The sequence below is a fragment of the Corylus avellana genome, chromosome 8 (genome assembly GCF_965113065.1).
Source record: "Corylus avellana chromosome 8, dhCorAvel1.hap1.2, whole genome shotgun sequence".
Taxonomy (NCBI): domain Eukaryota; kingdom Viridiplantae; phylum Streptophyta; class Magnoliopsida; order Fagales; family Betulaceae; genus Corylus; species Corylus avellana.
The window spans coordinates 18,879,105-18,997,861 of record NC_142497.1 but is presented as its reverse complement, the minus strand read 5'-3'; the positions used below and the strand labels follow the sequence as shown (position 1 = coordinate 18,997,861).

At 35.9% G+C, this 118,757-nt stretch overlaps 11 protein-coding genes, 1 non-coding gene and 1 pseudogene across 13 annotated transcripts; 9 read left to right on the top strand and 4 right to left on the bottom strand.

Moving 5' to 3' along the window:
* Positions 1-2,419: 2,419 nt before the first annotated feature.
* LOC132163058 (uncharacterized) lies at positions 2,420-2,884 on the top strand. The gene has a single exon (XM_059573259.2). The coding sequence runs from the start codon at positions 2,420-2,422 to the stop codon at positions 2,882-2,884; it is 465 nt and encodes a 154-aa protein (XP_059429242.2).
* A 1,306-nt stretch (positions 2,885-4,190) lies between these two features.
* Positions 4,191-7,807, bottom strand: RIBA3 (monofunctional riboflavin biosynthesis protein RIBA 3). Of its 2 annotated transcripts, none has more exons than XM_059574825.2 (7): positions 7,728-7,807; positions 7,323-7,647; positions 6,748-6,969; positions 6,336-6,661; positions 5,792-5,921; positions 5,282-5,578; positions 4,191-4,489 (listed from the first exon to the last, which is right to left on the bottom strand). In XM_059574825.2, the coding sequence occupies exons 1-7, from the start codon at positions 7,796-7,798 to the stop codon at positions 4,232-4,234; spliced, it is 1,629 nt and encodes a 542-aa protein (XP_059430808.2). In that variant the 5' UTR covers positions 7,799-7,807; the 3' UTR covers positions 4,191-4,231. The 2 variants fall into 2 exon arrangements, with proteins under 2 accessions (XP_059430808.2, XP_059430809.2); XM_059574826.2 differs by having other exon boundaries at positions 5,305-5,578.
* A 4,561-nt stretch (positions 7,808-12,368) lies between these two features.
* Positions 12,369-21,886, top strand: LOC132164734 (UDP-galactose/UDP-glucose transporter 5B). Its single transcript, XM_059575290.2, has 11 exons — positions 12,369-12,764; positions 13,512-13,625; positions 13,836-13,928; positions 14,094-14,159; positions 17,706-17,804; positions 18,655-18,734; positions 19,252-19,364; positions 20,738-20,826; positions 20,998-21,084; positions 21,188-21,256; positions 21,344-21,886. Exons 1-11 carry the CDS (start codon positions 12,651-12,653, stop codon positions 21,461-21,463), a joined length of 1,044 nt encoding a protein of 347 aa, XP_059431273.1. The 5' UTR covers positions 12,369-12,650; the 3' UTR covers positions 21,464-21,886.
* A 960-nt stretch (positions 21,887-22,846) lies between these two features.
* LOC132163303 (nodulin homeobox) lies at positions 22,847-39,771 on the bottom strand. Its single transcript, XM_088518899.1, is given in 19 exon segments — positions 22,847-22,931; positions 22,933-23,422; positions 24,926-24,960; positions 25,064-25,615; positions 26,929-26,997; positions 27,133-27,196; positions 30,383-30,452; positions 30,549-30,674; positions 30,776-31,067; positions 31,452-31,613; positions 32,076-32,171; positions 32,321-32,449; positions 34,468-34,686; positions 37,596-37,730; positions 37,807-37,890; positions 38,831-38,989; positions 39,065-39,190; positions 39,422-39,473; positions 39,655-39,771. Coding segments are annotated over 19 exon segments (2,964 nt in total). The 5' UTR covers positions 39,687-39,771; the 3' UTR covers positions 22,847-22,859.
* A 3,054-nt stretch (positions 39,772-42,825) lies between these two features.
* TRNAH-GUG (transfer RNA histidin (anticodon GUG)) lies at positions 42,826-42,897 on the top strand. Its single transcript has one exon. It is a non-coding gene; the product is annotated as a tRNA-His (tRNA).
* A 709-nt stretch (positions 42,898-43,606) lies between these two features.
* LOC132164731 (RmlC-like cupins superfamily protein) lies at positions 43,607-44,830 on the top strand. The gene is made up of 3 exons (XM_088519278.1): positions 43,607-43,738; positions 43,827-44,547; positions 44,677-44,830. Exons 2-3 carry the CDS (start codon positions 44,159-44,161, stop codon positions 44,828-44,830), a joined length of 543 nt encoding a protein of 180 aa, XP_088375404.1. The 5' UTR covers positions 43,607-43,738; positions 43,827-44,158.
* A 1,137-nt stretch (positions 44,831-45,967) lies between these two features.
* On the top strand, positions 45,968-54,589 carry RAD51D (DNA repair RAD51-like protein). The gene is made up of 10 exons (XM_059574914.2): positions 45,968-46,104; positions 46,556-46,635; positions 46,741-46,856; positions 46,954-47,035; positions 47,309-47,443; positions 47,563-47,676; positions 47,764-47,854; positions 52,059-52,129; positions 54,052-54,204; positions 54,421-54,589. Exons 1-10 carry the CDS (start codon positions 46,017-46,019, stop codon positions 54,457-54,459), a joined length of 969 nt encoding a protein of 322 aa, XP_059430897.2. The 5' UTR covers positions 45,968-46,016; the 3' UTR covers positions 54,460-54,589.
* Positions 54,590-73,838: 19,249 nt separating this feature from the next.
* LOC132163055 ((2S)-flavanone 2-hydroxylase-like) lies at positions 73,839-75,683 on the top strand. The gene is made up of 2 exons (XM_059573255.2): positions 73,839-74,720; positions 75,012-75,683. The coding sequence occupies exons 1-2, from the start codon at positions 73,839-73,841 to the stop codon at positions 75,681-75,683; spliced, it is 1,554 nt and encodes a 517-aa protein (XP_059429238.2).
* A 1,497-nt stretch (positions 75,684-77,180) lies between these two features.
* LOC132164337 (Tetratricopeptide repeat (TPR)-like superfamily protein) lies at positions 77,181-79,150 on the top strand. The gene has a single exon (XM_059574833.2). It carries the CDS (start codon positions 77,333-77,335, stop codon positions 78,761-78,763), a length of 1,431 nt encoding a protein of 476 aa, XP_059430816.2. The 5' UTR covers positions 77,181-77,332; the 3' UTR covers positions 78,764-79,150.
* Positions 79,151-83,297: 4,147 nt separating this feature from the next.
* On the top strand, positions 83,298-83,933 carry LOC132164816 (dirigent protein 25-like). Its single transcript, XM_059575381.2, has one exon. The coding sequence runs from the start codon at positions 83,298-83,300 to the stop codon at positions 83,931-83,933; it is 636 nt and encodes a 211-aa protein (XP_059431364.1).
* An 8,709-nt stretch (positions 83,934-92,642) lies between these two features.
* Positions 92,643-94,222, bottom strand: LOC132164239 (Chloroplast-targeted copper chaperone protein). Its single transcript, XM_059574706.2, has 3 exons — positions 93,712-94,222; positions 93,461-93,536; positions 92,643-93,046 (listed from the first exon to the last, which is right to left on the bottom strand). The coding sequence occupies exons 1-3, from the start codon at positions 94,174-94,176 to the stop codon at positions 92,868-92,870; spliced, it is 720 nt and encodes a 239-aa protein (XP_059430689.2). The 5' UTR covers positions 94,177-94,222; the 3' UTR covers positions 92,643-92,867.
* A 17,726-nt stretch (positions 94,223-111,948) lies between these two features.
* LOC148584233 (uncharacterized) lies at positions 111,949-114,560 on the top strand (annotated as a pseudogene).
* A 783-nt stretch (positions 114,561-115,343) lies between these two features.
* LOC148584232 (uncharacterized) lies at positions 115,344-115,826 on the bottom strand. Its single transcript, XM_088518812.1, has one exon. It carries the CDS (start codon positions 115,824-115,826, stop codon positions 115,344-115,346), a length of 483 nt encoding a protein of 160 aa, XP_088374938.1.
* Positions 115,827-118,757: the final 2,931 nt, after the last annotated feature.

Below are 118,757 nucleotides of genomic sequence, written 5' to 3'. Positions count from 1 at the left end.
GGTGGATAGGAAGCATTTATGAGAAAATTTGTGCTATATGAAGGAAAAAGTAGGAACTACTCCTTGGCTGATTTGTGGAGATTTTAATGTGGTTAAGTCCTTGGCTGAGAAATGGGGTTCTGACAAACTTAATTCCTATGAAATTGAGTTTGGTCAATGTTTGAATGATATTGAAGTTTTAGATTACTTTTAGTGGTTGTTTGTATACTTGGACTAACAAAAGTGAAGAGCCTCATTTTGTAGCTAGAAAACTCGATATGGTTTTGGCTAATGAGTACTGGATAAGCTCTTTTGGGAGTACTGCTATGGAATTTCTTGCTGGGGGTATCTCTGACCATTCTCCTGCTGTTATTTCAGTAGGTACTTTACAGAGTTTTGGACCTAAACCTTTTAAGCTCTATAACTTTTGGTTGGAATATAAAGGGTTCTTGGATTGGGTTAAGGAAGGTTGGAATACTCAAGTTAAAAGGGTTCCTATGTATCAATTGTATGAGAAACTTAGAGCTGTGAAAGCTATGTTAAAATAGAAGAATTTGGCTTGTTTTGGGAATTTGCAGCAAATGATTAGTTAAGCTCGTGATAATCCGACTTTAGTTCAAAAGGAGGTTCTTGCTTCTTTTGGCAGTGCAGATAGCATTCTTAAAGAAAGGGAATGTCTTCATGTTTATGTTTCCATTACAAAAGTAGAGGCTTCTTTTTTGAAGCAGAAGGCTAGAATACAATGGCTGCAATTAGGTGATCAAAATAATGGTTTTTTTCACAGATCTCTTAAGGTTAAAAATGCTAAGAAAACTATTACCTATCTGTGGGATGAGCATAATAATAAAGTGGATGATGTTGAGCAGATTAAGAAGGTGGTTGAGGATTTTTATAAGAATTTGTTAGGGATAAATCAGTTGCAATTCACTGATGCAAAAGTAGAACGAATTAGGCAACTCATTCCTATTATTATTTCTTCTGAACTTGCAGCTAATTTGGAGAGTGATGTTTTTGCAGAAGAAATCAGAGATACTTTGTTTTATATGCAAGCTAATAAGGCCCCTGGTCCTCATGGATTCCCTGCAGATTTTTTTAGGTCTTCTTGGTCTATTGTTGGTAAGGATGTAGTGGCTGCTATACAGGGTCTTTTTTTTTTACTTCCGGTTTATTGCTGAAAAAGGTTAATGCTACTATTCTCTCTTTGGTGATTAAAAAGGTCAATCCTTCTGCCATGTGGGATTTTAGGCCTATTGCTTGTTGTAATGTTATTTACAAATGTATCACCAAAATACTCTCAAATAGAATGCTGCCTTTGCTGGGAGACTTGGTTAGTATGAATCTATCTGCATTCATTCCTTCTAGGAGTATTTCAGAAGATGTTTTGCTTGCTCAAGAACTTGTGAGGAATTATCATAAGGAAAAAGGTAAGCCTAGATGTACTTTAAAGGTTGATCTTATGAAGGCTTATGATTCTGTGAATTGGGAGTTTATTATTCATTGTCTTCACTGTTTTGAGTTGGATAAAAGAATGTATTACTTCTTCCAAATTTTCTGTTTGCATCAATGACACTTTGATTGGCTATTTTGAGGGAAAGAATGGGTTAAGGCAGGGTGATCCTATTTCTCCATATTTGTTTGTTCTTGCCATGAAAGTTTTTTCCAGAATCATGGTTGATCATACTGGTATCCATTCTAGTTTCAAATTTCATCCTAAGTGTGTGAGATTGAAGCTTACTCACTTATTTTTTGCTAATGATCTTTTGATCTTCTCTGAAGCAAGTTTGAATTCTATTACTGTTATTAAGACTACTCTTCTTGAATTTGAAAATTTGTTTGGTTTGAAAGCCAATCCTTCAAAGAGTTCATTTTTTTTTTTTGTTCTGGAATTTCAGATAGAGTAAAGCATGCTTTGTTAGATGAGCTGATGATGAAAGTAGGTTACCTCCCTGTGAGATATCTTGGTGTTCCTCTCATTTCTTCTAGGCTTTCTTCAGCTAACTGTGGGGCTTTGCTAAACAGAATTATTGGTCCTATAGACTCTTGACTGTCCAAGAATCTTTCTTATGCAGGCAGGCTTTAGTTATTATCCTCTGTCCTTTATAGTTTACAAGTTTATTGGAAAGGAATCTTCATTCTCCCTAAGAAGATTCATAAAGCTATTAAACAAAAGTTTAATCGTTTTCTTCGGAATGGGAAACGGGAAGGTGTAGCAAAGGCAACGGTTGCTTGGTTTGATATTTGTTTTCCTAAGAAGGAGGGAGGTTTGGGGTTGAAAAGGCTAGAAGTTTGGATCCAGTCCTCTATGCTTAGGCATATTTGGAACATTTTTGCTAGATCTGGATCTATTTGGGTAGCTTGGGTGAAAGAAAACTTCTTGAAAATAAATAGTTTTTAGAGTGTAGGCATTCCTCATAATTGTTCTTAAAGTTGGAGAAAAATTATGAAACTGAGGAATATTGCCAAACATTTCTTGAGGTTTGAAGTTGGGAGTGGGAAAAATATCCATTTGTGGTTGGATTGGTGGCATCCAGTAGGGATCTTGATTGAACATTATGGTTTCATAGCTGTTTATGATGCTGATAGTAATATTGAAGCAAGGCTTTCTTCTATTATTTGTAATAGGGATTGGCTTTGGAGACTAGCTAGATTTGAAGCTTTTGTTGAGATACAAGCTAGACTTCCTGAAGTAGGATTGGGGATTTGTGATAAACCAGTTTGGACTGGTTCTAAAAAGAGTGTTTATGTCAGCTCAGATACTTGGGATGTTCTTAGAGAGAAGAGGGAGAAGTCTCTTTGGTGGAAGATGGTATGGTTTCCACTTGACATTCCTAAGCAAGCTTTTATCATGTGGCTTGCTATGAAGGATAGGCTTCTTTCAGGGGAAAGATTGCTTAAATGGGGCTAGAAGGGTGAGGTGCAATGTAGTTTATGCCATAGCCAATTGGAGACTCGAGATCATCTCTTTTTTGAATGCAGCTTTAGTTCCAGAATATGGAATTTCTACATGCTCAGATGTAGAATTGAGTAGCCTCCTATGATCTAGGATGACCTTATGCATCTAGGCCGTAATAATTGGGGGAAGAAATCTCTTCATTGTTTGTTATGTCATCTGGTTCTTGGGTCTGCTGTATACAATCTTTGGTGCACCAGAAATGAGCTTAGGCATGATGGTACTCCAAGCACTGAAGAGCAAATTCTAAAAAAAAAAAAAAAAAAAAAAAAAAAATCTTGTGGGAAATAAGAACTAGAATGGCTGGAAAAAGGAGGGTTTCCTAGAACTAGAGAAAATCTTTTTTTATGCTCTTTGTGGAATTTGCATATTGATATGCTTGTGAAATGATGGCATGTAGGCTGTGTTTTCTTGTTTTGGTTGTTTTCCCTCAGTATTGTTGATTGAGGAGGTTGTTTTACTTGTGTTGGCTGGTTTTCAGTTTATGTAAGGGACTGTTTTGAGGTGTTGCCCTGTTTTGAGCTCTGATTTTAATGATATTTCTCATTCATCGAAAAAAAAAAAAAGTCAAGTGTATTAGGTTGTAGAGGTTTTTTGTGCATTTTTTTTGCTTTATATGATGTGGCTTTATGCTATTAGGTGCTGTAAAACCCACATTTTATGCAGCATCCGCATATGAGGTTTATCCTAAAAATTTGGGTGGTTATTTTAATAAACATTTTAAAGTTTAGGGAAAGCTCAAGTAAGTGCCCACGTTAATGCCAGGTTTCACCCCTAGTCGTAGTGAGAAATTGTGGCTTTTTTAATGCACAAAGTTTTTTTATAAAAAAAAAAATTTCAAACTTAATCTATTAAACTGATATATGTTTTTATAATTATTAAATTGATATTTTCCTTAGAGCATGGGATTTTCATGTGCATTCTCCCATGATGTATAGAAAAATGTGAGTTTAATAGTCTGAATTGAATTTCCTCTGGCCCAATTTAATGGACCAAACTGCATTTGAGGATTCAGAATGATTACTTGTGATAATAGTTTAAATGTGTTTATTTTCTATATTAAAATAAGCATTATCATACTTTATTTTATACAAATTCTTGCATTTTATATTTAAATTGTGAAATATTGTTCAATTATTAAATATGAGCTTAAAAGGATTGTATAATACAAGCTATTGCCTTTGGAGGAAAAAAAAAATTAAAAAAATAGAAAAGAGGTGAGAGAGAAAAAAAAAAAAAAAAAAAATCTGTAATTCTTCATTGTGTATACAGTAAGAGCTTGGTGCTTTGTTTGGAATGGGGCTATGGTTGTTGTTGTTGGTCTTGGTTATTTACATTTGGATTGATGAAGAATCCGGCTAATGGGCCTTGTATATCCGACCCATATACATGGCCCATCTTGGTACGTTTTGCTTCCAAGTACTTTTTGTTTTGCTCCGTAATTGGTGTCAACACCGGAACCCGGCCCACGACGGCCAAGCCGTATCCTTTCAGACCGGTGAACTTGGCCGGATTGTTGGTCATTAGCCGCATTGTTCGAACTCCTATGTCTCTTAGAATCTGCTGCCACCAATATCTCCATTAATTATGTTATAACAATGGGACAGCAATCATACTTCATAAAAAAAAAATTAAAAAAAAAATACCAGGCACTTGAGATTTTTTAAGGCAAGATGTAGCAAAAATGTTAGAAACAAAGAGGATCTCATAAGAATATGTTTACATATGTAGTCTTTTTTCTTTTTCTTGGATGAATATGGTCAATTTTCCTTTTTCTTTCTCTGAATAGAGGCTATGCTTGTTAGTGTTTTCGGGTAAGATTTTTTTTTTTTTTTTTTTTTGAAACAAATGTTTTAATGTGATATAAGGTGAGAAGCATTTTTTGGTGAGTAAGAAGTGTTTTTTTGGTGGTTTTTTTTTAAAAAAAAAAAAAAAAAAAAAAAATCAAATAAGGTAAAATGAGTTACAGGGAATCAAACAACATCAACAACGGGTTTAAATTTAAGAAAATATTTGCGGTAAGGAATTACTTTTCAAGAAACTCAAACAAGTATAAAGTTGAGTTCTTACTAATAAAAAAAATTAATAAATTTTAAAAAACGGTGATTATGTGGTCACTTTTAGTTAGGGACAGAGACAGAGATTAGTATGGATGAAGAGCAAAGGTCAAAGATTTTAATGGGTATGGGCCAATAGGCAAAAAAAAACAAAATTAATTTTGTTTTTTTGCTTGTGTTGGTGGGCCATGGAAGTGTGGAACTATTGTGGTGGCCACACGGCCAGCCTTCTCCTTCGTTGAGCGTGTGTATATATATATACATATGAGTAGAAGAGAAGGTTAATGAAACAGACCTGGGCACCAATCCCATACTCACGTGCATCAACAGCTAACCCAAGCTCTATATTGGCCTGGACTGTGTCATGACCTTGATCCTGCAAATTATAGGCCCGAAGTTTGTGACCAAGGCCTATTCCTCTCCCTTCATGACCTCGAAGGTAAACAACAACTCCTCTTCCAGCTTTCTCTATTAACTGCATCGCCAAACCCAACTGGTTCCCACAATCACACCTGGCTGACCCAAATATATCCCCTGTTAAACACTCGGAGTGAACTCTTACTAGAACATCTTCCCCATGCCCAATGTTTCCCTGCCAACGTTGGAATAGCTAAGTTTTAGGGATAAGTAGTGATTTAACATAGTATCGGAGATAGAAGTCATGAGTTCTAAGCAAAATTATGCTGCAACTGAGTGTTATAGGACCAGTTCTACTTTACAACAACAAAATCATGCTGCAACTGAGTGTTTTGGGATAAGTGATGATTTAACGCTAAGTAACTGAGTGTTATAGGACGAGTTCTACCTTTACAACAGCTACATGTTCTGTTCCATCTAGCTTTGAGATATAGCAGTATGCTTGAAATAGACCCCATTTGGTGGGCAGACGTGAAACAGCAGTTCTTTCAACCAGTTTTTCCCTCTTTCTCCTGTACCTGCAAGCAGAATGCATAAATCATATGGTTAGGTGAGTACAATCATTCTTGTGACCATTTTTTCCAAGGGGAAAAAGAAAAGATGAGCCTAGGAAATCACTTATTACTAGGCAAGCAGAGTAGTGTGAGCTAGGAAATGTTGTGGCATTGAACATCTGAAGACTGGATAAGTCAAGAGTTTTAATTGGCCAGTGAAAGGAGCTAGGCTAGAGCACTAAACCAATTTTCAGACTAAAAAAGAGACTTGTATGAAGATCATTGGAGCAATTTCAGCATGGGACTTCTCAGCAACTTACATGTCACATCAGTAGAAGTTTAAGGTTTCTATTTTGCTCATGATTAAACCAACTGTTGAAGTAATTATAGAAATCAGTGGTTAAACCCTTGAGTTAAATACATCTTCTTGTGCCTCACCTAATCAAATCAGTTATTGACACAATTGGAATGCTGTGCTCCAGTGCCAACTTTCTTAAACTAGGCAAAGATGCTATTGAACCATCTTCTGCATCGACAATAACTGAAAGAATAGAAATTGGTCGCAAGCCAGCCAGTGAAACCAAATCTACAGAAGCCTCAGTGTGACCAGCCCTCCTAAGAACCCCACCGTTTCTGTACTTTAGAGGAAACACATGGCCTGGCCGTCGGAAGTCTTCCGGCTTCGACTCGGGAGATGAGAGAGCTAGAACAGTCCTTGCCCTGTCTGAAGCTGATACTCCATTAGAAGTGCCAGTTTTTGCATCCTGTGCAGGCAAACAAGACATGTTGAGTAAATGATGCTGTAAATTTCTACAAGCCAACAAGTTATAATCGCCTAGAAATTAAGTACCACTGTGATTGTGAAAGTGGGGGCAGAAGAGTCTTCATCTTCCATGTCAGGTGACATTAGAGGAAGCTTCAGTCTTTGGAGATCCTCCTCCATCATGCCAATTGAAACAATTCCTGATCCGTGCTTAACCATAAAGGCCACATCCCTGGGACTTGTACGAGATGCTGCCATGACAAGGTTTCCTTCAATGTCTCCATTTTCATCATCTACAACAATCACAAACTAAGACATTTGCAATGGAGGTTAGCATTAAACTTCACCAAGTTTAGAGCTTTATAAAGAAAGCCACCCCACATCTTTTTAGATCAAACTAATATAATCAACGCTCACGAAGCAATACAATGATTAAATTCATACATTCATATCCGTTTAGACTCTTGAGATAAGCGATACTGATATTATGAGTTCGAACTTTTTATCCATCCATCGTCTCTCATTTCAATTAAATGTTATATCCATTTGAGTCAAACATGATAAATCATGCTTGAAGTTCATGGTAGTATTTGTCACTTCCAATGCACATAAAACTGTCAAACAGGTGATGATCAAGGGAGAGTAACAATTTAAAAGCCCACCTTTCCTTGGCGTAGTGTATTAAGCGCCTGCTCAATCGAAGAGTAACCGTCAGATGGGCAATCAGGGTCACCCTCAGCATCGCTGACAAAGAAATCGATGATTTCTGGGGTAATTTCAGCATCTAATGTCCCAAATGGTGCTGAAGCCAACTCGTCAAAGGCTCCCAACAGAGACCCATTTTCACTCCCCTTCAAAGTGCTGTCATCAAAAAGGTTTCCTGCTCCAACTCCAGACACCCCAGTAACCCAAAAAGGACGATTCAACAGCCTGAGCTTGTGCAGGCAAATTCCTGTGCTCTGAGAAGCCGCCAAAGAGCTGTGCCAACTGTAGCAGAGAATTAGTCATCAATATTGTAACATCTGTTCCTTCAAAAGTGAAGACAACAGAGACAGAGAAGGGTTTACCTTGAGCTGGTGAAGCTGTGGGAAAACAAGGGGTGAGGAAACAAAGCAGAATCCATGGATTTTAGAAGCATCACAAAACTTTCAACAAACTATTGCTTTTTTGTTTTTGTTTTTTCTACTTATAGTCTATTCTGGGTGTTTTGGCTACACAGATTGCATGTAACGTACCAAATGAAGGAACTGAAGGCCCACCTCTAGTTCTGGATCATGTCTTTGTTCTTTATCCATAGGTTTAAACTATTCGGAAATGTACGGAGTTTCTTAACCACATGCTATCAATCACCATGACAGCCACAGTTTCACCATCTTTCTGTACTCTTTCTTTTCTTTTTCACTTCTCTGGATACGGTTTATTTTTTATTATTATTTAAATAAAAAATTACTATAAAATATATATATTTTTTTTTTCATTTTTCAATTAAAAATTTCAAAATTTTATGCCATATTAATGAAAAAATTAATAAAGCTATAAAAATTATATGCAGAAATAATAAAAGCGAGACAAACAATTTTATGTGGTTCGGTCAATAAGATCAAGGTCAGATTATATTATACTTTTATTCACTTAATGATATTATAATACAAAAATTCTTATTTATAAAAAAATTGAAATAAATAAATACGGGAAAAATTGAATAATATACAATATTCCTTTTAATTATATTATCTAACAATCAATCGATGCAACAAAGTCAGCTGCACGTACCAGAGATCAGGGCTGGTGGGGCAGGGTCCGGCCCTGAACATGTGTCGGTGTAAATTGTTAAAAAAAGTTGTAAAAGAATGATCGGTGTAATGTGATATAACGATAAGAGTTGTTCTTTAACGGGATCCACGTTGGAAGAGAATTACATGTTTTGAATTTTTTGTAATGTATTTTTAGCTTATGAAATGTATTTTTGTAATTTGGAAACGCAGAACGAATACATTGCAACCCATTATAAATAGGACAGTAGATTAATGGGGGTAAATGCAGTTTTAATTTTTTTTTTTTTTTCTTTAAAAAAACTACAATTCAATGGTAGATTAGGTAAAACATTGGAATTTTTTTTTTTTTTTTTAAAGAACAATGTACTTTCAATCAAAAAAAAAAAGTGTTTCTCAAACAGTTTTTTTTTTTTTTGAAAAAAAAAAAGAACAATGCTATATACTTCACCTTATTTCAGTGGGTTGACATTGTAAAATAAATAAATAAATAAATAAGAGCGGATGATCACTGTAATATTAACCAAGTAAAATGAAGATCGAATGAGAGTGTATCGGGTAAAGTTATATACCATAATTTTATCTTCCTTTTATCCCATAAAATTGATATGACTTTTAAAATCATTATTAAATGAATAAAATAATATAAAAAAATAGTATATAACATTACTCCTAATTACTTAGCATTTTTCATTTCTTAAACCATTAATAAGTGAGGCGTATCTACTAGCAGCAGATTCCCTATTCTCTTCCTTATGTTTAGGAAAAATCTTAAAAAAAAAAAAAATTACAAAAAAGGATCAGAAGCCCTAAATATAACCAACATCAAAAGACATCTACAATGTTTCTCAATGCATTGCGAAACACTGTAGATGCACAACCCAATGCATTATTAAATTATAAAAAACTGAATCTATCTTCTCTCTCCTTGATATGTCTCAACAATTATTTCTCTTATCTCTTCTCTTATTGGTTGCCATGATAAAAAAAAAAAAATAAAGTATTTAATTCATATAGGGAAAAATAAGAGAATCTATTGTAAAGTGTTTTTTTATAGGGAATAAAAAAATAGTTTTATTCCCTAAATGATGAGAAAATGGTTGAAAAGTTGTTGCTAATTAGGGGTGAAATTTAAAACCGCCTAACCGCTATAACCGCTAACCGCCTAACCGCTTTGAAAGCGGTTAGTAAAAACCGCTAACCGCCTAGGCGGTTGCGGTTAGCGGTTAGTAGGTTTTGGAAATCCGCTAACCGCTAACCGCTTTTTTTAAAATATAATATATATATATAATAACAATAAGTTGTGAGTTTATGAACTTTTTTTGGTTGATTGAAATGGGCCTCAAGCTTCAAGTTTAACCATATATGTTGGTTTTTTTGGTTGCTTGTGAGTTTATGAATTTGTTTGTGTTTTATTTTATTTCTATGTGTGAGTTTATGAACTTGCTTGTGAGTTTATGTATAAGACTACAAGTGAAGTGATGATTTTGTTGTAATTTTATTTGTATATTATATGATGTGTAGATTTGTAGAAGGTGGCCAACAAGATTTTGGTATATAGCAATTTTTAATGCTAAAATGACCATGAAAAGGGAAAAAAAAATGTTTAAAATGAGAAAAAAAGCCCAAAACCGGCTCAAACCCGGTCCAAACTTGGCCCAAAATCGGTCCAAAGAAAAAAGCCCAAAAAAGCGATTAGAAAAAAAGCGGTTATTCCAAAGCGGTTAACCGCTACCCGGTTAGCGGAGGCGGTTAGTAAAATTTACTAACCACCTAGACGGTTGCGGTTAGCGGTTTTAGCCACTAACCGCTAACCGCAACCGCTATTTCACCCCTATTGCTAATGCTCTAAATTGGCGGATTGCAAATCTCATTTCGGACTCCATCCCCTACTTCCTTATATGCGGGGGCCAAGTCTCGTTTGTTATTTGTTTTTTGCTTTCAATTTACTTAAAAATAAATAAAAATTAAGCGAGTTTTTTTTTTTTCAAATATATATATTTTTTGGATAAATAGAAATTATTTTTGATTTGTAGAAAGAGAACATTACAATTCAATGGTAGATTAGGCAAAACATTGTAATTTTTTTTTTTTTTTTTAAAAAAAAAGAACAATGTACTTTAAATCCAAAAAAAAAAAAAAAAAGTGTTTCTCAAACAATTTTTTTTTTTTAAAGCACAATGCTATATACTTCACTTTATTTCAGTGAGTTGATATTGGCAATGTTCACTAATTATTGTAAAAATAAAATAAAAATTCAAGAGCTGATGAACATTCTAATATTAACCAAGTAAAATGAACATCGAATGAGAGTGCAGTATCCGGTAATGTTATATACCATAATTTTATCTTCCTTTTATCCCATAAAATTGATGTAACTTTTAAAATCACTATTAAATCAACTTTGAATGATTAAAAGAATATAAAAAAAATAGTATATAACATTACTCCTAATTACTTAGCATTTTTCATTTCTTAAACCATTAATAAGTGAGATTTGGATTACATACTGTTTTAAAAATAACAGCATATATGCTGTAGTTTAATCAACGGTCAAGATTGAATTTTTCAAAATCTCTTTTTATTTTCTCTCTCCTATTAAATGCTTATAAAAGTAAATCAACTTTAAAATTTAATCTTGACCGTTGATTCAACTACAGCATACATGCTGTTATTAAAATAACAGCACGTAAGCCGGAGCGTATCCACGGCAACCTCAAAGATATTGTTCTAAATTGGTGGATTGTGAATCTCATTTCAGACTCCATCCCCTACTGGATTGAGATCGTCAGCAATAGCTGGGAAATTTTCCATGAATTTTTTTTGTTAATCTCAACTGTCCAATGTTATCCAACGGTTACTAACATGCCACGTATCCCACTAAAAAAAAAAAAAATTATTAAAATTTTAAAAATAAATATAAACTAAAATAATAATCAAATAAAATATAAATAAATAAATTATTAAAAAAGACGAGGTGGCCGAACCACTTTATTAGGCGTGGCCAGCCACCCAATCTCAAAGCCACCCCCAAGAGCTAGTTGGGGGTGGCTTTGGCCACCCCCATGGCCCTAGGGGGTGGTTCGACTACCCCCTAGAACCAAACCCATAAAAACAAATTTGAGTTTGGCCCTGAAGCCACCCACAGTCAGCCCTTGGGGGTGGCCGAAGGGCCTAGGGGGTGGCCGAGCCACCCCCTAGGCGGAGATGGGGTGGGCGGCCACCCCTAATGGGGTGGTTCGGCCACTTCATCTTTTTTAATAATTTATTTATTTTATTTGTTTATTATTTTAGTTTATATTTATTTTTTACATTTAAACAATATTTTATTATTTGCTTTTTAGTGGGACACGTGGCATGTTAGTAGCCATTAAATAACATTGAACGGTTAAGATTAACAAAAAAATTCATGGAAAATTCCCGATCCTCCCCTACTTCCTTTTGTGCGGGGGATAAGTCCCTTTTGTGCTTTTGTTATTAGGTTTTTGCTTTTGATTTACTTAAAAATAAATAAAAATTAAGTGAGTTTTTTTTTAAAAAAATTATATTTGGATAAATAGAAATTCAATGATGACTCATGAACACAAGTTAAGCTTAGATTTCACATTTCAGAATGGACAAAGTTTCCTCTAATTTAGGTTGGAGGAATTTTCTTTAATCTACTCTATAAAAATGATATGTGTCTCTTTTTTTAATAATATGTGAGATGCACATTCTTTTTAATAAATTTATTTCAACTTTGTCTCTATTATTAAAAAAACATACATTTCACATATTGAAGAGATACGTGTCATTTTATAGACTAGATTAAAAAAAAAATTTTCTAACCCCATTTAAAAGAAAAACTTTGTCCTTTTTAGGAAGGATAACGGTCCCACGGTGGGAGCGGCTGACGTGGCCATTGCCTTTTTAACTTTCTTCTTTCTCTTTGACTTTTAGTCTCCAGAAAAGAGAGAAAAACTCGCCGGAGTGAACGACACGCTGGTGATCTCAACCACCACTACCACTTTTGATTTCTGTTAACGAAAACCGAAAACTTCAACACTTCTCTCTCTCTCTCTCTCTGTCTCTATTTGATCCCTAATCCTCGGGGTCGTTGTCTACTGCGACTCCTCTAGACGCCGTCGTATTGATATAGGTTTTGGAGAGATTATAGCCTAATCATCTCTCTGATTTGTTAATAATCATACTCTGCGGTGGAGGGTGTGTGGATGGGATATGGCGGAACCAACGTCTGGTGCAGGCGGTACTTGGAAAGAGAGCAAGTTATGGAAAATGGTTTTCGCTGTGGCCGGAATCATGACCACCCTCGTCACCTACGGTGTCTTACAGGTTCAATCATCCTTTTTCAAAAATTCTATTTGTTTGTCTCTGTAGATTGCAACTTTTGCCTTTTTTCTAATTACATGTTTGCATTTCGCATTTATCTATTTTGGCTCTTTCCATTGGATTGCTGATTTTACTGAATTATTTGGATTTGTATAACCGTTCAAATCAATGAAATCGAGTCATATATACACCGCTAATGCTGATTTTGTTCTAGGGCGTCCATTATTTGGCGCATGCTTTTGAATGCTTGGGGCTTGTGCTAACTCTTATCTACTGGTGGAGGCCAAATTTTATACCAGTATTATAGCTCACGCATTTTTGGTTTCCTTTTCTTTTTCTTGATGAGAAAAATGACTTTATTAAGAAGAAGCTGAAAGTGTCCAATGTTTATTTGTGCTAGCACATAGCACATAGCACATAAACACACACATAGCGTAATTATGTGCTAACTGTTAATGTTTATTTTTACTTAAAATCTCTCTCTCTCTCACTATCTTTTTTCTTTTTTTTGTTTCTCCTCTTAATATAACATAGTAAGCCAATGAGCTCTAGCTCTAATTGTTTTTTTTTTTTTTAAAAAAAAGAAGTAACTCTAGTTAAAATAGTAATAGGTTGGGGAAGAGTTTGTGGGTTCAAGAGTCGCTGGATGCGTGTGTAACTTATATATGTAGAGTAATTTGTAATTACTTGAATTCTACGAGCTGTCAATCATGTTGTTTGAAGCAATTCACAAACTTCCGTTTCGTGCAGGAAAAGATCATGAGAATACCATACGGGGTGAACAAAGAATTTTTTAGATTCTCGCTATTTCTCGTTTTCTGCAATCGGATTACAACATCTGCCGTCTCTGCAGGTGCTTTACTGGTGAGTAGCTGTTAATTTAATTTATTTTTGGTAGGCTTTTGGGAGGAAGGGGTTTAGTGGAGTGTAAAACTAATGATCACCCAATTGGTATTTTCAACTATGTTTAAACTGCAAACTAAGCAATGTGGCTGTACTGATTATCTGTTGTTGCTTCAGCAACTTCTCACGCTAGAATTCTCATTGTCTTTTTAATTTTTTTTCCTCTTCTAGGCAAGTAAAAAAGCCTTGGACCCAGTAGCTCCCCTTTACAAGTACTGCCTTGTGTCAGTATCAAACATACTAACCACGACATGTCAGTATGAGGTAAGCTGTGTAGATTTTCGGTGTTTCTTAACATGATTATCCGGCCATAGGTAAAACTAATTTTCTCGATATTTCTCTGATTCATTTTTACAAATTTTCTGAATAAATAGTTTCTGTTTCAAGTTGATACATTATGACACTTTAATGACACAAGGCTTGCTGCAGGCCCTTAAATATGTCAGCTTTCCCGTTCAGACACTTGCTAAGTGTGCTAAAATGATACCTGTGATGGTAAGTCAATCGTGGATTTATTTAAAATGGTAGTTACAGTGTGCATTTATTCAAAATTCTTTCAGTGGGCAAAATGTTTTTATGCTAAAGTGATCACACTATTTGTTTGATTACCATGTCTAGTTGATTTGTTAGTTATTTTTATGACCTTCTATTTGTGCATGGATCCTTATGTCTATAAATGAAGAACTGCTTGTTGTGGGTGCTTCAGATTGTGCTTTCAGATAGTGCTGTTCCTGTACAATGACTGGAAAGTGGAAAGTTTCTGTAGTTCTATTTTTATTATCTTTTTTGAGTCTTTAGATTTGGAAATTGGTTTTAATTTATCCTCATTTCAATCCCAAAGGGTTGGCTCAAGTAGTTATTTACTTGGCCCTAGTTCCTCATAAAGCATCAAGTAGGTCTATGGTTTGACCCCCTCAAGTGTCAACAATTATTTGGGGCCACACTTGTGGGTGAAAGCCCAAATTTTACCTGACTCATATGGAGGAGGGGGCGCTTTGCATGTGTCTTGGAGATCTAGTCAGGGCAAAGCCCAAGATATCCTGGTTATCCAAAAAAAAAAAAAAAAACTCGCTTATTCACTCTTTATCCTGTAAGAATTCTTTCCATTATATCAACCTCAAGGGGTTGGCCCAAGTGGTGGAGGCCTTGGTCTTAAGATTTGCTCTCTTCAAGGTCCAAGGTTCAACACCTCATGGGTGCAAACAATCTCTTGGGGCCATACCCCTGGGTGAAAAGCTAGCAATTTAACTAGTTCCGTGTAGGAAAACTTCCGAGGGTGCAGTGCATGGGACCGGGGTTTACTCTGTAGGGGTGGGTCCTAAGAGCCTTGCCTTGGAGAGGTTCCTCGACATAAAAAAAAAAATATATATATATATATATATATCATTTATCAAATTTTTTGGTGACATTATATATAATTTATGGGTTTCATTCCTTTCCATACCAACTCTAGTTTCTGCCGTTTGCTTCTGAAAAATGCTAAGCAAATTAGCAAATTGTTGAAACACAGTTTTTGGAAATCTCTTTTTTGCTTGTGTGATGGATTTCCTGGAGAGTTAATGTGGTTTTACTACTCCCGTATTTAGGCCTGCTCAGTGGGTTGGCCCAAATCGGCGGACACGACAATTCCGACCCACCTTGACATGGTTTGACCGGGTCACCTGGCTCACCAAGCGGGCGGGCGAAATGTATTTTAAAACCCTGACATCTTCGGGTCAGAGTTAGGTTTAGTGTCGGTAAAACTAACAACCCGACCTACTCAACCCTCCTATATATTTTTTAAAAAATAATTTTTATTGTAATATTTTAACCTAATGACAATCGAGTCCCCCCTTATTTTCTTCTTACCAATCACCGCCACCCTACTTCTCTCTACCAACTTGGTAATACAACCATTTCTTCTCACCATTGTACCAAGTAACTCTAACTCTAACAAAAAAGATCTAGTCTTTCTAACTGCCATTGCATAAGCCCTAAGGAGCATGAGGAGCTGAGGTATCAGGTGCAGGCTGTGCTATCTAAGGTCACATCAAGGAGTCTTAGCCCATGTGCAATGCCAACTTTGTTTAAGCCCAAGAAAGATGTGTCGTGGAGGATGTGTGGACAACCAAGCCATTGACAAGATCACGGCTTGGTAAAGATTTCCTTTTCCCTAGTTGGATGACTTGTTGAATCAATTGAGTGGTGCTACGATATTTACAAAGCTAGATTTGAAGAGTAGGTATCTGTAAACCATTGAGTGGTGCAAGCACAATGGTGAGTTTGTAAACTATTTTCTCCTTCACTGTGAAGTGACCCGAGCTTTATGAAGTATGGCTTTCTCTCTTTTTGCTGTTACTTGGGTCATGCCTAGAGGAGTGGTAGATTTGTTAGCCTGTTGGTGCGGTCAGCGAGGCAATATTTTAGCTAAGGAGGTATGGCAAATTGCACCACTGTGCGTCGTGGATTATTTGGCGAGAGCAGAATGGAAGATGTTTTGAAGATCAAGAAAGGTCAATGGAAGAGTTCAAAAAGTTGTTTATTCAAACTCTGTTCCATTGGGCTGACGCTTTTAGTGTGCCTCAATTTTCTACTGCGTCTCAATTTTTATCTTTATGTTCTTCTTTCTGCCTTTAATGGGGCCTTTCTTTGTATACTTTATGTGTACTAGGGTTGCGCTCCTCTACTCTTTTCAATGAATCACTTATTTATCTAAAAAAAAAAGGTATCATCAAATTCAAATCCGACCTAGTGGTGAATGGAAGACAACATTTAAGATGCCCAAAGGTTTGTATGAATGGTTGGTGATACCGTTTGGGTTGTCTAATGGCCCAACTACATTCATGAGGGTGATGAACTAAAAAAAAGGGTGATGAACTAGATTTTCCGTTCTTTCATTGGCAAGTTTGTCGTGGTTTATTTTGATGATATTCTAATTTATAGTGCTGACCTTGATGTGCATCTTCAGCATTTGTGAGAGGCGCTCATAGTTTTGCTCAGGGTCTTTGCTACCATAGTCAAGTGTATATTCATGATAGATTCAATTATATTTTTGGGCTATGTGGTGTCGAAGGATGGCCTTTCGGTGGATGGATCCAAGGTTGCAGCTGTCAAGCAATGGCCATTACCTACTACGGTTCATGAGGTGCAGAGTTTCCATGGGTCGGTATCATTCTACCAGCGTTTCATAACTTCAGTACTATCATGGTACCAATCACAGATTGTATGCGAGCTAGAAAATTTTCATGGAGTGATGAGGTGACTACAACATGTGATTTCATTAAGGAGAGGTTGACCACCGCCCTTGTTCTCGCATTACTTGATTTTTCTCAGCCATTTGAGTTACATTGTGATGCCTCTAAGGTTGGGATTGGAGTTGTTATTAGTCAAGGAGGTTGATCGGTGGCTTATTTCATTGAGAAGTTAAGTGGTTCAAACTTACATCAGAACATCTAGGAGAAGATGATAGTTTTTAGCTCCAGTCTGCTTTGAGGATGAGCTCTAAGTCAATCTCTTCTCCCACCTTTTATGTAGGTTGACTTCCTGCATTCAAGACTACAATTAGTGGTAAAGTTAGATTTGTAACATCAATTCATGGGTAGAACTGCTAAAGTGCATGATGTTTAACTCTAATCTGAAAGAACAAAGTTAAATATATGAAAATCTGGATAGCACATAACCCAACAACCCATATCAAGTAATCAATTGAAGAGGAACACCTAGAGATTGAGAGGAGGATGGGGCTGGGAGGCCGGATGATTACTTTAATCATTCTCAAATTTTATATGGTCATGATCTAAGCTTAGAAGTATGAAGAGGAAGATGTAGCAGGGGAATGACATGGCTGAATAATAAGTTCTTTGAGAAATGACCTTATTTTCATCTTCATTGTTTTTCCCTTGCAGAACTTGTGTGATAGAGGCATTCCTGAAGATTAGGGAAAGTGATGTTTTTGCTGAAACTCATATTTTTTGTTGCCTTCACCTTTAATCCTTACAAATTTATGCTTCTTATTATGAATATAAGTGGTAATTCTTACTCTATTTTCTAATTGTTATACAGGTTTGGGGGACTCTTATTATGCAGAAGACATATAGAGGACATGACTATTTGTTGGCTTTTCTTGTGACCCTGGGCTGTTCAATATTTATTCTATATCCGGTAATAACAGTGTCCTATTATCCACTTCTTAACCTGATTTAAGACTCTTTTTTTGGTAAGATATGACCCTAAGACCTTCAACCACTCCACCTTTTGCCACTTGAGCTAAGGCTCAGGGCCTTACTACTTTTCCCTTTTTGTGCACATATGTGGTCGTCTTAGTGATGTATACACTCTAATTTGTTTTAGGTCTTTCAGATGCAATTCCCATTAAAATCAAGAGCATCAGTGACAGACACAACAAGCTACCTCTGATTATTTTATTTTATTTTTATTTTTATTTTTTTCTTTTTAATAAATATTTTAGCCACCCCTTTTGCATTATTTTTCATATGTTTTGAATTTTGAATATTAGTTTCAAATATTCATCCTTTTGTTTTATGCTTACTGCATATCACGGAAGTGTGATGACCACACTGTCCAATAGTACTGTTAATTTCATAGTTGTTGGCCAAAGAACCACTGAAACTCTTACTGGTCAATTATAAATCCAATACAATTCAGGGTACTTAGGTAGCTTGAAAACATGTGCCAGCCACTAATATACTTAAATGTTTTAACAACCATGCTGCATCCTTAACAATGACCGCATTGTTATTTGAATATTTGAGTATGCACATTGAATTTTTTCATTTGACAGCACATGTAGCACAGTAGACGACTTAAACAGTATATATTACAGTGAACAATGTTCTCATATGTCTGCTTTATAAAATGAATGCTTGTGGTTGTTGATATGTAATATTCCTGTGATGGGCATTTGTTGTTGATGATGCACAAGAGCCTGAACTAACTTCTGTTTAACATGAATGTAAACTGAACTAATTCTTCTGTGTTTTCTTTACTGTAGGCAGCATCTGACATTAGCCCATACAGTAGAGGAAGGGAAAACACTGTTTGGGGCGTCTCCCTGATGACTGGTTATCTTGGGTAAACATATTTGAAACTCATATCCTATCATGATGAGGATGCTTGATTTACAAATTTCTTTGGCAGTAGCTGTTAAATGAGATATTAATCATAATTTTTCTTGATGTTACAATGTAAGCTTTTAATGATTTATTATTTTATGTAATCCTTTATGTTTTATAAGAAGTCAGGCTCTGTATCTTATGGCTTGATGTTTGCTCACACGTTGGGCAAGTGAAACACCTAGAATGCTAGAGTAAGATCACATAAATAGTTTTTGCCGACAACAATGCCCATTAAACTATATTGCACAGATACAAATAACAGCTGGCTCCATCACAGCTATACTCTATAATTTTCCTAATTCTTCATTGCTTATCATGCTCATATCAACTTGGTTGTTAACATGTCTATTTAAGATTGTTTTGTTTTGTGATTAGCTTTGACACCTCTACCTTCTAAATGATTAAATTAGAGGTTATGGAGGGATGTCTATTTCTTTTCTATATATTCAGATGCTCATCTGCGTGGTTGACAGGTTTGATGGGTTTACTAGCACATTCCAAGATAAACTTTTTAAAGGCTATGATATGGAAATACACAACCAAATATTCTACACAACATCGTGTTCTTGTATTCTTAGCTTGATAGGTAAGCTTCTTATTGTTATTTCAATCTTGGTACTCTTAAACACTGGTTACATTTTGGTTATGGAAGGACATATATGGGGTATGGGGCTGCATGCAGAAGCATTATAGATGGATACAACTTTGCTTTCTTCAATCTGTTTGAATGCATTACTAATGTTACGTTATTAGGACATATGTTTGATGGCTTCAAGATTTTGTTACTCAACTATGATCTTACCATCAGTAAGGGAGTAGTGTTAATTTAGTTGAAGTCTCAAGATAGGATTGTACCTTTTGCACAAACAAGGATACAAAACTTTTACGTATGCTGAGCTTTCTCTCACTGTTGAATGTAGTTTAGTAAATGCAACTCATCTCTACTAAGCCTTTATCCCAACCAAATTGGAATTAATCCTGTTAAGTCTGTTGTAGTTTGCATGAAAAGTTTAGAGAGGAGGTGAAGGCTCGTTACCCCTCACGTAGCCTCACATACTTTATCAGATAGGTTGAAAAATATTACAATGACTAAAATGCCCACGTACATTTAACCCTAACAAACACTTTTAACACTCCTCAAGGTGAAGCATATATATCATATAAGCTCATCTTGGAAGAAACAGACAAACAAAAAACACCCAGTAAAACATACTTTGATAGTCCCCCTCAAGTTGGAACAACTTGGAATACATAATACAAAGACATGCTTACAAGAAAGTGTGCTAAGTCAAGAAAACCACCTATAATTGCCAGACTTCGCCGGAATAGCCATCGAGCACCACAGGATGGGGAACAACCAAACACCACTCCCGCTATCCTTATCCAGGATAGGCAACAACAACCAATCGAGAACCAAACAGGGGTCTTCCCTGTAAATTCCAGTCAACACCGCTGCTGGAGGCACTCCGAAAACTTCGACGACCGCCACGCCGGCATGGAGACAACATAGAGACGACAAAAAGCCACCCGAACATGCCGCCATTCTCATTGGGCCAACCGTGACAATTTTCTCTCCCGATCAGAAAATGTAACCACCGCTCAGAAACCTCCATTAACTTCCACAGAAACTGCTGATGACCACCATGAAAACACTCACTGAATCTCACAGAGAACCAACAACACTGACAACCACTACACGATAGCCAACCACCGAGAACAAAGGGTTGTACTTAGTTGAATTTAACTTGCATATCTATGTTTTTGTAAGTATATTACCGACAAACACAAGTCCACGGGGTGTACATGAAAAATTCCTACGTTAGAACCTAAACATGGGAAACTTTAATATCTACTTTATCTTCTGTGCCCAAGTGTCTTCTACTTCTTTTAGATTAGATTCTTTCTTTGTTTCAAGTGGTTGGTGATGGATCTGTGTTGATGTTCATCATTCTGATTTAGGTCTTATATTACAAGGACATCTACTTCCAGCAATAGATTTTGTTTATCGCCATAATGATTGCTTCTTTGATGTCGCATTGCTTTCCACTGTAAGTGAACTTAACCCTCTTGTTATGTTTTTTTTTTTTTTTTTACCCTTCTTTTTTAAACCATTTTTAACAGTTCTCTAGTCACTATTTATGCCCAGTTGATACCATGTTTTCATCCCCTCCTTAGACGCCTACGCCAGTATTCTCTCTTAATATGGTTTTTTGTTGCAGGTTGCAACAGCAAGTCAGTTTTTCATTTCTTACACAATTCGCAATTTTGGTGCCCTTACTTTTGCCACCATAATGACCACAAGACAGGTAAAATATAAACCTCTATATTAACTGTTTATCTTCTTTCATTTGTCTCCCACAACTATGCTTCTGATTGATGGTATCTTCTCAAATCCTTTTGTTGATGAAGTTGGTGAGCATCATGCTGTCGTGTGTGTGGTTTTCCCATCCCCTTAGCTGGGTACAGTGGATTGGAGCGGTAAGCCTCAATTTTAATCCTTTCCTAAATATTGTACATTTTGTTTTTTTTGAATCCCTGTAACACTACGTTTTATTCATCGGTCAGGTTATTGTCTTTGCTGCCCTTTATGCAAAAAGCTTTTTGAGAAATCCACCTCAAAAATCTTTACCTTTAGAAGCTATGGAAAATGGAGGTTCTAGTCCTGTGAAGGAGAATCCGCGATGATATCTGGTACTTGTTAGTCTCTAACATTGGCACTAGGCAGCTTTAGTTTTTAAGTGCAAAGCTGCATAATGAACTGAGAAGGCTCATGCAGAAGTGGTTTAAGGTAGCATCGCATGCACATGAACTCTGATTGAGCAGCAATCATTTATGATATACAGAACTCAAAAGATCTTATGATCCCCGATTTTTCGGTAGTTAAGATAAATCATAGATTAACTGAAGGTTTAAGCCAAAGGAATGTTTTTTTTTTTTGTTTTTTTGGGTCTTGAATTCAAATGACTAAAAAGACTTTCCTATGCAGTTGCTTTCACGGATTTTGGTTGTTTGGCTGAGCAATGTAATTTGAGGGGAAAAAACAGATGGTGTAGAAAGAAAGAAAAATAGTTTTGAGGCTAATTGTTGAGCTTTTTATGCGCTTTGTAAGGCCAATTACTTACGAATTTTGACTCATGAATTTGGTATAAGTTTCCTCCGAAATCCCACATTTCTTACCCTTTTGGCTTGTAAGAATCCTTGAACCCTCCCCAAAGGTCATTTAGAATTTTTGTTCCATTACATCAAACCCTAAACTGAATCAAGCACCTCTCACCAGCTTTTAGGGTCATTTAGCTAGTCACTCTAATTAGCGAATACTTCAAGGCTTTGTTTGGTAACGGTTTTTTGAAAAAGTTCTTTTTTTCTCCAAATAAAATACACTTTTCTCAAAAGTATAAAAAGAAATAAAAACACAACACTTTCCAAAACGCATTTCAAACATGGAGCTTATAAAAATAATAATAATAAAAATCCATTATTAAACACGTTTTTTTTTTTCTTCCCCTTTTGTTAAGAATATCAATAGGCAATCGACGGTCAAATCGGAGCATCCTTTATCGTGAGAATTAATTCATTCTAAAGAAGGGAGTGTTGTATAGTTATACTTTGTTGTCCCTATAAATTGCCACAGAAAGGCCATGAGATTACAATCATACTGATGGAAGCTATCCGTCTGGTTATTCCCATATGCAGCAATAGATGGAGTATTAGGCATCAGCAACATTCCAAGGCTATAATATCAAACCAACAGCTCTCCACCGGAATAATTTGAACTTGCGGCATATCTAAAGTCAAACCAAGCCAAGAGACCCGTCGTGAGAGAGAGTGAACATCAATTATCATTCATCACATACCAATTTAGGTTCATTTGTTAACACCTTTTAGATGGCATTTTTTCATTTTTGTTTGAAAAAATTGTTTTGATTTGACATAAAATAAAGTAGTTTTGAGTATTTTGTGTTGTAGCTTTAGTGAGAGCCAGATTGTAATTGGAAACGCCTAAGAGATGGTTTAATAACACTATGAAATGCAAAATTAATAAATTTCAGACAACAAAACAACAAAAACTGCAGCCAATCATTCATTCAATCAAGCATTCACTTGCATTCATGAATATTCTGTTAGCATCCCACAATATACTCATTACCCCACAATACTCTCATTACCCCAAGTTTTGTTTCAGCCTCATCAAAAGTGGTGCCTGCGACTTCAGAAGGGTATGGAAGTTTCGCCCCTCTCTCAGCCTTAAGCTCAGTAACATCCACAACACACATCTGTAAGTGCTCCAGGATCGTTCCGTACCATTTTCCATGAACCTGATGCACCTTTCCCTTAGCTATCTCCTCTCCTTTGACACCTTCAAGCACAACATACTGGCCCGGCCTGCGCTCAACAAACTCTGCAGGGCCAATATCAACAAATTCTGCCAGGGAAGACTCCGTCTTCTCACCACTACCGGTTCTCGACATGCTTTGAGGGTCTCTTCTCTCATTTGATGGGACAATAGCATCTTCACCTGGAACTGGCAAGTCACCGGGCACTGCTCCTGGCCCACCTTGCTTGTCTGGGAGGGCACTGTCGATGTCTGATGTTGCATGAGCATCTTTAGCTGAGCGGGCCAGCCTGGCTTTTCGATTATTCAGCCTGTTGACAAAAACATAAAAACACATGCATATATAAATTTTAGTGACAAACAAAACCAGCAAAAAGAACATGGGAAAGCAATAGGCTACAGAATGATGCAATATAAGAAATATAATGCGATGCAAATAGTGTGCTTATGTCAGTGGAGTGCATTTATCAATAAATCAGACAAACCAATCAATATTAGAGTTCAATCATCACCCAATAATTATTATGGAACTTGTTCACTAGATGCTTGTCATCAAAGATTGGAAGGAATATAGCAAGAATATCCAAGAAAGTCAAAGCTAAAAGTCATCATCAGAAGTGTCTTAGGCAGGGAGGACAAGTTGGATGGCCTTGCTGCAAACCCATTTTTCCCATGTAAATTTCCCAAATACCTCCCCATGGTGCCACTAATATTTCATTAGCAAACCTCTATTCCAACCTCCACTGAAGCAACATCTATTATGCTTCTAAGAACCTTGAAGGCCAACAATGTTCTCCGATGCTTTCTTTTGTGCAGACAATCAAAGGAATCAAGAAAGAGTCTGACAAGTAATTTTTTCCTGAACCAGACTCCAAAAGAGGTGAAAAAGAACGGAGACAGAGGAAGCAGTTCACACAACATTGAGAACCACCATTCAACTGAAAGGATAATGCCAATGAATTCATTTAAACTATGGCAATGAACTGCTTTAGTAGACCATCTTAAAATTTGCTAATAGGCGTATTACAACCTTTTGAATAACCTCAGTCAATTCAAATTTCTTAAATACCAGGAGATCCCTTGCGAAATTCTTCGCAATATTGCTATAAACTACTGTCTTTACACCTAGAATAGACAAATTTCAAAAACCTATGGTTTACTTTCAGTCTTCTTCGATTTCTTCTTTTATGTTTAATTTTCACACCAGGCCCATGACTACTTCTATCTTGTAAAGAGCTTGCAAGAAGAAGCTTGGGATGAAAGTACTAGATTCCATTTAGAAATCTAGATGGTGAGAACTTTTGGTAAGTTTGGGTCATGTGATTCTACTCTTGGATGTGCAAGCCTTTTACTTCATAAACAATGGTTGAATACATTCTTAGAGCAGCTAATTCAGACTGTCAAATCCCATTCATCTTGAGCACCATATATTTTTTGCTATGCCCAATCCCATCTGAATCAATGAAGGCCAAATGTACTAGAGAATGGAAATAGGTACAAATCTCAATTGACAGACATCTCACTCTACAATGTTTGCACCTTGTTTACGATATCTTTTCTTTTCTGGCAAGTTACTAAGGGTGACAGTGTATCAATTCAGATTCCAAGCTGTAAATATATCCATTAAAGTAATCAGCAATTTTCCAATTATTCATTATTTGGATTCTACGAAGTCATAGGAAATGGTAAAATCTTACAGGAAGCACTCCAAGACCCAACCTGTCACATTGATTATCAATAGGAGCTTTAAGTGAAACATCAAAAAGGAAAGAGTTATTTGTATGTGCTAATGTGAAGAGATGAGGCTTCCTCACCAGTTTTTTAGCTGCGAAGATGTAACTTCAGAACCCTGGAAAAGACAATGTAGGAAAATCTTAGGGAAGAAAATATGCTTTTGTTTACAAACAGAATTAACTTACATATTTACCAAATATGAGGATCATTTGACGTACATAAGGACTTAGTTTATCAGCCCATAATTGTATTGAAGCTGCATTTCGCTGCATATCAGGTTCATCCAAGAGGGCCCTCTCCATTAGTGTTATCTGTTTATCATTCATTATAGTTCGCTTCCGTTTTTTCCGCTGCTTTTCTTCACACTGAACCATTATAACCATTTCATCCTCTGGCTTTCCTCCAAACCCACCCTCTTTGATCTGCTTCTTGAATTTTGAAAACTCACCATTTTCCTTTTGATCAGTAGCATTTTTTCCTCTTGAAGAGCTTGTATCTGAACCACTTGTTTCAACATTCTGAACATCTCTATCGATCTCTCTCAAACCTCCAGACGCACGCTTACCAGATATACCTTTATCTTCCCTCCTACTTTGCCTCATTACATAATCACCTTGATCCCTATGATCACTTTTGACATAAAAATGCTCCACTTCTTGAAAAGCAGAATTCTCTGACATTTCCTCCTTTAAGTTACTTCTTCTGTTATTAGATCTTGGAGGTTCTTTTCTCGGAAATGGTGATGAGAATCCCCCTGTACTCTGAGCCTCCTACCAGGAATCAAACTTTACCTCTCAGGTCACTATGTTGAGAAAAAGCTACATCACCATTGGAAAACTCAACGAGACAATTTAGAAATTGACTGATTCATATTTGCTTCAAAATTTAAGACGTATACTGTTAGTGATTGTAATAGAAAGTATGCCTGTATTACTAAGAGCACTCCCAATGGCTTAGCTATTTCCTCTTTTTAGCTAAAATGGCTAGTGAAAAGACAAAAAAAAAAAAAGAAAAGAAGCATCCATCAGCTAATGTAAACACAAATGCAAAAACCATTGAGTTACAGTACCACGCCACAGGTGGCATTAACTGTAGCGCAATGCATAACTTGTTTTATTATTTCTCCTTCCATTCACTTTTTTTTTTTTAACATTTCTCTCACCCCTTTCTATCACGACATAGACAAAGGTTTGCTTTTCTTCCTTCAACCCTTCACGAGTTTACTGGGTGTCTTATTCTTTGTTGAAATAAGTATGATTTTAACAAGTGAACAAAGCAAGGGCAGCTTCTTGATTGGCATCGACTATGGTCCCATTCAATTCTTCTTTACAAACCTTGCGATATTCAAGTAGCCAGTATCACTTGCCTGAACTTGACCCTCTCTCTGATTTTTCAGGCCCTTTTACTGCTGGCACATTGTTTTATTGTTGCAAATCTTGTTTGGGAAATCATTGATGAAACTTCTTTTCTGAGTGTTCTTGGTTTTATCGTATTGGAAGCAAACACACTCTATCCCTCAACCCTCTTTCCTTGCGCCTGTAAAATTTCTCTCACCCCCTTTCTTTCATGCCATGGATGAAGGTTTGCTGGGGTGGTGATTTGGTGATGCTGGGTTGGTGGTGGAGGAAATCATAGGTTGGTGATGGTGGGGAGGAGTCTGATTTTTCTGTGACATTGGTCTGATTTTAGTCTGAATAAAAAAAATTTAAAAATATTATTTTTTAATAAAATAGAGAAGAAATTTAAATAATCAGTTGGATGCATGGTCTGAAAAGTGGTTAGCTAAACTAGAAAAAGTGGATTTTGGTTAGTCATTTTGCATTAAAAATATAGATAGATAAGCCATTGTGAATGCTCTAAACTCTGGTACTTCTTACATTTTGACAAAATTAAGCTCATTTTGTCCACTCAATGACTCCTATATTCAATTTTTACAGCCACTAAGAAAGTCTTCTTCATAAATCTCCCCAGGTGATTTAAATATGAAATAAAATGGTTTGACCAAAACCCAATTCAAATTCCACATCAGCCAAACGATGTGATCATCAAACATGAATAACATGAAATAATATTGGGCATTCACCTGATGGTTTTCACCAATGTTGAATTTGGAAAACTTATCCCAAGATGTTGACTCTTCAAATTTGTTATCCTTGAATTTGCTCCAGCAGAACGATTTAAACACATTGGATATTTATGAGAGATGAAAAAGAAAAACAGAAAATAAATGTAGTAAAGAATAACAACATAGATATAACATTAACTATTGGAAGGACAAAAACTTTACTTGAACTCGATTTTCTTCTAATTCACCAGAAGTGATTACTGATTGTAACTGGTTAAAGAACACCCTGCAACGAAAATTTGTATAACAAAATAAAACTACAGTGCAAATACAGGAAGTTAAAACAGAAAATGTTTGTTCTGTATTCATAGATACATGTTCACTATAAAGAGTATAAATAGCATAAATAACAGAAAGATACAAGGACGTAAACATATATTTCTGAGAATGTTGGGGCAGACCCTCATTTGCAGGCGGAAGCCACATGGAAAAAAAAAATTTGAAGGAGCTTAACTCATAGTTGGTAGCTTATTCACCATATCTTTTTGGTATTGACATGCAAGTGATAGTCTTGGGTTGCTCAGGGAGGAAAACTATGTAGAGTGGAGAAAACTGCAAGAGGTCATATTGCTTCTTCATTTTCCCACTTGAAAAACGGATTATTGAGATTATTGGTGTCAACCCAAGTGATTATTGTACTCTTGATGTTGCTATATATCTACGGATGCCTAGATAGAGTTATTTGTAGTCCCACTGTCTTTGTTTGGTTGATTTATTGGATTTGTGTACTGATTCACACAAACGAAGAAACAGGAATTTTCTTCATTCCCTTTTACATTTCCTTCCCATTTGTTTCACAAGATATTTTAGGTGAAAATCCATTTTTTTGCACAACATTTGACTTTGTTTTGTGCAGCTACAAGGTGGCATTAGAACTTTATGGGTTAGTGGAGAAATACATAGGTATATGGTTTTTGTTTTTGATAAGTAATTGTTGTATATATCAAAACACCAAGAGGGTGCAACCCAAGTACACAAGAAGCATATAAAGGGAGCGCCAAGAAGCACCCAACAAAGCCCTAAGCTCCCACGGAGCACCCACAAGAGACCCAAGAAGAACCACCCAAGAACCCTTGAAAACAAACACCCACAAGAAACACCCTACACAAAGGTTAACCCGCAGAACCCAACATCCCCACAAAATCACCCCACATCCCTAAACCTACTCGAGCCACCGCCCCTAGCCTCAAAGTTAACGGAGCATTCCAAATTCTTGAGCTCCCTCTTACCTTCGACCGTAGGAGCATAAAAGTCTTGCTCTCCCTCCTCATCAATGGCATCCAAAAGACTTTCCTCATTCCATCGAGTAGGCTTCATCGCAAACTTCGACGCATCGCCCCTCACCCCCAGCAGCACCTTTTTCTAATGCAGCTGTTTTGCGTCCTAATCCTTCACACGCAGTGAATACTTGGAATGTTTGACTAACAGAACATTCACAGGTGCAGGATTTATAGGAGCATCCTCCAAATCCGGAGGAAAAGAGAAATGTTTCACCGGTGAAACAGAAGCCACCATCGGAGGGACAGAAACAGTAGCCGGAGAAATAGAAACAGCCGTAGGAGAAGGAAGTTGTTTCACAGGCGAAACAGATGCCACCAGAACAACCGTAGCCACCACCGGAGAAACATAAATAGCCACAAGAGAAGTTCTCCGACCAAAGTCCGTAGTCGCCAAGCTCGGGGAACTTGACGGAGCCACAGGCTTGTCGAAGGATCCATTGGAAACCACCAACACCGAGCTCAACTTAGGATACACTGACGAATCATCAGACTCCACGAGCGTCGATGGCAGAGCATACTCCGGAAACTCAACAAGCACAGAGACAAGGACCGCGCCGAAATCAAGTTCCAACTCCAGAATCGAATCCAGATCCAGATCTAAACCCGGATCCAAATCCAAAACCAGATTCATACCCAAACCTGGATCCAAATTCAAACCCGAATCCATATCCAAACCTGAATCCACATCCAAACCCAAATCCAGACCTGGGTCCAAATCCAAGCTCAGATCCTGCTTCAAACCCGGATCCACACTAATGGCCCACACTCATGGCCCCCAAACCATCAAATGATATGCCAATTTCTAGTGGGCTTCACCTGTAGGACTGCACTCAACCCATCAAGGACCCGGACCAAATCCTCATGAGAAAACCCGAGATACTTCTTTAACCACCAATTGACTAAAAAGCCCTTCATCTTCTTCCTTCTCAACCCTGCAGTAGCCGCCGCCAAAGAGTCACCCTTTTTCTTTCTCTTCGACAATCTCTGAGGGATTATCGACACGGGCTTCTCCAACTCATAGCAGTCCACCGCCATACGCGTCTCATCACCACCGCTACCCTTCCCAAGGCATTCCACCGAATAAGGCAAAACATCGAGAAGGCAAGAGGACATGAGCTTCGGCATTTTCCTTACCTCTATGCCAGACGCCGCACATATCACATTTGCAAACGACCGCCCAGTAAACACACCCGCCGAAGAGGGAACCTTAGAATCCTCCGAATCTAACCCTTTCTCCTTTGTCACAATCAATAGAAGCAACTCACCCGCAAGCTGCCACCAACCTCGCCCATTTCTACCTTCTGGGATCCAAATGACACCTTTATGTCCACCCTCAACATAGATGCCCACCTACAAGAACCTTCCTGCCTTGTTACCCCCCCTCCTCCCTGGTGAACCATCAGCGCCTTCCCATCCTCCCGGTAAGCCTTGGAGAAATCCTCCTTCACCGGAGACAGACATGCCTCCTCCAACGAATCCACCAACCAGGAAGATGCAGGATGACTCACACAGATAGCCCCTATGAACCCTTTTCTTTTTTCCTCCAGACGAAGTTTCGAATCCTTCGCCGAGAAAATGAAAGTTTTAGCTTCCACGGAGAACTGACACTCCATCTTTAAACCTAATCCACTGAGTCTAGCGGAAACACGCCTGCACGCGCCTCCGCTAGAGAGAACGACGAAAAATTATAGTTTTTTTTTAATAGGTAAACACAACTCAAATACCCTTGCGGGGGGTTAAACCTATGACATTACCCTCCACCATGGGTAAGGAGATGCTATTTGGTAAAGATCATGAGCTGCATGTTTTTTTCAGGCATTTTTCGTGCCAAGGTTGGGGTATACGGAGCCAAAGCATTATGTTTGATTAAAACTATCCCTAAAACATCTAATCATCACATTTTGGTGGTGGAAAGTGATAAGGTCTTTGGTCGATAGGGCCGGCAAGCTATGGAAATGATGAAGGCCACTTTTATTTAAATAAAGTTATGTAAGATGCTGGTAACCATGTTGCATTCAAAATTATACATGACAAATCATTACAGTAGTTATCCAAAAGTTTTCATGCAGTTCCTCGAAAGTCTAGCCAAAAAAATAAATTGAGAACAGGTAAATGGTCAAGGTCTAAATCACCTTAAGAGCTGGACATCCTCCTCATTCAAGAAGTTAGGAATTAATGATTCTGCGTGGCTTAACAATGAACCTACACATACAACATACTTGTAAGGAATGCAACAACATTAGCAATTATGCCAACTAATAATAATAATAATAATAATAATTGAAGAGTGATAGTTACGGAGGTTCTCGCAAACAGTCGCAGCTTTTGGAGCATCAGGATTAAAGGAAAATCCAGGCAATGATTTAGATAGGTCTATTTGCAAGCACTCCAAAAAATTGAGAAGGAAGAGGTTCCTCTCCTGCTCTGTGAATCAAAACAGAAAACTTGGTTAATATAATCAAGAAAAACTGCTATGAATGATCAACTTGTAACGAGATTTAGAAAATCATCGGTAGAGAGTCAACCTTCACAGATGTTGGGAACAAAACAATGGAGATTTGCGATTACTTTGACAAACAATGATGTTCTCTGATGTTCATAGGAACCCTGGGGCATGCTATTCGGATTTAAAGTAAATTCTAAATTTGTTCCATTGGGTAGACCCAATGATGAACGTTTATCCAAAAGCCATCCAGCTGCTGTAAATGAATCATACTCAACACTAGCATCTTCTTCCCTCAATGGGAGATTAGACGAACACCAGCTAGATAAAAAATCTCCTTGAGGGAGTGAAAATATTGCGGTCAAAACTTTAGTCTGGAGTAACACACAAAAGACATAGTCACAAACCTCATAAAGATCCTCATCAAAAAAACAAACCTCATAAAGACAAATGCTCTGATGGCAAATACAGATGTATGTGCACTATATCCATCAAAATTACATGTGGACCACACAATGACTTCTCAACTGTTAACAAGAAAAGACAGTAATTCAATTTCCTGTAAATTTTTTACTTCATAAAGAATCAATAAACTATAGCTTCGATGTTCTGTGAATATATGAAAGTGTACTAGTCTTAAAACAGTCACTGCCATCATATGAAAAGTAGGATAATGGAACTGAAGCAAGGATTTCCTTATTGGTAATTAAATGGAATAAAAAGCACATATCCAGACTTTGAGGTTCGGTAACGCTTACAAAGTGTATTGTAACATAAGATCGAAAATTAGAATCATCAGAGAAGATATCAGCAAGACGCATTGCATTGAGTTGCAAAAACCCCATTGGGTAACTTCTGCCAGAAGAGGAAGCAAGATGCTCAGGGTCTCTACCAAGTGCAGTTTTCAAAAGCCCAAGAACCTATATCATGACAATTTGTCAATGGAAGCAGATTGACAGTAAAAGCAGGCTTTGTACATGGAACAGAGTATCTAGATCAGCAGTAGTTTAATCCTGAAGATCAACCAAGTTTAGTATTACTAATAAATGCATTTTGCAAACCACTTGTGAATGAGAGCACCCAAGGGGTCTTCCATAATGAATTTGATTTCTACTCAAATAATCTTTTTTTTTTTATGGGCACTCAATAAAACCAACCTCCACTTATGGAGTTCAGTACCCAGAGAAATTGCTAATACATGGACTATTATAGAGAAGTATTTAAAATAATGTGACAATCATATTGTCATAAAATTTTTGGTTCACTAGATCCAAGGCAAAAACTCCCATTGGTCTTGCTATGCAGAACAAGCCAACATGCTGTAGCAGCACTTGCTATGGTCTAAGAGAGGGATGACTCGTTTGAAATTACAGCAAACTAACCTCTAAGGCAACAGATTTTGCCAAATTCAGGCTTTCTGGCGAGCTGGCAACTTCATCCAGGTAAGAAATGCTTTCTGCTTCACACAGACTCAACAGCTGAGAAAAAGGGAGTTATGACTGGATCAATGGAAGAGGTCTATACACAGGTGCATCAACTATCATGTAATAGATAAACTGCAGTAGATTCTAAGCAACTTAAGCCTCCAAGTAAAAGTTAACACTATAGTTTCATCAATGACACTCACAATTGATAGGACTTTAGCTTTCATCCTAGAGAGAGCAGCCACAAATCTGGAGGAACCCATTAAAGGTGGTACATCTAACTTCAAGATGGCTCGAGCTAGAAATAGAACCCCACCCTTTCCACATAGCTCCTGAAATAGTTCCATTATCGGTTACTTTATCAAAATAACAAAAACCACAGATTATTTAGGGAAGTAAGCACATGAACACAAGTAAATGGGACCTAAGACTGAGATCCATCAAGCCAATCTTTCATGAAATATTAACATACTAAGATGACCTTAAACATTGATTCCATTATTGCTGCAATCACATTTATAGTTGGAAGAAGAAGAGAAATTTGGCACAAGGAAAAAAACTGTGTTTATTCCACCATAATGCTTCATACGTTTACAGGGGTTTTAAATAAAAAATAAATAAATAATAATAAATAAATAAAAACAAACTATTATGGAAAGGTATAGCATATTACAATCAAAATAACAAGAAATAAATCAAATCAAATCATAGCATATCATAGGTTTCCATCTTCAACACTCCCCCTTAAACTAAGGCAAAGAAGTCTTGCACATCCAGCTTGCATAAGATTGAATGAAGAACACTACTAGACAATCCTTTGTCAAAATATCCACAAGCTATTCCCCTGTTTTCACATATGGTGTGTAGATTATACCCGCTCGGAGTTTTTCTTTAATAAAGTGCTGGTCAATTTCAACATGTTTGGTTCAATCATGTTGGATTGGATTGTGAGCAATATTAATTGTAGCTTTATTGTTACAATATAGTTTCATAGATCCATGGAAGGAAAACCAAGCTCTTTTAAGAGTATTTTAAACCATAACATTTCATACACTCCATGAGCCATGGCTCTAAATTCTGTTTTTGCATTGGATCTGGCAACCATTGATTGTTTCTTACTACGCCATGTAACCAAATTATCTCCCACAACTGTGCAATAACCTTTCTTGGACCGTCGATCCATAATAGATTCAGCCCAATTTGCATCTATATATGCTTCTATTTTCAAGTGATCGTGTCAAGAAAACAACAGTCTCTTCCCTGGTGAGGATTTTACGTAGCAAGGGATTCGATTAACTGTTTCCATATGAGGCTCACGAGGCGAATGAATAAATTGACTCACCACACTAACAACATATGCAATGTCAACACAAGTGAGAGACAAATAGATCAACCGGCCAACCAATCAATGATATCTACCTTTATCCACCAAAGGACTCTCACTACTTTCTCTCAACTGAACATTTACCTCCACGAGATTATCAATGGCTTTACATCCAAGCATCCATGTTTCCTTGAGTAGATCAAGAATATATTTTTGTTGGGAGATAAACGTACCATATTTTGACCCCGTTACCTCAATGCCTAGAAAATACTTCAAACTGCCCCAAGTCTTTTATTTCAAATTCATTTGTATGAGACTTTTTAAAGTTTTGTATCTCCTCATCATCATTTCTTTTCAAATTCATTTGCAAGAGACTTTTTTAAGTTTCATATCTCCTCATCATCATTTCCTATTATTACAATATCATCAACATGCACAATCAGAGCCGTTACCTTTCCTTGAGAGGAATGTTTGATAAAAAGTGAGATCAACTTTGGAAGAAGGGAAGAAGAAGAGAAATTTGGCAGAAGAAGAAAACTGTGTTTATTCCACCATAATGCTTCATACGTTTACTTGGGTTTAAAATAGAAGAGAAATACATACTATTATGGAAAGGTATTAATAGCAGATTACAATCAGAATAATAGGAAATAAATCAAATCAAATCATGGAGAATCAAATCATAGCATATAAGAAGTTTCCATCTTCAACATTTATGTCCGCCAAATGGAGATTCTGACAATTCAAATCTCCCCTCTCGGTAACTAGATTCCTTAGCTTTTGACCCACATAAAAATTGAGTCAAGGTAACGTGACAACAACATATATCCAGGCCACTTCTGCTTCCGGTTTTTCAAACATGGTTAACTAGTCCCATCTCTTTTGTCCTTTTCAAACTTGTCTACTGACCATCATAACTTACAGAAAACACAAAGGAGACACTTCCTAACATTTGAATCTGCACCAAACACATTGAAGAAGAAAAAAAAAAAAAAAAAAGGAAAAAAGAGGTTCAAGTTGGAAAACCTTATTCCTGAGTAGGCGCTCCCGAAACATCTTTTGTTGACACAATGACTGAAGAAACTGTAAAGAAGCCTCACATTGCAGGCATAAATAGTTAACAACTTGTTCAGCAGTCAGATTTGAATTCGTACAGAAATCAGCATGGTGGGCTGACAGCTTGATCTCAAGAAATCCAACGGCTGTGCGAACTGCTCCAAAAGCTGCATCCATAAACATGTCAACCTGCCACAAAAAGCTGCACGATCAGTGAATGCATAAATTATGTGAGCCTGCAGAACTTCATAACTCAATGAAGGAAAAAGGTCAAAATGTGATTTCGGTATCTTTTTTTGATAAGTAAAAGTCATTGTATAAAAAGCGCAAGGGGCGCAACCCATGTACACAGGAAGTATACAAAAGAGCCCACTACACGAGCTTTAAACTGAAAAGGACGCACATAAATCTATAAATTCCGTAAGCGTTGAAGCTTGCGAAGAAAACCCCAATATCCTCCAAGAGAAGAGAGTTTGTAGCACCCTTTGCTTCAATTCTGTATTGCCCATTTCATGATCCTCAAAGCTCCGCGCATTCCTTTCTCTCCATAAGGACCACATTACACACAAAGGAGCCATCCTCCAAATGTGCACGGCTGATCGCTTTCCCCTTTGCCCTCTCCAAATTCCCAAACATTCCTTCAAACTCCTCGGCATCACCCACGTTATACCAAATAGCTGGAGTATCATATTCCATACCTCTACAGCAACTTCACAATGCACTAAAAGGTGATCAATAGATTCGCCACTCTTCTTGCACATACAACACCATTCTGTCACAATGATGTTCTTTTTTCGTAGGTTGTCCAATGTTAAAATTTTCCCCATAACCGCCGTCCAAACGAAAAAAACCACCCTCGGAGGAGCTTTACTCTTCCAAATAAGCTTCCACGGACCATCCACCGGGGCTGGATTTAACTTCACCTTGTAGAAAGACTTCACCTCAAAAATTTTCCTCTTCGAGGGAAACCAACAAATTTTATCTACCCCACCTTGCCTTACCTGTTGTGAATACAGCAATTCGAAGAAACTTGAAACCTCCTCCAATTCCCAATCATGAACAAGTCGAGTAAATCTTACATTACAAAATATAGCTCCATTTACCCTCTCCATATTCTCCTCTACCCATACCTCCTTACCACATGCAATATTGAACAAGGCGGGAAACAAATTCTGCAGAGGTGCCTCCCCACACCACACATCCTGCCAAAACAACACACGAGACCCGGTTCCCACCTCGAATCGTACATGTTGCTTAAACTCATCCCACCCCCTTCGGATACTTTTCCACAATCCCACCCCATGTGACCCTCCTACCTCCTTAGTACACCAATCACCCCTCATCACCTCATATTTTGTCTCCACTAATTTCCTCCACCATGTATCTCTTTCATGTGCAAATCTCCACAGCCATTTACCCAATAAAGCTTGATTGAATTGTATCAAATTCTTTACCCCTAATCCCCCCGCCTCCATAGGCATGCAAATGTTGGACCAACGGACCAAATGGAATTTGAACTCATCTCCGACACCTCCCCATAGAAAGTCTCTTTGTATTTTTTCGATCCGTTTCGCCACACTCACTGGAATTTGAAACAACGATAAATAGTATGTGGGTATACTAGATAGCATACTCTTGATCAACGTTAATCTCCCTCCCTTGGATAGATACATTCGCTTCCACCCCGCCAATTTCATCTCCAACTTCTCTATGACCTTATTCCATATAGAGGGGTCCTTATTATGAGCCCCCAAAGGCAGCCCCAAATATATAAATGGTATTGAATCCACACCACATCCAAGTATACTTGCCAATCCTTCTACATCTTCCACCACCCCTATAGGAGCAATCACAGACTTTGCTAAATTTATTTTCAACCCCTATAGGAGCAATCACATCTTAATTATGTATCAGATTCCAATCTCCTCCCTAAACTTAGGGCCCGTTTGGTTCCCAGAATAGACCTATGGAATAGCCATTATTTATTTGGTAGGGACTTATTCCTAGAATAATCATTCCCTTACAAAAAGGAATAGCTATTCCTCTTATTTTATTCCTCTAAAAAATAAGAGGAATAGACGTTTTTAGAAAAAAAAAACCATTTTTTTTTCAACCCTAAAACCCTTGAAAAAAAATTGAAAACGTTAAATTCTGTAAGCCGGCTACCCACAATAGAACCCGAGAGTGGCCGCACCACCTCTGGAGTACTTCCGGTGGAACCCCGAGGTGCTCCGGGGGTGGTTGCCATGAATTTGGGGATGGCCTAGCCACCCACAATAATTCAACGTTTTCAATTTTTGAGTTTTAGAAAAATAAGAAATCATGTGGGTTTTTTCTAGTAATTTTAGTTCAATTCCAATTATGGCATATCTCTTGTCACCAAACTAAGGAATAAGAATAACTATTCTATTTCGCCTTCCTCCATTCCAGTACTAATTATTCATTTTCCTAATGAAATACCCATTCCGCGTACCAGACGAGGCCTTATTAATTGTTTCAATTTAGTCCTAAATTTTAAAAACTCCTCAATGATACCGTTACCTTGTCTTAGCATCACCATGCGAGTGGCAATCGCTAATATTATAGACCACTTTTAGTATACATGTACTCACAATGTTGACCTGACATGTAACACCACATGTGGCTCTCAAAATCTTGACATATGGAGACACATGACATGCATGTTAAAAACCACAATGTTTTCTATTTAATTTACTATATTTTTAAATATTTAATTCATATGTCTCCATATATTCTATTTTTTGAGATCAACATCTAACCTAATGTTCACATTAGCAGTTGTCTTTCACATAGTGATGGAAAGGCGGAGAAAGACTAAATTGAAATAATCGATCATCCAGGGAGGAAATTGGAATCTGACACAGTTTTCAATCACCAAAATCATATTTTGACTAAAAACTATTTGGCAATTAATATGGATCATAGACATAACGGATATGAAAATGTGGACTAACTTATAGAAGAACATAACTCAAACATACAAACAGGTAGCTCTAGAGACAGACCGCCTAAATGGTCCAGCAGGACCTTCTTTCTAAGAGTAGCAGCTTAAACAAATCATGTGGTCTAAATTGTACCTTAGGGTGTGCAAGCAATACATGAACAAGATCTTGCCACTGTGAAGATATGCATCCTGGTAATAGATATAGACTGCTTGTCAAAAGTGCGGAATGCATAAGGCTTAGGGGAATATTACCAAAGTTATGGTTTTCCTGCATCACAAAAGCCAGTCTGAGTAAAGATAAACAGTATGGAAGATAGACCTCAAAGGTGAGACTCAAGGAGAACCTGTCTATAACCACCAAGAATGATAAGTAAATAAAACACCAGGTCCAGCAGCTGTTCCAACACTTTTACATCATCTAGCAAAATCTGTAATATAACTATCAAGAGAACGTCATAATGATGTATATAGCAATCAGTAGAAAATCATATTTTATTCTCTTACATTACTCCCAGAATCTTCAGTAAATGCTAAACAAGTATCCAGACTGTTGGAAAGAAAGATATGCAGGAAAAAGTAAAATTAATGCAACTGACCAGAACAATCTAGAGCGCCCAGATTAATGACCCCTTATTACGTAAAAAAATTTTATAAGTAATTCAATTTCATTAAAAGCACAGAGAGGCGCACCCTTAGTACATAGGAAGCCCTTAATTATGTAAAAAGTATTTAGACACTAACAATAAAGATCCAAACACAGAGGAAAGTCCCAAAAACCTATAGTGAGAAACATGGAAAATATTCAGTTTAAGGATGCAAAAATTGGCATAACATTTTATATTTGCAACTTGCAAGATACCAATGACAACCAAGAAGGCCAACCCCAATCCCCAAACTACTATAAACATGGAAAATATTCAGTTTAAGGATGCAAAAATTGGTATAACATTTTATACTTGCAAGATACCAATGACAACCAAGAAGGCCAACTCCAATCCTCAAACCGGGAGAGGGGGTAGGCGGGTTGTTTCTCTGTGGAATGGAAGTTTTAAACAACAACCACCACCCCCCCCCCCCCCCTCCCCCCCTTCTTCCCACATGACATGCATACCGCACTCCTTCCCTCTCATTCACTTTGCCTAAACGAGAGTATCACCAACACAATCATATAGTAACATAGGTTGTAATATCTGCTAGCAAGTTCATTATAGGTTATACCACATATGTAGTTTCAAGTCTCTGAATTAAGTTAATTGATGACATTGCCATACAATTTGTGTTATGCATTACACTGCACATCAAACAAGTACAAAAAAAGAAAAAGAAAAAGTAAAACAAAAACAGATGGCAGGCATAACTAAAAGTAACCTGCTCAACTTTAGCATGCCGGGGTGCTAAATCACACAAGGAATGCAAGAGCCGAATACCACGCAGCATGTATTCGAACAGAGCCTCATCTCTGTCAGATGACATAAGAACTCCAAGAAGGTGCAAAGGAAGAATGGCTGCAAGCTTGTCCATATCAATCTGATACATGATGCATTAATAGAAAGGTAAGAGCAGGATGGCATAATAACTATGATGTTAACAGTTTTGTCTGACCTTTATCAGTGATCCTTTTTCCGTATGGTAGTGAATAGTAAAATTTTCTGAATCCCTCAATAATTTAGTAAGTTCCTGAGAGCTAAGCCCATGTAACTCCTTCACCGCTGATATTAAGTCAATGGCCTGCACATACAGACAAATTGACCTTATTAATACGTGTGTTTGTGTGTGTGTGTGTGAGAGAGAGAGAGAGAGAGAGAGGGAGAGAAAACTAAGTCCCAATAACAGAAATTAACTTGAAATTTTTTTTAATAAAAAAGTAAAACAGCAGTCCACATCAAATAAATAAACGGGAATTTTAAGTATCTGTGCGTGTGTATAGCACCAGTTTTTACTTGAGCTAATAATTCTGACCTGTGCAGCACTACATGATGGTTCTTCCTTTGCATGCCTCATCCTTGAGAATCTAGAGCCACGAAAAAGAAAACCTTATATAAGGAAAAATATATGGATATAGAAAATTAGTACTATGTAAGTTAAATGACCATAACATATTCAATCATGTGAACAACAGGAAAGGCAAAGAACTTTAATGTGTTCAAAGCCACCTCAAGTGCTAATAACTATAAGGGTTACAAGCTTTCAACCTCTCATCTTTCAAACACAAAAGCCAATGCATCCAAATTGTGGGAAAAATCCCATTAACCTAGAGTTCATGCTCAACACCATGAGAGCCACTCTACCATGGGAGGTTAGTCTTCAACTAATAAAGTCAGCAAGTGGCCCACCATGGCTGATATGAGCTCATACCATGACACACTGAAAATCTCTTGCCAAACATCCATGCCAAGAAGTTCCCGGAATGCACTCCCCGTGTAGGGAACCCATCAAATCCCTAAAGCCAATGCCCACTTATCAAGCTCAAAGTCACTTCGCATCCCTTGGTGGACAAGAATTGACAAATCAAATGGCTTCCATCACAATCGATATCCTCAAAAAAGGAAAGCTATAGAGCTAGTTGCACGTGCTAGTAAGTTGTAACAAGTTTCTAGCGCACACATGTAAATAACATTGACGTGTTAAGTGTGAAACATTAAAAAAAAAAAAAAGCCCTAGAACCCAAAGGTATTATATTCAATTAAGCCCTAAAAATTTGAAGTTTCCAAGATTTTTGCACAACACCATGCCTTAGTGAAATTAATTATCATGAAAGATTGATTTTTCAACATTGTCTTGCCAATGTACAGTAGTTACCCAAACAAGCTCCGAAAAGTGTATTGTTTTAGTTCGTACCCAACGCCCAACGGTCATATTGGTGCAAAATGCAAAATTCAACAACCAAAATATTCTTACAAAAGTCAATTGGGTATTACATAGAACACTCACACACTCATATTCAAACAAACACAACCAAAAACAACTAAAAATAATAATAATAATAATAATTAAAAAAAAAAAAAAAAAAAAAAAAAAAAAAAAAAAACTAAAAACACGCATTAGAAAAACCCTAGATTCAGAGCAAGCAAACGGAACTTCAAAAGAACCCTACAAATGCAAGAGAGTTTTGGGACGAGTCTGCGTACCGCACAGTACAAACGAAAAAAAAAAAAAAAAAAAAAAAAAAAGGAGCTTGAAGAACTGTGTAAAAAGAATTCTGAGTTCAGAAAGCTGACCAGGGAACTGTACGGCCCGTGTCGACGAGCTTCGAGAACGAGATTGGAGCGCAAAGAAGATAGAAAAATTCGCGGGTGTTTTTGGGGGTTAATGTACACTTTGATGTGGGTATTGAAAAGTAAACCTTATGGTTGAAGAAAGGAGGACTACGTAATTATTTTACGCTCTTATTGCTGATACTTATGGTTCGGTGACTATGGTGCGAAGCGCGCTGGTCAAGCTCATTCTTAAGCCTGCAGGTTTCATAAGCACAAGTGGGTTTGACTAAGGTCCTGTTTGTTTGGATAATGTATTGAGCCTCATTTTGTTTTTAACTTTTTTTTTTCTTTTTTTTTTTTTATGTTTTAATATAAGTAAGTTATTTTTCTATATTAATGGTATTATTTATTTTAGTTTTGAAAAAAGAGTTTTACTTATACTTAAAAATGAGAGGTTTTTTTTTTTTTTTTTAGATGGGCATTTTTAAAAGTATATATTTTTTAAAAAATTATTGTTATTATTTTCGTTGTGGGTTTTTTTTTTTTAGGGAAAATCTTAGGCTTTAATTGATAATAGGAGAACCTTGCTTAGCAAGGACAATATTGTCAATACAACGAGGGTTATCCTCTCTCCAAACATGATCTGATGAAAGAGAAATAGTTAATTTTGCTAATCTATGTGCAACTTCATTTGCTTCCCGTTTGACATGATATACTAACCATGATTATAAACTGTTTAGTATGACTTTGGCATCATTCACAATCTGTCCATATTTGCTCCAACAACTCCCGTCTCTTTGTAAGGCCAAAACAATTTAAAACGCATCTTCCTCCATAATAATGTTTTGGGTTCCCAATTTTTGTAGAAGTCCACCGCCATCCATGCCGTCACCATCTCCGCCACAGTTGGGTCAAAGATGTATTTATTGGAAGAGCACTATGAAGCCAGCACCCACCCTTCGTGATCTCTGGCTAAAATCCCCACACCCATTAGCTATTTGGTTGCATCCATTACAGCATCCCAATTGAACTTGAGCTTCCCCACCGGTGGTTTCTTCCATATCCCCCTTGGCATCACCCGAATTGGGGAATTAGGCCTTTGCCTGGTAACAGCTGTGTGATATTCTTCGATCGCGTCAAGGGCATTACACACCAGTTGGGAGGGGTTTGTAAAATTCCCTCCAAAAACTACTTCATTTCTGTGCAACCAAATTCTCCGTGCCATTGTGGCAACTATCTCCATATCTCCATCATCTATTCTTTCCCTAACAGTCCCCATTTGTTGTGGTTTGTTAGCGTGATGAGAGTTGGCTCCATTAAAGCATCACTATGAGATGAGTAATATTATATACCACATAAATATCCTATAAACATAATATAAAGTTGATACAGCAAAGTTTAGTATCTATTGATTTTGTTTTTTTTAAAAAAAACTAGGACTTATCCAAAGATATTAAATCTTACCATGTCCATCAGCTTTGTAAAATATTTATATAATATGTAGTATTACTTGTATGATATATGTATCAAAGTTAATCAATTCATCTTATTTCCTTTTTATATATAAAATTTATTGATAAGGGTTACTATATGAGTAATGTTTGGAATCATTATTTTTATTAGCCATGATAAAAAAAAATTTCAACTAAACAAGTGAAAGTGAGACCATTACAATGAGTAATCCTGAATAGTCAGGCATGTGGGTTGGGAGGCCAACGAAGTGCCCCACCAGCCATTGCTTAGTGAAACTCGCATTGGCCAATCTTTAGATCAAGTATGGATGGAGGAAGGTCTCATGTGCATTCAGAAAATTGTATATGCCGATCAAGATTTTTTGGTTTAATTTTATAAGGACTCATTTAAATTAAAAAAAAAAAAAAAAAAAATCCCCTCAAAAAAGGCTAAGAAAAAACTTTTTTATCCCATGAGATAAAAAAAAAAAAAAAGAAAAAGAAAAAAAAGTGTTCCCAAGCGTTACTATAAAAAGTTACAAAGTCAACAAATTCTAAAGCAAGGTTGAGAGCTTGATTTGTTTTTACTCATATATGATAATCTTTCCCCGGCCTCCTCGTTTCCTGTTCTATAGAAAATCGGCAGTAGACAAAGCAATCGAAATTGATAAAAGGTTAGATTAAATAATAAACATTTCAATAGGAGCTCAACAATGTGGCTGTAGTTTAGTGGTGAGAATTCCACGTTGTGGCCGTGGAGACCTGGGCTCGAATCCCAGCAGCCACATTTTTTGAACATTTTTTACGCTTTTTCCCGCTTTTCTCTTTGAAGATTTGGGGGGTGTTTGGCAAATGGGATGGCCTAAACACTGTAGTTGATGTGAAAAAAAGTAAGAATGTTTGGTATAAAAAAAATGAAAAAGTGGTATGAAAAAGTGAAAAAGTTTTGTTTTGTAATGATTTTTTTATTTGAATAATAATAAAAAGTGAATGATTTGATATTAAAAGTGAAAAAGTTATAATGTTTTGATGTTGATTTTTTTGGGAAATGATGATGAACAGTATTTGGGCCAACCACATCCCCATTACCAAACAAAGCCTTGAAGACAAATCGGTATGTTTGGAGGAGAGGAAGCACACATATAGCAACTGAAGGACTCTGAGAATTTTATTTGGATTAGATAACAAAATTAATCCAGAATTTGAATCTGAATAAAATTCCCAATCCTTCTGTGAACAATTTTGACTTATTTGTGTCATATTATGAATATCGTGGCTATTAAAATCATTATTTGATCAAAATTCAATAATGATCAATCACAAATCCAATGAAAATTTTAATAGCCACATTATTCTTAGTAAGATACCAGTAGAACACAAATAAGCCACCTAAAATTACTCACAATCTTCTGAATTCTTATCATATTTGAATCAATTATATCATATTTTCGTTCTCTGCTTTTTCTCTTTGAAAGTTCAAAAAAAAAAAAAAAACAATGGAGCTTGATCTTTCTCCAAAGTTGGCCAAGAAGGTGTACGGAGACAATGGTGGTGCTTACTATGCTTGGATGAAGAAAATATTGGCGCGGGCAAGTTGGCTCTTGACAAGGTTGTTTATGTCCTCCAAGGTATATATATATGTTCGTTTTCTGATTTGTTTTTGTTTTTTCACATCTTTATGTTTTGTGGGTGTTAATTGATGTTTCTTTTCCATAGGAAATGGTATAGCGGGGATTGTCCTTCCTGAAGCAGAAGAGAAGGTTCTTGCAATCAAGAAGGGTGATGCCATAGCCCTCCCTTTTGGTGTTGTCACATGGTGGTACAACAAAGAGGACACACAGTTTGTTGTTCTTTTCTTGGGAGACACTTCATAAGCTCACAAATCCGGTGAGTTTACTGATCTTTTCCTGATGGGTTCCGATGGGATCTTCACCGGCTTTTTGACCGAGTTCATTTGCCGAGCATGGGACTTGGAAGACAATGTTGTTAAGACCCTTGTTGGAAAGCAATCAGGCAACGGAATTGTGAAGCTTGATTGAAGCTTTAAGATGCCTGAGCCAAAGAAGGAACACCGAGAGGGCATGGCATTGAATTGCGAGGAGGCTCCATTAGATGTGGATATTGAGAAAGGTGGAAGGGTTGTGGTGTTGAACACCAAGAACCTTCCTTTGGTTGGTGAGGTTGGGCTTGGGGCTGACCTTGTAAGGTTGGATGGAGGAGCCATGTGCTCTCCTGGATTCTCTTGTGAGACTGCATTGCAGGTGACTTATATTGTCAGGGGTAGTGGCCGTGGTCAAGTTGTTGGTGTTGATGGCCGCAGGGTCTTGGAAACTACTCTCAAGGCTGGCAATTTGTTCATTGTGCCAAGGTTTTTTGTTGTTTCCAAGATTGCTGCTCCTGATGGTCTTGAGTGGTTCTCCATCATCTCCAACCCCAAGTAAGATTTTCCCATAATTATGTTCTTTTTGAATTTACTTGAACATTAATTTTGAGTTGAGTTGGTGTCGGGTCGGGTCCAGTGAAGTGTTTTAAGACTTATATGCCCTTTCATTCATTGCTGTGGCAGTCCAATATTCACTCACTTAGCAGGAAGGACTTCAGTGTGGAAGGCTTTATCTCCTGAGGTGCTCAAGGCTGCATTCAATGTGGATCCAGAAACAGAGGAACTTTTCCGCTCTAAGAGGACTTCTGATGCCATTTTCTTCCCTCCACCGAGCTGAACAGAAAAACTAGCTTAATTGTCTTAACCTTGCCCTAGGCCTGTAGGGATTTCTTACTTGTTTATGTTTTGGTTAATATGGTTGTTCTGGACATTCATTTGGGTAAAATAGGAATTTGCTTGTGGGTTCTCTAAAACTTTCCATGTTAATGCATATAGCTTTTCCATTTCATTCTGGCCAGCAAATAATTTATAGATGTTCTTTAGCTTCTATTGTGTGTCATTGTTATGCGAGACTGTTTGGCTCCTTGTTTGGGTTCCTATCTCAAGTCCTCCCGAGTAGAGGCATGTGACTATGTGAGATGAGCTTACCTATTCATGCAAAAGCTCATTCTTGGAGCCCTTTGCATAAACAAAGCGGATTCGGAATTGTCTTTCATTCCAAGGCATAACTTTCAGATTCTTTTGAGTTTGCTATACCCCATCACATCGAGCTTCTTATTCATTCTCATTCTATCATGGCAGGAGAACAAGTCAAAAATATAAAACTTAAATTGAGTTTAGGAATAATCAGGTTCAAGCTCTCCTATTTGGACAAGGAAGCTCCTCTCAAAAACTCCTTACTAGAGGGGAAGACTAATCCTAATGGACAACGGTGGCATGCATTTGCATGCCAAATGCCACCATTGATTAGTCAAAGATAGATGTTAAACATTATAATTTTATTCAATATTTAAATTAAAATAAAAAACCCAATAATTGATTGAAATATCACATTAATATTATTAAATAATTATATAATAAAAATTTAATATTGAGCATTACACTGAGTTTAAAGAGTATCTGTGTATGATGGACTCAAGCAATCAAACGGTAAATTCAAACAAGTTAAATTATTAAGATGATTCGATTGGAAATAATTTTTTTTTTTTTTTTTTTTACATGTCCACACAAGAATGAGAGGAAAATTTGAACTAGTGACCTTCACTTCATAAAGCGTGGTCCCAGCCGAGCCTCTTGGAGGAGAAAAAGAAGATATTTTTAAATGTAGTTAACAAACAACCTAAAATCTAAAATAGTCCTTAAATATTAAAAATATTTTTTCTGAAAACTACCATCTAAATTTTTTAATACAATTTGTCACCTTTATATACCGCTTCGGTTTCAGCGAGAGCGCGAGTGAGAGAGAGAGGGAAAGAGTTCTGAGCTGTAGAAACCTGTGTGGCGACGAGAGGAGAGTGCGAGAAATGGCGCCGTTGAAGGCTCTGGAGCAAGAGTATCCGATTATAGACTCCAGCTTCCAGAACTTCTGTGCTTCTCGTGGCATTTTCTCAGGTCCGTTTTTCCCTCCAACTTTTTTCGCGCAATTACCTTCTCATCCTCAAGCCCTTAGTGTATTTTCCTCAGAAACTCGCTGAACTCGGATTCTATTTCTCTTTTGACGCTTGTCCTCCGTTTGGCTGCCGAGAATAACTGAAGGAAAATATAAGAAAGTAGCGTTCAAATGTCATGTTCGATTCTTTGCTATAGTTTCTAAAGAATTTTGAATTGGATAAAATATGTATCTTAGAGCATGGGATTTATTTCATTTTGGTTGAATTTTCTTTGTAGAGAACTTGTAGAGTAGAGCATAGATTGAACTTTGTGAAGAACCTTAGGGACTAGGGTAGTGCTTCAGATTGATCACCATCCCTAGCTCAATGCCATTTTACGGCACTAGTCTCTGCAATATAAGATATTTTTTTGGCCTTGATCTTTTTGCATGTTCATGTTTGTGGTTTTGCAGTAGAGGATTTACTCTTGCATGACCTCTATGTATTAGTTGCTTTTGCGGAACAAGAATCTGACGCCGAGAGATTAAAGCAGGTTGGGTTCCTGAAGAATTTTTGTTAAGGAATGCAGTTTTATTGTTGAAAAGTTATCTCATACCATAGAGTAGGTATTTTAACCTGTTAGATTCTGGGCAATTAGGGCATTACACAAGTCCTGTCTATAATTGATGGTCAGCATCAGCCATGGTTGAATGGTATGGAGCTGTTGGAAGATGCTCACCGGAATAAGCATGTGTTATCCAGTGGTTGTGAAGGGTACTTTGAGCACAAAGATTGTCCTATTTCTTTTTTGGCAAGGGGAGTATGATTCTATTAGGATACCTGATTAAATGTTTTGGGTTGCATGACTTAGGATCGATTTTTTACTTCAAGGTGGATTACGCAAGGGACAGTTAACTGAACTTGTTGGGGCATCATCTTCTGGTAAAACGCAAGTAAGGAACTCCTTCATTTGTGATAGCCGTTGTTTTGCCTGATGAATACTACTTCTGGATCATGTCTCTGCAAATTTATTTGGGTTTTTAGGACATTGTTTTCTTGTGGTACATCTTGATGCGACCATGTCACTTCTCCAAATGATATTTCTAGGCTTTAACACTTTTGGTTAATATTATCCAAATGATACCATAAGCACTTAAAGAATATTTTTTCTTTTAAATACATTGATATTTGTTCTACAACTAATCCAAAATCTTGCTAATTTCTAGCTTTGCCTACTAGCCGCCTCCAATGTTGCAAAGGAGCATATGGGCAGTGTTGTGTACTTAGATACAGGCAACTCTTTTTCGCCCCAACGCATTACACACTTTATTTGTCGGCATTCTGACCCTGCCATTGATCAGGTTCAACATATTATCACTTTTATTAGTATACTCTTTTTTTCTTTTTGGTTCTGTTGTTCCTCTATGCAGCCTAAAATTCTTCTCTGTCTAATTTTCTCCCAATTGAAAATTTGTTGTAGGTTAAACACAGAATTCTGCAGAAGGTAATGAACAGCATATTATGCCACTCAGTGTTTGACATCTTTACAATGTTTGATGTGCTGAATCTGCTAGAATTAAATCTGAGATCTCAGGTGTGCATTGGGCGTGAAGCACTTTGGCTGGTTTATTTTGGTAGAATTTCACTTTCCGGAGTATTGAATATATGAAAACTGGTTCAGATGCAGAGAGGAGATTGTCAGGTGCAGTTGCTTATTATTGATTCGGTATCATCACTGATTACACCAATCCTTGGAGGCAGTGGTTCACAGGGTATACTTTCTTATACATAAATCATACTGTCCTAGTATATTAGTAAATTGCTTAAACTCCTTAAACAAAAATGTCTCTCTTTCTCTCTTTGATGATTTTCTAATCTGTTTTATGGGGTTTTTTTTTTTTTGATAAATAAGTGATTCATTGAAAAGCGCAGAGGGGTGGAGGGGTGCAATCCTAGTACACAGGAAGTATACAAAGAAAAGCCTCACTATAGACAAAAAGAGGAACATAAAGATAAAAATTGAGACATGGTGGAAATCTTAGGCACACTACAAGCTTCGGTCCAATGGAACAATGTTTGAATAAGCAACTTTTTGAGCTCTTCCATTGACCTTTTTTGATCTTCAAAGCATCTTGCACTCCGCTCTTGCCAAATGATCCACATAAGACACAATGGTGCTATTCGCCACACCTCCTTAGCTGAAATATTACCACGCTGACCACGCCAACACACTAACAAATCTACCGCCCCTCCAGACATAACCCATGTGACATCAAAAAGAGTGAGTACTACACTCCATAACACTCGTGCCACTTCACAATGAAGGAGAAGATGGTTGATAGACTCACCACTTTGCTTGCACATGCAATACCATCCCTGTGACGTCCCACATCGCCTGGGTATGGAGATAAGGATGTGCTTAAATGTATACTACACCCTTAATGATAACAATGCGTTTTAAAGCCGTGATGGTTATGATCCTATCAGAACTTCGCAGTTAAGCGTGCTTCTGCTGGAGTAGTATCAGGATGGGTGACCTCCTAGGAAGTCTGGTTCGAGGGAAGCCAAAAGCGGACAACATTGTGTGTCATTAAGGTGGGGTGTTACAAATGGTATCAGAGCCATTGTCCAGCCTGAGATGGGGGGGAGCGTGCACAAGCCCATAAAGATCGCTAGCGGGCACTCGCTAGGACGGACGCCAAGAATGAGCTAATCCCATGAGGGTCACCAGCGGGGACGCTGGGTCTTAAGAGGGGGTGATTGTAACGTTTCACATCGCCTGGGTATGGAGATGAGGATGTGCTTAAATGTATACTACACCGTTAATGATAACAATGCGTTTTAAAGCTGTGATGGTCATGATTCCATCAGAACTCCGCAGTTAAGCATGCTTCTGCTGGACGAGTACCAGGATGGGTGACATCCTGGGAAGTCTGGTTCGAGGGGAGCCAAAAGTGGACAATATTGTGTGTCATTGAGGTGGGGTATTACACTCCCACCACAATTATACCTCTTTTACGCAAGTTGTCCAAAGTCAGAATATTTCCTAGGGTTGCCGTCTACACAAAGAAACTAACTCGCAATGGAACTTTGACTTTCCATATACTCCTCCATGGGAAAGTAGAAGTTTCTGTTCTCGAGGAAGAGAGCATGCAAAAAAAAGATTTTACCTCAAAAATATTTCGTTTGGAAGGATTTCACAACATGCAGTCCATTGCTCCCATATGCCTGCGAAAAGTATATAACTTCCCAAAGAATGCTGTCACCAACTCTACCTCCCAATCTTGGACAGCTCGTATGAAGGGAACATTCCACTATATGCTGCCATTGGACAGTTGCATATGATCCTTAACCCATGCTTCCTTATTGCAAGCTATTCGAAATAATTCAGGAAAAACTTCCTTCAAGGGCAGATTCCCGCATCAGTTATCGTGCCAAAATCTAACATAGGAACCATCACCTATCCCAAAACTAATAAATCTTGAGAAAACTTCCTATCCTTTCCGAATATGTTTCCACACTCCCACTCCATCAGGACCCTCCACCACTTCGGTACACCAACCGCCGTTCATGCGCCCATGCTTGACCTCAACAACCAACCTCCAATATGCCTCCCTTTCCGTGGCATATCTCCATAACCATTTACGCAATAAGACGAGATTAAAAGTGCGCAAGTTGCGGATGCCCAAACCTCCATCTTGCATGGGTGAGAAAATTGTAGTCCATTTCACTAAATGAAATTTAGTCTCCTCATTTAGTCCTCCCCATAGGAAATCTCTTTGTAGTTTCTCCAATCTGTGCGCCACACTCATCTGAATAGGAAATAGAGACAAGAAGTATGTAGGGAGGTTGGACAAAGTGCTGTTAATCAGTGTGAGCTTCCCACCTTTTGATAGATACATTTTGTTCCAACCCGCCAATTTCCTTCTCATTTTCTCAACAATGTCATTCCAAATGGTGGTAGACTTGTAAGCCGCCCCCAAAGGAAGACCTAAGTATTTCATGGGTAATCCTACCACCCTACAACCAAAGATTCTTGCCAGCCTATCAACATTCGCCACCTCACCAATTGGAACAATCTCAGACTTTGCCAAATTAACTTTTAGCCCTAAGACAGCTTCAAAGCATAAAAATAGACAACGCAAATTTCTGAGTTGGTCCTCATTGGGACCACAGAAGATCAATGTATCATCAGCAAACAGCAAATGTGAGACACTAAGTCCAGGATTGTTTCTCTTTCCCCACAGAAAATCCAGAAACAAGATTACTATTTTTTATAGCCTCCATCATCCTACTCAGCCCCTCCATAACAATAACAAATAGAAAAAGAGATAGTGGATCCTCTTGTCTTATGCCCCGAGAGCTACTAAAAAAGCTTGAGGGTTCTCCATTAATCAAAATTGAATATCGGACTGTAGAAATGCAGAACGCTATCCAGTTCCTCCATTTTTCCCCAAACCCACTTTGTTGCAATATGAATAGCAAAAACTCCCAATTCACATGATCATACGCCTTTTGTAAGTCCAATTTACATAACAGACTGGATTCTCCAGATCTAAGCCGGCTGTCGATGCATTCATTTGCTATCAGTACCGAATCTAGAATCTGTCTCTCCTTGATATACCCATTTTGAGACTTCGATATTATCTTCTCTAACACATTTTTCAACCGATTAGCTAGCACGTTGGAGATCAATTTATATACAATTCCCACCAAACTAATAGGTCGAAAATTCTTTAACTCCTTCGCCCTTGCTTTTTTTGGAATGAGCGCAATGAATGTAGCATTTAGACTTTTCTGAAACCTTTCCTTGCTGTGAAAATCTCGGAAAACAGCCATAATGTCTTCTATCTTATCTAATATAAACAGTTTGTGAGAAGTTTTTCGTACTTTTAGAAGTCAGTCACAAGCGTGTAAACAGTATAGTTTTTAATGCTGGATGCAGTTATCATACAGTTGTTGATTGTAGTCCATTATTCCCAATTGTACCCACATTATTTCTTGAATTATCCGAGGACTTGCTGGGAGATGTGCTTTTCTTTCTTTCTTTCTTTCTTTTTTTTGAGGCAGCCCAAACTCTTGCACCATTCAGAAATGATGTTCAGTTAAATTTCAAAAGAAAATCATGCAATTTTATCGATGGTTTATTGGAGAGGGATGTGAACTTTCAATTGCCTGAACCAAATTGAAGTCCTTTTCTCGTCTCTATGTAAGGGTTTAGCCTATGTTACTATTATGAACTTACAATTGTATTCCAGCATAGCAATTTGATTTGGAAGGGCTAGCCTATGTTGTTACTACGCTCATTAGATAGTGGCATTCTGTTTGCCATAGATTCTATGTTTTATAATAAACTCAACCTCAGCATATCAAATGCTCTGTTGCCAATATAAGACTTATTAGACTTACCGTGTATCTACATATAACTCTAAAGAGTAATGTTATGTAGTCAACTCTCATCCTACTCCCATACAGTTAGGCTAAATGTGACAAGTGCCCATAAGCCATTGGATCAGCATTTATTAAATAATGAAAAAACATCTTAAGGCTGATGAGCACGGCCACATCGGCCTAGTTGTATGGGAGTAAAATGAGAATTTAGTATTTAGCATTACTCAACTCTAAAATAAAGATCATATTTATTACGGAATTTGCTTAAACCTAGTGAGTGGATTTTATTCTATTTTTTGCTAATCAAGAACCTGATTCTCTGGCTAAAAGGAATGGTATTTTTTCTTGTTTTTCTTTCAACATTTTTTGTAATATCTTTCTTTGCTTCTATTAGGAGGATATCTATTTGTCTATTAGTTTTCTTTCTATGTACTGATGTCCATTTTCCATAGAAACAAGGTCTCCTTAAGGTATTTTTATTATGTGCTTCTTTTCATTTTAGGATATTGGTTTATCTAGGATCTGTCATGTTCAACTGACATGGGTTTAGCAACTAATGGGATCATGCTTGGTTGGTAAATACAGGGCGCGCTTTAATGGTTTCTGCTGGATTTCTGCTGAAGAAATTAGCGCATGAACATAATCTTGCAGTACTGGTATGTTTTTGCAATCGAATGTAATTTTTTTTCTTGGTAATCGGAAATCCTAGCTTCTTGATTTGTTTCTGTCGATGCTGTAATTTAAACCTGATTCCCCCCAGCTAAAGTATTTGTTTGTAATAGGATTAATGTAGTGGATGTGAAATGATTAAAATTGAGAGCAATAATCAAAATGAAGAGAAATAAAAAGCTCGAAAGTGTTATTCCAAATGATCCATTTTGTCATTTACAATCGCCCTTTATATAGTTCACTTGAGCGTACAGATTGTAATCACACATTACATCAGAGATTATAATCAAAGACTAATAAAGGATTATAATTAATGATTCAAAATCAATGATTTTCAACTTATTCTTCACTAATCTCTATAAATAAGAAAAAATTGTGATTAATTGCGGTTGGACTTTTGCCGGTCCAAGCGGTCTAGGAATCCTTCGGCAACATGCCCTACATGAAGGATCTAACTCTGGTTAAAGCTAAAAAGAAAAACTAGGTAGTATGTGAGTAATATTTGATTGCAGTTACATATCTTCTCGCTGCCATTCTTAGCAGTTGTAATCCTCTCTGTTTATTATTATCTTTTATTATCTTCCTAGATGATGGTGATCAAGTGTAACAATTGTTAATGCATAAACTGCAAAAAGGATCATGCATTTCACCCAGCTTGTCAATATAATATTTTGGAAAAAACTACACTTACATCCTCAAATTGCCACCAAATTTGCATTGTTTCCTCAAACTACAAAAAGTTGCAATGTCACCTCTAAACTACCAGACACTTTCACTTTGCCACTCTATCAGTATTTTTTGTTAAATTCAATGAAAAATGCATCATGTGCAATACATGTGACATAAAAAATGTTCATTATACTCCTATCAGATGCGTCAAAATACAATTATGCCTTTAACATTAAGGAAAAATAAAAATTAAAACCTTCCTTGAGACCCACGACCAAGTCACCTCTCCTTCGACCTTCCTAGCTGCCAATGTTTACTTTGGAGGTATCCCCTCCAGTTTGCAGGCACCATCTCCGTCAACTTTGTTGCCTACCTCCAATTCCATCTCACTGAAGGCAACCTTTGGCTTGTCAACGATATTGTCTAGGACTCTGCCACTGCAAACTTTGGTGTCTCGTCTGCCTTCCTCGATGACTATGAAGACCTTGCCCTCATTAGAAATGGGACCTTCTTGTTCTGGAGACAGCTGTGGGTCTCTGGCTGTAGAGGTGGGGTCTCTAGCCTCCTCTCACGACGTTTTTTTTTTTTTTTTTTTTTTTTTTTTTTTTTTAAATATAAAATTATTTTGAGTTGTGTATCACACTTGATGCATTTTTCTTAGGATATAATAGAAATTCTTGGTGGGGTAGTGAAAAGGGCTAGGTAGTTTGAGGGGAAAATTGTAAATTGAGTGGTAGTTTGAAATGGATAAATGTAGTTTTTCCATAATGTTTTTAATGAACTGGCATCTTCTTGAATTTAGCTTTGACATGTATGAAATATATTGAGTAATGCTAAAAATTACATTTTTATCCTACAACTATCCCACAATACTGATGTAGCAGTCCCAACCAATCCTTGGATCAATTTTTGCTATATAAAAAAAAAAATTCCAATAGTTGGGACTATCATGTTAGTATTGTGGAATAATTGTAAGATAAAAATATGATATATAACATTACTCTATATTATTATAAAACTACTAATTTAGTTGAAAGGGTAGTCCTACCTCTACCCTGGTATCCTTTACATTCTGTCATTATGGTATCAATTAGTTTCAGCAAAAATGGACAGTTAAAAGGTTATGCTTCTGGAAACAAAAAAGTAAATTTAATTTCTAATGCATTCAATTAGTGATATTTAGCTGGGTAGCAATGCTTGTGCCTTGGAATAATACTGTGTTTGGAAAATATTTTTGTAGGTGACCAATCACACAGTGGGTGGGGAGGGAGGTATCTGTAAACCAGCTCTTGGAGAGAGTTGGAAGAGCATCCCACATGTCAGGCTTCTCCTTTCCCGTGATCGTGGAGACAGCGGCGTGTACAGTGTTTCTGTACTTAAACACCCATCCATGGTACAATCCTTTGCTGCACCTTTATTATCACTGTTTTTGTTTGGCCTTCCTATCAATCAGGCCTTACTCCATATTTTGCACAGCTGAATGATGCTACTGTCAATGAAAATCTCCTCTATAGTCAATATCCCATAACAAAAATCCCCCACGAAAATATCTTCAAAGCCTTTTTGTTGGCATTGTTTTCATTTTTATTGTTTTAATTTTTTTTTCCAGGCTCCTGGTAAGGCTTCAAGGTTTATGATTGATGATTAAGTACATGGATTGTGCTTTAGAGTCATACAAGGAAAGTAGTATAAATTTAACTCTATTGAAAATGAAGCTGTTTTGTAATATTATCAAGAATATTAGCAATTTTATGGATATTTCTTTTTTTCTTCTAAAATAGTTCTTTTTTTTTTTTTTTTTGGCTTGATTTTCATGATGCTCAGAGTTTTCTTATTAGTTGCGGTGGTGGTTGTTTTTTGGTATACTTACTAAAAATATTATTCATGGTGGAAACTTTACAAATTATGAAGAAGAATATAATGTATTTTCCAAGTGTTTTTTTAAGGACAAAATCGTACTTTTCTCAAAATCATTAACAAACAAATCAAAGACACTTTCTGAACAAGTAATGGTAGAAGTTGCTATTGTGTCATTCTAAAAATAATGTGGCTTTTAAAATCACAATTAGGCTTATAGTTGATCACTATTGAATTTTGATCAAATGATGATTTTAAAAGTCATCTCATTTTTAGAGTGACATGAGAGTGACTTCTAACATTACTCAAAACAATACTTTTTAGAAAATTTTGTACACTTTGTAGGAATATTTTGACAAAACATGTTCTTAACCTTTGTAGATGTAGGAACGAACTTATTATATATATGTTAGGGACCATCTTTTTATCTTCTAAAAGCTGATGTGACTTTTAAAATTACCATTAAATTTTAGATGAATTATACTTAAATTTTGATCCAATGGTGATTTTGAAAACTACATCAGTTTTAAGAGATGGTTGACTACAAGGCCACCTCCTTTGTGGCACTATCCGAACATTCTTTAGTGATTGATGGGGCATTTTACGAATAGTTCGGATGTTTTGGCTAAGTTATAATTTCTAAGCCCAAAATCTTCGACGTCAAAATTTGAGTGTCCTTGTGCATGTTATTAAAACTATTGTGGGTGTTTTAGAAAAATCAAACATTATTATTACTTCTTGGTTTTATTGTTTTTGTTTATTAACAATCACCAAAAGATTTGTCACATGTTTGGGGCGGGATATTAACTCACACCTTATAAAAATTTCGTCATTGTAATTTTGATGCTAACACACGAGGGTTATCAACCATATAAAACAAGGAGTTTGAAAAGAATCCATGTATCAAAATGAATGCTAACTGAAAGTTGCCATATCAAATCAAAGTGACGTATAAATAAACATCCACAAATCCCCATAAAGATCAAAAGAGAGAATTACAAGTTGATGCAACCCTAGGGTCGGCTGGCTGGGAGGCTATCACATCTCCCTGGATGCCTGTAGCTGGTGGGGCGGGTCGTTGCCGCAGTGCTACTTGGGAAGCCATTTTCTGGATTGTCTTGTTGAATGGCGCTAATAGCTACAAGCAATTCTCTGTGGGCGAGACTGGGGCTTCGCCACTATGGTCATACAGCTGATCAATCCTCCAAACGATTGCGACCTGGGTGACATGTTGTAGAAGGTATCACGAATAACCCCGAGAGCATGCATTGCATAGTTAATGGGAATGCGAGTTCACAATGCATAGTGAAATTATTCTCGGTCCCTCATACTAATGTGGTGACTGGTGAGCGAGATTTGAGCCCAATTTTTATTTCCCGTTCACCAAAAATAAGGAATTATTTGGGGAATCATAATTGGAATTGATTTTTATTTTTTGTTGGGAGGAATAATTATGGAAATGTTTTAATTGAGGGTCTTTACCTAGTGTATAAATACAGAGCTTGTGTATTCCATCTATAAAACATTATTGTGCATAAGTTAGAAGACATCTCATGCAAAAACTAGAGTTTTAGCCGCTTGACTTGTTTTCTCTCTTCACTCTCCTGAGAGAATTTTTTTCCTTTTTCTTCAACTTTCTCCACCTCCTCAGTGAGGTTTGCCACCTCCTCAGTGAGGGTTTTCCACCGCCTCTGTGCGGCTGTCACTGGGGGAGGAGGGATAGACTGGGTCACTTGTTTGACTCATTTTTTACATTTTTATAATTATTGTTGTACTATTGTAGTTTGTTTTGGGTTTGTTGTTGGAGAGCCCACCCCATTTTCATTTTAAGGATCACCCACTTCTTCCTTTCAAATCAAGAGTGGTAAGGATCCTCTCCTGTATCCTTTTCCTTATTCAATTAAAAAAAAAAAAAAGATATCTCTTTTCTAAAATATTTCTTTAGATTTCCATTACTAAAGTTCTTTGATTTATTTGAGCAAATATGGTCAGAGGTAATCCTAAATCTTTTTTTTTCATTGCGTACATATTCATTCTAGCATATTATTATTTTAATGTGTTAACAGAAGACACAGATAACATCTTCATGCATGCATATGGTTTTAACTTATTTTAAGTATACAAATTCACAAAATACATAGTTCTGAAAATTTACTTAACCTTTTGTTCTTGTGAAATTCAAAATAGGCTAAAATTTATTCTAAAAATGAGGATATAATAACTCGAATGCAAAAAAAAAAAAAAAACAAATTATAAACTAATGGTAAACACTGTGGTGGGTAGAACTGAGCATGTTTTTGTTTATGGTTGGAAGAACAAAATTTTGTCAAAGCTTGATTCCTTCATTATGCAGTTAAACTCATAATTTAAAATTTATGCCACACATCTCAGGCTTAAGAGCTGCATCCTGCATGCCTTTGTTTGGGCGTGATTGTGAAGATGAATAATATCCAAAGAAGTGGTTGACTAAAGAGCCGCCAGATTTTGTAATATTATTGTTATGTTTTTTTTTTTTTAAAAAAAATTATATATTAGTTCCATAGTCTATCAAATAAGCCAGACCTTCGTTGGCGTCTCTCTTATCTATTAATCTCTTCATCTTTATATAACATATATTGCAATATATTGAAATGGATGAGGATGGATGGAGATTTTTATTTGGGTAATTACCTTTTTTTTTAATCAATTACAACACATTGTCACATTGCTCCCATGAATTGACAACTCTACTGTCCGACCCTATCAAACTATCATTTTGTGTCCAAAATCCCCCTTTCATCAGTCAAAGGCGTTAACTCATACGGTCAACCCGTCATGTGCGCCCCATATGCCATCTTGAAATTTTTTATCCCACCTTTTTTCTCATCAACTACAACGTATTGTCACTTTGTCCACATGAACTGACAACCCTATTGTGGGCAAAAGTGGGATAAAAATTTTCAAAATGGCATGTGGGACACACATGACGGGTTGACCGTCTGAATTAATGCCTTTGACTGACGAAAAGGGGTTTGGGGCACAAAATGATAGTTTGATAGAGTTGGGCAATAGAGTTGTCAGTTCATAGGGGCAAAGTGACAATGCGTTGTAGATGATGAGAGAAAAAAGTAATTACCCATTTTTATTTCTTTAATTATTATTTCGTGTATTAAAGATGATCTGGAAGGAGTCATTTTTTTTCAACCATAACCTCGGTTAAGGCCTACTATTTTATTTCTATGTGGTACGGCACAAATATAAAAAAGAGCCAAAGAAAAAGAAAAAGAAAAGTAATACCCTTAATTCTCAGAATACATATCTCAAATGTTCCAATGTATTCTTTAATTAGGGTGACATCTCAAGAAATAGAGGTCCTCCATTCTAATAATAGGTATAATACCTATTGCATTCTCTTCGGCCTCTCTACTCACCCTTCATTGTTAGAGCATTTCCACCAGTTATCCGATCATTTTCCTTAAATTTAAGGATTCAAACTATTTTTTACTTCCCTATATCAATATGCACCCCAATAGTTTTCTTAAATGCTACCCTATACCATTAAAATATTATTTTTTATTTTACCTTTTTTATATTTTATTCCTATAATTTATACTTTCTCTCTCTCCCTCATATTTTCTTCTTCTTTCTTCCGGCAGTAGCCATTTATTCTTCCCTGTGATTTTGCCCTTTTCTTCTCAAATGGTTCAAGTTTGTGTCTTCTATTTCTTCTCCGATTTGCGTCTACGATTTCTTTTCCGAATTCTTCTCCGATTTGCGATTTCTTCTTCGATTTGCGTCAAGTTTGAGGACTCAGAGCGGTACGTTTATGGATGGAAATCTAATCGTGAACAAGGACGGGGTTCAGATCGTCTTTCAGACCAAAGTTGAAGTAGTAAGATTTGATGGTTTCAGTCTCTGATTTGCGATTTGCAATTTCTTCTCTGATTCACCATGTTCATTCCTTCTCTTCTCCTCTGAAACCTCAAGAAATCCTCCACCTTCTTTGATATTGTTGCTGGCCATTGGAAATGACTTGACAAAATCAGAGGTCTCTTTGAGATTAAGCTTGCAAAGTGGGTCAGGGAAGACCTCTCTTCTCCTTCTGCGTTTGCTTGAATGGAGAAGAAGACAAGAAAAGGCTGGGGAAAGAAGGGGAAGACGAAGAGAGGAGAAAGGAGAGAGAGAGCGCATCAGTTTTATCAATATAATAATCATATGGATTGCTACAGTTGAACCCAAAACATTGGGTTCAACTATAGTAGCTGATGGTTTAAGGAACTATTTAGGGAATCTGTTGTGGGACGTTTTTTTGTATTTTTTGGACATATTCCCTAAACTTAGGGAACAAACATTGGGTTCAACTGTAGTAGCTGATAGTTTAAGGAATCATATAAGGAATTTGCTGTGAGACGTTTTTTTGTGATTTTTTGGACATATTTCCTAAACTTAGGGAACAAACCCCCCTTATAGGGAGTCTGCTGCGAATGCTCTTAGCCCTTAGCACTAGCAGCAGAATCTCTTTGATTTTCTTTAAGTTTAGAGAACAAAATTACTTTTTACATACCTATCCAAATATATTTTACAATAACTTCTATTACCTTTCTTTATACCATTAAAATATTATTTCTTTACAAAATACAAATTTTATTCCCACCTTTCAATTTTTTTATAAAATTTCAATACAATTCCCAATAAAAAGCAAAAAGATGAAATATGAGAGAGAAAAGAGAAATATTTATATTAAAATAATGTGTAGGGAAGCTCTTTTGGTGCCTATACATTGGGTAACACTATAGTATTTCCAATGTTTAGGAAAGCTGTTGCAACTTGCAGATAACTTTTTGTGTTATTTTTTATTTATTTATTTATTTTTTAAAGATTTTCCATACATATAGACAATGAAATGAGTTAAAGGGTGTCTATTGCTAATGCTTTCGCAACTACGATCTCATTTCCAGGGATAAGGGGAGTGCCAACATTGCAATTGAGGTGGTAGTTTAAGTGTAGTTTTCTCTATAAAATACCCACTTACTTTTTTCACCTAAGCCAGATCCTAATCTTGATATTTTCAACTAAATTTCTAGATAACCTAAGTCGAAGCTGGTGGGGGAACGCCACTCTCCTTTGGTCATGGTAACGGTTAACATTTAATGCCAACTAAACCACACCAAATCAGAATTATCGGGGACATCCCCTATAATTATAGTTGGGGAAGCCAAATCATGAACAACTCACACACAACCTATTCAAGGGGTAACTCCTAATAGAATTGTACGAGGGGAGAATGTATTTCGACCGAAAGAAAAGATGACTATAAAGGAAGGTAAGGCTCTCACCCCATTCATTGCTAAAAAAAATTCTTGTAAGATATTTGATCACTTCTCTCCTAAAAAAACCTTCCTTTAGTAGAATTTACATACCCATTTAGGCATCGGAAGTATCTCTTGCAGTCTCACACGGGCAGGCATTTGAGCTAATTTATCTTGTAATAAGTCGGGAAGATCAATTGTGGCTATTAAGTCCGATTGAGCCATAATCTGACCCATTCCTACCAGGACATCAATAGGAATCCAAAGTAGCTAATACTAATTAGGCATATGTGAAAATTCTCTATTGCATATATTCGAACTTACGCCCTAATACATGTCCTGACCACTTAAAAATTTCCTTAAGCTATTGAACCACCATCTTGATGGTAATATACTTTCTAATTTTATATTGATAAAGTTGGTCCGTCATCATCCAACTAACTCAGAGAATCATCTGATTTTTTTTTTTTAATTAAAAAAAATTATAAAACGGCTATGTATAATTATTTGGATTTATGAGGTGTAGATTTCATGTTTGACTTCAATGCCATCTGTTTTAACATTTAAAGATTAACTGCATAGAAGCAGGATTATCTAGGGTTGGTCGTACTGGTGGTCCTTCAACTCTATCTCCCACACAATTTTCAAGGCATTAATTGGAGATAAAGTTGGACGTTAAACTTACCAAATATCGTGGATTCATATGGTTCAAATAAAACACTTACAAGGTTTTTTTCTTCTTCTTCTCTTCTTCTTACAAGATCAATTGTAGGCTTGTGACGTGATCGGTGGCGGAGCCAGAAATTGATTTTAGTTGGGGTGACATTAAAATAATAAAATAATATTTAATTTTTTATAACATAAAAACAATTTGATAAATATAATTTAAAATAAAAATAAAAATATTTTATAACACAATATAAAAAATTTATTCTTTATGAAGCATATATGACTATCAATTATTTGATGCTTTTTCTTCTTTTTGTCGACCGAAATTCACTGCCCTTTAAAAATCAACCTTAAAAGAGAAATTGTAGAAAATAGTACTGTTGAAATAATTATGATGTGGAATATAATAGCGGAAGCAAGAGAGAGAATGAACACAAAGAAGTATGGGTGATTTAGTGTTAAACACCTACATTCACTCTCGTATCTTAGTACAGTGATTTGATTACAATCTTAATATTTGATTACAATTTCAATATTTAAATTCAATCAACCCATAAATAAAGAATATTTCAATATCAACCTAATTATGGAATATACAAAAAATATTATATATTTTCCATATATTCTAACAAGTACTAAGAAATTAGTCTTTATTTATTTATTTATTTATTTTTTCTAATTATACTAAGAAATTAGTTGATTGATGTGTTAGTTGACTAATGTATTGTTAGGGTTGGGTATCGGTCATATCGGTTCGGTTATAGAGGTTACCGATTATCAACTGATAAGCTATCGGATTACCGCTCGATAAAGATTTATGTCGAAAATTATCGATCATATCGGTAATTGGTTAAACTGGTCGGTTAAACCAGTTTTCGTGGGAAAACCCATCAACAACACTGTCCAAACCAAAAAAGAACAAATCGAATGTCAAAGGCTAAAGAAGCCATGGAAATCTGCGAGTTCAAGAATGGGTTTGCAGCATGAAAATGAAAAACCGCAACATTACCCCGTTAAACATGTAAGTTAAAGTAGTTTGAAAACTTATAAAGCCTATGAAAACCAAGAAGGAAGAAGGAAACTCAAAAGTGGGATTCCGTTAAGAACTTGGAGAAATCGATGATCTGTTAAAAGCTTGTCACACCACGCACGTCCTGAGAGAGTGAGAGATAGAGAGTGCCGTGGGAGGGAGTGAGAGAGGAGACAAGCGAGTCAACTTGAGAGAGTAGATGGGGGAGGCGGCATTGCGGCAGTCTGTAGAGGGAGAGGGAGTTTAAGGTTAGGGGAAAACTGATAAGAAAGATTTATCATTGGGGGACACCAGACACGTGTATGGCCAAATATATATATGACCGATGGGCAGTTAAAAATAAGATAAATATATATGGCCATTGTTGTAAAATTAAAGAAAATAACAAGACAAGATAAAAGATTGCAATATATGAAACTAGTTCTTCAGGAACTATATATTATTCTTCTCTATTATTGTGTGATTTACATACAACTCAATACTCCCTTTTATAGGCATGAAATCATAATGGGAGGTTAATTAATATGAAATGGGGAATATGAAACAAAATGGTTAATCAATTTATTACATGGATGTTATAGGAATTCTAAAAGATGACATGAATGTGTAGAATTCGAAGAGATGGAACTAAATGGTCATCCACCAAATGCATGAATGCATTCATAACACTCCCCCTTGGATGACCATATACTAAGAATATGCCTCGTTAAAACCTTGCCAAGGAAAACCTAGTGGGAAAAAACCTGTGGCGAAGGAAAAAGAGTACAATATTCTTGTGTGCCTTCGTATGCTTTAGGATTGCCTCATTAAAACCTTGCAAAGGAAAACCCAGTGGGAAAAACCTTAGCGAAGGAAAAAGAGTACAATCAGCATAATCATTTTACTCCCCCTCATTAGCATGAAGAGCTTCAATTGTTTATGATGAAAGATCCTTCAGTCGGCGCATTCCAATGTTATTCACCAACTTCTTAAATGTTGCAGTTGGTAATGCTTTGGTAAATAAATCTGCCAAATTGTCACTTGATCGTATCTGTTTAACATCAATATCACCACTCTTCTGGAGTTCATGTGTATAAAAGAACTTTGGTGAAATGTGTTTGGTTCTATCACCCTTAATATATCCTCATCTGATCTGTGTGATACAAGCAGCATTATCTTCATATAATATTGTCGGGCTATCTTTGATTGTAGATAAACCGCACTTTTCTCGAATGTGTTGAATTACTGATCTTAGCCATATGCATTCCCGACTTGCTTCATGAATTGCAACAATCTCTGAGTGATTTGAAGAAGTAGCAACAAGTGTTTGCTTGACAGATCTCCATGAAATAGCAGTACTTCCACTTGTAAATAGATATCCTGTTTGAGATCTACCTTTATGCGGATCAGAAAGAAAACCCGCATCTGCATATCCAATTAATTGTGAATTTGAACCTTTTGAATAAAATAATCCCATGTCAACTGTTCCACGAAGATAACGTAGAACATGTTTAACCCCATTCCAATGCCTTCGAGTTGGTGCAGAGCTATATCTTGCTAATAAATTAACTGAAAATGCTATATCAGGTCGTGTGCAATTTGCAAGATACATCAAAGCACCAATTGCACTAAGATATGGTACTTCAGGACCAAGAATTTCTTCGTCATCTTCTCGAGGGCGAAAAGGATTTTTTTTCACATCAAGTGACCGAACAACCATTGGAGTGCTCAAAGGATGAGCTTTCTCCATGTAAAAGTGCTTCAGGACTTTTTCTGTGTATGTTGACTGATGAACAAGAATTCCATTTGGAAAATGTTCAATTTGTAAACCAAGACAAAATTTTGTCTTTCCAAGATCTTTCATCTCAAACTCATTTTTTAAATACGTGGCAGTTTTTATGAGCTCTTCTGGAGTCCCAACAAGATTTAAATCATCTACATAAACTGCAATGATAGCAAATCCGGATTCTGATTTCTTAATGAAAACGCATGGACAAATTGGATTATTCTCAAATCCTTCTTTCAATAGATATTCACTAAGACGATTGTACCACATGCGTCCGGATTGCTTTAACCCGTATAAAGATCTTTGTAGCTTGATAGAATAAATACTTCGAAATTTCGAATTATATGCTTCAGACATTTTATATTCTTCAGGGATTTTCATGTATATATCATTATCAAGTGATCCATATAAATATGCTGTAACCACATCCATTAAACGCATATCCAAACTTTCTGTAACTACCAAGCTAATCAAAAATCTAAATATAATTGCATCCACTACAGGGGAATATGTTTCTTCATAATCAATACCATGTTTCTGCAGGAATCCTTGTGCAACAAGTCTTGTTTTGTATCTCACAATTTCATTTGTCTCATTTCGTTTTCGTACAAATACCCACTTGTATCCAACAGGCGATATACTTTCAGGTGTTTGGACTACAGGTCCAAATACTTCACGTTTTGCTAGTGAGTTCAATTCTGCCTGAATTGCTTCCTTCCACATTGGCCAATCATTTCTACGTCGACATTCTTCGACGGTTTGTGGTTCAATATCATCATTACTTCTGGTAATGTCAAATGCAACTTTAAATGAAAATATGTTGTCGACAACAATTTTGTTTCTATCCAATATTTCTCCTGTACTTACATAATTTATTGAGATCTCATTATTTTCAGGTACCTGTTCCTCTTCAGGAGGTAACTCTTCAGGAGATTCCTCTTCACGAGGTTCCTCTTCGGGGGATTCCTTTTCAGGAGAATTTTGTACAGAAAGTTTTGATGGATCAATTTTCGTTGCCTGTTTTGTGGGTAAGGCCTCTTCAGGAGCGCCGATTTCATTTCCTTGTGCTTTTCTCTTCCGGAGAATCTTATCCTTTGCACCAATAGGTCTTCCACGCTTCAGGCGCGCCTTAGACTCATTTGTTGCTGTATTAATTAATTGGCCTACAGGGACTTCTATCTTCGCTGGAGTATTAGCAGCTGGAATGTAAGACTTAATTATTTTCTTGTTGTCAGTAAATGCATCTGGCAATTGATTTGCAATACTCTGCAAATGAATAATCTTCTGAACTTCTAGTTCACATTGATTTGTACGAGGATCAAAATGAGATAACGTCGAATTATTCCAAGTGATTTCTTGTCGTGCTTCTGGCAACGACTTTTCTTTCCCTAGTGATGGGAATATGTTTTCATCAAAATGACAATCTTCAAAACGTGCTTTAAAAACATCACCAGTTAAAGGCTCAAGATATCTAATGATAGAAGGAGAATCAAAACCAACATAAATTCCAAGTCTACGTTGAGGTCCCATCTTAGTGCGTTGAGGTGGCGCAATTGGAACATATACAGCACAACCAAAAATACGAAAATGAAAAATATTTGGTGGTTGACCAAATGCAAGTTGCAAAGGGGAATATTTTTGGTAAGCTGTTGGTCTGATCCGAACTAATGATGCAGCGTGTAATATTGCATGTCCCCAAGCAGAAACAGGTAATTTTGTTTTCATAAGCAAAGGTCGAGCAATTAACTGAAGTCGTTTAATAAACAATTCAGCTAAACCATTTTGAGTATGAGTATGAGCAACAGGATGTTCAACATTAATTCCAATTGACATGCAATAATCATAAAATGCTTGAGATGTAAATTCACCCGCAGTATCCATCCGAATAGATTGAATTGGATAATCTGGAAATTGTGTTCGTAATCTAATTATTTGAGCAAGAAGTCTAGCAAATGCAACATTACGAGTAGAAAGCAAGCAAACATGTGACCACCTCGATGATGCATCTATTAAAACCATAAAATATCTAAATGGTCCACATGGAGGGTGAATCGGCCCACATATATCTCCTTGAATTCTTTGTAAAAATGATGGAGATTCAACAATTACCTTAGAAGGAGATGGTTTGATAACAAGTTTACCTTGAAAACATGCAGTACAAGGATAATCACTTGGTAAAAGAATCTTCTGGTTCTTTAAAGGATGCCCATGAGAGTTCTTAATTATTCGACGCATCATAATTGTTCCCGGATGTCTAAGGCGATCGTGCCAAAGCATAAACATCTTTGGATTAGAGCACTTCTGGTGCATCACAACATGTGATTCAATTGTTCTTATTGTTGTATAATACAACCCGGAAGAGAAAGCAGACAGTTTTTCCAATATGAGCTTCTGGCCCAAAATTGTTGAAGTAATATAAAGATATTCATCACTACCTTCATTAGTGGTTTCAACATGATAACCATTTAGACGAATATCCTTAAAACTGATTAAATTTCTTCTAGATTTTGAAGAATACAAAGCATCATCAATACAAAATTTTGTTCCTTTTGGTAATATGATATTCGCTCTTCTAGAGCCTTCGATTAGGTTTGATGAACCTGATATTGTATTGACACTAGCTTTGTTTAATATCAAGTATTGAAAATATTTCTTATCTCTAAGAATTGTGTGCGTTGTACAACTGTCTGCTAGACACAAATCTTCACCAATCATCTTGGAATTAATTATTCCATCAATATGACCCATACCTCCATATATAAACAAAATATACATTAAATTTTATTAATAAAAAATAAAATAACAAAATACAATTAAATTTGACAATGTAAACATATTGTGATTAAGACACAATGAAAACATTTTAATTGTTGTAGGCATATTCATCACCAATCAAAAGGTTAGTTTTTGTGTTAGTCTACAAAGAAATCATAAACATCAAGATAAATGTTACCCTTTCCATTTAGTTGTTAAGAAAAATTGAAGAATCTTCAGGATTACTGTAATTAGCAAAATTCATTTCAATCTCCTTTTCTTTTATGGAGGCTTGATATAGGTCTACAAGATGTTTAGGCGTACGACAGGTACGTGACCAATATCTTTTTATACCACACATGTAACATTTATCTTCATAGTTCTTTGTAGGTTTATTTTGTAAACCTTTGTTTTCATTTTATTTCGCCTCAGTGTGGTTCCACTTCTGGTGGTATGGACATTTCTTTTGTAAGAATTATGAGTACGTTCACCTTGACCTCTATAATTTTTTATTTTTTTTTTCTACCACATCTACGTCCACGACCATGGTTTCCTTTATTACCATGAAATAAGGTTCTATTTACTTCAGGAAATGGTGTAGAACCAGTTGGACGAGATTGATGATTTTTCATTAATAGCTCGTTGTTTTGCTTAGCCACTAGAAGACAAGATATCAGTTCAGAATATCTTGTGAAATTACACTATCAATATTGCTACTGCAGGAGCACATTCGAGGCATGAAATTTGGTATATGTTTTTTTCTAACATATCCATATCAGTGACTTTTTCTCCGTATAATTTTAATTGTTGGTTGATTTTAAAGAGTTCAGAGTTAGTCACTGACACTCTTGAAATCTTGCAACTTCAGGTGCATCAAATCATAACGAGTTTTTGGGAGGATAATTGTCTTCTGATACTCGTATCTCTCCCTTAAATTATTCCACAAGGTCAAAGAATCCTTTACCGTAAGGTACTCAGTTTTTATATGCTTCAGGCATATAAAATTATAAGACATCATATTCATAACATTAGTATGATAAAATTCTAATTTATAATAAATCTCACATGAATCATAATAAGCAAATGTTATAATATGATTCTTAAAACAATACAAATTTCTAAGTATATGTTAGAATGTTAATTAACAAAATAGATAATAAGATTACTAAATGTTAAAGAAATTTATAATGAATTGAGAATACCTCACGGATAGCTTTTGATGTTGAAAATCAAAAGAACACAACAATTGGCTAGAGCTTCGTGCTGATAACGTGTTGTAAAATTAAAGAAAATAACAAGACAAGATAAAAGATTGCAATATATCAAACTAGTTTTTCAGGAACTATATATTATTCTTCTCTATTATTGTGTGATTTACATACAACTCAATACTTCCTTTTATAGGCATGAAATCATAATGGGAGGTTAATTAATATGAAATGGGGAATATAAAATGGGGAATATGAAACAAAAGGGTTAATCAATTTATTACATGGATGTTATAGGAATTCTAAAAGATGACATGAATGTGTAGAATTCCAAGAGATGGAACTAAATGGTCATCCACCAAATGCATGAATGCATTCATAACAGCCATTACCATATATACTTATTTCCATATATATATATATATATATATATATATATATATATATAAATAAATATATATGGCAGATTTTTGGGGGACACGTGTATGGGTATGGCCATGGGCAGATAGCTGGCAAGCATTCTCACAGCTATACAAAATGTTACAGTTTTGAAGACAATAATGCCCAAGATGTACCAATTTTTTTATAAATTGTATATTATGAAAAATAAAAAAATTGAGAATTACATTTATACCCCCTTATAGGTCATATCGGTTTTCCGATAACAAATTATTAACCGACCGATTATCGACCGATAAGCTTATCGATATAAAATTTTTAACCGATTATCGACCGATAACTATCGGTTGCGATTAATATCGGTTCGGTTAAATTCAGTATACGGTCGGTAATCGGTAACTGGTTAATTTGCCTACCCCTATGTATTGTTACAAAACGATGAAAAGTCTAGGGACTTACTAAATTATGAGCATGTTTGAGATTACATAGAAAAATATAACTTTATCTCTAAAATTTTGTTAAACAAATTTTCCACTGAAAAGCTTTAAGGGTTGCATTTTGATTCTCTCCAGTCCGTTTGGACCGGAGGCGATCCAGTCCCTTGTTATTGTAGTTTTTACTATTACTAATGTTTGGTAGCAAAATGAAAAAAAAAAAAAAAAGAAAAAAAAAAGACATGAAGTGATTTTTATTTTCAAAAAAAAAATTAATTGCAATAAGAAACTTTAATAGGTGTTCGGGTGCATGGAGAAACAATACACTAAGACCGTTCTCTTCCTAAGTTTACTTATATAATTGACAAAAACCCAATAAAAAATAGCTAGGAAAAAAAAAAACAAAAAAAAAAGATTGAAGTCTGCTTTACTTGCCCTACGTACGTATAGACTACAAATTGCTTTTCTTTCTCAAGCCACGAGCCACCGCACCTATATCTCTCATCAATCAACACCCTCACCATGTAATTAATGCTTCCACCTACTCTACTTCAACAATTTTTCAATTCTCGGTCCTCTAGATTTTTCTCTGCGCCTCCATACAAACACAAACCAGCAGGGGTGAAGAAAATAAGATTTTACTCTGCAGCCTGCGCCTTCATGCTGAACAAACAAAAACCAGCAGGGGCGAACCAAGAAAGGAGAAGGAGGAGGAGGAGGGGGGCTTGAGCAAAATAATTTAAAAACATCCTTATAATTTTATTTCTTTTTTCAAAATTTTTGCAAGGGCGCTTAAGTTCCGCCAAGCGTGTTCATAGTAGCACCTACCCGCACAAAATATTTAGTTTCTTTCTCTTATGAAAAACTTGAACTTAAAATCGAGACGGTTAAAAGAATCGAAGGAAATTTCAAAATATAAAAAAACCCCCCAAACTATCAGTCGTTTTTGATTTAGCCCCCTAATGTTTCAAAAGTGATAAAGCCTCGTAAACTACCAAACTATTGCATTTTGGCTACCCCGTTAGTCAAAACTGTCAGATTGGACGGAAACTGTAAAACGACGTCGTTTTGTTACGGGTAAGTTACTACAATGCCCTTTTATGAAATTTTTTTTTTTTTGGGAAAAATATAAAAAAGCCCCCTAAACTACAAGCCGTTTTCATTTTAGCCCCCTAATGTTCAGAAAGTGATAAAGTAGCCCCCAACTACCAAACAGTTGCAATTTGGCAACTCCGTTAGTCATTACTATCAAATATGATGAAAAATTCAAAACTACGTCGTTTTGACAAGGGTAAGTTACTAAAATGCCCTTTTAGAAAAAAAAAATTATATTAGAATAAGCACGCAAAACGGCACCGTTTTGCTTGAAATTAGGGTTTCCTTACACTTACCAAAATGACACCGTTTTGGTAAGTGTTAGGAATTAAAAGAAAAACCTTAGATCACACGTAGAAAAAACCCCCAACCCCAGTTTATCTCTCTCCCCCAAACTGCCGTCCACCACGTCGTTCTATCTCCGGCAACCTTCTCCCTCAAGTGAAAAAAAATGCAACGCCCCTCTCTCTCTCAAAACTGGCTACCCCTGCCACCACCATCCATCACCGCCGGCCACACCATCTAGTGGCTATGAAGCGCCACCGAAAAATTCTTACCCATTGTAGAAATCAAACAAAAAAACCACGTTCGTAGATAAACAACACCGATCCGACAACTATACTACGAAATACAATAAAAAGATTGAGTTATGGGTAAGATTTATAGGCCGTCGGAGATAGAACGACGTGGTGGTCGACGGTTTTGGGGAGAGAGATAACTGGGGTTGGGAGTTTTTTCGTGGTCACCTACGTGGGGTCTAAGGTTTTTTCTTTTAATTCCTAATACTTACCAAAGCGGCGCCGTTTTGGTAAGTGTAAGGAAATCCTAATTTCAAGCAAAACGGCGCTATTTTGCTTACTTGTTTTAATATGATTTTTTTTAAAGGGCATTTTGGTAACTTACCCTTACCAAAACGACGTAGTTTTAAATTTTTCATCATATTTGACGGTAATGACTAACAGAGTGGCCAAATTACAACTGTTTGGTAGTTTGGGGGCTATTTTATCACTTTCTGAACATCATGGGGCTAAAATGAAAATGACTGGTAGTTTGAGAGGCTTTTTTTTTTTTTTTTTTAATATTTTTAATTTTTTTATAAAATGGCATTGTAGCAACTTACCCGTAACAAAACGACGTCGTTTTACAATTTCCGTCCAAACGGACGGTTTTGACTAACGGAGTGGTCAAAATGCAATAGTTTGGTAGTTTAGGGGGCTACTTTATCACTTTTGGAACATTATGGGACTAAATCGAAAATTGCTGGTAATTTAAGGGACTTTTTTATATTTTTTCCTATTTTTTTTAGAGCACCTAATCCAAATCCATAAAAGAGAATCTATTGCTTGCATGAGTATTTTTCTCTTTAAATAAAAGCTAATTCATTTGCCAAGGGGATGGACTGGTTTGGTGGCTGGCTTAACGCAACAAAAGAATAAATAAAATTCGAGAGGATATTCTTTTTCTTCTGCCAACCTTACACTTGTCTTTTATATATATATATATATATATATATATATAAAAGCTAATTCATTTGCCAAGGGGATGGACTGGTTTGGTGGCTGGCTTAACGCAACAAAAGAATAAATAAAATTCGAGAGGATATTCTTTTTCTTCTGCCAACCTTACACTTGTCTTTTATATATATATATATATATATATATATATATATATATATAATTCATTTGCCAAGGGAATGGACTGGTTTGGTGGCTGGCTTAACGCAACAAAAGAATAAATAAAAGGGTTAAATACTAAATTAGTCCCTAGGGTTTCACAACTTTATTTTTTTCCTCTTGGGGTTTCATTTTTATCACAGGAAGTCCCTGTGGTTTTGATAAGTGACCAAATTAGTCCATCCGTTAGTTGACCGTTAAACTGACACGTGGACCAATCAGACGTCGACATGTGGCACATATATTAATTTTTTTTTAAATTAAAAAAAATGTTTTTTTTTTTTAAAAAAAAAATTAAAAAAAAAAAAAAAAAAAAAAGAAAAATCGGAAGAAACTGGGGGTGGCCTTGGCAATTTGGGGGTGGCCAGGCCACCCCCATCTGGCCAGCCACCCCCATCCGGCCAGATGGGGGTGGCCTGGCCACCCCCATGGCCAAAGGGGGTGGCCGAGCCACCCCCAAATTGCCAAGGGGGTGGCTCGGCCACCCCCAGTTTCTTCCGATTTTTCTTTTTTTTTTTATTTTTTTATTTTTAGTTTATTTTTTTTTATTTTTTTTTTTAAAAAAAACATTTTTTTAATTAAAAAAAAAATTAAAAAAAATTAATATATGTGCCACGTGTCGACGTCTGATTGGTCCACGTGTCAGTCCGTACAGTCAACTAACGGTCAACTAACGGATGGACTAATTTGGTCACTTATCAAAACCACAGGGACCTCCTGTGATAAAAATGAAACCCCAGGGAGAAAAAATAAAGTTATGAAACCCTAGGGACTAATTTAGTATTTAACCCTAAATAAAATTCGAGAGGATATTCTTTTTCTTCTGCCAACCTTACACTTGTCTTATATATATATATATAAAAGCTAATTCATTTGCTCTCTCTCTCTCTCTCTAATCACGAAGGGTTTAGAATTTTTCATTCTCTAACGCTTAAATATAAATGCAATTTTAAGATTTTAATAATTATGAGATTTATAATTAATTATGTATTACTTAGTTTATATATATATATATATATATATATATATATACACACGAGCTTAGCCGAGTCGAGCCGAGCTTGCTTCGTTTAATATTCGAGCTGAGATTTGTGTTCATGAAATGCTTCATTTAATATTCGAGTCGAGCACGAGCCGAGCTTATGCGAGCCGAGCCCGAGCTTGCTCGCGAGACGCTTCGCTTACTTAACAACCCTAATTGCATTACTAGCAAGTGAAAAAAAAAAATTTGCCCAACAAGAACTTGATTAATAAAAGTGGCTAATTAAGCAACTTAAGCCACATTTTTCAACAAACCAAAGTCTAGGGCAAGTTAGCTAGGGACAAAATTAGTATTGGCTACAGGGCAACTTAATGCATCTTAAATAAATTAGGTTATGAGACCTGAACACTATGGCACGGATTCAAGACCCGCAATGGAAATCCTCATGTTGGATTAGTGTAAATCACCTGGGCTCTTACTATGGCTCCACCAAGCTTAAGGAAGCACATACAATTTCACCGTTTAGACCTTTCCTGTCATTGGTTCCCAGTGAATATGTGCTATTTTGGTTACCCTCATGTATAATAGTCACTCTTGTCGACTCCTTTGCCCTTTTTGCTTAAAAAAAGAAAAGAAAAAAAAACTAGGCTCAAGTTCTTGTTGAGCAATCTTTTCACAAGTAATGCACAGTACATGTCTAGGGCTAAAATAGCAGGAAGTTATTAACCTCTAACCGCCTATATATATAAATACATAAAACGAGGTGGTTTTTTGTGTTTTAAATGTATAAAAATTTAGAAACAATGTTGTATATAGTAGGGTATTACCGTATTATTGTAGAAACGACGTCGTTTTGGTTTTTTATTTTTTCATAATTTTCTTTTAAAAAGCGGTTAGCTGTTAACTGACTGTTATTAAATAACCACTAATTACTGGTTAACCGCCTAGGCGGTTAGTAAATTTTACAAACCATTTAAGCAATTATAGTTAGCGATTTTAACCAATAATTACTAATCGTAACCATTTTTCACCCCTATTACATGAAGCATTAATGAAGCCACATTTTTCAAGAGAGGGACCAAGCAACGGCGTTGCTGTGCGGCTGTGCCCTCTGGGGAAATTAATGGCTAAGTTTGTTATTTCATTTTCCTAGCTTCATTTGTCCATTTTCGCAAAAAAATTAATTAGTTTTTAAGCATTCATAACGAAGTCGTTATTTTTCAAGATTCCATCTCTTTTGGTTGATACTAGTTTGTAGCCCTTTGCCGGCGGATACATAGGTTTTTATTTATGTATTGAGTTTATTTGTTTGAAGTGAGGGTAAAAGTGGAAGAAAAAAATTTAAAATGATACATGACTTGTACATGACCGTTGACTGTTAATTTTAACTCCTTTGATTAATGGAAGATGGCTTTTTATTATAAGATGGTAGTTTGATAGGGTTAGATGTCATAGTTGATAGTTCATTAGGAGAAAGTGTCAAGGCGCTGTAGTTCATGGGAATAAAAGGTAATTACCCTAAATAATAATGAATTCCGATCCATACATGGTAGTTACACTGAATCTTAAAATAAAAATTTTATAAATAAAATTAATAAACAAATGAGAAAAGACCTGCATGTACGTCTGTGTATATACCCATATGATATTAAGGAAATTTAAAGCTAAGGTAGTAATTTGTGTTGAGAACCTTAACTAAATAAATTATCTTAAATAAATAAATATACCTAATCACATGTAGTAGCTAGATGTTAGGCTATCTGCCGTAGATAAGGTTGACAAAAAACGTAATTAACCCTATTTAAAAGGTTGTCATGAATCACAACATGAACAAGAATCTAGAGCTTTTATCCTGCTTTTTCACGTAGAAGCCATGGCAGTAGTGCTAGAGCTCTTAGTCATCCTCACCCTTCTTCTAGCTCTCCTGGCCCTCTCAACCATATTATTCTCCACAATATTCCAATCAAAGCTCCCGCCGAGCCCCATAGCATTGCCGATCATCGGCCACTTCCACCTCCTTGGGCCCCTCATCCACCACTCCTTCCACCACCTATCCCTTCGCCACGGCCCCTTATTTTCCCTCCGCCTCGGTTCAGTCCCATGCATCGTAGCCTCCACACCGGAGTACGCAAAAGAAATTCTCAAAAACAACGAACACTCTTTCACTTCAAGGAAGCACACCATCGCCATTGCCCGTCTCACGTACAACTCCTCCTTTGCATTTGCACCCTACGGACCCTTTTGGAAATTCATCAAGAAGTTGAGCACAAACGAGCTCTTGGGCACCCGTACTCTCAACACCTTTCTCTCCCTTAGAGAGAAAGAGTATCGCCGGCTCTTACGATATTTGGCAGACAGGTCTGAGGCTGGCGAGGCTGTTAATATTACCGAGGAGTTGCTGAGATTGACTAACAATATCATCTCTCAAATGATGCTTGGTCGGGCTGAGGAGGCTCGGGCTGTGGTGCGTGACGTGACAAAGATTTTTGGAGAGTTTAATGTTTCTGATTATATATGGTTTTGCAAGCATTTGGATTTGCAGGGATTTGGGAAGAGAATTGAGGACATTCATAGGAGGTTTGATGCTTTGGTGGAGAAGGTTATTACAGAACGCGAAGAATTAAGGAAAAAGAAGGAAGATGGAGAAAGAGAACGAGATGAAGTCAAGGATTTCATTGACATTTTGCTTGATTTTTCGGAGGATGAAAATTCGGAGATAAAGTTGACTAGGGCTCACATCAAAGCCTTGATTGTTGTAAGTTCTTCTAATCAAATGGAATCTTTTTACTTTTTTTTTTAAACTGTTTGCTTTCTCTTTTTGGTCCTTTTTCTTGCTTATTTTCAAAGAGTAATGCCGGACTTACAAAAAAAACTCTTACAAATTAAGTGATGTGGCCGGCATAACATGATTAAATGCCACATCACTTTGTAAGATTTTTTTTGTAAAATATTTTGAGCCTAACATTCCTCGTTTGGTTTAGAAAAAATTGCTTTACATAATAAGCACTTCGAATTTTCCTTAGTATTTCTTGCACATCCTTCCAAGGATTTCTTTGCAGCAGGTACAGATACAACAGCAATTGCAACCGAATGGGCATTAGCAGAGCTTATCAACCATCCAATGGTGCTCGAAAAAGCTCGTAAGGAGATCGATAATGTTGTCAGAAATAGTAGATTAGTCAAAGAATCAGACGTTCCAAATCTTCCATACATCCAGGCCATCATAAAGGAAACATTGAGGCTTCACCCACCATTGCCTATGGTCACAAGAGAATGCATACAAGATTGTAAGATTGGAAACTATGTAATCCAGGCAAACACTTTGCTATTTGTGAATGTGTGGGCCATTGGAAGGGACCCTAATTATTGGAAAAACCCATTAGAGTTTGAGCCTGAGAGATTCTTACAGTCTAGTGATCAGAAGGGTAATATGGGCCATATCGACATTAGGGGACAACATTTTCAACTTTTGCCATTTGGGTCTGGGAGGAGGATTTGCCCTGGCATAAATTTGGCCATGCAAGAGCTCCCAACACTGCTCGCGGCTATGATCCAGTGCTTCGATTTTAAGTTGGTCGGACCACGAGGTGAGACAATGGACGGTGAAAATGTTGTTGTCAATATGGATGAAAGGCCCGGATTGACAGCTCCAAGGGCCCATGATCTTATGTGTGTACCAATAGCTCGCATGACTCCACTTGATATCATTGACGATTGACCCCTAAGGAATGCTCCCCCCACATAATTAGCAGCGATGTTTTTTAAGTTTAGCTAGAATTTTCAATAAGGAGTAGTAGTTGGTTAGAACTCTTATTTGCTTTGTATGTTATTCAACAAAACATATTGAATAAATCATCACCACACATAGTTTCATCTTTAAGCTTTGCTTAAAAGGAGGTTTAGGGTTCTTTTAAATACCCTAGCAAAGAGTACCAAATTTCTTGAATAATCCTACAAAAAAATTTACCTTATTTCTTGTTAAATACCCATTGTCGGAAATTTAGTAATTTACGCAAGAAAGATAAATCTTCATGTTTACACATTCCATAACCAAGGCACACAACATTAATTTGTTATTAAATCCATCTATGTCCAATCACTCTTAGAGTCTGTTTGAGATTGTGTTTGAGAAATAGAACTTTTAAGTCAAAAAGAATTTTTGGGCAAAAGCTTCACTTTTAAGCTTTTGCTAAAAGTGCATTTTGGCCATTTTAAAGTTTTTTGGACCTTTAAAAGCGTTTTTAATTTTTAATTTTAATTTTTTATTTTTATCAAAAGAGTATTTTTTTTAAAAAAATTTTAAATAGACTTTTTGAGTGTTAAAAACACTTTTAAGCATCTCAAACTCAATCTCAAACAGACCCTAAGCATTAACTATTAAGCAACCTAGTTCGACATGGGAATGGGGACAACTAGTGTATACCTAGAAATAACCCCAATAAATGATGGGCTGCTAGCCCAACACAAGCTTACCTGAGATAATAACGCATACGAGCCCAATTAACCCGTCAAAGCAAATCTACTGTTAACCCAATAACTATTTCTCCAAATGAGCAATAATCATTCCTGTGTAATGATTATTCCGAGCAATAATAAAGAATCCAAACAACAGATAGGAATTTTCCCTAAACACGAGTATGTTTGGATTGCGTTTGAGAAACATAATTTTTTAGTCAAAAAAATATTTTTTTAGAAAAAAAATTATTTTTAAGCTTTTACTAAAAGTGAGTTTTGACAATTTTTAGACTTTTTGACCCTTTAAAATACTTTCAATTTTTTTTTACCAAACAAATACTTTTTTCTTTAAATAAACTTTTGAGTGTTAAACGTACTTTTAAGCCTCTTAAACATATACTCAAACATGTCTTAAGTCCCTTACAAATGATGTTTACATAGTATTTACTATGTTTGTCACTAAATTGTGAATCGTCACGTGATAATCAATAGGATGCTTATCACGTCTACAAATTAATATGATGGTATAGGTATTTACTAAAATATAAACGCTAAGATCATGTTCGGGTGTAAGTGAATTATAATAAAAGCCGTCATATCCAAAGAATTTTTCATATATTTTTAATTTTGAGTAATGATGGAAAGCACGCCTGGCGTGCATCAACAGTGATGCACGCCAGGCACAAAATTTTTTTTTTTTATTATTTTATTATTATTTTTTTTTAAAAAAAAAGCATCTTTTATTTTTGGAACTATTCTTCTCTCGATCTGCCACACTGCCACCCTTGGAACGCCGGATGCAGCGGAGGCAACACCTATTCCTTTTCTTTCCAAATATAATCTTTCTTTTAAGAGACTGGATTCTAACGGGTTGCAACTTGCAAGCAATTGCTTGTCGTACGTCCTGCTTCCATGATCCATTCAAGAACGAAGGCCATCAATCAAACACGACCAATTATAATTCGCGATTACATCAATCACTCCCATTCTCAGACTTACCGCACTGCTCATCCCTTTAACAAGACCAAACATAGGAATGAACAGCGACCTCACAGACCCACCGTGAAGCCTCGCAAACCCATTCCTTTCGTCTCCAATGTCAAGGAGGCACTAGACCCAGATGAGGCCTTGTCTCTCTTCCACGAGTATCGCCAAATGGGCTTCAAACACGACTATCCCTCTTACTCTGCCCTGGTGTACAAGCTTGCTCGCTCTCGCAACTTTGAAGCCGTAGAGACCATTCTTGGCCTTATACAGGACCGAGATATTCGGTGCAGAGAGACCCTTTTCATTGCTTTGATTCAACATTATGGGAAAGCCCATTTGGTAGACAAAGCCATTGAGCTTTTTCATAGAATGGCTTCGTTTAATTGTGTGCGTACTTTGCAGTCTCTTAATATGCTCCTTAATGCACTGGTCGATAATGACCGGTTTTCTGATGCGAATGAGATTTTTGATCGTTCCTATAAGATGGGGTTTCGTCCGAATTCAGTCTCGTTTAATGTAATGATCAAAGGGTGGCTTAGAAAGGATGACTGGGAACAAGCGTGCAAGCTGTTTGATGAAATGCTTGAGAGAAACGTGCAACCCAGTGTGGTGACGTATAATAGTCTTATTGGGTTTTTGTCCAGAAAGGGTAATTTGGACAAAGCAATGAGTTTGCTTGAGGATATGATGCAGAAAGGAAAACATCCGAATGCAGTAACATATGCGTTATTGATGGAAGGTTTGTGCTCTTTAGGAAAGTCTACAGAAGCTAAAAAGATGATGTTTGATATGGAATATCGTGGGTGTAAACCGCGGCTTGTGAATTATGGTGTTTTGATGAGTGATCTTGGGAAGAAAGGGAAGATTGAGGAGGCAAAATCTGTACTTCAGGAGATGAAGAAAAGGCAGTTTAAGCCGGATGTTGTCACCTATAATATATTGTTAAATTATCTCTGCAAGGAAGGTAAAGTGGCAGAGGCTTATAAAGTTTTGATTGAAATGCAGGTTGGAGGTTGTAAGCCGAATGCAGCTACTTACAGAATGATGGTTGATGGATTTTGCAAGGTTAGGGATTTTGAGGGAGGTTTGAAGGTGTTGAATGTAATGTTAAAAAGTAGGCATTGTCCACGTTCAGAAACATTTAAATGTTTGATAGTGGGACTGTTGAAGTGTGGAAAAATTGACGGTGCCTGCTTTGTTTTGGAGGAGATGGAGAAGAGAAAGATTCAAATTGATTTGGAGGCTTGGGAATCCTTAATCAGGGATGCTTGTGGTGGGGAGGATAGAGGTGCCTGTAAGCTTCTAACTGAACTGGTTTCTGCCCAGAATTGTGTCACGGAAGAGAAAATTGCATGACATTTTTGCAACATTTTGTAGTCTTTGAAGGATTTGCTTTGGTAAGGCACTGATCATCACCTGTACATTTGGTGGTTGGGCTTAATATATAAGCTATTTCTGCCAGGCTTGAGATTCCTAAGGAAGTATAAAAATGGCAACAAGTAGACATGTCCATAGATAGAGATATCTTGTTTGTTGGCTGTTTGCCTGATTCAGTGTAGAAGATGGACAGCATTTTGTTTTAGCAAGTTTTGTGAGCTCTCATTAGTGAAGCTTGTGGTGGAAATAGTGGTGCTGGTGGCTTGTAATTGAACTGATCTTTGAAAATAGTAGGCTTCAGGGAAGAAAAGAAGGATTTGATTGTTGAAAATTGAAATATTTTTAGCTGTCCATGTTTTTTCTGATGCCAAGGACCATGGCTTAATTATTCTTTAATCACTGCTTGGAATTGTTATCCATTTTTGAAGCCATGGTCACACCTAGCATGCTTGGAGTTACAGGCTACAATGCTGTTTAATCCCTTTTTGCAAGTGCGCATATCGCCTTAGGTAAAATTGTTTTCTTTTTGAGATTATTATCATTTCGCATAGTTCCAGTAAAAAAACATATAATGGTCCAAATTTAATGGTTTTACTCTATTAATTATTTGTCTTTTAAATCTTTTGGTAAACAATATGGATAGTGTTTCATCCATACGTGCAATATGGATAGTGTTTCATCCATACATGCTTGAACATTTTTTAACCGTGCCTACTGTTAGAGAATATATTTCCTACATTGAAAGGAAATATATCAAATTGATATTATATGTTATTTACCTTGTATAAGATTGATTGTAATCATGTTTGATTTACCATACTTATCTATTTCAATCCTCGTATAAATATGAGCATTTGTATTGTAATATCAATTAAGCAATAAGAGCATAATGTAGCCATTTGGACTTTATCTGTGGATGTAGATAGTTGACCGAATCACATAAAATATCTTGTGTTATTTATTTTATTATTTCCGTATTTGATTTTCATAGGTTTATGAATTTCTTCACCTACAAGTCTTTTAGATCATTGCGATTGGCCTTGTCATATCAAGTGTGATGTTGTGGTTTGCTGTCCATTTTAAACTTGAAATCTTTTTAATCCATTTGTTAGGAATATAGATTTCGCATTGTGCCCTTAGTTTTATAATTTCTGAGTTTTTATGTGATTGGTGTATATATTACTCCCTCCATATCAATTATCAAAATAGATGGAAGTTGGGAAATGGCATGCATAATAAAACAAAATAAACATAACAATTCTCCTAAAATGCTCTTAGGTGAACCAAAGAGCTGGTTTCAAAATTTCAAAAAATGTGGGTTTAAATTTAAGACATTTTAATAATCTATATTTTGCTTGTTTCCTTGTTTCTCCATTGTTCATGCCACTTTCAGCAACCAAGGCCAGTTGTTTGTTCTTCAAGCAACTCAAATGGACATATATGTTGAATGCAAATGGTGTAGTTTCTATTGTTGTTGTAATGTGGGTTGGGATCTTCAGGAGCCCATATGGATTTGAATCCATTTTATGTTGCTATTAACTTGTAGCAGTGGTAGGAGACAAGCAATAGGAAGGCCCATATGGATTTGAATCCATTTTATGCAAATATACCACATGAAACATTTCGACAGTAGTTTTAGGCTGCTAAAACTTTTTTATTTTATTTACGGTATATTTGTAATTTTAAAGTAATTATACCACGTAACATTTACTTGATTGGTCTGACATGGCATATTGTTAATTAATTGAATATTAAGTTGAGACCTATTTTTTTTAAAAAAAGTAACTTCACTTACCCCTGAAATGTCACGCATTTTTCAAATCTCTCTCATCAAGAGTCAAAATCTTGCCAGTTACACCAAGATACTTGTTGTGCTGCTCACACCAGATCAAAAAAAAAAAAAAAAAAAAAGCAGTCCAAGTGACCACATCACGCGTGCGACGCGCCAGTCAGGTTTGGTGTGCTGATCTGATAACCGCCCAAATGGGCCCATTTTTCTTTTTATTTTTGGTCCAAGTCGGCCTTGGCCCATAGTCGGCCCTTTTTATTTTTGGCTCATTGTCAGCCTTGGCTCGTTGTCGGTCCCTTTTGGATTTTGGCCTGTCGTCGGCCCCTTTTGAAGTTTGGCTCATTGTCAGCCCTGCCTCGTTGTCGGCCTCTTTATGAAGTTTGGCTCATTGTCAGCCTTGACCCGTTGTCATCCCCTTTTGAAGTTTGACTCATTGTCAGCTCTGGCCCATTGTCAGCCCCTTTTTGGAGTTTGGTCCCTTTTTGGCCATTTTTTGAATCTACATTCACCAGCCACTTGCCGTTGTCACTGGCCACCCGCCAGCCTCTATTAGGGGTGGGCAAAAACCTGCCCAACCCGCCCCGTCCCGCCCCACCCCGCTCTGAACCGCCCTGCATTGCCCGGGTTTCCTATGTTTTTTTGCGGGTTTAGGTAGGATTCTTTCAACCCGTGTGGGGTGGGTCAGATTGCGGGTTTTAAGTGTTTTTTTTTTTTTTTTTTCTTTCTCCTGCGGGTACCCGCCCCGACCCGCCCGCATAAGTATAAAAACTAAAAAACCCTAACCCTACTCTATTCAGCCTCTCTCTCTCTTTTCTTCTGCCGCCTCCCCCCTTTTCTCTCCCTCTCGCTCTCTTGTCTCCCTTGCTCTCTCTCGTCTTCCTTGCTCTCTCCGGTGTGTTCTCTCTCTCCGCCTCTCGTTTGCTTCTCTCTCTAGTCTACGTCGCTGCTCCACCTCCTTAAATCACTGCTGTTGCGCTGCTCCCACCTCCATAGACCACGATCTTGTAGATCCAGATTTTTTTTTCTCTCTCTAGACCTCTTTCATGAATCATTCTTTTGTTTTCTTTTTCATTGTTTATATGTTTGATGCAAGGTTGTGTATGTTTGTTTGTTTCTTGGGGTTCGGTGTTTATAGGTTTGAATCGTTTGATGTAGGTAGTGTTTGTTTCTCGGGGTTCTGAGAGGATCTGACGAAAATGGAGGAGAAGAAAGAGGATCTGGAAAAGAACCCGCACAACCCTCAATACCTGCCCCGATCCGCAATACTCGAACCTGTGCGGGTATTGTTGTCTGTGTTCGGGTGGCGGGTTGAAATTTTGAAACCTGCAGGGTGCGGGGCGGGTTGGGGAAAAGGCGGATACCCTCCCCGCCCCGACCTGTGCCCACCCCTAGCCTTTATCTTCTCCAGTAGTCTCCACCATCTACGGCTCGTTCTCGGCCTCCGCCACCATCTTCATCATTGTTTCGGATTTCAAACTTAAGGTTTCAGAATATTCCACCTTGAGTTTGAGGGGGGATGTTAGAATATATGAAAAATATATTATTTTCTGTATATTCCATAATTAGGTTGATATCAAATATTCTCTATGGGTTGATTGTAATCATATATTAGGAGATTTGATTACTATACTTGTATTTAGACATTACCCTATAAATAGGGACCTTTGTATTGTAGACAAAAAAAAGTTAATGAGCATAACAATGTAGCCTCTAGGGGTATTCCGAGTGGTGGACGTAGTTGTCTAATACTGAACCACCCGTAAAGTTTTTTGTGTTTATTTTTTATATTGCTTCTGTTATTATTCCCGCTTCATCATTATATTTAACATGACATCAAAGTTATTTCTACAAAAACAATGTCAATGTACCCTTAATGACAAAATACTCTTCATAAATTTTCATTTTTTTAAAATTAAAAATCTGAAAAACTATAAAAAAAATTAAAATTAAAAAAATTAATTTTAAAACAAAACAAAAATTGAAAAATTTTAAAACTAAGGGAATCATTTTAATTTTAATTTTTTTTTTTTTAAAGAAATTTGTTTAAGCTTCGTTTTTGTCTTTTTGTTAGTCTTAGGGACCGGACATTAACTTTGTTTTGGTATTTTAAATGGGATATTGACACAATTTGTAGTGTGTGGTTAACATTGACAATAAAATAATAATTTGAGAAGAATATATGTACTTTTTTTTCAAAATTTTTATTTATTATTTTTATGCATTGTTGAACTACCAAAACAGCTAGCTGGGTTGTGAAGCTTTTTTTTCTTCTTCTTATTTTTGTTAACCTAGTATGAGTAATTTGTCTCCAAACAAGGTTTCCTATTTTTTCAATTATTAGTTCAGATCTGAATTAAGGACAAAAGCTTCTAACAAGCACATGCTCGATCAAAAAAAGAGAAGGATAGAGTTCTAACGAACACACTAAAATCGGAAAATGCGTACGTGCACCTACTCCATCTCATCAACTCCATCAATCTCCTTATCCCAACATTGTCTCTTTCAATTCATATTATATATACCCCTTCAAACTATCTTCCACATACACCGCAGAAAACCTCCCCGAGATCATCAATGGCAGCAGCCGCCTCTGAGCCCACCAACGTTCCACGCAAGAACTTGCTCCATCTACTACTCCTTTTAGCCCTCACAATCACATGCACCACTGTTTCCGGCGTCGTCGACGTACCTCCTCCGGCAGGGAACCATCCACTGTCGTTCTTCATGCATGAGATACTTGGCGGCTCAAACCCGTCGGCTGAAGCTGTGAGTGGCGTCGTCAGCAATCCGGCAGTCAACGGTCAAGTCCCCTTCGCCAAGCCCAACGGAGCCGTCCTCCCAGTTAACAACGGCGTTCCCCAAAACAACGGAATTAATATCAATAACAACAACATCCCCTTCCTCACCGGCCTCAGCGGAAACACTCCCAACGTTATCCAAAACAACGGTAACATTCCCAACGGGATCAACGGGGCCCAGCTCCCCGCGGGAATAACGCTCCAGAAGCTTATGTTCGGGACATTATCGGTGTTTGATAATGAGCTGACGGAAGGGCATGAGCTCGGATCAGGTTTGGTCGGAAAGGCGCAGGGCTTTTACGTAGCAAGCTCGGAAGACGGAACCAGCCAGACCATGGCTTTCACGACCATGTTTGAGAGCGGTGGTTACGCCGACAGCCTCAGCTTCTTTGGGGTTCATCGAATTGCTGTGTCGGAATCCCAGCTTGCTGTCATGGGAGGAACTGGAAAGTATGTCAACGCTAAGGGCTATGCCACGGTGAAGACTTTTCCGGCTACAAACCAGCAAAATAATGGTGGAGTGGAGACTCTTCTGCAGTTCACTCTGTATCTTACTTACTAGTTACTGGTGTGTTTGTATTTTAAGGTTGCTGTTTCAGTTATGCTAAAATAAAAAAGCTTTGAATTTACAGTAATTATTTCGGTTTGTGTTGCAGAACTTTTGGCCTTTATTACATAATGAGCATACACTTGTGAGTAGAACAGATCCTCTCCAATTGTTTGAATAGTAGAATGTTTAATTAGTTATAGTGGATGATTGAGTATTGTCTTTTCACTTTTTGAGATGACAAAAATATCTATCTGGAGTAAGAAAAAAGTAAGTTTGAGACTAAAAAACCATGACCTTTCACATTGGAAAGGTATCATAAGAATAAATAGCCTTTTTAAAAAATAAAAAATAAAAAATAATCTCACAATCAATTCATTGATGAGAAAAAAAAAAAAAAAAAAAGAACAATACGTTCATCGATGTATATAATACAATATCCTTAATTCATTGAGGGGCTTAATTTCTTCATGTGAACTATTTCATTGATGAGAAAAAGCGTTTCATTTGCTAGTGCATGAGATGCTCTGTTTGCTTCAAGTTTAACATGAGACACCCTTTATTGTAATAAAGAATTTAGTATTATTATGACATAATCAATTAATTGGCTATATTTAATGACTGTACTACAAATAAAGCATCTCTTTTCAGTTCCACCTTTTGCATCCCCAACTCTCTGGAGAAAACAACAGCCCTTAAAATTGCTATGGATTATGCAATAACCGTTAAGGGACTATGTTGCTTTCCGTACTGGTTGGTTTTGATGGCAAAAATTCCTCCCATGGATCAAAGAATTTCTCTTAAACCACAAATTTCTCGCTACCACTGCCATTGATACAAAAGTCATCCTTATCCAATGTGCTATGAAGAGAATTTACAATAAGGATAAACTCCGCATTTTCAACACAACTCCTTTGAAGCTCCTGACTACACATATATGTTCCATGCATCTCTTGCTATCGGGCAACTCTATAGTGCATGCCCCGTTGTTTGTGCCTCCAGCCCACATATTGGACATAATGGGTCCGTCACAAGTTTCCTTATGAACAAATTAGCTTTTATAGGCAAAGCATTATTACAAGGCCTTCACATGAATATCTTGACCACTTGATAGAAGATGAGCTTTGGGAAATGAAGGAAATCAAAGGTTCAACGTTGGAAGGTGTGAAGTAGAGTTTTAATAGACTTTTTTTTGCATTGGATCATGAAATGTGAGAGGAATTGAAAAAGGCGTGCCTGGCTGGTGTTTGGAAAATGGTAAGAAGTTGAAAGTAAGAAGTTGTGCTGGTTTGGTTGTGGGCTGATTTTTGTGGGCCTATTGAGTTGGTTAATTGAAGGGCTTGTTAGAATTATCAAAATTGACAAATGGGTTTTTTCTTTTGAACCCGCTGCTTTAAAGGGGCAAGTAATGTAAGGAATCTATAATGGGTCTATATCAAATAAGTGAGAAAGTAATTAGTTGAGACAGTTGGGTTGGATTAAAGGTAGTTGGACTTAGCTGTCAAGGTAGTTAGCAATCAGTAGGGCTTTATAAGCCCAAATTGTAGAAGAGATGGATAAGAAAGATCCATTTGGCATGTTTGTAATCTGTTACTTTGGAGATAATTGAGTATCTCGAAGACTCAATATTATGTACCCTTGGATTTGTCCAATTCATCACCGTCATTATCTATCTTTCTAATCCTCTCATCCATTCTATCCATACAATATCATATTCTATATTCAGCAAATACATAAAGAAATAGAAAGTTCTTTACATTGGAATCACCTAATTTTGGCAAATAAGTCATATATAGGTGTGGCGGCATCAGAGGTAGCCTTCACTGTACATATATAGTGGAGTAACAGGGAGAATGATAGGAAGCAAATGATTATGAAGACTAATCTAAAGTATCAAAATTAAAGGATAAGAACTAAGAAGATGCGACAACAGCAAGCGACCTTCGGTTGTGGCTACCGGTCAACGAACTCTAAAGGGTGGCAGAGAATGAACTGGGAGAAAGTGCGTGTGAGAAGAAGCCTGCAGTGACAAATGGAAGTGTGCCGCCATTGGGTTTTGAGAAAGGGAGCTGATCCACCAAGATTAATGTTGTGCATGAAGAATGAGAATGGAGAGGGTGTGCCATGCTGGCACTTGTAGCGGGACCCTCAGCACCAGGTGGCGTGACATAATTGGACTCTTTCGGTTGTGGGGACTGATGCAGGATTGATGCATGTCCTCCTCAGCAAGCATTCTTTCTGGTTGCATTGACATATCTTACGTGTAACTTATTTATTGGATGGAAAACGTAAGGTAATCTTTATAGTGAGCTTGCAGCAGAGTAGTTGGAGATGTGGAGTGGCTAATTCTTTTTCTATTGTAGCACAGTGTGGACAATAAGGCACAGCAAAAGTTCTTTCTGTTTTTACATGTAGAGTCGAGACTCCTGGGCATCAATATGACTCATCAATCAAGTTAGGCCTGATTGTCATGCCCCACAGGCATTATTTCAGGTTTCAGCCAGGCTCTAAATGGACCAGATAGAATCCCTTGTTTTAAGGATGTTACAATAACTAAAAAATTCCGAAAGCCTAAAAGATGGGTTGTTAGGTGTATTTGTTTCGAGTAATTTAGGACTTGTGATTGACCTGTCTCATATAGGTGGACTCGGAATCTCTTTCTTAATCTGCTCAAATTTCTATGTTATTTAAATAGCTTAATAACAAGAAATCTCAATCTACTTTATGTAATACAAATCTTTAAAGTAGGAGTGAAAGCTTTTTGAAGCGGGAGTGTAAGTGATGAATTGAGTTGTTTATGAGAAATTTAAGTTCAACATAATTAGAGTAAGCTAATTATTGTTCTTTATTCTTTCAATTACCTTATTTATTCTTTCCAAAATCACCACCATGATATCTAACAATATTCATCATCATTTGCACATATTAATAATCTTATGAAATCATATATTGATTGCTAGCTAGCCATTAACACAACTGAATTTGGTGATTTCAAAGAAAACCCAAAAGAAGTAAATGTTCCTGTGAAGTTTGATACCTAATTTTCCAGGAGAAGCTTTGTACAAAGGACTCCAATTCTCCAAGGTTCCCAAAGATGCTCATAAGCTCAAAATTAATATTGAAAGTGGTAGAATGAGTAAGAGAGCAAAACACCCAAAACTTTAAAATTTTGAATTAAGATTAGTAGCAAAGACCTGCCCATAATATGGAATAACCCAAAATCTAAAAATTGTGATAGAGTACTCGAGCAACAAAACTTCTAAAGGCTAATAAACCCTAAACAAAAATAACCCAATTTTCTTATTGATCATGATAAGTCAAAAGCTCTAAAGTCTTAACAATCCAAAAGTCCATTCTACAAAAAGAACCAAATAAACCTATAGCACACAGAGAGAGAGAGAGAGAGAGTCGAGCAACAAAACTTGTAAAGGTTAATAAACCCTAAACCAAAATAACCCAATTTTCTTACTGATAAGTCAAAACCTCTAATGTCTAAACAATCCAAAAGTCCATTGTGCAAAAAGAACCCCATAAACCTATAGCGCGCAGAGAGAGAGAGAGAGAGAGAGAGAGTCGAGCAACAAAACTTGTAAAGGTTAATAAACCCTAAACCAAAATAACCCAATTTTCTTACTGATAAGTCAAAACCTCTAAAGTCTAAACAATCCAAAAGTCCATTGTGCAAAAAGAACCCCATAAACCTATAGCGCGCAGAGAGAGAGAGAGAGAGAGAGAGTCGAGCAACAAAACTTGTAAAGGTTAATAAACCCTAAACCAAAATAACCCAATTTTCTTATTGACAATTCAAAAGCTCTAAAGTCTTAACAATCCAAAAGTCCATTGTACAAAAAGAAGCAAATAAACCTATAGCACAACCCACTCGTATAGCCAAAAACCAATGGGAAAACACAAAGAGAATTAGGGTGCGTTTGGGAGTGCGTTTTTAAAAAAATAATCTGCGATTTTAAACCAAATCGCAACTTTAGAGTGTTTGGGGTTGCGATTTTAAAAACGCAAATTTTAAAATCGCAAAAAAATCTGCGATTTTCATAAGCTGATTAGAGGGTGCTTATTTGAAAAAGTGCGAATTTAAAATAAAATCACGATTTCTATTAAAAAAATATTTGGCGCAATAGTTACATTTTTTAGAACGGGATTGAAAAAAATACTAAGAATACCCACCTAAAATATACTAAAACCCTTCTTTTTTTTTTTTTTTTTTTTTTCTTCATCCTCTCTGTCTTGTTCATCTTTATTGGTAATTTGGTCATGAAACCGCAATTATATGCTAATGTTATCCAAACACTCAATTGATAAAAAAAAGTATTTTTTAGTATGTTTTACCAAACGCCTGTGCAATTTTAAAAACGCAATTTTTAAAATCGCACTTATTGAAATCGCACTCCCAAACGGGCCCTTATTTGGAAATGAACTTTTGGCATGTGAGAATCACATGTTTTTCGAGAGAGAAAAGATAATCATTTGTACAATTGACTTTTGGCACGTGAGAATCACATGTTCTTCTCACATGCTCTAAATAGATGCTCTAAGGAATAATAAAGCAAACCAAACAAATGGAATAATTATTTCACAAGAATAACTATTCTATTTCAAGTTCTAATCCGCACACCAAATGTAACTTTAGTGTTGCCACATCAAAGGTTTGTTCAAAAAGTACTGTAAAATGAAATCATTCACAAAAAAGGAAAAGATTAGATAGAAGTATAAAACAAAAGCCTTCATAATTTGTCACTTGGATCTCTATATATACCAAGCACATGTATATCTACTCCGCATAAATAGTATCCATCATTTTTTTTTCTCTCTTTTTTTTTTTTTTTTTTTGAGGGAACATTTGATGAGGTTTCTCCAAAAATAAAAAAAAATAAAAATAATAGTACAGGGGAAAAATTTACCAAATTCTAGCTACCTAGCTACAAAATCATCTGAATTTAATTTAATAATTGATGGGATCTGTTCCACATTCACAGTGGGCTATGCTAATTAGCTTTTTATCGGAGCTCTAGCTTATGGAGTTTTCAAAGGTGGTCTAATCATACGCAAATTACCCCAAAAATTTTCAACTTCATACGACATAAATGACAACCTCCTGTCTCAAAAAGAAGAGCAACTCGACAAAGCTCTTTTGGATATGATTTAACATTTAGGGCACTGGGCAACTTTCTCATCTTTATCATTTTCAACATTTCTCTTCCCTGTTTGGTTGCATCGTAGAACAAAACTAGCACTGTTCTTCGGCATGTCTTTCACTTCTTTTAATATATATATATATATATATATATATATATGTTTGGATGAAAACGATTTTCCACATTGCAAATTTGTCTTACTTATCAATCTTTCATTTTTTTTTTCTTTTTTTTTTTCATCATTCTATCATTTGTAATTCTTTTACTAATTAACTTGAGAAAGCATGAACAGGATTTTACCTTTTAAAGAAAACAATGTATAATAATTTTCGTTGATTATATGGCAAACCTATATATAGGTTTTAGGCTCTATTTCATTGTTCATGTTGCCTTGTCTATTTGGGCTAACTTAACACCAACTTAAGCAAATGAAGTCCAAACACTTTCTCTTCTCATTGCATCATTGCATGTGTACGTAATATATAGACAGTCTCATTACCTAAAATCTTAATCCCTCAAAACCATGCAAATTTATAAGTTCAGATAAGAAATGAAAAATTATTAGTCACTTGACAAACATTTGACACATAAGAAAACGTGACACCTTTTGTAACAAAAAATTATCAATTATAAGAATTCCAATCCCCATACAGTGACACACATAATGAAAAATGTTGCGTGCCCTTTGAGGCTCTAACCCGTGACGAAACTAGGAGGTTGGTGGGGTCATGGCCTGCATGATGGATTAGCCCCTTTTCACTTTTTCTAGTATTTTCTTTTCCAGCCGTCCAAGACACATAGTCAAGGAAATTAAAGCTACCAAATCCCAATTCGAACCTCCGTTTTTTTTTTTTTTTTTTTTTTTTTATAAAAAAATTTCTCTCCCTTGAAGTTTCATCCGTTAAAAAAAAAATAAAAATAAAAATAAAAATAAAAATTCATATTATGGATATGGATGTGGAGATTTTTCCTTCTTCTCCACCTACTGAAACTCCAAGTCTCTTTTGTCTCCTCAGTTGGTTAAGATATATCATAAAGTTTCAAAAGCAAACACAGACGAAGAAACTTAAAGCCATGATGATCACGCAGCCCCACCACTCCAAAATTTGAAATGGACTTTGCAACCAAAAGTAAACCATGCTGTTATCATTTGGTCTATTATGTGGAAGGCTCATTATGCACATAGAAAAGAGTTGCCACCAATACATGGCGCAGCTCAAATTAGGTTATAATTAGCATATATATATATATATATATATATATATATATATATATATATATATATATTGTTGAGAAATAATTTCACATTGTCTGTGGACAAGATCTTGAGTATGTTTATAAGGAATTGACAACCTTCTTTTATTGAACTGGTTTTATAAAATAAGTTAGGCCCACAAATTTTTCATTCTATCAGAGCCTATCACAGGACGAATTGGGGCCCACACTACTTACCCCGTGACAAGGATTAGGAAAAATATCGGCTTACACGTGAGGGAGGGTGTTGAGAAATAATCTCATATTGCCTGTGGACAAGATCTTGGGCATGTTTATAAGGAATGAACAACTCTCACTTATTGAACCGGTTTTATGAGATGAGTTAAGCCCATAAATTTATATATATATATATAAGAATTCTTGGCCGAGCCAAAAAAATTAACACAAATCATAGAGAAATGTTTGGTTTTAATCTCCTACATATCTTTTGCCTATCTCCGTACAAAATATGTGCAAATCTACTATCACTACAAAATTTCCACAACTAATAGCATTTAAATAGTGACGTTTTTAGAAAATGTCACTAAAATGCGACTTTTTTTAACTGTTCAAATGAAGTCACATATTAGTGACATTTTCTAAAAACCTCACTATTCAAATGTCATTAAATGTGAAATTTTTGGTAGTAATATGTGGGTAAGATCTAATGACGAATTTTTAAAAAGATAGACAAAAAATGTGTAAGAAAATAACATCAAACAAATCTCCAAATCATATTTGTTAACCAATTTGTAAGTTTGAAGTCTTTCATGGATGGTATGCTTAATTATTAGATAAGTAGAGGTCATTAATGGTTATCCATTAGTATGACAAACCCACAGATTGTCAACATTTCTTGAAAAGCAAAAGAAAAAGATCAAGCTAGAAGAAAGAAGAAGATATTGGTGAAACTTACAGAGAACCCACAATCGAAATTCTGACAAATCAAACAGAACATCCACCCTCCAAAAAGATGGGCACAATTCAGAAGACAGAAGAAAAGGTAAAGGAAAAAGTAGTTCGTAGTGTCTGTGTCGTCCCAAACCACAACCTTGCCGTCCTTGACTGCCAACCAATATTGCTCTCGCATGCATGATGCATCCCATGTCTTTCAGCACGCTATCTTCTAGCTCTTGTCATCTTCTTCTAAAACAGTATCCTACGCTGCTCTTGCTTGGGGACCATGTTAATTTTAATTTGATCAATGTTTTTATTATTATTATTATTATTATTAATTTGATTAAGAATGTCTTCGACTCTTTGTAATGAGTAATACTATACTTACAATTATTTTACAATTCACTGCAATATCCAATTGGCGTAAAAGACATCAAGTATGAGTGTCAATTCGTGTTTGTTCGTCAATGTATGTGTATAAAATTATATAAGTCAGCATGAATTTGATCATTTTAATTAAATGGGTGATCAGTTCCCTTAACTCTGACACAACAAATTTAAATAGGCAAGTGACCGGCCAACTCGAATTGTATAACCCGTTTAATTAACAAAATTCTCAATTATTAAGCATGAAAATGCATGTCATTTTATACAAAGATATTGGCACAAGAACTCCCAATTATTGAACATGAACATGAACATGAAAATGAATTAAACTACCAAAATTATATCTTTACAACTATGGATGAGATTGAGGGTGATTTTTATCTTCGTCGGAAGGGTTTTAAATGATTTTTTAATGGTAATAATTTACAAGATGTTATACTGATCACTCGTGTCGTATGTTAAGCAAGTTTACTCGAAAATAACTCGTTTATTAATTGTATTTATTCGAGTGATCAATTCGGTTTGACGCGAACTCTATTATACTAAACTCTAACCCACTAATTAATTTCACATTAAATTTGAACCGAAGACGATGTCAAAAGTTACCCGGCCTATCATTAAGGTAGTGTTCTAATAAACTTTAAAATATATACGGTGGTTAGCATACTTCTTTCCTCCTTCACCGCATTGAATAAAAAAATAATAATAATAATAATAAAAATATATATATATACACACGGTGGTTAACATATATTACTGTGATCAAAATTGAAGGGCAAGTAATGGGTGATTCTTCTTCTTGAAAACAAAAAGTAATCGATGCTTCGATGTGTGCTTAACGAGCACAGGTTGTAGCACTTTTTTACAGAATCATCGTACACTTCCATGCACCCCCACATAAAGGTGGGCGTGATATGGGAAATAGTAAACAAGAAGAAATTTTCAGAGTTGCCAACCTAAGCAAAGATTTTAAAATTCAAACAAAGTGAAAGGGAATACTTAGAAGATACGATAATCAGATACTAATTATAACTCTTTTCACTTTTACTTTCTTCTCTGATCTCTGAACAACCAAGTTTTTGATGATTCCAATCCCGTAGAAAAAAAGAAAGAGTTTTTACATATATATATATAATTTACATCACATACTAATTGAAACATGATAAGTTTATCAAATCAAAGCATACAAACACACCCTTAGTGGGATTCCAAACTTGTACATAAAAAGTTAAATAGAAACTCCAGTTTTATTTGCAACTGCTCATGCTGACCATCGGGAAGATGGTGATGGGGATGATGATGATGTAGATGTAGATGTTGGAGTCGGCCAAAGCTGTGCATTTTTCACCTTGGACACACTCGCGAGTACACCTAAAGGTGTCACGTCCCCAATTACTGTCACTTTCTTTGTCGCCAAATCTATACTATATGATCTCACTCCTGCTCCAAATTAATTTCCCAAAAAAAATAATCACATTAAACTCATGCCTTTCCAATTCATTTCCTAATTAATGAACAACCCAAATCTGGGGAATATGGGAATTTGAACCGGAGATGGCAGTATGGCATAGGGATTGAGATCTCCTCATATTTTAAAATCTGAACCATCAATTTTATCTAACGGGGTTAAACAAATACATAAGTTTGTGTGTTACCCAGATAATTAATTTTAATTTTTAATATGTAAAATCTACTTGTCTCGGTAACGCAAACATTTGTATTTGTTTAAACCGATTGATGAAATGAATGGCTAAAATTTTTTCACTTTTGAAGGGACAAAAATATTACTATATATAACTAACGGGATACTCTTAAATGTTTTGCTTCAAAGAATTGAAGTGTTATTGCACTAACCTTCCATTTTTGAAATATGTTTTCTGACTTTTCCTTCACATCCCTTACAATGCAGTGACACCCACAAAACCACGACCTGCAAATTCGAATATAAATAGACAACAACAAATAGAAGTACGCAGTAAATGTTAGTCCAAAAACATTCTAGGAATTTGTTTTTTCACAAACTATGAGACAAGGTTCTGGGTTTATTTATTTATTTTTTTATAGAAGTATGAAAAACACAAAGAAAGATGATTATAACAAGGAACCTGATCATGGGAGCGAGCTGAGAAAGAGGATTTTAAAGCAGGAGAGTCGTTTGAGCTGATCAGGCGCCGAGGCTTCGCCGGCTCAGCAGGAACCAATGCAGCGGCGCCGGGCTCAGACGACTCGGATAACCAGTCGATGAAGGGTGAGTCACTTAGGAGATATCTAGAGGAGCCAGGAGGAGTAGTATTCAGATCATTTATGACGTTGGCGGAGCTTTTTCTACGTAAATCACTTTGATTGGCGGAGCTCCGCCTATACTTTTCATAATAAGGCTTAGGATTGATGGGAAATTGAGATGAACAAGGGACATGGGGTACTTGGCTTTTTCTTCGATCATGGATATGTGGAGGATTGCGGCGGCGCTCAATCGGTCTGGGGCCATGTCGGACCATGGAACGGAGCTCCATGCTAGAGCATATGGCTGTGGAGGCTGGAGATGCACAGAAAAGATCCATTCCTTTCATGCTTGGAGATGATTGAGAAATGAGAATAACTTCAAACCAGGCTGCTTTTGTGAATATGCAGCAGCAGCAAAGAAGTAGGCTGCTTTTAAAGTTGAGTGAGAGAGAGAGATAAAGAAAAAGCAGACAGGTCCCACCAAAGGGATTAGGGATAGGTAATGATACCTTAGAAGATATGTGATTAATCTGGACCTTTAATGTTGTTGTTTAAACTTTTTTCTTTTTTTAATTATTTAGAGGGTGTGGGGTGAAAAAGTTAGGTTTATCTTTGTGTGAAATGATTACTACCACTGCTAGAAGTATTAACATGAAGAAAGGTTCATAACTAGCTAATCTTATTATTTAGACATCATTGTTGTACAATAGACAATTGTGCAATATGGCCTAATTGTGAGGGCCATATGGTGTTGGCATTTGTAGCAGGATCAGATTGACTTAATTCCCCAATCATGACCATAGTAGGAAGATGTGTCTAGATTATTGAAACTTGTGCTCATCTCCATTATTTTGACCTTAAATGTATTGAGAATTTTGTAATGATTGAGGCAAACTAACTGCAAGCTCAGAATGGGGTTCAGTTGGGCAAGGAGCAGGGGGACATGGGGAATTATGTGTTTGTAAATTTGCAAACCATTCTGTCTGCCGCATATTAGTGTTTACAATTTTTAACATAATTCATGAATTTAATATAAATTCAACACAAAATTAGTAAGTTAAAATTGAAGAGTCTGATCGGTTTAATTAAATGAGTCGAATAGTTAGGACTAACCTATATAACTTTAAACATATGCATTGATACGATCCGAATTCGACACATAACATAATGGCAGACAAATTTTGACACAATCTCCGAACCCGACATGAATCTAGCTAACACAAAATTAGTGATCAGTTAAGGTTAATGGGCTTAACCCGTTTAATTAAATGACGAATTAAAATTGACCTTATATATATATATATATATATATATATATATAATACTCATTCATCGATACAACACAAACTCAACATGCGAACACAAACTGCCACTTCGAGGTCCTTACATAATCTAACATTAGTAAAGAAAGCGCTGTTGCGTAGAATATAGGTTTATTATACTTAGATGAATATACGTACATCATATATGCTAAAAAGAATTGCAAGCTTGATTATCTTATTCCGATAATTTTGATTATGAAACATTAATTAATTAATATTGAAAACTTCACCAACAGCAACTTTTTGTCCACTTTATTGGATAATTAATTAAAAAAAAAAGTAGATGCAAGTAGTAAAATAGTATAATCCAAAGGAAGTTGTTAAAGAATTGAATTTGGAATCGTAAATTCGGGATTAGCCCTAAATGGGACAAAGTAATGGTCAATAATGATTCGATTGCGTTAACTTAAAATTCATTGAAAATTTGAAATGTGGACAAACTTATGAAGATCATCGGGCATTAGGACAAAACTAGATGATCTAACGTGGGGTTCAAGCAATCTTACGTAGCCGACATGGCTGCATATATGTTTCCTATAATCTGATTAACTATAGTGTGATCATATATATATATATATATATATATATGGAGTAATGACTTAAGGTTTTTTCTATAATATATTCTCATTTTTCCAAAATTAAAATTTGTAATAAAAAACTAGCTAAAGCAATTACAATAATAATTGATTGAATTATTCGATCAATTATTATTGTAATTGCTTTAGCTAGTTAGCGCATAGGAGCATTTACATTCAGTTCAGCATATTTTAATAATTAGCTAAAGAATCACATATTTTTCTTTTTCTTTTTTTAATTTTAGTTACTCTATTTCAAAGCTCACTTACATCATTCTCATTCTTTTAACTATTCACTTTAACTATTATATTTAAATTTTATTTATTTATTTTTTCCAGCAATCATATTTTAAGCATTGTAGCAACTAGGGATCTTTTTTACTAAAATAACTAGTCAAACGTAGATAATTTTTTCTTTTTTATATCAATTTTTATTATAGGGTTAATTAGTCAAAATAACCTATAGCCTATTAAAAATGCTCTAACAAAAGATACCTAAGGCCTGTTTGGGATTGCGTTTGAGGAGCTTAAAAGTACTTTTAACATTCAAAAAGTTCGTTTTAAAAAAAAAGTATTTGTTTGATAAAATAATTAAAAGCGCTTTTAAGAGTCCAAAAAACCTAAAAATGGCAAAAAAAAAAAACACTTTTAGCAAAAGCTTGAAATGAAGCTTTTGTCAAAAAGCTCTTTTTGACTTAAAAGTTCTATTTCTCATACGTAATCCCAAACAGACTCTTAAAGCCTGGTTAGGTGTGCATTTGAGGGGTTTAATAGCGCCTTTAAGGGTTCAAAAAACTATTTTTGCAAAAAATTTAAGCTTTTGTCAAAAAAAAAATTTGACTTAAAAACTCTATTTTTCAAATGCAATCTCAAATATGCTCTTAATATTTTCAAAAAAATATAATAAAAGTAAAATGGAAGTAATATTAAAAATAAATAAATAAAAAAGGTGAAGATCGAGATCGAGGACCAGTTTTCATATTCTTGATCTGCTACTTGATTGGGGTACATGCTTTGTATAATTATGAGTAATAGTGTAATAGCCCTATAATAATTGTCTTCTTTATTTTACTTTTTCGCATCTTTAGATTTATTTTTGTCATATCTAATGGTTGTAATGATTAAGCTTCAAAATGGCTGACGTGTTTTCCATCGTCCGGCCAACCGGTGGGTCCAGCCTCTTTCCAGACATATATTAATTATAAAGTGCGAAAACCACGATAATATATGCGAATAAATTGCCTTCTCGTTGTCTTATAATCATGTCGTGACCATCCTTTTTAACTGCAACTGATTTTTTTTCCTTGAAAATATTTTTTAAAAGATTAGGTTTGGAATACGGAGGATTAGAGTTTATTTTTAGTCTTCTCAAATGTGACGTGACTTTTAAAAGAGTAATGCGAAGAACCATCATTTTATCATCTTTTCATTCTCCTAAAGTTGATATGACTTTCAAAATCACTATTAGATCAAAATTCAAGTATGATTCATCTAAAATTTAATGGTGATTTTAAAAGCTACATCAACTTTAGAAGGATAAAAAGAGAATAAAAAGATGGTCCATAGTATTATTCCTTTTAAAATCATCATTGAATTTGAAATGATCATTATTAAATTTTGATCTATTGATAATTTTAAAAGCCAAATCACAAAAAGACTCTAATTCTCCTTTTAACATTACTCCTAAGAGCATTTCCAAAAAAGTAATCAAATCTTTAATAACATTCAGATCTGACTATTATGGGTGCTTCTTCGTCTCTAACATAATATGCAATTTAACTTTTTTTTTCATCTAGTGTAAATATGATTAGTCTATTCACTATTCACATTATAAACTTTGTTTATTACTTTGTCTTTCACTTTCTTTATTTTACTCTCTCTCCTCCTCTTTCTTTCACACTCTCTCCTATACAAAATAATACTTAAAAGAAAATGAAAAGTAGAATATAAAATCTATTGGAGTGTATACGTATAGAAAAATTAGAAGCTAAAGTAAAAATTTGTACTTTTTCAGTGACTATTTTACCTACTTCTGAAGGATGCCATTTACTTGTTACATATGAGTATGAAAATATTGCTGTTTTTTATTTATTTATGTAAAATTTGTACTTTTTCAGTGACTATTTTACCTACTTCTGAAGGATGCCATTTACTTGTTACATATGAGTATGAAAATATTGCTGTTTTTTATTTATTTATTTTTATTTTTATTTTTATTATTATTATTCAATATGGGAAATAGGAAAAGGGTGAAGATATATATTGCTGAAAATAAATTGTTAATTTTCACTTAGCTTTCCTCCCCTTGTGGGAAAGCTTTGAAAGTTTCTAAGTGTTAATTTTATAATACACTATTTAGCACGATAGGTTGCTTCTCATGTGTTTGAAAAACTTTTCCAACCAATCTCTCACCCTCTCTTTCATTCCAATCAAAATCGAGAAAGACTCCCTTGTAACCATTTCCCGTCATCGATTAAAACAAAAAATTATTACCAAAAATAATAGTATTTGGAAAATACTACACTTTTTAACTATTTTACGACTGTTGACTTATGTTGATTAAATGAAGTTAAAAATATTTTTTTTAATAGCACTTCATGTTAAAACGTGTCAAAAATTGTAAAACAGGTGTAAATTAAGTAGGTGTTACTCTTATTATATATTTAAAATAATTTTCTATTTAGTGAGAACTGTCCTAGTCTCCTAGATCATATGAAATGTAAAGATAATTATTAGCTATATATGAGCATAAATTATATGCACCATTAATTATGTACATATATCATTCATATTTGTTACTTCTTTCTAGGGGTGTCGAGGCGGTTACGGTTAGTGGTTATTGCCGATAACAGCTAACCGTAACCGCCTTAGCGATTAGTAGACTTCACTAACCGCAACCGCTAACCGCCGGTTAGCGGTTTGTGAAATAGATAACTGCCCGCTAACCGCTTTTTCAAAATAGAGCTTTTTTTTTTGGGCATTCTTAGGGCTTTTTGGGCCTTTTTTTGCTTCTTTTTTGGGCTTTTTTTTTACCCTCATTTTTTTTGTATTTTTAGTGTCTTCTTGGGCCCAATTCCTATAAAAATAGCCCATATTGAAAAATAAAAAATATTTGACCCAAAATTTACATTTATTTGTACTTTAAACAAATTTTCTTAAATATTAAATCATAACCAGTTAACCTTTTTTTTTTTTTTTTTTTTTTTTAAAAAAAAAACATATAAAAAAAAAGTTTAGAATTCAGACAACTATCACAACATATAATGATAATATATTAATACTTAAATTGTGTTTATAAATAACACATTGGTCATTGTTTAATCCAATGTCAATTACTTAATTTGATATTATATGAATCATATCATCATTGTACATTAATAATATGATTCACTTGAAGTCTTGAATAAAATATTTGAATTGTCATTAAATCATATGATTAAGTATTGATATTATACATTTACATTATTCATATGCATATGTAGACTTATATAGACTTATAACATATATAAACTTATAAGTTTATAACATACATTAGAAATAAGTCACTAGATATTTAATTGTTGTATTAGTATGAATTGGTATACTTATGAGTTATGTCATATTATATATGTATAATTTGTTATTATATAATCAAATGATTTAATGATCAATTGATCATGTAATATAATCATATAAATTATAGTGATAATATATTAATACCCAAATTGTGATTTAATTATTTTTTAAAAAAATTGTGATTAATGATCAAGTGATTATATGATATAATCATATAAATTATAGTGATAATATATTGATACTCAAATTGTGATTTAAGTATTTTTTTAAAAAATTGTGATTTAATGATCAAGTGATTATGTTATATGTATAAATATTTTTATAATTATAATTATAAAAATATATTATATAAAAAGGCGGTTAGCGGTTACAGTTAGTAAACCCAATAACCGCTAACCGCTAGGTGGTTATAGCGGTTAAGCGGTTAGCGGTTAATACAATTAAACGGTTAAGCGATTAGTGGCTAGCGGTTATCATTGACACCCCTAGTTCTTTTGGCAACAAGCTCGCAATATATGCAAAGACGGCGCCCGTATGGCCATGCCCCTTCTTCCAAAAGCTTTATATATATATATATATATATATATATATATATAGATTAGGGCCAAAATATTAAGTATGGCCTCTATTGGCTTAAACCCGTGGCCCTATTATAAAAACTCAAACTTTATATGAAACTCAATAGAAAAATTCATTCTTTGTCTTTGAACCCAAAAATTTTTCTAATTTAATAAATTTTCTATAAAAATCAAATAGAGTCTTAAAGTCAATTGATGACTCCCCAATATGAAATACATGAGTATCAATATATATATATATATATATATATATATATATATTGTTGTTACCGTGTACAACAATGATGAACAACAAAATTGAAAAGAGAGAGAGAGATTAAGAGAGACTCGAAACACAAATTTAACGTAGTTCGGCAATGTGCCTACATTCACAGAGAGTGCAGCTGCATTTTGCAATTAATGATTTCAAGTTACATCATAACATATATATAAGAAAACCCTAAACCCTAATTATACGGATGTATTTTAAAAATTCTCAAAATACCCCGTACCGTACCGCGGGGAGTTGCCACGCACCCCCACAACCTAGTCGTTCTCCCCGCAAACTTAATTAGACTCATGCTGCTCTCGATCCCGTCTACTTAACCTTCCACTAATATTCTAATATGAGCCACATATATAATATGTAAGTTAAGGCACGATCAAACAGATCTCAAGTCAATTGATTGCATTTTATATTGTCTTCTAATTGCTATTTTATAATAATAGTAGTTTTTTGTTTTTTGTTTTTTCTCTACAAACAACCAAAAGAAGGAAATTAAAAAAGTAAAAAAAAAAAAAAAAAGTCTCTCGATCCGTTTCATTGTTTATCAACCCTCCTTTTAGCCTTTATCAGCTTTCCCCTTGATTATAATGTGAATATTAATGTAAGAGGTCTCGTTGAATCCACTGTTCGATAATCACGCGATTAAAGATGCGGGTCTTTGTTTAGTGGAAGAAATAAGGGGCCATTTGTCTCTTCTTAATTACTTTCTTTATCTTTATGTTTCTTTTCTTTTTTTGCTTTTATAAATCTGCTTTTAGATTCTTTCTTCTTCCATTTATAATTAATTAATTACCTTTCCGGCTACGAATTCCGAAGAACTTTGTCGCACTAGTTCATTTGGGGGTCTCTTCAAAATTAAAGTCCTTTTTTACTCTTTTTTATTTATTTTTTATTTTTTATAATAATGTTATTGGCTTTGATGTTGCATTTTCTTTGAAATGATAATATATATTAGAAAGGAGTATCTTCTTTTTTAGCTACTACCATGTGACGGATTTGAGATTCAATGCAATATTTAGGGTATTATATTAAGACGATAGCAGAGTCTCACAACTATCGGTCTAGCAGAGTCACACCTTACAAGGATATATCAGAAAAAAAAACAAATCAATTAACTTCCAGGTCTCGATCAAGTTAATGAGTATATATATTTTGTTTTTTTCTTTCCTACTTTTTTATTTTTATTAGAATTATTGCGGATTTTTTTTTTATAACACAAATGAATATTTGTTTTATTCGATAATTGAATATTCTTATAATTATGAAAGATTAAAGAATAAAATGTGACGCCTTGACCACCTTATATGTGTAAGGTTATTTATTTATTTATTTATTTTTGAAAATATATGTAAGGTTATTTGTGTATTACTTAGGGGCTATTCATAAATACTACTAATTGTGAGTGAGCATAATGTACCCACTAACTCACCCATCGGGATGCCCATATTCCTATAAATTATACTCTTCTTACAAGCCATGAATATATAAAGCGAAGAAAATGTGTGGTGAAAGATAAGGAATTGGTATATATATGGGCAAATAAATAGTACTTTTTAGGGATCTTTTGCTCTATGGTATAATGTAGTTGGTTGGACTATTGTATCTTGGGGTTTGGTGCGCTAGGGAGCCCACAACAATGGTTGAGATTTATTATAAAAATATTATCCTTTTTTTTTTAAAAAAAAAAAAAAAAAAAAATTTGTAAAGAGATCAAGATATTTACATCCTAATTAATCATAGAGAGGGACTTGGGTGTATCTGTTGCATAAAAGTCACCTTATGTGCCACCAATAAAAGGCTGATACATCAGTCAATTTTATTAGACTTATACTTAAAATAAAAACTCAACCACACCAAATTATATTCTAGATAAAATAAAAAATTATATATATATATATATATATAAAACACAAAATTGAACAGGTGGTTGGCTGGCCACCCCTTCAATTCTATTTTTTTTTTTTTTTTAAAAAAAAGCAATTAATTTTTTATTTCATATGTGATACAATCTGCCAATCTGGTGCAGTTGAGCTTTTTTTTTTTTTTTTTTTTTTTTTAAAAAAAAAAAACTTAAGTTTGGTAAGTTTAGCTTAAGTGTTACCTTTTGATTGGTTGCACAAAACTCACCTTTTGTGCAACCTCCTTATATAAGTTATTCTCTTAATGATATATTAGTGTTTCTTATCGATTTACATTATTAAGATTAAATATTTTCTTAGATTATTTATTCATTAGGATTTGTCAAATTGACAAGTAAAATTTCATAAAATTTGTTGCGAGCAAGTTTTTTTTTTGTTATTAATAATTATATAATTTAATCATTCATAGATATAGGCATGTTGGTCATGATTTATAATTTAAGGCAAATATTGATTACACTGGTATTGATTTGGGGCTGAGTTGGGCTAGATGCCTGTGAATAGGATATGTTGTGATGCAAGTAGTTAGTATTAAGGTTATGTTGAGTTGAAGTTTTTATTTTGTAGATTTTGTGTATGTGAGATTAACCTATTTGTGGTGGTAGAAAGACTCAGCTCCTTTGATACAAACTTTTGGTACAATTCACCATTGAAAATCAACTTGTAAAATGAGGGTGCCCAAGGATCATAACATATTCACCTTTTGCTATAGGACTAGGTGTGTAGTTTCATATCCTTCATGAAATCCGAAGATAGGAAACAATGCATTTACAAACACTTATGTAACACTCCGGTTTCATATTGAACAAATGAGGTATAGCTCATATAGAGTAGGTAGTTTATAAAGATAGTAATGAATGATAAGTCTCACATTGCCTAATTACTAGGTAAGACTGAGCTTTATAATGAATTGTAGGAAAACTCCAAATTGACTAATTTTTTTGAGGTAATAGCGTATATGTAGCTAGCGCTTTTTTTTTGAGTTGTTATAGTTCTCCTTGATTTATGTACTTATTTCAATCTCTTCAGCTTCGCTAGATGAGTGTGACTTTAGGATAAGAGGATTTCCTCAAAATGGTGAATATCATAAAAATCTTATTTACCTTTTGAAATGCGTGGTCAAGATTTGAAATCTTTAAATTTGAAAATTAAAATTCATCAAGGTGTAAAGATCTAAATGGTAATTAAGGGAAAACTATGAACATGAATTCTACAAATGTTTTCCCTTATTCTTGTGAAAGAGCCTAAGAGCCATTCAATCCTTCTATTATTGATGATGCATGTTAAGTGACAAAGTTTAGTGTTCCTCAATTGTATTCCAATTAGAAATTGCAATGAAAAAAAGAAAAAGAAAAAGAAAAAAGTGTTATCAAACAAACTTTGCTTAGCATCTTAATTACGTAACTCATCCGTCTTTTCGATAAAATTTATTACCACTCAAAAAAAAAAAAAAAAAAAACACCAAATTAGTCTCTTATCTTTATACAACTCTCACCTAGTAGGCTAGTATTGTCACATATAGTTTGTTGCTCAATTATAACTATTAAGGTGTGTTGTATTGCTTACTGGTATTCATAGATGAATTGTTCTCTTTGTTTTGTTGCGGCCGATAATGTTATGTCTGATTTTGTCCTTAGTGGTGTTCCTTTCCAAGTATAATCAGTCCAAAAAAAAAAAAAAAAAAAGGTGATAAGCCAAGTATGCTTGAACCTGGAATGCAACAAGAATTAGGCTAAATAGAGATAATTTTCCAAAGCTATTTCTGAGTTGTCTTGCCACATCTAATATGGATTCGAGCATTCGGATAAGTTATTGGGGAACAATGACTACTTGATTCAGTTGTTTACAGGTTATGTGATCTATCTTGGTTCAACCACTTTCTCTTGGACATCAAAGAAGCAGGCAATTGTAGTTATCTTCATGTGAGGCTGAGTATGTGGCAGTCTCTTCTACTGTTTGTGAAGCCATATGGTTGAGAAATCTTTCGGAGTCATTGAATCACCCACAAGAAAAATCTACAGTGATTCAGGTGAATAAGTCACAATCAAGCTAGCAAATAATCAAATACATCATGAAAAGGGCAAGTAGAATCTAAAGAAAGAAAAATATGGTGAACAAACTGATTTATTATAGAAGCTATCAACTCTTCCGCATCTATATATAACAACGTACAAACACATATCATTTATATAGATATTTCTCCAATACAAAGTCAGCATAGCATTTAAAGCTATGGTTACAAAATTCAAAGGGGATGGATCATGGCTGTATTTGTCAAAAAATCAGCCACCCTACAACATAATATTTAATGGATACAAAGTATTTGAAACAAAGTAGCTTCACATGCAAAGATAAAAGTCTACACCAATCTACATGTATGATGCCATGCATTTATTTAATTTGCTTGATTTCCAACGGAAAGCTCTCGAGGTAATAAAGTTCAAAGAACACTATATGATGTAATGGCTTTCATACCCATCTACATGGGTATTCATTGATATATATAATAATTCTTTACAACAAGATTTCCTACAATTTCTCAATTACAGCTAGCCATCAGATTACATCAAATAACAAATAATATTTAAACTAAGATATACACAAGTGACAGATAAGGGATAAGAGGCATTATCCCTTATCACTTGAATTCAAATGTGAACTATCTTCAATGATATTTGAATTCAAACTTGAAGCTTTATCTTGTGCTTTATCATTCCCCCGCAAGTTCAACGGGGAGTCACGAACGTTGAGCTTGTAACAGAACCATTTAAACCGTGTAGATACAATCGGTTTTGTTAGAACATCCGCAATCTGATCTTTACTTGGAATAAACAAAACTTGAATAGTTTTGTCTGCTGCACGTTCCCTGACAAAATAAAAATTGATTTCTACATGCTTAGTTCTTCCATGGAACACCGGATTAGCGGAAAGATAAGTTGCTCCAATGTTGTCGCACCATAATTTCAAAGGTGTGGAAAGTTCTATACCAAGATCACCTAGTAAGGCCTTAATCCAAATTAATTATGCGGCAGTGTTAGCAACTGACTTGTACTCAGCCTCAGTGCTAGACTGTGAGACTGTAGGTTGTTTTCTTGAACTCCAAGATATAAGATTTGAGCCAAGATACACACAATATGCACCTGTGGATTTTTTGTCATTCGGGCATCCAGGCCAATCCGCATTCGAATAGGCTTGAAGTTGAGATACAGTTGAATGAGTTATTAATAATCCATGAGATACAGTATGCTTCAAATACCTTAAAATCCATTTTACTGCCTGCCAATGTAGATTGGTTGGGTGATGCATAAATTGACACACTCGATTTACTGCAAAAGCAAGAACAGGCCGAGTGAGAGATAAATATTGTAGAGACCCCACAGTGCTTCGAAAAAGAGTAGAATCCTCCATTGAATCACCCGTATTAGCTGATAAACTGTGAGAAGAAGACATTGGTGAAGAAATCGGTTTTGCTTCATGCATGTTGGTTCGTTTGAGGAAGTCCATAATGTATCTTCTTTGTGACAAAAGCAACCCATCCGGTCCATGGAGAACCTCAATGCCAAGGAAAAAGGATAGTTGTCCAAGATCTTTGACTGCAAAATCCATCTTCAGTTGTTTAAAAAGATCATCAATTGAAGCCGGATTGGAAGCTGTGATGATAATATCATTGACGTAGATCAAAACAAAAATAGTAACACATTCGGACTTGTATGTAAAAAGTGATGAATCTGCTTTGGATCCAATAAACCCCAAATGGATAAGTCTGCCACTAAGTCATGAAAACCAAGTGCGGGGAGCTTGTTTTAAGCCATATAGCGCCTTATTCAATTCGCATAAATGTTTTGGCAGTGACGGATGCACAAAGCCAGGTGGCTGGTTCATATAGACCTCCTCAGACAAAAACCCATGGAGAAAGGCATTTTGAATGTCAATTTGCCTCATTGCCCATCCAAGACTGTAAGCAATAGATAGAACAGTGTGGATAGTTGTGGGTTTGACTACCGGGCTGAATGTCTCACCAAAATCAATTCCAGCTTGTTGATGAAATCCTTTTACACCCAGCCGTGCCTTGTGGCGTTCTATCGTTCCATCAGCTTTACGTTTCAGTTTGAAGACCCACTTGCATCCAACCACATTGGCAGCAGTTGACGGAGGAACCAAACTCCAAGTATTATTTGCAAGAAGAGCATTTGAGCTCACTTTGCATGGCCTGATTCCATTCAGGGATACGTATAGCAGTGGAATAACACGTGGGTTCTTGAAGAGCCGATGCTTGGATTGTGAGAAGAGCACGTGGAAGTGGGTATCTTACGGTGCCATTTGTGAACTGACATGGACATCTTATATTATGCTGAGCCCGTGTTGCCATAGGATGAGTTCGAGTGGAGTCATGTGGCACAGGTATAGGACTTGGGATATTGGGATTATCATGATGTGTAGGAGATAAGGATGACTCAGTGTTTGGGTGACTTGAATCCGAAACTAATGGAGGAGATTGAAGGGATACGGGTAACATGGTATATGAGGAAGTGGATAAAGATGATGATGCCACATTTTTAATTTTTGAAAAAGGAAAAATTGTCTCATGAAATACTACATCACGTGAGATATAAAATTTTCCAGATTCAATGTGGAAGCAACGATGTCCTTTGTGTTTTGAACTGTAACCCATGAAAACACACTCTTTTGACTGGAATTCAAACTTGTGATTATTGTATGGTCGAAGATTTGGAAACCAGGTACAACCAAAAATACGTAGGAATTTATAGTCAGGAATTGATTTAAATAATTTTTGGTACGGAGACATGTAATGTAGTTGGAGTTGGTAACCTATTTATGAGATAGCATGCAATTTGACATGCTTCATCCCATAAAGTTTTGGAAACATTACTGCCAGCTAGAAGAGCTAAAGTAGTATCAATTATGTGATGATGCTTCCTTTCGACACACCCTTGTTGTTGATGAGTGTGTGGACAGGAGATCCGATGAATAATTCCAATCTTTTTAAAAAAGGATAAGAGAGGTCGAAATTCTCCACCCCAATCAGTTTGAACACATATGATTTTACGATTGAATAGGCATTCAACCATAGATTGGAACTGAAGAAAAATAGCATACACATCAGATTTGCAAGAAATAGGAAACAACCATATATATTTACTAAAATCATCAATAAGCGATACATAGTAACGATTTCCATGACATGAAACAACTGGGGAGGGACCCCATACATTGGAATAAATTAAAGCTAAAGGACTAGACGTCACAGACGTAGATGCTGAAAACGAAAGCTGGTGACCTTTGGCTCAGCAACATGCAGAACAAGGTGATCCAGGTTTATTGGAAGCAAAAGCTAATGAAAACTTGGACAAAACATGCTTAACGACTCAAAAGGCAGGGTGGCCCAAGCGGCGATGCCAGTGATCAGTGGACGTCCGTTCACCAACAAGAGCTTGATTTATTTGGGGAGAAGCATATGATGGATTGAGTTGGTAGAGACCCGCTCTAAGTGGACCTTGATGGAGGATTTTCTTTGTGTGACAATCCTTAATCACAAAAAAAAGATGCGTGAAACTAAAAAAAGACAGAATTATCTTTAGCAAACTGACTCACAGAAAGGAAATTTGTGGAACTAGAAGTAATTTATTTAAAATAAATGAACGACGAGAAGCAAATAGAGAAGCAGAACCAATATGACTGATGGACAAACCTGTGCCGTTACCCACTCGAACTTGTTCTTACCCAACATATTCCTCAGCTGCAAGGTTAAGATTGTTCATGTCATTGGTGATGTGGTTCGTAGCCCCTGTATCTAGATACCAATTTTCATCATCAGCCAGATTGGGAGAGGAGTAGAAGGCCTATGGAGTAGAGGATCCTTCATGCTGGGAAGAGAATCGATCAAGGCGATGGTAGTAATTGAGCGCCGAATGTCCAGGATGATTGCATATTTGGTAGATGACTCGAGGCTGGTTGGAGTTGGCAGATGAACCACGTCCATGGCTATAGAAAAAACTCCCACGTCCTCGTGAGTTACAACCTCCAAAAGAATTCCCTTGGCCAGAGGAGGAAAAAAAATGTTTTTGCCACGGTTGCTTGGAGATCTAGTTGAGATATTCGTAAATGGTAGAGGCAAATCAGCAGCTGGAAAATGCTGTTCAAGACGTAACTTATGAGCCAACAAATGGCCATAGATATCAACAAGGGTGAGAGGATCAACCCTTGTGGTAACGGAGGTGACGAAAGGATTGTACTCTAATCAAAGTCCAGCAAGAAGATACGATACTGCCTCAAAATTGTTCAATGGTTGGCCTACAGCAACCAACGTGTCTTTGAGAGTCTTCATCTTTTGGTAGTAGTTAGCAATGGATGCACTCCCTTTCTACAAGGTGGCTAGTTGATAGAGCATCTGCATGATACGGGCTCGTGATTGAGAGGAGAACATCTTCTCCAAGGAAAGCCAAAGAGCCCTTGCAGTGGAGCAGCCGACAGCATGTGTAATGAGATTATCCGAAAGTGTGGAGATCAGAATGCTGAGAATCATCTGATCACGTTGACACCAAGTAAGGTACTCAGGATTAGCCATGTTGGGTGGAGCATCTTCATCAGTGGAAGTGTTGGGTATGGTTTGAGGTGGAGCAATCTCGACACTAGAAATAAAATCATACGAGTCTGTACCTCGTAGATAGGCATTAATTTGAGTTTTCCATGACATATAATTATCTTTGCCAAGACGGATCTGAATTTGGTGACTCATAGGTGGGACAAAAAAAAATAGACTTGTTGCTAGAAGCAAAATCAGCCATGAGAGGAAGAAAAGAAAAAAAAAAAAAAAACTAGGAGCAGACGTTAGTCTTTATAAGCTCTGATACCATAATAAAGTTCAAAGAACACTATATGATGTAATGGCTTTCATACCCATCTACATGGGTATTCATTGATATATATAATAATTCTTTACAACAAGATTTCTTACAATTTCTTAATTACAGCTAGCCATCATATTACATCAAATAACAAATAATATTTAAACTAAGGTATACACAAGTGACAAATAAGGGATAAGAGACATTATCCCTTATCACTTGAATTCAAATGTGAACTATCTTCACTGATATTTGAATTCAAACTTGAAGCTTTATCTTGTGCTTTATCACGCGGCATAAATTTCTCTCAACACAAGATGAGAGAATTATTGTAAGATTTTTAAACATGCAATAAGATTCGGTGATCATATCCTAGTTGTTTCCTTGCAATTCTTTTAAACTCTTTTAATGCCCAAAAAAAAAAAATAGTAAAACCCAACTGATGAAGTTAATTAATTTCACTATGACCCTTGTGTAAGTTCTTAATGGATTTATGTACCATAATTAATTTCTAAGACTCACAAAATGTTGTAACAGTTTATGGTGTTGTTGACTTGATGCACATGTTGTTGAATTATATTAAACGTGTGAATTTGCACGTGGCAAGGAGTGTAAAAACTTTTCCCTTTTTTTCTATCTCATAGCGTTTCAATTTCCTTATGCTGACGTGGCAAGGAGTAGAAAAAATTTTGGCCTAATTCTTTCTCTCTTCTTTTTCTTCTTCATTGCTTTGTTTCCGCATTCTATTATACTGCAAAATATAATAATTGCGAGAACCCATCGACTAAGAAAATAAGAGAGAGAGTGTAACGCCCCAATATTTGAACTAGCACTACAGGAAAATTGGTCTTTAGGGACCATATTTTTAGCGACAACTCAAACATCGTCGCTATTGTTCACTATCAGTGATGACAATTTCTCGTTGTCGCTAATTTCATAAAAAAACAAAGGACAACAACGACGACTATATGTCGTCGTTGATATGTAGTCGCTGCGACGGGATTCAAATCATTAGCGATGACATTGTCGTCACTAATAAGCATTTCGCTAATTAATCAACGGGAAGAAAAAAAAATGATGTCATATTAGTGACGACAATGTCATCGCTAATTAACAATTCTTATTAACGACGGCAATGTCGTTGCAAATGAATTAAAGGAAAAAATTAAAATCCTTAGTAGCGACCACAATGTTGTAGCTAAATGGGGAAAAAAAAAATATAGAGAGGAGGCGCGCGCGGGAGACTTTGGGGCAAAAAATCTAAAATTTCTTAAAAAAATTCCTTCTGTTTCCCCTCTTTATTTCCGAATGCCCACCCCAATTCGCCCATTGGATTCGTTTCTGCAGATCAACTTTGGCTTGCTTTGCTCTTTCTCTCTACGTGTTGGTTCGTTTCGAGCTCTTACTTGCATGGATTAGGGTGTCGGTGGTGAAAATCGCGATTTTCCTGGAATCGAGTGACCCAAACCAAATAGCCTCTAGATCTAAAAACTGTCTTTCCTTTTTTTCCAGGAAAGTTGTTTAACACCTAAATTTGCTTGCTGATGAGTGAAATTCTCTCGCCTTTCTTTAATTATCCTGTGTTCTGCGATGGAACTGTATTGGACGAAATGTTGTCCTTGCTTGTTAATTAGGGTTTTAGTTTGAATTCTTTATGATCCGGTAAAGTAAATGTGTGTGTTGCTAATTGATTCTTATTTGGTTTACTGGTGTTGTTTGTGGGGGTAAATTAGGGTTTCTGGGTATCAAAGCTGTGGCATTGTTTTGCATGGTCGTGTTCATCTATGTTCACAAATTGCTACTTTGTTGGCTCATTTATTGGAGTAGGTGGCAAGTCTTGTACTCTGTTTTGGCATAGGTTAGTTATGAGTTTGTACTTATAGAAATTCCATTATGGTTCGTAAGATTCACTAAAAAGCTCTTAGCCTTTTTTTATTTTTATTTTTATTTTTAATCTAGTGTGTTTCTTCGAATATTATTCGTCTCAGATAGAAAGTTTGTGCAATTATGGAATGCCTGGCTTTAGTCTCAAATGATGGTCAATGTTTGTATCCTTGAGGCCATTAAATTTCTGGTTTCTGGAGGTTTAAGCTGGATACTGTGTTATATAAGACTGCTAGAATAACTCTGTCTTCAAACTGTTTGGGATGCTCCTGTTGCATAGTTATAGTTCTTTAAATATGTTGTCTGTGTATATATATACTATTTGTATTGAGACCATTTCCTACATGAAATCTACGTGTGTGTGTGTGTGTGTGTGTGTCTATATATATATACCTTTAAATATAGATAGTGGGCAGGGACATCATGACAAAGCTTATTTGCAGCCATGAATTGTTTCACTTTTTATTCTAGCATTGTAGCTCAATTTCTTGCCTAAAATTTTAGTATTTCATGATACATACATATTATGAAGGGCCTCCATATAATCTCTATGTATTTTCAGAATTATGGCAGAGCACTAACACATGCTACATGTATGGTCTCTTGTCTTCAAGTTCATTATGCAAATATGTTGACTTCATGACTTTTTGATGCAGGATATAGTTCAATACTTAATAACTAAGAATTTAAGAATTTTGTGATTGGTTTAGGGGAAACTAACAAATCTGAAGTAGGTTTGTGCAAATTAGGTTTGTAGGTTGGGTTTGGGGATGGAATAATCTGAGTAAAGGGGATGGAAAACTACAAACAAGTAAATATTAAAAATAGAATAATCGCAATAATCTTAGTTGGGTTTGACTTTTTTAAGACTTTGTTTATGGAAAATTATTGAGATCTTGTGGGGCTTATTAGGCTATATTTAGGCAAAACAATAGACTAATCGCTTGCAATTTGTATGATACAGATAAGGATTTTATTCTTAACTTTCACTACTATTGACTCTTGTAAAGGCTTAGGTTTTCAATGATATGGTAGAATTTGAAATATAGCTTCATTAAAAACTAATACTAATTTGATCTTTATTCACTCGGTCCCTTTGTAGCTTGCTTTATAAACTGCTACCAAGACTATATTTGAACAAACATCGAGATAGATAAGACTTGGATGCAGGAAACTCATAGATTTGGTGAGAAGTATTCAAAATGTTTTGAACAATTTGTTAGTTGTTGTGCCAAATACCCACCTAAATTAATAGGCAAATACTTGGTACATTTTACTCGCAAGTGCACAAGATCAAATGATAGTATAGCAGGCAAATACGAGATCATTCCCACGAGGATTGGTAAATTATGCTTAGAAGTAAATTCCTATTTAATTAAACATATAAAATTCAATTGTCACGGTTGAATTTAATATAAAGGAATAAAATAAAAGAATAACTAAAACTAAAAAGGATTATGATTTTGATATCCACCACTAATCAGACTAATTAAGATAACAATATGCCAATGCGTCAATTATACCGGTATATTTAATGTTTGCCAACTTAAGGGCATAGGTGTCTACTCCTTAAGCTATTGATTTTCCTAAGCAACAAATTAGGCATGGGTGTCTACTCCTTAAGCTATTGATTTCCCTAAGCAACGAATTAGGCATGGGTGTCTACTCTAATTCTTTTCTTTCTTAAATGATTTAGCATGGGTGTCTACTAAGTTGTTTTTTTAAGAAAGCATAAATCTGTGGAAATCAACAAACACACGAGGCCTAGGGCATGAGTGTCTACTCCCGGTTCCCCATGTTGATTAACCCAAGAATCCGGCATGGATATCTGTTGTTACTCTTATTAAACCCAGGACTCGGTCTTTCAAATTGATTTAACTAACTAGTCCATACTACATGCATATGTTGGCCAGACAAACACATATGAGGAATACAATATAACATGTATTAATCAAGTTAAATATACCAAAATATAATTGTAGCAAAGGCGTCAATATTACAATCTTAAAAAGACATGACTAGGGCTTTAATCTAGCCCTATATAAAATATAAACTACATAATAAAAATAAATGGTGGAAGAGAAGAAAAACTTAAACTCCTTTTGATTTAGCCTTTAGTTCCTTTACAGAGTTTATGCCGCTTTTCTCCACACCCTTTCCTAGAACCTAAGAGGTCTATTTATAGGCTTTAGAAGTCAATGTTACACTAGTAAACCTAGGAAATTCGTAGGGTTTTACTCCTGTTACAAGTGAGAGTTGGAAAACCCTAATATGGAAATACTAACAATCTGGCCGCACTCTTGATGTGTCACCTGTGCACGGGTGCGATCAATCGCAACCTATGTACGCTCAATCGCACATGGCCACTTCGTGCTTTGTCTTCTCTGGTAGTGCGCTCGATCGCAGGTAACCTGTGATCGATCTCACTATCAAGGGCTCCAACTTTTCCCATTTTCTGTCTTTGAGCCCAAATCCTCCAGATTTACTTCCTTATCTTCCAAAAGCCTACAAAAGCATGGAAACCACATAAAGGAACTAAAATAGCACAAATTAACATACTTAAGGAATTAACACATATAAGTTTAAGGGCTAAAATATGAATATTTTGGCACTTAACATATGGCACGTGGTCACGTGGATGGGCTTAATAGGATCAGGTGTCCATGCCGCAAGTGTGCAAATCGTTATTATACGCTATAGACAAGATGGAGGATGATTTGTTCATTAACGGAATTGATATGAATTACACCCAGTGGGTATTTCATGGGGAAGAAGATTTGTTTCATACAAATTTGCATGCCGATCATGATGATGAGAATGCAAGTGCGGAGGATATTGATGATGTTGAAGAAATGTTAAATGATATCCATATGGGGAGATTTCCGGATGGTAATATAGGTGAATCCTCTAGTACTCCAGGTCCAACAACCAATGATTATGAATCAAAAAAATTTAACCAACTGTTGGAAGATGCACGACCTGAACTTTATCCAGGCTGTAAGAAATTTTCAACACTCGCTTTCACTACGAATCTACATTATATAAAGATATTTTACAATATGAGTAACAAGGTGTTTGATATGGTGATTGACTTGATAAAGAGGGATCTCCCAGATGGGGAGACATTACCAAGATCGTATTATGAAGCAAAACGATTGAGGCAAGGCTTGGGTTTAAGTTATGAAAGGATACACGCATGCAAGAATTCTTGTGTTCTTTTTCGAAAGGAACATGCAGATAAAGAAAAATGTCTAACCTGCAATACGTCAAGATGGGCAAATGTCAAAGGTACAAGTAAGAAAATTTCTCAAAAAGTCTTACGGTATTTCCTAATAAAACCGAGGTTGCAACGGTTGTTTTTGTCAAAAAATATTGCCAAAGATAGGAGGTGGCACAATGATGGGCGTCAAGATGATGGAAATCTAAGACATACAACAGATTCAACATTGTGGAAAGAGTTTGATAAAGAACATGTTTAATTTGTTAATGATTCCCACAACGTGCGATTTGGTTTATAAAGTGATGGTTTTAACCCATTTGGTAATATGAGTACATCGTACATCATGTAACCAATAATACTTGTGCCGTATAATTTACCTCCGTGGAGGTGTATGAAAGATCCTTATATGATGATGTCCTTACTTATCCCTGGACCTAAGGCACCTGGAAATGAAATTGATGTGTATCTGCAACTGTTGGTGGATGATTTGCATTAATTATGGAATGAAGGCATTCTTACATATGACTCGTCAACGCTTATACTTTAGAAATAGTATCTTTTTGCCCAGTAAGTAAAATACTTATCTTGTAGCCTACAAATGACTCACGACTCCAATAATCCTTTCGAAGTGCTCCATCGATCCGATTACCCATACCACACATTGGAAGACTAGATCCAGTCCTAAGCCTCCAATATCACATTACATGCCTGCAATTAACCACATCATTAGACTTGGTTAAACTATCAAACTCTACACCTTATTACACACATAGCTACCCACAAGCTCTCGCGTAACATCGCTTACTCTCCTAGACATTAACTAAGCACCAAAGACCCTCCATATAAGCCAACTCAACTAAGGACTTATTCTAATTAATTGCTTTACACTAAGACACCCAAGGTTACTATATTCTTACATGAGGTGTTAACTTGATTACTAAATACACACTTAATGAATTCCATCTTTACATTAGCAATTTATTACCTTATTAATTCATGATATGAAAGTATATTTGGTACTTATATAATTTAAACGCATATTATGTTAATCCAATTTCAATAACGCGCTTATGTCACTTTTATTGTACATATATAATCACATTAATTATTTAATTGCAATACTAAGTGAATCCAAAGTTTAGCTATGTATTTTTACAACATAACCAATTTATAAATATAATACTCTAATGCCTTAAGGTTATATTTGGGCAACCAATAATATACAATCATCTCACCTTAAATCATTTTATTTAATGCTTTACTCTTTAATCAAGTAAATGCATCACTTTTTTTTTTGAAGAAAAAAAAAAACCTTGTTTCATTAGAAAAATCAATCAGCTGGTGCAGTAATATGCTCCCCCATAATAATGTCCCTTATACAATCTGGGATTCTACCCGACCACAATCTCTCAACTCTCATTGTTACAGCAAAGTGAGCAAGAGTATGGGCTGCAGTATTGACCATGCGACTCACGTGGGTAATCTTCCTCTGGAGAAAAAATTCCAAAGTCTTCTTAATATCTTCCACAATATGTCCTATTTTACTCCCATCATTCTCAACCGAGTTGATCGCCTCCACAACAATTTTCGCGTTGCCTTCCAACTCGATGTGGGTTAGCTTAAGCTCATGCCCCAACCGAAAGGCTTGTAGTCCTGCCCAAGCTTTAGCTGCACATGGGTCCAACTGTCCCCTTGCCACAGCACACCTAGCCACTACCATCGTCCCAGCTGCATCTCGCACTACCACGCCCATCCCCACCAGTCCCCTGTCCTTGCAAACGGCAGCATCCCAGTTGAGCTTGTACCATCCCATCGGTGGAGTTTGCCACAACAAAGTTTGGGGTTGAGCTACTGGCCTAGTCCTTTCCTCAGTATTGTTGGCGGATTGGAACTCCTCTACTGCTAGCACCGCTTGTCAATCACAGTTGGGTGTGTGAAGACTCCCCCATGAATCACCTCATTACACCTTAGCCAGAGTCAACGTGCAATCCCCGCAAAAACTTTTATTTCCTCCATCTCACAGATTTTGAAAATTTCCTTCACCACCTGAATGAACGTAGAGACTTGAAAAACACTCTTTTGAATTTTCCTATCACATTCACCCCAAGCATCTCTTGCAAATAAACAATCCCATAAAATATGATAACTTGTTTCCGCAGCTAGTCCACAAATTGGGCAGAGGGGATCCGTTAACACCTTTTTTTCGGCAATGATTATCATAGGTTGGTAGAATTTCGTTACAAGCTCTCCATAAGAAATTGTTTTCAGCACTAGAAATTCGGAGAGCCCATAATGTTTTCCACAACTCCCCAAATCGACTCCCAGAGGAGCAGCCTGCTTGTTTTCTTTCTTCACATTCCTTTGCTATATAGTAAGCGCTTTAAACTGAGTAGATGCCCTTCCGGGTTCCCCTCCAAATCAAGATGTCATCCTGGTCAACACTACCAAGAGGGATAGACAAAATAGCTTGGACCTCCTCCGGTCTAAATAAATTCTCAAGCCGTCCCACAACCCACCAATGGGTATCCCTCTCAAAAAGTGTACTGACAGTTACTTCCGGCTCTGATAAGTGCTAAAATATTCATATTTTCAGCCCTTAACTTGCATGTTTTAATTCTATGGTTTTGGTTAATTAGGTCATTTTAATTCATTTTTGTATTTTCTTTGTTTTATAGGGTTTTGGAAGACCTAGAAGATATGGTTAAGCTTAACCAATCATGGTTAAGTTTAATCAAATAAAGGAAATGATTAATTCGGAATTTCTCACATTGAAGTCAAATCGGATTGGATGCAAAATTGGATTCTGAACACGTCTCGATATTTTGACTATAACTTTCAGCTCAAATATCCCATTGAGGTGATTCATGCGCCATTGGAAATCTAACTCAAAATTATACAAATCATTGTGAAATATCATTTTCCCAATTCGGAGTGTCGCAATGCCAAAATCTCCCTGCAAGACAGGGCCGCAATTCTGGGCGAATCCTATTCCGATTTGGACTTGGGTTTTCTTTATCCTAATTGGACTTGGACTTAAATCTCCGAAATTCCTAGGATTACTAGGGCTTCTAGGACTCTCCTAAGTCCTATAAATAGACCTCTAAGCCTCACAATTCAACAGACAATTTGGAAGGAGACAACTTTGGGGAGAGGATTGGAGGCTACTTCTAGGAGTGGTTTTCGGTTCTTTCTTTACCTTTTCCTTTTAGTTTTATTTTCATTATGTGTAAATAACTCTTTAGGAGGGCTAGATTGAAGCCCTAATTATGCTTATTTAATATTTCAATATTGACACCTTTGTGATGATCATGTTGTGATATTTAACTTGATTAATTCCAGTTTTCATGAATTCCTCATATGTATGTGATTGGCCATTATATGCATGTGGCATGGACTAGTTAGTTAAATCAATTTGGATGACCGAGTCCTGGGTTTAATAAAAGTAACAAAAGAATCCACACCGCAGTTCTTAGGTTAATCAACATGGGGAACTGGGAGTATACGCCGATGCCTTAGGCCTCATGTGTTTGTTGATTTCCATAGAGTATATGCTTTCCTAAGGAACAACTTAGTATACACCATGCTAAATCCCTTAGAAAGAAAAGAGTTAGAGTATACGCCATGCCTAACTCGTTGCTTAGGGAAATCTCTAGCTTAAGGAGTATATGTCATGCCCTTAGGTTGACAAACATTAGATATGCATAACATGATCAAAGCATTGGTATATTGTTATATTATCTAAGTATGATTAGTGGTGGATATCAAAGCCCTGCCTTTACCTTTACTTTATCTTTATATCTTTTTATTTTTCTTAATATCAAATCTGTGACAGTTTGATATTTTAATTAATTCGAAACAAAATCACAATTCTCGTGGGATCGACCTCGTACTTGCTGCACTATACTATGGTTTTGATCTTGTGTACTTGCGAGTTAAAACGTACTAAATATTATCTATTAATTTTGGTAGTATTTGGCACAACAGGCTCCATAGCATTTGGTCTTGACTATACCATAAAAGTATTCGGAAGAGGAACCCATTTGTCCATCCAAATTTTTGCCCGTTTTCCGTTGCCGATTCTCCACATTAACCCCTCCTTGAGAAGATCACCCGAACCCCATATACTCCTATATGCGAAAGAGGGTTTATTCCCCAATCGAGCCTCCAAAAAAGACTTAACAATTCTAATTAGATAAAGTCTTTAACCATTAAATGTCTTAATAACTTTGTGAAACTAAACTATTATCTTATAACATAATATATATTTAATCAATAACTCTAAAGGCATATATACATAGACTCTAAGTTAGGCATTACATTTACCCAATAATCATTATTCTCTAGTGCTCATTTATTCATTTTATTCTATAACCTTATCATACTATGCCAACTTGTTTACCATTAAAGCTCATTATCTTGTTAAACCATTAAACCTAGCTACTTATCTACTTACTACTTATCACATTATTTACTACCTTATCTACGTAACATATATATTTTCATTCCCATTGTTGTTTACCCCGAATTTACATTACTCATAAACATTTACAATAATCCCCATAGTTTTAATGACATATTAGAACCTAAACCCATATGCATTAATTTCCATGGAACCCATGGAAGTCAAGGGTTAATTACCACTTTAAATGTAATTAACACATTCAAATAGCATTCCTAGTGTTCACATACCAAAAGCCCCAAATTAATTCAAACTATACAAATTATGGTTTATGTCCACACTCTA

What these genes read in the sequence shown, in the direction of transcription:
- LOC132163058 (XM_059573259.2), top strand. Translation starts at nt 2,420, where the DNA reads ATGAAACTGAGGAATATTGCCAAACATTTCTTGAGGTTTGAAGTTGGG.
- RIBA3 (XM_059574825.2), bottom strand. Translation starts at nt 7,798, where the DNA reads ATGCTTCTAAAATCCATGGATTCTGCTTTGTTTCCTCACCCCTTGTTT. An exon ending in CACAGCTTCACCAGCTCAAG is followed by an intron (nt 7,648 to 7,727) that starts GTAAACCCTTCT and finishes TCTCTGCTACAG; the next exon opens with TTGGCACAGCTCTTTGGCGG. An exon ending in CCACTTTCACAATCACAGTG is followed by an intron (nt 6,662 to 6,747) that starts GTACTTAATTTC and finishes TTGCCTGCACAG; the next exon opens with GATGCAAAAACTGGCACTTC.
- LOC132164734 (XM_059575290.2), top strand. Translation starts at nt 12,651, where the DNA reads ATGGCGGAACCAACGTCTGGTGCAGGCGGTACTTGGAAAGAGAGCAAG. An exon ending in CCACGACATGTCAGTATGAG is followed by an intron (nt 13,929 to 14,093) that starts GTAAGCTGTGTA and finishes GGCTTGCTGCAG; the next exon opens with GCCCTTAAATATGTCAGCTT. An exon ending in ATGTCGCATTGCTTTCCACT is followed by an intron (nt 20,827 to 20,997) that starts GTAAGTGAACTT and finishes TTTTTGTTGCAG; the next exon opens with GTTGCAACAGCAAGTCAGTT.
- LOC132164731 (XM_088519278.1), top strand. Translation starts at nt 44,159, where the DNA reads ATGCCTGAGCCAAAGAAGGAACACCGAGAGGGCATGGCATTGAATTGC. An exon ending in TCCATCATCTCCAACCCCAA is followed by an intron (nt 44,548 to 44,676) that starts GTAAGATTTTCC and finishes TTGCTGTGGCAG; the next exon opens with TCCAATATTCACTCACTTAG.
- RAD51D (XM_059574914.2), top strand. Translation starts at nt 46,017, where the DNA reads ATGGCGCCGTTGAAGGCTCTGGAGCAAGAGTATCCGATTATAGACTCC. An exon ending in ACGCCGAGAGATTAAAGCAG is followed by an intron (nt 46,636 to 46,740) that starts GTTGGGTTCCTG and finishes CTGGGCAATTAG; the next exon opens with GGCATTACACAAGTCCTGTC. An exon ending in CATCTTCTGGTAAAACGCAA is followed by an intron (nt 47,036 to 47,308) that starts GTAAGGAACTCC and finishes GCTAATTTCTAG; the next exon opens with CTTTGCCTACTAGCCGCCTC.
- LOC132163055 (XM_059573255.2), top strand. Translation starts at nt 73,839, where the DNA reads ATGGCAGTAGTGCTAGAGCTCTTAGTCATCCTCACCCTTCTTCTAGCT. An exon ending in ACATCAAAGCCTTGATTGTT is followed by an intron (nt 74,721 to 75,011) that starts GTAAGTTCTTCT and finishes CATCCTTCCAAG; the next exon opens with GATTTCTTTGCAGCAGGTAC.
- LOC132164337 (XM_059574833.2), top strand. Translation starts at nt 77,333, where the DNA reads ATGATCCATTCAAGAACGAAGGCCATCAATCAAACACGACCAATTATA.
- LOC132164816 (XM_059575381.2), top strand. Translation starts at nt 83,298, where the DNA reads ATGCATGAGATACTTGGCGGCTCAAACCCGTCGGCTGAAGCTGTGAGT.
- LOC132164239 (XM_059574706.2), bottom strand. Translation starts at nt 94,176, where the DNA reads ATGAAAGGAATGGATCTTTTCTGTGCATCTCCAGCCTCCACAGCCATA. An exon ending in CAGCTCGCTCCCATGATCAG is followed by an intron (nt 93,537 to 93,711) that starts GTTCCTTGTTAT and finishes TCGAATTTGCAG; the next exon opens with GTCGTGGTTTTGTGGGTGTC. An exon ending in ACATATTTCAAAAATGGAAG is followed by an intron (nt 93,047 to 93,460) that starts GTTAGTGCAATA and finishes AATTTGGAGCAG; the next exon opens with GAGTGAGATCATATAGTATA.
- LOC148584232 (XM_088518812.1), bottom strand. Translation starts at nt 115,826, where the DNA reads ATGGGATGGTACAAGCTCAACTGGGATGCTGCCGTTTGCAAGGACAGG.